Source organism: Schistocerca nitens, chromosome 12, assembly GCF_023898315.1.
Source record: "Schistocerca nitens isolate TAMUIC-IGC-003100 chromosome 12, iqSchNite1.1, whole genome shotgun sequence".
NCBI lineage: Eukaryota > Metazoa > Arthropoda > Insecta > Orthoptera > Acrididae > Schistocerca > Schistocerca nitens.
The window spans coordinates 8,349,233-8,493,411 of record NC_064625.1 but is presented as its reverse complement, the minus strand read 5'-3'; the positions used below and the strand labels follow the sequence as shown (position 1 = coordinate 8,493,411).

The 144,179-nt window shown below is 44.6% G+C and overlaps 1 protein-coding gene across 1 annotated transcript in view; it reads left to right on the top strand.

Moving 5' to 3' along the window:
- Nucleotides 1–3,968, top strand: part of LOC126214842 (uncharacterized) — a 19,634-nt gene extending 15,666 nt beyond the window's left edge. The window contains exon 2 of the mRNA XM_049941473.1: nucleotides 1,614–3,968. Coding sequence (XP_049797430.1) covers nucleotides 1,614–3,014 — 1,401 coding nt within the window. The 3' untranslated portion in view covers nucleotides 3,015–3,968. The remainder of the gene's footprint in view (nucleotides 1–1,613) is intronic.
- Nucleotides 3,969–144,179: the final 140,211 nt, after the last annotated feature.

Sequence of the window (144,179 nt, the reverse complement as noted above, 5' to 3'; positions counted from 1 at the left end):
GAGACAGCCACTCTTCAATTGGTACTGCGGTTTCATCACAAATGGCTTTACGCACACCACACGAAACAAACCCACCCTGGACTCATAACTAACGATTGCTTATTGCATTTCAGCGTAACGGCAGCGACATAGCAACTTACAATCGCATGCCCCATTTCCTTTCCTCATACTGCGTGAAATTTTCATTCCCGACCATTTGCACCTTGCCTTAAAGTACTCGGCGCCCTCCGCAGTCAGTTTAGCTTTGACCGTAACCGCAGTCTCACAGCAGAAAATCACTTCGTGTTTAGGCTCAGTATGACACCGAGCGCGGTTTCGTACGTAGGGGTACCGGTATTATAATCCTCATCACATACTAGTTTCTCGCGGTCTCTTTCCGCGGTCTCCACAAATCGCGGAAGACGATTGCTTACGCAAAGGTACGGCCCTATAATGAGCTAACGTTACGTCGTTGAAGACGTCCAATTCACTTGGTGGGGAGACAGCTAAACACTGTCCTCTCCCTTCTTTGGCTCCTCAGAAAGGAGCTCAGTGGACGTTCTCAGCATGAAGAAGCGTGTTTTTGCGTCTTCAACCTTCTACGGAGCACATTTAACACTCTGCATTCTGTGTCTCTCTCTTCAGCGAATGTACTTACGTACTCATTTTCTTTTCTTTATATTTTTAATCTTTTCTTCCACTTCTGCCAGATTAATCCTTGATGCGACATGTTCTGTTCGATTCGCCCTCACTTGTTCAACGAACTTGCCGAGCACATTCACAAGGCCACCAACTGAACTTCCACTATTCCCCCTACATCATTTAGAAGCGCTAGCTACTAAAACACACGCCACGTAACTAAATTACTGTCTCAGTATGAACCAGCCTCTCTGTGAAGTAATCAGCGGAGGACAAGGCAGCCAGCCCACTTCCTGGATATACGTTTAAGTTGTGCTGTGTGAACGAAGGCTCATCTTTCAAAAATTTAGGAGGACGATCGCAAAGGTATCAGTTACTTCCTCGGGCGCTGAGAAATTCTACAATATGTGTTCAAAAATGGTTAAAATGGCTTTGAACACTATGGGACTTAACTTGTGAGGTCCACTAAAACTTAGAACTACTTAAACCTAACTAACCTAAGGACATCACACACACCCATGCCTGCGGCAGGATTCGAACCTGCGACCGTAGCGGTCCCGCGGTTCCAGACTGTAGCGCCTAGAACCGCTCGGCCACTCCGGCCGGCACGATATTTGTTGCTGAGAATATTTTAGAAGTGACAAAGTCTCCCTGCCTTTCCTGGGCAATGCGCTTACTGCTGAGCTATCAAGTGGCTGACCATCCTCAGTACTGCTTCGGTTCTCCCGTTGGCGATCTCTTACCATACAAATTCCACAGGTGGTCTCATGGATGCCTTGTTAGACTTTTGTCCTTACTGTATGACATTGCTTGAAATTTTCTATTTCGTGTTACCACCCGCTCTTGGTCCCAACTCCACATGTAAACTTATCTACTATGTCTACGATCTCTCGCAATATGACCACATCGTCCCCGAGTCCTCAGACGCTGAGGGCTGCAACCCCTAATGAGGACTCTTCTACGCCGCCTGACACGCCCGCGCCCTCTGTTCGCAGACGCTGTTGGTCCTGCTTACCGTCGCCCTCGCGGCAACGGTGGCGGCCGAAGACTCGCAGGCGACCAAGGAAGACGAGAGGACCAAGCAGGCGGAGGAGGAGATCAGCAAGACGCAGAAGAAGCGCGGCCTGCTCGGGCTCGGCTACGGCGGCGGATACGGCTTCGGGCTGGGCATCGGCTACCTGGGCGGCGGGCACGGCCTCTACGGGGGCGGTGAGCTGCTGGGAGGCGGCTACGGAGGCGGCCTCGGCGGCGGATACGGAGGCGGCCTCGGCGGCGGCTACGGAGGCGGCCTCGGCGGCGGCTTCGGGGGCGGCTACGGCGGCGGCCTCGGCGGCGGCTTCGGGGGCGGCTACGGCGGCGAAGTGAAGACGGTGACGGTGACGCAGAAGGTGGGCGTGCCGGTGCCGCAGCCGTTCCCCGTGCACGTGCCCGTGGACCGGCCCGTGCCCTACCCCGTGGCCAAGCCGTACCCCGTCGAGGTGAAGATCCCCGTCGACAGGCCGTACCCCGTGCCCGTGGAGAAGCCCGTCCCCTACCCCGTGGAGAAGCCCGTGCCCGTCCCGGTCAAGGTGCCCGTCGACCGACCCTACCCCGTGCACGTGCCCGTCGACAAGCCCGTGCCCTACCCCGTCGAGGTCAAGGTGCCCGTGCCCCAGCCCTACCCCGTCCACGTGCCCAAGCCCTACCCCGTCGTCGTCGAGAAGAAGGTGCCCGTCCCCGAGCCCTACCCGGTGGAAGTGAAGGTCCCCGTCCCGCACCCCTACCCCGTCCACGTCAAGGTGCCCGTGGAAGTGCCCGTCGACCGCCCCTACCCCGTCCACGTCAAGGTCCCCGTCGACAGGCCCTACCCGGTCCACGTCCCACAGCCCTACCCGGTGGAGAAACCTTACCCCGTCCCCTACCCGGTCGAGAAGCCCTACCCGGTCCCGGTCAAGGTCCCGGTCGACCGTCCCTACCCGGTGGCCGTCCCCAAGCCCTACCCCGTGCCCGTAGAGAAACCCGTCCCCTACCCCGTGGAGAAGCCCGTGCCCTACCCGGTGGAGAGGCCCGTCGCCTACCCGGTCAAGGTTCCCGTCGACAGGCCCTACCCTGTGCCCGTGCCGAAGCCCGTGCCCTTCCCGGTGGAGAAGCCCTACCCGGTCCCGGTGGAGAGGCCCGTCCCCGTCCCCGTCAAGGTGCCCGTGGAGAGGCCCTACCCGGTCCCCGTGAAGGTCCCTGTGGCCGTCCCGGTCAAGTCGCACTACGACGGAGGCTACGGCGGCGGATACGGCGGAGGTGAGAGCATCGTCTTCAGCGGCGGATACGGAGGCGGATACGGAGGCGGCTACGGAGGTGGCTACGGAGGCGGCTACGGAGGCGGTCTGGGAGGCTACGACGGCGGCTACCACCACAAGTAAGTCCCGAGGCACCGTCAGGGAACCTCTCGGCATCGCCAGTATCGCCGACCACATACCTCACCACCATTACGAAGACACCACCTCGAGCATCGTCGCCAGTCGTCCGGACCGCGCCCCCACGTCCCACGTCCCTGATAACACCACGTGAGGGCCGTGCAGACGTCTCGCTGATCATCATTCCTCGCCATTGTTTCTGCTCCTTGAGTCGCCTCACACATCTAACTGTCATGCACCCCACGTCTCTAAACTCTCATCTGCATGTACCTGTACCAATGGCTATGACCTGACTCCTGGTGGAATATTCCTCCATCTGTAACTCTCTCTGTCCAGATCTGCTACCTTATCCACAGAGCTACTCGGAAGACATTAAAAAAAATAATCTAGTCCGTTAACAAGATCTTCCGATGAAGATCCTCAGCAGTTGGCACCTATAACCACTTACATACAACTAAGCTCTTACTTCTATCTTCCAAATGGTACAGATCTGGGCACGCTGCTTCCACCACGCCGTTTCTATTGCTTAGAACAGACCCTGGCCACTTGCTGTTTCCGCTGGCGGAGTCGCTGTGCACAGACGCCAACTTTGAACCACCAACGCCTCTGCACAAACTTCCTCGCGAGCGAGTAAAGAGAGAGAGTCCAGGTTCTGTTCGAAGTGACGGTCGTACGAGATGCCATCCAGTGTAATACGAAAGGCTCAGGGGCACCGCAATGTGCAATATAACTTATTAAGATCTCTCAGTCGTTGCGCGAGCCTGAGAAATCTACATACCAGAAGGGTCCCTGTATAACCGAACGGTACAAATGTGCTTTTGTGTTACTTGTAGCTTCCACTCATGTCTCACGTTTTATACTTAGTTCTCATCATCTCGTTTTGTGATAAGTTATGTTTATATGTTCACATGTATTTTTATATCTTGCAAATAAAAAAATACCAAATATTTCTTACAAAAACTCTGATGTCAGCTGCTTTATTTGTGGATTCCTCTAATGCAGTTCCCTGTACCAAAACCTATTGAATTCATTTTTGGAAACAGAAATTTGGACTGATGATTACACTTATCTGAGAATACTGTCGAATCACTGCCGAGTCTCTGTAAATAAAAGGCAATGTCCCGACTAAATGACTCACTCGAGCACTCACTGACTAATTCATCACCGCCCACCCCAAACACACTGAGGATAGAAACTTGAAATTTGGAGAGGCTATCTATCTTATACTGTAGGCATCGCTTAAGAAGCAATTTTTTGAAAATCGTTTCCTAAGGAAGTCAAATAAGAGACGGAAAGCTTTCTGAAAATATGTCACTGTAACGTGAATTTTTAAGCCAGACCGACATAACTGGCATTTGGGTTCTCGGTCAGAAACAAAGGGACACCCGTTTCATAATTTTTGGAAATTTGACGCCTGTGGTGGTGAAATAGTGGGGTAGGTTTTCTCGACAATGAACCATTATTGATGAACAAGTAAAGAATTCTTAAAGCTACATCTATGGAATCTGGTATTTGACTTCTCTGTTACAATTTGAAAAATACGTCTCTCATTGTTCTTGGAAATTCACTCTCTAAGGGGGGTGAGATAGAGGAATCAATAATTGATGAAATATTTCATTATGAAAACATTTTAAATCTAAATCTATGAAAATTTGAATTTGGCTTCTTGGTTAGAAACAAAAATTAGTGTTTCACTGTTTTTGGAAACTGAATACCTAACGGCGTGAAATAGGGTCAATCAGAATGACTGGCTCATCATGGCCTATCCCAAATCCGTAAGGATAGAAAACTGAAATTTGGAGAGGGTGTGGATTTTATACTGATCTAAATTCCACTCGTAAGGGGGTGGAATAGGAGATAAAAGGCTTTTGAAAACGTCGCTATTAAGGCAATTTTGAAGCTGAAACTACCAAAATTTTGATTTCTCAATCAAAAATAAAAGACACACACGTTAGGGTATTTTTGGAAATTCTACCATTAAGGGGGCCATTGTACGTGAAATTCGTTGAAATTTGACATTTTCTGTTTTCTACTCGATAATGTACTTTGGGCTTACCTGAACATTTTGGTATATAATACATTAAAATCAGAAAATTGTGAGACCTTCAAATAATATTTTGAATGTTGACGTGTGACTGTCAAATTTCGTGGCTGCGTATATACTGCCACAGTTGAGCAGTCGTATCTTGGGAACTACAGTCTAGAAGGCTGACTGTTTAGTGGGTGTGTAGAACGTGTCAAGAAAAAGATGGGAACACGTCTGTGTAACCTAGAAACCAGGCTGGGTCACACAAAACTGTCTGATGCCAAAACAATAAAATGTGCTGGAAGACTAATGGACGAAGTAATTGATGGATTACAGGAATATTATGGGAAGGCCATTAGAGATAACTGTGACAATTTAGAGAAGATGAGCTGTGTGGAGCACTTTCTTTCATCGAATATCAATCGATGAAAAGCCATGTCATGCTTTGTGTCCACCTCTACCAAACACTTGATGTAAATATAGGCAAGCTGAGTAATGGAGGGAATCAAACCTATTTACAGAGATTTGGCTACTAAAGAAGTGTTCACATGGGAGGACCCAGAATGTGAATAAGTGCTTCAATAATGTTGTGTGGTGCCGTGTGCCTATAAATGCATTTGTTGGCCTTGCGACTCTGAAGTTAGCACTGTCTCATGCTGTAATAACTTTTAATGGTGGGAACTAGAGAAGGTTCTGGAGAAGTTAGGGGTAAGATTTGGACAGAACACAGCTAAAGGACTGCGGGAACTGGCTGAGCATCGTTTACGTGAAGCAGAGTTAGCTTCTCAGAAAATAACAAAGGATGCAAGCAAGAAAGAAAAGGAGGAGGCAAGAACTGGGCTGATGAAGACACAGAATATGGGACAGGGCAATGCTGGGTAAGAGAGGGTCCGACACGATATTTGGAAGTATGCCATGAGTTTGATCACTTCATTGTAAAGCTCATGGACAATCACTCGAAAAGAGTGGATTTAAAAGAATATTGTTTCTCATACGAACAACTAGTCGTCGAGTGTTCGCGTGTCGACCAACCACAAAACTTACTATCTTTGTATCTGAAAGCAAAACATAATTTTTTCTATAAGAATATAGTCGAATAAAGTTAGATGTATGCAACCGAGACGATTAATTGCACAATTTTTCTCAATTCAGAAAAAAATTAAGAAACGACCAAGGGAATCGGGTCGTTTTGAGGTAGTATTTAACCAGACTGAAAAATCACCTATCATAGAACAAAAAAAGGCAAATATATCCGGGGCAGAGATAGGAATGTGAAAGTAGTAGGGAACTATGACCAAATATTTTTCGATGATTTTAAGAGGCTGATAAATGAAATCTTTAGCGTACAAGCCACGAAACAATAATCAACTGTAACAACCAGTATCGCCAGTTAGTACTTTCTGAGATAATTCCAAGAAGTTTGATTGCACAGATCACGTTACAAGTTTTATGGAATCGATGCCTTTGCACACAACAGGTTTCAATCATGCTTAACAGATAGAATGCAAAATGCTATACTATATAGTTCAGACAATGTTGGAAAGATAGGAAATTCTCCAAATTTTCGTGTGTATATACTGATGAAAACTTGGACTGGAAGAAGCGTATTAGTGAGCTTCTCAGTTAGTTTAGCTAGCCTTGGAAACGAGCGAACAAATCTCCTGGCATAATTTGCATGTTTCCACTCAACACTGTCTTGTAGAATAATTATCTGGTATAACTCCTCACTTTGAAGGAAAGTACTGATTGCACAAAAACGAGGAGTATGACTAGTATGTGATGGTCAACAGCGGCCATCATGGAGCTAGGCATTTAACTGCGCCGTTACAACGCACTACCTCGCTAATAAACTTTCCGATAAATAAACCACCACAATTTGAGGATAACAGTATTTGCACACCTACGACACCAGAGAAAAAAATGACATTTGAAAAAAATGACATTTGTTGCACATTATTAAAGTTGTTACTGGTTCAGAACGTAGTTCAAAAAGCAGCTATAAAAACTTTGGATTTCGGCTCAGAGAGGAGTTAAAAAGCAGCTATAAAAATTTTGGACATGTCCCCAATAAAATAACTGACAGGTAGGAAAGAAAGTTTTCAGTCTAAACAAAGAACATTTCTTCTGGACAACTACTTCTACCCCTTGGAAAAGATTTTATTTAAAAACAGGTAACCTGTTAAAAAAAGCTAGTTTTTAAGTGTAGTTGCAAGATTAGGACTAAAGATATCTCATTAATGTTAACGCTAACGAAGTATATATATTGTGTGTACTGAATCGTTCCACGCTCTTTCCATAAAAGATTCTTTTAGTTGATCTGTGGAACAGGTAAGTAACTACCTCAACATAGCTGATACACCAGGATCTAAGGCGGAGCTAGCCGTCCGCTATCTTTGGCCCGAAAAAAGCATGTTCTTTGAGAATTTTTTTCTCGGTATGTGTTATAGAAATCAAAGTCAAATTTGGTGAACATGTTTATTGATATTTCGTCTACAAAGTGGAATTTTTTCGACTGGAAATGTCGAAAAGCAAAGGCGGAAGTGCCGTCGGAACGAAACAAAATTTCCATGTAGACTTCCACGCACGGTATGTCACAGGTCAGCCGGCTCGTCTGAAATCAAAATTGAGTTGACGTTAGCGAAGTATATAAGACTCTTCAGGAGTTGTACCTCGCTTACGTTATTTGGACCATGGGATACAAAAGGCGGCCATTTGAAAAAAATAGAGTTTTTTTCACCGATTTTTTGACTTCGTTGTCCAAGTAAAAATATTCATAGTTGATGGATCAGAATAAAAGTGGTACAACTCCTAGAAAATTTAGTTGGCTTCGTCGGAAACGAAGAATCATGCTAATCGGTTCAGTAGATTTGAAGTTACCATGCCACGCGATAAAAAAAGTCATTTCGAGAAAAACGTGTTTGAAGTTTTGACTACATATAAATGCAATATTATGCAACTTACGTTCAATCTGCTGTTCCGGGTCCGTAAACAAGTCCTTCCTCATAGAGTGCGTTCTGCTCGATCTGGGCCATCCTGCGCTGCTCCAGAGCCGCTCGTACGGCCGGTGACCAGCGGTTTTCGGCCGCTGGAATCCGGTGGTCGTCCGAATGCTTGGCGAACTGCGTCGAATAGAGTGCCAGGGGGACGTCCATCGTTGCCACGATCTTCAGAATTGCTGAACACCCTTCGCTGAAGCTGCTCACTGCCAGCAAAGTCGCAACCTCCACAGAATGCAAATGCTTGGGGGCTAACTTCCAAACCCACGCGTTCAAACTGTCATTTGAATTTTGTGCGTTTCCTCTCAAACACCGGTACAATAACTCGCCCTCCGAAACGGCCGCGTAGATCGGATGGATCACTTTTTGAATATCTTTGGAGAGCGGCTGGTCGTGTTGATATTAGTCCAGATGTCCGGTAGCCTCTGCAATGCGCCACTTTGCACCGACTAGTTTCCCCAGCCGGACAACTTTAGTGTTGTGGGTGGTCATCCGTTGAACACTTGTGGAAATACGTTGCCCAAATTGACTTCTTCATCTGTTCCGCCGAATTGGAATGCCGTCGGATTGCCAAACCGTAATAAGTAGTAAGCTACTTGATTACTTTATAAGTTTTAGTCACGGGCAAGCACATAGAATAATTTTTCGCGGCTACAAAGTCGAAATTCCCGGGGAAAAAAAACTGGTGGGTGGAAAGGCCGATTTCAGGCAGGTGCATCTTTTTGTTCAACCGCGAATAACAAACATTTCCGTTCAGTATTAGGAAAAACCGTTTCAGGGGTGGATTCTAAACACTTTTATGGATCCAAAAATGCAATTTATAAAAATCGATTTTTTGAACCAAAAGATTGTAAACCTCCCCTTAAGGAATTAGACTGACTGGGACATTCCTCAGGAAATGTAACCGAGCGATGAAGGAAGCAGCTCCCAAAACTGCCGTTAATGTACAGAAAAACAAAATGGGTTATTTATTCGAGAGAAAGAGTTTCACAAACTGAGAAAGTCAGTAACGCGTTGGTCCACCTCTGTCCTTCTTGCAAGTGATTACTGGGCTCGACAGTGATTGATAGAAATGTTGGATGCCTCCTGAAGGACATCGTGCCGAATTCTGTCCAACTGACGCGTCAGATGATTATTATTATTTATTTATTCACTTTATTAACAGCACAGAGTAACCATCCGTCTTGAAATGTAAGGTGGGTCGGATGCTTCTGAATCTAATAGCAATGACTTCTCTTTGTTACAGTCGTACTGGTATACAGTTCTTAATGATTTTTTAAAAATAATACAAAGAACATAATGTATAAAGATTTCTCTGAAGTTACAGCGAATTGAATGCTTAACAATTGTTAAATGGTTCCATATAATTTGTTACTACCCAGTTGATGAGAATGTAATTTATATAATGCAAATGTCAAAGAAAAATATAAAAAATGTAATACAATGAGCGTGCTGAAAATAATTTGCAGTATGTAGAGGGAAGTGATATGCTGTATTTGGATGTGTAATAGAGTCTAAGTAGCATGTTGATAATGGATTATTTCTACCTATTCGAGATGGAAAAGGTCTCTGTACAACCTCGAGGTATTCTCATCTGAAATGGTTTGTGCTAATGTATGTTTACACAGATTATACAGAGTAAATGCTGATTGAGCACTTCATACATGAAATACATGAATTTTCGCTTTTTTATGAGAAATACACTTATGTTTGTAACTTGTTAGTAGAAGTAGAAGATAGTTCATTGCTACTTGAATGCATTATTTCTTAAATAACTTAATACATTTCTGATATATAAAATTCATTGATTGTAGCCTTGATTAGAGAAAATAATATACTTCTGTCTGCACACAATAAGACGAGCAATACATTACTGCTTGTGTGCAGTATACTTCAAACACTATGCAGGATGCCACTGGGGAGGAGGAGCTTCGGAATAAAAGTTCTTCGAGACTTCTCCTCCCACGCGACTTTACCTTATTACTACAGTCTTAATATGTGGTGCCGGTGTTCATTGTTTTATGATTGTTGTGGCATGCAGTGTCATGAATTGTTGGTTTTGGTCCCTTACATGTTGCTCCCTTCTGTGTCATGTTCACTTAGTGTTCCTTCTTCGGTTTCGGAATCTGTGGTGATGTTTGTGTCCTCCCGCGTGGTTTTTTGTGTTGTTTGTACTTGTCTACGCCTCCTTCCATATGGGTTTTGGCGCTTGTATTCTTCGTGCAGAGCGTTCGATACAATTTCGGCTACGGTATTTATTGTGTTCCAGCCATCGGGATTACGTATTATTGTGGCAATGTCAGTGTCTTTCTGTATTGGTCTCACTTGTGCTAGCGTGTTGCACAGCACTGTGACATGTTCTGGTGTTCCTGTTCCTCCGCATACGCGTACTTCATCGTTAGTTAGTCCCATACGGTTTGAATGTACCGGATACGGCCCGTGGCCTGTCAGGAAATGGACCACCCACCTGCTTGGGTCGACATGTTTCAGTAGTAGACTTTCGTCAAAATCCCAGCTACTTGGGGGGCCCTAACGATAGTGCTTCAAATGTTCTCGACTGGAGAGAGACCCAGAGACAAACTCACGTTGTGTGTGGGCTGGATTATCTCGCCACGAAAGGCAACAAAACTGGGCGGAGGGTGTTGTCGACGTAGCGCCGTGCTGTCAGGTCGCCACGGATGACAAGCTGTGAGGACGCCCCAGACCAGCACTCCTGAATGTCAGGCTGGTGGCCCACAGCTGTCCCGGGCGTCCCCAGACACGTCTTCCCTGGTCATCGGGGAGGAGTTCGTAGACACCTCTACTCCAGTCAATGAGTTTCCAGGCCGAAAGCGGCCGGGACCGGTGCAAACAGGCTTGTCGGTGTACAGAGGTCTGTGGTAGTCGGCACAACGCCGAGAACTCCGTCCCGTTCCTGTGAGTCGCTTATTAGTCGTCTCTGTGGTCACTGAAGCACCAGTCGCATGTCGGATCGATTTTAACGATGAACCCGTGGCTCTGAGTGTCTCTCTGGCCATTTCTCGGTCCTCTCTCTCTCTGTCACCTCTCTCTTGGTGGACCGCGTCCATCTTGACTCTGTGTTCACCCGTTCCTGCCGACATCGGCGAATAGTGGCATCGCTCCCGCTCACATGTCGAGCGATTCGCCGATTACTGCAAGCAGATCCTTTGAGGGCAAATACCCGTTCAGTCTCAAATGCTGGAAAGAAATTCGCAAACACTTTATCTCCTGGTATCGACATGTCCACTGTTTACTGTCCTTGCCCGTTGTGTGGCGAAGTTGCGCTGCAGCATCACACGTTTGTCCAGCGGGCGCCAAAGCTTACAATTCTGCATTTTCATTCGATACTTGTACGAATATCAATTTTTCACGAAACTTCGTAACTCCTTCGTGTTGCGTCGTTTTCCTCTGTCTTACAGTGTACTAGTTCCTCCCACACGAAATGACTGCCGTGAAAAGAATGCGAGCAATTAGTACACGAGGGCTCCATGCGGATCTCTCCTGCAGTCGTTTCCCCGACGCAATATTCGCTAATGCAATAAGAAAGCGGAGAAATTACAGTGGTGGCAGGAGTACTCTCCGCCACACACTGTGAAGTCGCTTGTGGTGTTTAGGCGTCCATGCAGCCGTGGGTGTGGATTCAGAACTCAGCCATAGTGCTTACTCTACGTGGGACTGCGGGGGAGGACTTGTATCGAACCCAAGAATCTGGCGCAAACGCCGGCCCGTGTGGCCGAGCGGTTCTTGGCGCTTCAATCTGGAACTGCGCGACCGCTACGACCGCAGGTTCGAAGCCTGCCTCGGTCATGGGTGTCTATGATCTCCTTACGTTAGTTAGGTTTAAGTAGTTCTAAGTTCTAGGGGACTGATGACCGCAGATGTTAAGTCACATACTGCTCAGAGCAATTTGAACCATTTTGGTGCAAAAAATTTCTTACGACTGAACCCTCTGCCAGCCACTGAAGTGTGAATTACATAACCACGTAGATACAGAAACGTTTCCCTGCTAACCTCCTCTGGAGGCCCATCAACAGCTCCCACAAAGAGAGTCTGACTACTATGAAAAACACCACAACGAGGTTTTGAAAACACATCCGAAGACTAAGGAATCTTACCACAAGTGCAAAGTTGACGAATCGTGTTGTACCAGTATTAGAAAACATTAGTGAGAAACTTGAATCACTTACGGTTTGCTGTGTCGAAGTAGCAGCGGTACTTACCTGAAAACAGAACAGAATGAAGTTAGACATACGATGCAATATGGCATGGCAATAAACATTCTGGAACATGCAGGGAACGAACATCAACGTTTCTACTGAAATCTAGAGAAGCTTTCAGACTCGTGCCTTGGAGGACCCCGTCACCCAGACTGGTACCAGAGTCTACCCTGAGGAAAACACACACACACACACACACACACACACACAAACACACACACACACAGTCGAGGCCCATGCGCTCGTCTATTGTTATCCACAGCGACGGCAGCGCGCCATGCGGACAGCAAGCTGAAGCATCTGCTGAGTGTCGCTCGTACACTTGACAGGTATTTGTATTATGTATTTTTACAAATTTGTGACTTGGGCTTCGCATTATAGTTGATAAACAAGGAGAAGACTCCCACTGATCATTTGCACACTGATGGAAAAAAAATACTGACACGTGAGGTAACAGGTAGTCCATCAATTGTAAGAGTGTATGATGATAAATCCAGACCTTTGAGACACACACACCACAATAAAGAGTGTCCAGGCAGTCGCATCAATACACAATGTATCCCCTTTGGCTGGAATGCGGGCGCGTATTCTCACACGTAAACGATCAAAAATTTTCTGATCCATCGATGGACACTCCCAAGCATCTTGCCCCTTTCGTTGCAATTCGGCACTGGTCCTTCAGGCGTCAGAGAACGAGGAAGTTCCCCCTCATCATGTCCCATACGGAGTGTGTGATTTGCAGGGGGGAGGGGAGGTATTCTATACCCCTCCTTCCCTACAGTTAAATCAAACCATTCTATGAGTTTATATCACCGATCCCAACCAGTAGTGTTTATTTTCCGCTTACTAGATATCTGCAATTTCAGATTTAATTTAAATTTGGGGAGTCGTACACAGAAATTGTACTATTACTCACTAAGATGACAGATCTTACAGTACAGCACATATAGAGATGGCGGTAGCGTCACGTACGCAAGGAATAAAAGGGCAGTGCACTGGTGCAGCTGCAGTTTGTACTCTGGCGATTCGTGTGAAAAGGTTTATGACGTGATCGTGGCAGCACGACGCGAATTAACAGACTCTGAACGTGCAATGGTAGTTGCAGCTAGACACATGGGATATTCCATTTCGGAAATCGTTAGCGAATTCAATACTCCGAGATCCACAGTGTCGAGAGTGTGCCGAGAATAACAGATATCGGGCATTACCTCTCACTAAGGACAACGCAATGGCCAGTGGCCTTCAGTTAACGACGGAGATTGGTTGGTTGGTTGGTTTTGGGGAAGGAGACCAGACAGCGAGGTCATCGGTCTCATCGGATTAGGGAAGGACGGGGAAGGAAGTCGGCCGTGCCCTTTGAAAGGAACCATCCCGGCATTTGCCTGGAGCGATTTAGGGAAATCACGGAAAACCTAAATCAGGATGGCCGGACGCGGGAAACGACGGAGAGCAGTGGCGTTTGCGTAGAGCTGTCAGTGCTAACAGACAAGCAACACTGCGTCAAATACTCAGAGAAATCAATGTGGGACGTATCCATTACGGCACTGGTGCGAAATTCGGCGTTTACGGCCTACGGCTGCAGACGACCGACGCGCGAGGCTTTGCCAACACCACAACCTCGCCTGCAGTGGCTCTCCTGGGTTCGTGACCACATCGGCTGCACCGTAACTGACTGGCAAACCGTGGCCTGCTCACATGAGTCCCGATTCCAGTTGGTAAGTGCTGATGGCAGGGGTCGAGTGTGGCGCAGGTCTGACGGAGCCATGGATCCACGTTTTCAATAAGGCACTGTGCAAGCTGGTGATGCCTCCTCGATCGTGTGAGCTGTGTTTAGATGGATCATTGGATCGAAACGGTTATGTTAGGCTACTTGGAGGTCACTTACAGCCATTCACGGACTTAATGTTCCCAAACATAGATGGGATTTTTATGGATGACAATGCGCCATATCACCAGGCCACAATTGATCGCGATTGGTTTCAAGAACATTCCGGATAATTCGAGCGAATGATTTGTCTACTTAGATCGCTAGCCATGAATCCCATCGAATGGACACGATGTAGAGGTCAGTTCGTACACAAAATCCTGCATCGCCAACACTTTCGCAATTACGAACGGTTATAGAGGCCAGTGGTCAAGGGGTAGCGTCTTCGATTCACAATCAAAACGACTTCGGTCCCGGATTCCAATCCCCTCGCTCCTTAAATTTTGATTAATAATCAGCATTGGCGGCCTAAGAATTCCGGCATAGGAAAGCCATCCTCAATCTGCGAACGGCCTTCTAAAAGAGGGCAGAGGAGCGAATAGAGCTTCAGGGTACTCTCTTGTCCTTGAGGTAGGAAATTACCCCTAAAGGCGGAAGAATGAGCAATGATCAACGGCATGAGGATGCAGAAGGCAATGGAAACCACTGCATTAAAGACACGTAACATTATCCACAGGACATGTGGCCTGTAACTGAGGAACTGTTATGATCGTCTCTCCGTTGGTAAAAGATTCCGAGATAGTCCCCCATTCGGATCTCCAGGAGGGGGTTGCCAAGGGGAAGGTTACCATCAGAAAAAGATTGAATAATCAAAGGAACCATATCGTTCTACGAGTCGGGGCGTGGAATGTCAGAAGTTTGAACGCGGTAGGGAGACTACAAAATCTGAAAAGAGAAATGCAAAGGCTCAGTCTAGATGTAGTAGGGGTCAGTGAAGTGAAGTGGAAAGAAGACTACGATTTCTGGTCATATGAGTGTAGGGTAATATCAACAGCAGCAGAAAATGGTATAACAGGTGAAGGATTCGTTATGAATAGGAAGGTAGGGCAGAGGGTGTGTGTTACTGTGAACAGTTCAGTGACCGGGTTGTTCTAACCAGAATCGACAGCAGACCAACACCGACAACGATAGTTCAGGTATACATGCCGACGTCGCAAGCTGAAGATGAACAGATATAGAAAGTGCATGAGGATATTGAAAGGGTAATACAGATATGTAAAGGGATATGAAAATCTAAGTCTCGGGAGACTGGAATGCAATTTTAGGGGAAATAGTAGAAGAAAATGTTACAGGAGAATATGGGCTTGGGACAAGGAATGAGAGAGGAGAACGATTCATTGAGTTCTGTAACAAGTTTCAGCTAATAATAGCGAATACTCTGTTCAAGAATCACAAGAGGAGGCGGTATACTTGGAACAGGCCGGGTGATACGGGAAGATTTCAGTTACATTAGACATAGATTCCGAAATGAGATACTGGATTGTAAGGCGTACCCCAGGAGCAGATATAGACTCAGATCACAATATAGTAGTGATGAACAGTAGGCTGAAGTTCAAGACATTAGTCAGGAAGAATCAATACGCAAAGAAGTGAGATACGGTTCAAGTTCTCTAAGGCTATAGATATAGCAATAAGGAATAGTTGTGTAGGTAGTACAGTTGAAGAGAAATGGACATCTCTAGAAAGGGGCATCGCAGAAGTTGGGAACGAAAACATAGGTACAAAGAAGGTAGCTGCGAAGAAACCATGGGTAACAGAAGAAATAGTTCAACTGATCGATGAAAGGAGGAAGTACAAAAATGGCCCACGAAACTCAGGAATAGAGAAATACAAGTCGCTGAGGAATGAAAGAAATAGGAAATGCAGGGAAGCTAAGACGAAATGGCTGCATGCAAAATGTCAAGACATCGAAAAAGAAATGACTGTCGGAAGAGAGACTCAGCATACAGGAAAGTCAAAACAACCGTCGGTGACATTAAAAGCAAGGATGATAACATTAAGAGTGCAACGGGAATTCGACTCTTAAATGCAGAGGAGATAGTGGATAGGTGGAAAGAATACACTGAAAGCCTCTATGAGGGGGAAGATTTGTCTGATGTCATAGAAGAAGAAACAGGAGTCGATTTAGAAGAGATAAGGGATCCAGTATTAGAATCAGAATTTAAAAGAACTTTGAAGGACTTAAAATCAAATAAGACAGAAGGGGTCGGTAACATTCCATCAGAATTTCTAAAATCATTGGGGGAAGTGCCAACAAGACGACTATTCACGTTGGTGTGTAGAATGTATGAGTCCGGCGACATACCATCTGACTTTCGGAAAAGCATCATCCACACAATTCCGAAGACGGCAAAAGCTGACAAGTGCGAGAATTACCGCACAATCATGTTAACAGCTCATGCATCCAAGTTACTTACAACAATAACATCCAGAAGAATGCAAAAGAAAACTGAGGATGCGCTAGATGACGATCAGTTTGGCTTTAGGAATGGTAAAGGGACGAGAGAGGCAATTCTGACGTTGCGGTTAATAATGGAAGCAAGACTAAAGAAAAATCGAGACACGTTCATAGGATGAGTCGGCCTGGAAAAAGCATTCGCCATGTAAATGGTGTAAGATGTTCGAAATTCTGAGAAAAGTAGCGGTAAGCTGTAGGGAGAGACGGGTCATATAGAATATGCACAACAGCCAAGATGGAATAATAAAAGTGGACGACCAAGAACGAAGGGCTCGTATTGAAAAGGGTGTAAGACGAGGATGAAGCCTTTCACCCCTATTCAATCTGTACATCGAGGAAGCAATGATGAAAATAAAAGAAAGGTTCAGGAGTGGAACTGAAATTCAAGGCGAACAGATATCAATGATACGATTCGCTGATGACATTGCTGTCCTGGATGAAATTGAAGAAGAATTATATGATCTGCTGAACGGAATAAAGTCTAATGAGTACAAAGTATGGACTGAGAGTAAATCGAAGAAAGACGAAGGTAATGAGAAGTAGTAGAAATGAGAAGAGCGAGAAACTTAACATCAGGATTGATGGTCACGAAGTAGATGAAGTTAATAAATCTGCTCCCTAGGCAATAAATTAGCCAATGACGGACGGAGCAAGGAGAACATGAAAAGCAGACTAGCAATAGAAAAAGGACATTTCTGGCCAAGAGAAGTCTACTAACATCAAATATCGGCCTTAATTTGAGGAAAAACTTCTGAGAATGTACGTCTGGAGTACAGCACTGCATGGTAGTGAAACATAGACTCTGGGAAACACGGAACAGAAGAGAATCGGTGCATTGAAGATGTGGTGCTACAGACGCATGTTGAAAATTAGGTGGACTGATAAGGTAAGAAATGAAGAGGTTCAGTGCAGAATCGGAAAGGGAAGGAATATGTGGAAAACTCTGATAAGGAGAAGGGACAGGATGATAGGACATCTGTTAAGACATGAGGGAGTGACTTCCATGCTAGTAGAGGGAGCTGTAGAGGGCAAAAACTGTAGAGGAAGAAAGAGTTTGGAATACATCCAGCAGATAATTGAGGACGTGGGTTGCAAGTGCTACTCTGAGATGACGAGGTTAGCACAGGAGAGGAGTTCGTGGCGGGCTGCATCAGACCAGTCAGTAGGCTGATGACAAAAAAGTAGAGACAACATGGCTCAGTATTTCTGCAGCAAGGGACTTCCGACGAGTTGCTAAGTCCATCCCACATGGAGTTGTGGCAGACCGCCGAGGAAAAGGAGGTCCGATCCGATGTTAGGACGTATCCCATAAGTTTTGTCGCCTCAGTGTATTTTCACGTTAACATGTTTACGCTTTAATTTTGGAAAAGCGTAATGTTTCTAAATATTTCAAACTTAATCGTCATGCTCGTGCGGTCGTCGTTGCTTCAATCTAAACTCCGACGTCAGCTGCTTGTGAGCTTGCGAGGCAAGTAGCATTGTTGGTGAGTGCGTGCAGGCCTGTAAGAACTATGGAATTTCAGCACGTCTTAAAAACAAAGCAAAATTTCGTCATACCTTAAGAGCAGTTCCTTCCCGGAAGCGTGTGCAAACAATTACAGCATACTAACAGCGGTGCTAAAAGATTTAAAATAGACGGTCAATCTAAAATACAAAACATCAATGATGAAGCTCACAAAGATAAAGAGAGTGCATCTTTGGTGACTGAGAACAGTGAGGAGAATATGAGTAACATAAGGCTTGAAATTATGGAAGAGGATGGTGTTGCTTTATCACGTTTTCAAAACTTTGAAAAGGCTAGAACTTGGTTGCCTACAAATTACAAAATACTTGGTAAAATCCACATTATGTTCAGAGGCTCCTAAACTTAAAGTGGAAAGCAGGGAACGTGTGCCTATTGACGAAGCACTTTTAGCAAGGAAAAACAAGGTATATAAAAATGTGTCAGTGAAAGTGAAACATTGAGGGGAAACAAAACGTCAACAAAAAGTAACCAAAATTTCTTTTTTCTTCAGATGTCTACATGTGACAGATAAACAGAAATTGTAATTCAAATCATATCGCAGCTCAATGGTTTATCAGTCGGTAACATGCTTCACTCTGACTATGAATGCAGAAGTATAACTATGTTTATTAGATCAGGTACAAACATTAGTACAACGCTGAAAGAAAGTACCACGATTTCCAATAAGATACGTTTAATAATACATGTCCATTTGTTCTTCCAGGGAGTTTCTTGCAATTATTTTTTCGATATTGTTGAATCAGAAAGTGGATAGGAGAAGCTATCTTTACTACACTGTTAGTATCTCTTGAAAAGTATAACATTAAATAGGATGTAATAAAAACATCTTGGCCGGCCGAAGTGACCGTGCGGTTAAAGGCGCTGCAGTCTGGAACCGCAAGGCCGCTACGGTCGCAGGTTCGAATCCTGCCCTTGGTTGGTTGGTTGGTTTTGGGGAAGGAGACCAGACAGCGTGGTCATCGGTCTCATCGGATTAGGGAAGGATGGGGAAGGAAGTCGGCCGTGCCCTTTTAGAGGAACCATCCCGGCATTTGCCTGGAGTGATTTAGGGAAATCACGGAAAACCTAAATCAGGATGGCCGGACGCGGGATTGAACCGTCGTCCTCCCGAATGCGAGTCCAGTGTCTAACCACTGCGCCACCTCGCTCGGTTTCCTGCCCTTGGCATGGATGTTTGTGATGTCCTTAGGTTAGTTAGGTTTAACTAGTTCTAAGTTCTAGGGGACTAATAACCTCAGCAGTTGAGTCCCATAGTGCTCAGAGCCATTTTTGAAAAACATCTTGTAGATATCACAACAGATGATAGTAATCATTTATATAAGAACTTAAATGTTGTGTAGTGTGTGAACCACAAAATAGATCTTCCTGTCCATGACGTTAGGAATGATGTGGCACATACGTACCATATACAGACTTTTTAGATTCCGTATCTTCCTTGTTTTTTTAAAATACCAAAAATTAGAGACTACTACTGGGCATTTCAAAAGAATTGTCTTCTCAGCTATTAAAACTAAGGCGTCTTTTACATGACGTTGGATTGCTTAGTCATGATCGTTTTCAACCACCTCGTGAGAGATCTAAATTTAAAGGGTTGGTCAACTATCTTACAGGAAGTCTAGTGAAATAAGTTTTGTGTTATGACGCCCTAGAAGTTATCCAGGTCTTATTCTTAATGCAACACAGAAATTCTTTAGTCCTCAAGGCAAACAAGAAAATGCGGCTACAAAAACCCTTAAAGAACTAAAAACAAATGACATGCCGCGAATTAAGTTGACAGCATAAGAGTTGGAGGAAAAGCGCAAATTCAAGGGAGCCGTAATTTAAGAAGTATCTTGCGATTTACAAATAAATTCCAAACATTTCGGAAGAACGTTCCAAAAACAGAAAACGGTCTCTGTTGCAATTATCTTTATTAACATTGAGGCGTTTCGCAGGGTCAGCGCATCTTCAGATTATCTTGAACAGCGGAGATGGCATTACTCATACTTAAAAGCCACTCATATGATTGCTTGTAAGTAACACCAATCCCATCTCCGCTGTTCAAGATAATCTGAAGATGCGCTGACCGTGCGAAACGTGGCAATCTTGATAAAATACTTGCGACAGAAACTCTTTTCTATTTTTGGAACATTGCACCACTATTACTGCATCAGGCCAAAATTGAGTGGAGTAATGTGTTCATTTCGGAAGAAAGGTTTTCCGTCTTTGGTATACAATATAAAAATCCCGTTTTGAATATGTGGGTTTCTTTTCGTATGCAGCCGTATTAAATTCAGACACATGGCCTTCAGGCGAATAGGAATATGTGTTTTATGGTGACATGACAATTCCACGTATATGTACAAGACAGATTTTAAATTCAGTGAAGGCACGTATCAGTCATACGTGCACAAAAAAAAAAAAAAAAAAAAAAAAAAAAAAAAAAAAAAAACTTCGAAGGATCAATACGAATGGGACGAAAATAGGTAATGTGTTGTACATCCGTAGACAGACAAATGATTACAATTTCAGAAAAATTCTATATTTTATTGAAGAGAAAAGGCTTCAAATGGTTCAAATGGCTCTGAGCACTATGGGACTCAACTGCTGAGGTCATTAGTCCCCTAGAACTTAGAACTAGTTAAACCTAACTAACCTAAGGACATCACAAACATCCATGCCCGAGGCAGGATTCGAACCTGCGAACGTAGCGGTCTTGCGGTTCCAGACTGCAGCGCCTTTAACCGCACGGCCACTTTGGCCGGCGAAAAGGCTTCAAATATTGAGCAAATCAATAACGCGTTGGCCCACGTCTGTCCCTTATGCAAACAGTTTTTCGGTTTGGCGTTGCTTGATAGAGTTGCTGGAAGTCCTGCTGAGGGATATCGTGTCATATTCTATCCAATTGTCACGTTGGATCGTCAGAGTCCCGAGATGGTTGGAGGGCTCTGCCCAAATGCTCCTAACGTTCTCTATTGGGGAGAGATCAGGCGACCTTGCTGGCGAAGGTAGGGGTTTGGCAAGCACCGCCGATAGGAGCTGCGTTATCCTGCTGAAGTGTAAGTCCAGGATGGCTTGCCATGAAGGGCAAAAAAACGGGTTGTAGAATATCGTCGACGTACCGCTCAGCTACAAAGGTACCACGGATCACAACCAAAATTTTTAGACAACATAGTTGTATGGAGATAAATAACAATTAATTTACTTACAATCAATTATTCAAAATAACAGTCACAATAGCATTATTTATTTTGCCGCCAACCGGTTTCAACCCGCGATGGGGTCACCTTCAGGGCAATTTACACCATTTGGTCGCTCTAACTATAGTTACCAACCGTTCACAGGCAGGTTGACGACTCCAGCGAGCGACCAAATGGTGTAAATTGCCCTGAAGATGACCCCATCGCGGGTTGAAACCGGTTGGCGGCAAAATAAATAATGCTATTGTGACTGTTATTTTGAATAATTGATGACAACCAAAGGCATTATCCTGTGAATAGAAACGGCACCCCAGACCCTCACTGCTTGGTTGTCGGTCCGTAAGGCGAGGGGCAGTCTGGTTGGTATCCCAGCGCTGTTCGCGGCCTCTCCAGACGCGTCTTGCTTGGACACTGGCGCTCATTTCGAAGCGAGACTTATCGCTGAAGACAGTTTCAGTCCAGTGAATGAAATTACACGCCGAATACATGTCTAGAGACGCCCCAGACAATGGTGGCATACCAACCTGACTAAAATCTCAGGCATTTGTGGTTCGTGAAAAGCGTGGGTGAGCTATATTTCAGGGATGGTGTGTGGGGGCAGGAACCACCTGTGAACCCTCTCCCCCATCCCCGTCCACACGGAACCCTGTATCCGCGCCACCGTCTGGTATCCAGACGTCCCGTTCTATCATGAGACACGGTCCGATAGTTGGGCCGGTGACGCGCCAGCGGACAGACGGCGTGAGATGCCGTCCACCGGTGAGCGAGAGACGTTTCGTCAGCAGTCCGGCGCTGCGTGTTCAGCAAGATGGACGGCCGTCATGCGCGCAGAGAAAGTGACAACAGAGACGCGAGGTGCCGTTTTGCCGGGAGCCGCGGAGAAAGCCAGTGTCCGGTCGCCATCTGCTGCGCGACACCCGCGGCCGCGGCCGGAACGCGGAACCCGCGCTGCTCCTGAAGATGAAAGCGCCGCTGCGTGTCGAAACGTCGCGTCACACAAGCGCTCGCATCCATGTCGGCGCGTCTCCCAGCCAGCAACGTGGTGCGTGGGGGGGGGGGGGGGGGGGGGGGACTCCTGCAATGCTGCAATCGCTCAATGCACACGGCTGGTCCTGGTGCTCAATGCACACGGCTGGACGTCAGCGATACAGTTATATGATTATGCGCTCTGTCTTACGACCATTCTTCAAAACTAAATGACCAGCGCTTTTTTTTTTCCAGTCGCTACGTGCCCTTCGTGGCTCCAGCGATCTCCGATGCTGCTAGAAGGGGAGAAAATCCTTTCGCGTAAAGGTATCTCACCTGGTCCTCGTGCTTTCCACAACAAAGCGACTGTAGTTGCCATTCAGCGATCATTTATCTCAGTATTTGCCATTTCGGCGTTCGTACGCTGATTTAAAGGAGGGACTGTGTTACGATCATCTACATCTACATCTACATCTACATCTACATCTACAAGACTGCTCTGCAGTTCATTCTCAAGTGCCTGACACTGGGTTACAGAAATTTCACTCTCACTATTTCTCTACCGTTTCACTCTCGAACACCGCGCGGGGAAATGAACACTTAAATCTTCCTCTTCGACCTCCGATTTCTCTTATTTTATCACGATTTTCTTTCTAGTGACAAAGTATTTTCACACTCGGAGGAGAAAGTTGCTGATTAACCCGCCAGGGTAGCCGAGCGCGCTAACGCGCTGCTTCCTGGACTCGGGTAGGCGCGCCGGCCCCGGATCGAATCCGCCCGGCGGATTAACGACGAGGGCCGGTGTGCTGGCCAGCCTGGATGTGGTTTTTAGGCGGTTTTCCACATCCCACTAGGTGAATACTGGGCTGGTCCCGACGTTCCGCCTCAGTTACACGACTGGCAGACATCTGAACACGTTCGCACTATTCAGTGACTTCCACTAGACGCAGACAGCAGAGGTACGCTAATTCCGTCTCGGGGGGTGGGGGGTGGGGGATGAGGGGGGGTGGGGGATAAGGGGGGGGGCTACGGGTTGGCGGAAGGAAGGGCATGCGGCCACCCTTTTCAACTAACCTTGCCAAATCCGTTCCTAACAATGCCGACCCTGTGTCAGCACGGGACATGGCATGAGTGAAAGAAAGAAAGAAAGAAAGAAGAAAGTTGCTGATTCAAAGTTGGTGAAATCCTCGTCGCATCAAAAAATGTCTTTGTTTTTACGACCGCAAGCCCAAGTCGTTTATCGTGTACATGGAACACTCTCTCCTATTTCGGGATAATACAAAACGAGCTGCCCTCCTCTGAACTTTTCCGATGTTTCTGTCAGTCCTATTTGATAAGGATGCCATACAGCACAGCAATACTCCAGAAGAGGGCGAACAGGCGTAGTGCAGGAAGTTTCTTCAAATGGCTCTGAGTACTATGGGACTTAACATATGAGATCGTCAGTCCCCTGGAACTTAGAACTACTTAACCCTAACTAACCTAAGGACATCACACACATCCATGCCCGAGGCAGGATTCGAACCTGCGACCGTAGAGCAGCAGCGCGGTTCCAGACTGAAGCGCCTAGAACCGCTCGGCCACAGCGGACGGCGAAGTTTCTTCAGTAGACCTATTGCACCTCGTCTAATTGTTCTGTGAATAAATCGCAGTTTTTGGTCTGCCTTCCCCACAACATTACCTACCTGACCGTTCGAACTGGTGTTATTCGTAATTGTAATCTGTCACTGTTTAGTTCAACTGGCGGCCTTAATATTTGCGTGATTTATAGTGTAACTGAAATTTTGTTGATTCCTTTTAGTACTGTTACGAATGACTTCACACTTATCATTATTTAGAGTCAGTTACCACTTTTCGCAGCATTTCCACACTGCAAATTTTGCAGCGATTTCATTCGGTGTGAAGCGCTTATTTTCTCATCGCCTCTTTTCTTGTTGCACCCCGTGCAGGCAGTTCTAGGGCTACTACTATCACGCTCATCTTCTAAACCCGCGGTTCCATCTTTGAAATGTTTCAGACAGGCGTTTTTCCCTCGGGCGATCCCCGAGTGGGACAGACAGGGGGAAATATGACTTTGGCGCGTATTGTGCCCTCCGCCACACACCGCTTCGTGGCTAGCGGAGTATGTAGACGTTAATGCAGATCCATCTCCTGACACCGCTCGCTCCCGTAGTGACGCCACCATAGGCACACTGAAATCTGAGGTTAATTTCAGCAGCACATTTTCCCTCTTCAACAAGGAAACACTGTCGAAAAGAAACGCCGATGTTGGCCTTTTCAGAAGTACTGCCTGTGGTCACGTGTGGCAGGCTGCCTTGACGTCACATACGGCGACGTGCGGTGTGAGGTGTGAGGTCTCACCGATCCAAGAGCGAATCTCTGAAGGCACTCCGTATGCTGGTAGGCTGCTTCAAGTGGATGACGTGCTATGCTGCCGAACGCCTCTCGTAAATGTAGCATTGCATTTGTAGCGAAACACTCGACCAGCGAAAAGTCGCAAGCGACTGGAAAAGCGCAGGTGACTCCTGTGTATAAGAAGCGTAAAAGAACAGACCCGAAATACACAGACCAGTATCCTTGACAACGGTTTGGAGTAGAATCCTTGAACATATATGAGGGTAATCCCAAGTACATAGGCCTGTTTATTTCTACAATGGTTTACATCAGTTTACAGCTTGACCATTTAGCTATTTTCGACATAATCACCATTTCTGTCAATTCATTTTTGTAGACGCTGTGACAGTTTTTGTATGCCCATGTCATACCAGCTCGCCACCAAGCTGTTCAGAAAGTTATGAACCTCTTCTTTCTCCTCGTTCTCGGAGCTGAATCGCTTTCTGGCCAAATGTTCTTTTAACCTAGGGAACAGGTGATAGTCAGTGGGCGGCAAGTCAGGACTATAGGGTGGGTGGGTGATCATGTTCCACTGAAACTGTTGCTGGAGAGCAACGGTTTGCCGAGCGATGTGTGGGCGAGCGCTGTCACGGAGAATGTGTACGCCCTTGCTCAACATTCCCCTTCTCCGGTTCTGAATTGCCCGTTTGAGTTGTTTTCAGAGTCTCACAGTACCTGTCAGCATTAATTGTGGTCCCAGCGATTCAGCTCCGACGACGAGGTGAAAGAAGGGGTTCATAACTTTCTAAACAGCATGGCGGCGAGCTGGTATGACACGGGCATACAAAAATTGCCAAAGCGTCTACAAAAATGCATCGACAGAAATGGTGATTATGTCGAAAAATAGCTAAATGTTGAAGCTGTAAACTGATGTACACCACTGAAGAAATAAACAGGTCCATGTACTTATAAAAAAATAGGTGACCTTACTGTTGGGATTACCCTCGTACATTTCTTCAGGTTAAAATTCAGTCATCAGTTTCAAATAAATTTTGTTATCCTTTGCGCTTCCGACAAATTAATTTATTTTCAGAAGCTCAGTATTAGTTTAGCAGATATGATAGCAGTCTAATGCCATGGTTGCAGTTGCTGAAATTAAAGACACGAACACAGTAATAATAAATTTCGTTGAGAGGGGAAAGTTTCTGTCCACGAATCAGCACGGCTTTAGAAAGCATCCGTCCTGCGGAACTCAGCTTGCCCTTTTCTCACGTGATGTCTTAAGAGCTACAGACAAAGGTCAACAGGTGCATTCATATTCCCAGATTACTGTAAGGCATATGACACGGTCCCACAATGCCGACTGTTAAGGAAGGTACAGGGATACGGATTAGATTGCCAGGTATGTGTGTGCGTCGAAGACTTCTTCCGCAACATGACGCAGGATATGAAATATTCACGGGTTATCAGCCGAGTGGCGTCGTCTTCTAGCCATTATATTCGCCTGAAGATGATCGATACGCAATCCATTGAAACGTTGCGACTAGAAGAGGACGCCACTCGGCTGGTAACCCGTAAAGATTGCATAGCTGAAATACGCCGAGAAAGCCTGCAATCGCATATAACGCAGTTTGTTGTCCTCGACGGCGAGCGTTCATCAGAGGCAAGAGCATCGTCAGGAGTGGTCCAGGGAAGTGTGACGGGACCACTGTTGTTCTCCGTTTACGCAAATGATCTGGTGGACAGCGTGGGCAGCAGTCTGAGGCTGTTTGCTGACGACGACGGTGTGGCTACGGTAAGGTGTCGAAGACGAGTGACTGTAGGGGAATGCAAGATGACAGACAAAATTACTAGGTGGTGTGATGAATGGCAGCTACCTCTAAATGTAGAAAAATAAATACAGATGAGAAGAAAAAACAAACGGGCAATGTTCGAATAGAGCATTAGTAGTGTCCTGGTGGACACAGTCACGTGCTTTACTTACCTGGACGTAACGTTGCAACGCGATATGACGTGGAACGAGCTAGTGAGAACTGTCGTAGGAAAGGCGAATGGTCGACTTCGGATTACTGGGAGAATTCTTGGCGGCCGTGGTTCACCTGTAAAGGAGACCGCGTGTGGAACACTACTGCAACGCTACTGTTTAAGGCGTGTGTGTTGTCTTTCCGGGTACACCCTGTATACACGTGTTTTAAATCCTCTTGCACTGGGGTATGCACTTGGCCAAATGTCGGCGGTTGTCAAAGGCGTCTGTCGGCTTCATTCGCGTAAGTTGCTTGAATATGACTCTGTGTGTGTGTGTGTGTGTGTGTGTGTGTGTGTGTGTGGTTTACCTGTGAAGTAGACCGCATATAGGACGCTGGTGCGACCTAAACCTTGAGTACTGCTCGAGTGTTTGGGATCTGCACCAGGTCGGATTGAAGCAAGACATCGAAGCAATTCAGAGGCGGGCTGCTAGATTTGTTACCGGTAGGTTCGAAAAACATGCAAGTGTTACAGAGGTGCTTCGAGAGCTAAGATGGGAATCCCTGGAGTGAAGGCGACATTCTTTTCGAGGAACTCTATTGATAAAATGTCCATTATAATTATCCGGGCTGTTATGCCGTGGTCGGTTGATGAATCCTGTGTCGATTTCCAACGTTTCGTCTCCGACTGCGGGAGACATCTTCAAGGGGGTCCGTAGCTCGATGGAAGATCCAACACACCCACTGGGTCGCTAGCGAGCTCAGTAGCGAGCCAGTGGCTGTGTTGGATCTTCCATCGAGCTACGGACCCCCTTGAAGATGTCTCCCGCAGTCGGAGACGAAACGTTGGAAATCGACACAGGATTCATCAACCGACCACGGCATAACAGCCCGGATAATTATAATGGACATGATATTTCCGGCCGTGAAAGTCTACATTTTAGTGCTATTGATAAAATTTAGAAAAGCGTTACTTGTAGCTGACGCCAGAACGGTTCTACTGCCGGCGAGGTACATTTCACGTAAGGACGACAAAGTTAAGGTTAGAGAGATGAGGGGTTGTATGGTGGCATACAGATACTAGTTTCTCTCTTGCTCTATATGCAAGTGGAACAGCAGAGGATATGACTAGTAGTGGCACAGAGTGCCCTCCGCCACGCACTTTACGGTGGTTTCCGGGATGCGTATGTAGATGTAGATGAAGTGTTGACGCGCAGCAGCTGCTGGTTGTATGACGTCACGCACGAGTAATGTGCGCCGTGTTTCACTGCGTTTCGCCGTTTTCTTCACAGCTGTCACTGAGGCCCCTCTCCACCTGTACTCCTTGACTCCAGTCGTCTGTTTGTAGGAGGGGGGGGGGGGGTGACCGTGACACGTGACCTTCGGCTGACCGCAGCTGGGAGCCGCCTCACCTCGACCCGCGTGTCCGCAGACACCGTGATGGATGGCGGCCGCTGCTGATGTTACGCGAGAAAGCGGCTGTGTTTCGTTCCTTTCTAGGCGTCCCATCACACCCCATGACTCGTCATCCGGCTCTCTCGTTTGGTATCCCTGCCACACAGGTGTGCCAACAGCGCCCACTGCCGCCACCCTGCAGTAATACCACGGATATTGGGTAAAGGAAACCATGGTGGAAATAAAAACTGTTTTACGTGCAACAGATAGCTACACCTTGCAGCTACTTCTTCGCTGAGTCGCCGCTCCCACTGAGACACTTTTTGTAGCGCTGTACCAACTTTCCAATTTCTTCGATGATGATTGGTGTGGTTTTTGGAGGCTCAACAACACAGTTATCAGTGTCCGTACAAATTCCGAATCTTTTCACAGTCCAGCCTCGCCACTTCCCTGAATGATGATGAAATGATGACAACACCTAGTCCCCGGCCAGAAATTGAACCCGGGACCCCATGATCCGGAAGCAGCAACACTACCCACTAGACCATGAGATGTGGCCCATTTCCAGTTCCCTCATCATAGTTTTCTACGCTCATGTACATCTGTGACAAACTGTCGTCTGCACAGTGAGTGGTTCATGTGAGTAGAGATGAAACTTAGAGGGAGCCAATTACAAGCTGTATGCCAGGTGAAAACGCTGCAGGTGCGTCCTGATTGCCCCTGCAGGGTGTTATCCGAGAACGAGCGTGAAGCAGGAACTGCATGACAGTCATGTTATGCTGGCTGCATGATATCAGGCGACATCTCATACTGGGCGGGAGACACTATTTTTCTATCCACCTTCACGCGCAGAACTGAAAAGAGAGACGTGAGGCGATGGACGGCCACACTAGAGACACCACCCAGCACATCTGTGCAAAGCTCCATCAAATTTTCGCTGTGCTCTCCATTTGGCGACCATCGGACCTTACATTCCGTATAGCAGTCCCACCTCTGGACGGACCGCTCACTGCACCGCTGAGCGAGCGAGCTGTGACTGTCACATGACTTCGGAACGGCGCTGTTTGTTTGCACTTTAACAAAATATCGAAACCCAAGTGGTACTCGTATTTGCGCCGTTTCCGTGTATTTCGTTATTTAGAACTGCAACCGCAAAATTATTCTTTCTGCTACGTATGCGAAGAATAATATATGAAACCAGGGACATTTATTTTTTCATAGAAGTACCGTAAAAGTCTAATGATAGTTTTCATACAGCGCCGCACACGGTGAAATATATCGATTCCACCGCGCTATTTGATGCGCCATGTCATGGACTACGCGGCCCCTCCCGCCGGGACTTCGAGTCGTCCTTCGTGTGTGTGTGTGCGCGCGCGCGCGCGCGCGCGCGCGCGCGTTTTTTTCTTAGCATAAGCAGTGTGTAAGTCTAGCGACCGATGACCTCAGCAGTTTGGTCCCTTAGGAATACACACACACACACACACACACACACACACACACACACACAGAGAGAGAGAGAGAGAGAGAGAGAGAGTCGTATTCAAGCAACTTACGGGAATGAAGCCGACTGACGCCTTTGACAACCGTCGACATTTGGGCAAGTGCACACCCCGACATTTCATTCGGTCCGCATACTCCAGCTGGCCGATTTCCGGCGTTTATTCACCTACATTTATTACAACACATCACTTGCACTCTTGATTGTCTTTACAATATGTAGCGTTGCCAACTGCCGTTGTATGTTTATCCTTCGTCTGTGTTTATGTTGTATGTATGATACGATAGTTTCGCGCGCGCGCACGCGATTGTATGTGTGTGTGTGTGTGTGTGTGTGTGTGTGTGTGTGTGAGAGAGAGAGAGAGAGAGAGAGAGAGAGAGAGAGAGAAACGCAGATTCATTATTTTTTATTCTGGTATTGTTACATACTTCTGTTTGTTGTTATTTTAGGGATAACATCATCAGCGAGTTACTACTTATATTGATTTGACCATTAATTACCTTCTTTTCTCATTGCAAGGGCTCTTTGTATAGGAAAGTTTTTCTGTAAAGTCAGAAGTTTTTTGCTGTTAATTGTTCATTCTAATAACTTCCATGTTCCATGTTGGATGTTTCATGCCCATGTTTTATTAGGTGTTCAGCAAAGGTGTACTTCACTGCGCAATTTTACGTTTTCTCTCCTAATTAGCACGTTGATCTTTAAATGAATTTTATACAGTATACTTTCTTAAGGCTTGTACTTTCATGCTACATTACTGTTTACAGACTTAAGTTATAATTCGTATTATATTTTTACAATTTACAATAACGTTATGTTTACGCAACTTCGGAACTCGCTAGTAAATTTGTGTAACGCGTCCACTTTATTCTACCAGAATAATACATTGTTATTCCATTGTTGTCCGAACTGGTTATTATTGTTAGGCTTTGTCTGAAGAATATGCAGTCAGTCTGGTTGGTATATGTGTAGAACATCAGGTCAAAACGGGGAGAGGAAAGACCGAGGAACCACGTACTTTTGTAAGTCCCGTATCATTCTAAAACGACTTTGCTTCTCGACTAAGATACTTGCACGCATGTACGTCTGGTTCAAATGGCTCTGAGTACTATGGGACTTAACATCTGAGGTCTTCAGTCCCCTAGAACTTAGAACTACTTAAACCTAACTAACCTAAGGACATCACACACATCCATGCCCGAGGCAGGATTCGAACCTGCGACCTTAACAGTCGCGCGGTTCCGGACTGAAGCGCCTAGAACCGCTCGGCCACCACGGCCGGCTGCCTGTACGTCTCTACATTTCAGTTTCAGTTTGGACTTCATTGATGACAGAGGGTGTGTTTGCAGTTGGAACAATATACAGTATGTGAGCAAATATTCGCTAATGGTAGGTCAATATTACTGAAGCTTTGGATTTTATTTTGAACTGCATGGGAATTTACCATAGTTCGCTGCTAGCGTAAATGAATGCAGACAGTACATATATGGATTTCTGCTTGTTTAGGAATGTCTGATTATTATATCAAACCAATATCAACTGAGGAACGTATGGCCTAATCGAAAGTGGATGGAGAATATGAAGGTACACACAGCATTGATTGCGCATACATTCCACCACATGTTGACCAAACTACAAATGAAAAAATATTTATGAAGGTCTTCTTGTTGAGGAAGACGAAGTAACTAATATCGCTGGTACATTCGAAATATACGCACATAGTGAGCAAGACAAAGTAAATACAGCCACAGGGTGGAAACCCAGTACAGCTGCTAAGAATAGAAAAACAATGTGTGTAAATGTAACAAAAACGAAATGGAAGAAGGTTCAACCAACTTATACTTCTTCACCAGATCGCTTTACTTTGACTCACAACTGTTTTCAAAGATTAACAATACACAAATAAATTCCAATATACGCAAGATAATAATCGCCGGTCATTTCAAATAACTGTTACATTGCTAAAGCTATATATACATTTGATGGTTTCCTCAGGATGCAACGAAATCGTAGTGGTCGAAAGATGAAGACAAGGGATTACAAACTGTTATAAGATGTACGAATTGCTATAAATTCATGTCAATCAGACAAAAAATCTGTTTGATTATAAGAGATAGTCCTGAATGATGGAATACCTGTCACATTTGGTATAAAACTGTGGTGTTATGCACCTAAAGTGGCTATTTGTACAAATTCATTCCTTACGGCGGTAAGATAGCAGGAAGTGAAACTTACGAACTTTCTTTGGGTGAGTAACTGGTTCAAAAATTGCTTTCAATTGTTGAAGACCCATCTCGTCATTGTATATATTTCAAAATTTTAAACACTTCTGAAGCAGCAACTGTTGAAAATCTTCACAGTAAATGATAATGATAATGAGCGTCTGGCATTGGTGGCCGGGAGACACCTCGCGGGGCGGTTCGGCCGCCGCTCCACAAGTTCTTTAACGCCAGCCGCTACGGCGACTTGCGAGTGAATGAGGTTTCGCTACATTATCTACGTGAGATTTTGTGTGTTCTGTTAGGTTTTTTAATTCATGTCTATCCATGTAACTGACTGCTTTCTGTACAACAGTCTGGAACCGCGCGAGCGAATCCTGCCTCGGGCATGGATGTGTGTGATGTCCTTAGGTTAGTTAGGTTTAAGTAGTTTTAAGTTGTAGGGGACTGATGACCTCAGTAGTTAAGTCCCATAGTGCTCAGAGCCATTTTTTTCTGTACAAATGTTAACTCATGGAGGTTTTTTTTGTTTTCAGCGTTATGTTAATGCTCTCCACTATAATTTGCGAAAAGAGACGTACTAGTAATGAGGAGGGAAATTAATTAATTAATATATACATTGTGAAGGAGGTGTCAAAATACCCAATTTTTCGAAGAGTTACCTGCAGGATGTTCTTGATTAACACCAGGTGTAAGTCTCGTAACACACTTCAGTATTCTGAACAATATTCGAATTCTCAACAACTTCCGTATTGCGAAAATACTATCCCTGTAACTTAAATTCCCCCAGGAAATAATTCCGTAACACGGTCTAATGAATGTTTAATATCTTATGGCTAATTCCTGTGATTCTACAGGCTGATACAAAAAGTGGCGCACACATTGATGGAGCTGATACAAAACACGAAATAAAACAACTCTGGAACAGAATCCTGGGCCAGTGAAATCTTTGGAATGCCAGAAACAACGAGGACAATCGATGTACATTGTAGCTCGTCCTTTCAATACAGAATAACTGTCTTATAATGAATCCACTCCCCGGACGTTAGTCATTTTTGACTAACATTGAAAGGCGTAACCACATGAATGAATTCAATTATTTGTTACTCAGCTGATTAATTGCTAGCCTCGTTGTAATCTTTTCAGAGGCACCATGGTCTCTGGTACTTTCTATACGAAGAAATATACTATTTTTAGGATTATCGAGTCTACGGTTTACTAACTACCAGATAAAACAATTTTTCCATAGTTTCTTCTATATTCATAAATTCTCAGATGGTTGGTTCACAAATATATCAGTTTTCACACCAAAGTAAATTTTAACTGTGCACCAAAGCTACAGACTCAAATCAGTACAGCCACCTCCACCACTCATCGCAGTCTCCACTGTTACAAGTGCTATTCCCGCCAAATGGGAGCAAGAACGACAAAGATTATAATACAGATGGAACTTAAAGGATTTAGTGAGTGTCACAGATATTCAACAAAACTGTTTACATTGTTCTTGCGTAAAAGGATATTTTAAATACGGTATTACAAAAGTTTGTGTAAACATTTATGAAAATGGTTTTACAAAATTAGCGTGCTTACGTCTTTTTGCTAATTTAATTACACAAATTTTAAATATGTATCAAATGAATTAATAGTTCACAAAATATAATGACTGATTTTCATACAAAGTTTGTATTTAAATTTCTGTGAAGATATCGATCCCGAATGGTATCGTAAATTAGGTATTAGACCTGATTACCACACGACATGCACGTCAAATTTTGCACTACCAGTTCGGAGTGAAAAACATGAATGAATGGTTATTTTAATCAACGCCGTAATGAGAAGTAACAATCTGGAAAAAATATTTCCCACCGTTTCGTTTTCCAACGCAGTGAGGGTTTATTTCTCATATGTATGTCTGGTGTTTCACACGACGCCTGTGCAAAAACCGCAAATCATACAGAAGACACACACACACACACACACACACACACACACACACAGAGCATCTCAGCACGTTTGAACACAGGTTACACGTGGTCGATGTAGACGCCGTCTGTGACACGGAAAACGTCAACCCGTCCGAGCAGTTCGACGCGATATGTCCGGAACGGCGCGATAGCAACCCGCTTTACAAATCTGTTCGTTTGGTTGCCTTCTTGCAGGCGCGAGCTAATTGGATGCGACAACACGGAGCACAGCGTTAATAACAAAATTTGAAGACAGCGATGCGTAACGGTACAATCTGTAATGATAAGAATATTTTGAAAACCATTGGCAGGCTTACCTTTACCTATAACATGAAGCAAGTTCCCATTGGTTTTCTGATAACCATCGTGGGACATACAGTAATGAAATAAGTTCAGTAAACGTGATGTCCTGTTTACTCAACACTATTCCACATTACAGAAGGTGTTCAAAGTGGTGACAACGACATTCGGTACAGGCAGAACATCTTCGTAGGAAATTGTGGCGCACGCTAGCGAGTACACCAAGCATCGTAAGAACCTCGTCCAGGCGAGAAATGTTTCTTCGTCGGGAACTGTCTTGTGCTACTCACACGAGGCTTTCGATATGGCACAGAAAAGAAGAGAAAAGAAAAACAGAGGCGTCAAATAAGGAGATCGAAGCGGCCGCGCAATTGCATTTCCCCTTCCTACTCAACGTCTGGCACTGACCAAGTGACGTACTTGTACGAAAAAGTGTGCAGCTCCTCCGTCTAGTTGCATCCAAATTTACGTACACAGAGAAACACTAAATTATTTTTTTCTATTTTATCCATCGTCAGCAACTGTCTTGCTATGTCTTAAAATTAGTTGGTTGAACAAAACAAATTTTATTTCCTTCTCCGGTTTCAGGCACCTAGTGCCCTTCTTCAGGAGCTTATAATTATCGCATTATTTGGGAGTGTCAGAAATAAGCTGGATGTAACATATTGCTGCGGTCATGAGATAATACCATTCTTGTACAGGCACTATGAACAACACGACCACAGCAACATGCTGCATAGATCTCTTTTTTGACACTCGCAAATAATGTGATGATTATAAGCTTCTGAAGAAGAGTATTAGGTGCCGAAACCGCTAAATGAAATAAAATTTGTATTGTGCAAAAAAGTAGTTACCGATTTATTTCAAGAAATATGTTAGCCGGCCAGAGTGGTCGAGCGGTTAAAGGCGCTACAGTCTGGGACCGCACGACCGCTACGGTCGCAGGTTCGAATCCTGCCTCGGGCATGGATGTGTGTGATGTCCTTAGGTTAGCTAGGTTTAAGTAGTTCTAAGTTCTAGGGGACTGATGACCACAGCAGTTGAGTCCCATAGTGCTCAGAGCCATTTGAACCATTTTGAACCAAGAAATATGTTATCTTCGTTCAAATTCCGCTGTCTTGTTGTCCCTGACATTCCAAAGCTTTCGCTTGCTCAGTATTACTTCGGAGACCATACTCCAAATATGTTGAATTTCGACTTCTCCATAAGCTCTTTCAATTTGCGCGCAACCTTTTGAACCACCCGGTATACGATCACATATTTACGAGACAGATAAATTCAGATGTGGTTGATTATAAAGTCAGCCAGTACACTGAATGTAAACCCTTTTTGAGAAGTGCTCAGCTACGGATAACATTTTACAAGGCGGTCTGAACCATTTCCTCCGTTGTCTGGAGATTTTTCAAACCACATCTTTATGACACTTTCTCGTACACCACCACAATATCTCTTTTATGCTGTAATTCATTCCGATATTTTATGTTATCATATGACATATACAGCGTTTAAAATGCTGCATACGAGATGTCTAGTGTTTTACGAGTGTAATAACTATTTAAATTGTAAAGTCTGACAGACGATGCTACTAACTATCTAACTTAGTTGCACCATAAAAAGGTTTTTCGCAGTTCTGTGGTGGTATTCTTACAAATATCTTTTATAAAAGCACAAGCTGAGGAAGGCATGACATTTCTTTTCAGGTAACCACAATGCTAAGCTACTAGCGTCGAAGATGCGTCGAATTACCATGTGCGATAAAGTCACTAAGAATGCCGAAGATTAAAAATAAGGTATGGGAAGGCGGGAAATATTTCCGAGTGTACTCTAAATACTCTAGAGAACTATGTTTTCATAGGCAAAATTTTTGTGACGTGGTATGTGATGCGTAGGGTACAAAGAAGAGTGGAATGTTTCGTCACGGGATCGCATAGTCGGCGCGAGAGCATTACTCTGGTGGCAGACGCTGCAAGGGAGGAGTTTTTCATCACGGAGAAGTTTGCTACGGAAATCCCGAGAACGTAGGTTCCTCAAATAGTCACGCAACCTATTACTTCCGAAATTTCTGAAAAGGTGATGTATTCTAGAATAGTATCTCACCTTAGCATCAATAAAGTTCTCAGTGAATCACAGTTTGGGCTTCAGAAGAGTTGATTTACTGCGAATGCCATTTACATGTTCACTCACAAGATTTTGGAAACACTAAATAAAAAAACAGCGTTGGCTGGTAATTTCTGTGAACTATCTAAGGCATTTGACTGTGACAATCACAGTATTCTCTTAGATAAATTGAAGTTTTGTGGCATTGATGGTATAGCCAATCAATGTATAATGACATACCTAACGAAAAGAATGCAGAATGTTGTACATAGTCCGGGGACGTAATTCTGACTTGGGGGAAATCAAGTTTCCCAAAGGCTCAGTCTTAAGTCCACTATTGTTTCTCGCACATGCGAACGGTCTTCTGTCTAATATGCAACAAGCAGAACTAGTTGTTTTTGAAGATGGCAGTAATATTGTAATTAGTGCAAGCGTATACAGTATACCTAGAGAATAAGAGGTAAAAACGTCCTTAAAAGTATGTTGACTGGTTTCCTGTGAATGACATCACTATAAATGTTAGAAAGACACAACGTATTCAGTTCTAGGGGTCTACACCAGTGATAAGTGTAACACATGGAGAGGAAATAACAAACAGGGTAGAAACTTCAAAATTGTTAGGTGACCATATGCACAAGAATTGTAAATGGAAAAAGCACATTTTTGGAACTCCTAGGACAACTTATTTAGGCCACATTTGCACTTAGAATTATTGAGAGTCTTGGGAGAAGACAAATCCCTAAGCTGAGATACTCTGCATATTTTCATTTAGTAATATCATATGGAACTATGTTTTGGAGTAACTCATACTTTAGAAAGAACGTATTTCTTGCTCAGAAACGTGCTGTAAGAATGATATGTGGTGCCTCACCTACGACCATGTTGTAGACACCTGTTTATGCAGTTGGGCATTGTGACTACGCTTCACAGTATATTTATTCCCTCATTAAGTTCGTTGTAAGTAATCCACTGCTGTTCAATACGAACAATTATGTACATAATTACAATACCAGAAGGAAAAATTAGATTCGTTACTACACATTAAGGATGCTCTCAGCGCAAAAAGAGGAGCACAATGTTTGATCACTTACCCTGTGATATAAAGTGTGTGACAGAAAGCGAAGTAAAATTTTGTAAACAAACTGAAGAAGTTGCATCTTGACAACTCCTGCTATTTCATCGACAAATTTCTGTTGTTGTAATGCGTATAATGTGATTGGTAAATAATACTAACATTTGCTTATTTAAAAAAAAGAAAAAACTTAAAAATGTTCAATATCTAGCCATATTCACAAATTAATTTGCGATGGAATGTAAAATATCTCTTTCCATATAACTGCAGTTTATCGTGCAAAATGACTAACAGAACATGAAGGTAACTAGCTAACCCGTGACAGCAACGGGAGAAATCAGAGCTCATACGTCGGTCGTCGTTCCCGTGTACCATCCGCTAATGGACACGGAGAGGAATGAGAGTGATAGCTTTGTCCGTTAATGAGGAGGGTAGGCACAAGCAGAAAGCCAGGTGAAATGCACGGTCTTGGAGGATTTGGAGGACTGGCAGAATTTCGCTGCAGCAGAAATTCTGGGGACACTGGCGTAGGAGGGTACATGTGGGATTAATTAATGTTTTTGTGGGGGTCAGGTGTTAACACTGTGTGAGTGGGGGGGGGGGGGGGGGGGCGGACCGCGTTAAGCGGTTCCAGTGGTAGAGGAGCAGGCCGAGGCAATGGACAGGCGAGTGCAGGCGGGCTCCCGTGTGTGTGTGTTTGCGCTCTACGGCGAGTTTGCTCTGTGCGTGGACAAACAAGAGGCAGCCGTGGGACAGCGACACGACACATGTGCCGCCGTGACGTCACAAAGGGAGCGCCACGACAGTCCTTACCCGCCTGTCAGCCGGCTACCGGATTACGAGAGCCGACTGTTAAGCTTTTACAAAAGCAATCAGAGAAGAACGTTTTTCTTTTTCGTGCAGATATTTTTCATCGTTTTTGGAAAAATTCGCCTTAAAAATGTCAACAGCTCTGCATGCTGTCGAACCAGTTCTGGAAACATTTTATCCACTCGGATGTTGTTACTTTGTTTTCGAAGAATTCAACAGCTGTTCGATGTGTGGATACACGACGGTGTCCTACTCTAGTCATTAAGATGTATAATCTTTCGTTAAAGGCTTAACATCGTAAGACGAGTGTTACAATCAGATACTGCGTCCATTTCTTGAGCCAGCGTAGATCAGGACGCGTGAAGTTACCCACATATCCACATTCATCCAATAATTGAAAAAGAGAGCACATGCCGATTTCAAACGAACTTCACTCAGAATTCCCAATCTTCAAGGAAGTCTTCCAAATTGACAGCACCCTCCCAGAGAATCAGGAAAAAAAAAAAAAAACAACTTTACCACTTCCTATATTTTAGTTGTTGATGCAGTAAATTTGCAGCATGAGGCATGACGCTTTAATCTTATTAATTCTTTACTGCCAGCTCTATTCACAACACGTTTTCCAGATAGTATCCACATATACTACTGAAAGCTCCAGGAAAATGCTATCACCACGTGACACATCGCTCACAACATACGTCGCCATAAACAATGAGATTCCTGAAGGACTACCTCGTGCTTTAAAGAAAGCGCAAACTACCCAGACTGAACTCGTGCAGTGTTTGATAATTTCAAACCCTGTCTGAACATTTCTCGCTTACACGGTTAACGTCAAGTGTTTAACCTGTAAAGACGGAAACCTTATTCGACCACTTTGTTCGTCTGCCTATCTGTCTGTCCGTCCGTCTGTAAAAAACATTTTTTCTCAAGGAGTAGACGTATGGAGTTCAAATTTATGTCACACATCAAGGTCTATGGTCCCACGGCGGTGAAAAAATTTTAAGCTTCTAAGTCACTTCAAACAATAGATTCGACATTTATGTCACATTCTGTGATACTGGCCAACTCACTCATCAAAACCTATAGGGTACCTTCCGTCGATCAAGAATCATTAAATTTCGCAATAACCAAGGTTTCACAGTACAGCCAAAGGAAATAATCTGAAAATGGTTAATCTGCAATTATATCACGCGGAAAAACATTTTTGTCATTTTTCACCCGTCTGCCTGTCTGTCTGTTTGTTAACATGCCTTTTTCTCTGGAACAGTTTGGCGTATGAAAGTCTGACTTGCGTCATGTGCTCAGGTCTCTGATCCCTTGAAGGTATAAAAAATTTAAGCTTGTAAGCCAACCCAAGGAAAAGACTCTGTCATTTATGTCTCATATCCTGATACAAACTCACTCATCGAAACCTACAGTGTTCTTTCCGTTGATCTGTACTCATGAAATTCTACACGAAGCGAGGTTTCACAGTACATTCAAAGTAAAAATCCGAAACTTGTTAAACTTTAGTTATATCGCATAAAAATGTCTTCACCATTTGAACATACATCGTATTCATCATCCGTCAAAAGCATAATAAACGAACATTACTGCAAGCAAACATAAAATGTAAGTTTGGCTAGTGTTTCATTAAGTAAACTGCTCGCATGTTCGGACTAGTCTGAGGGACTAGTGCAGAGATTCTGATGCGGTCCTGGTATTCCATGGAGCAATATATTGCCACTAACGATAGCGGCAATAGGTAGAAATCGTTGAGATTCTCGATTCCCAGGATCGACGAACTGTCTGTATACATAATTAAGTAAATTATTAACAGGCAAACCCAAGTATACTGCCTGGCTACCACAGCCTTTTGACACCGAAGGTGATCTTATAATTTTTTGATTCAGTGTATTTCCAAATAAGTGTACTCTGTCCAAACTACGCGGAGAAAAAAAAATAGCAACTTTGCGGTCTGCCTATGACACTGTGATTCTCTCAGGTGGCAAAGGACTATGAGGAGCATGTGAACGGAATACATAGCATTCTGTAAAGAGACTGTAAAATCGACATGAAGAAAAGTAAAATTAGCTTATGAAATGACACATTAAAAGTAGTAGATGTGTTTTGTTATTTGGGCAGTAAAATAGCTGATGATGGGCGAAGTAGAGAGGACATAAAATGAAGACTCGCAACGGAAAGAAATGCATTTTTGAAAAACGTACGTTTGTTAATGTTCACAGTGAATATTGGTTTGAGTTTTAGGAGTGTTTTCTGAATATGTTTGTCCGGATCGTAGCCACGTACGGCAATGATATGCGGTCGAGGACAGTAGAAGCTTGGTTGGTTGTTAGGGGAAGGAGACCAGACAGCGAGGTCATCGGTCTCATCGGATTAGGGAAGGATGGGGAAGGAAGTCGGCCGTGCCCTTTCAGAGGAACCATCCCGGCATTTGCCTGGAGTGATTTAGGGAAATCACGTAAAACCTAAATCAGGATGGCCGGACGCGGGATTGAACCGTCGTCCTCCCGAATGCGAGTCCAGTGTCTAACCACTGCGCCACCTCGCTCGGTTTAACAGTAGAAGCCTTTGAAATGTAGTGGTATAGAAGAATGCTGAAGATTTACTGGATAGATTGAAATGGTAATAGCCGGCTTGGGTGGCCGAGTGGTTCTAGGCGCTACAGTTAGGAACCGTGCGACCACTACGGTCGCAGGTTCGAATCCTGCCTCGGGCATGGATGTGTGTGATGTCCGTAGGTTAGTTAGGTTTAAGTAGTTCTAAGTTCTAGGGGACTGATGACCTCAGAAGTTAAGTCCCATAGTGCTCACAGCCATTTTGAAATGGTAATGAAATAGTACCGAACAGAATCAAGGAGAAGACAGCAATAGGGCATTGACTAAAAGAAAGAGATTGATTGTTTGATCACTTCCTGAGGCTGCAAGGAATGTATAGTTTAGTAATAGTGCGAAGTGTGGGCGGAAGGGTAAAATTTTCAGTGGGAGAGCAAGCCTTGAATACAGTACGCAGGCAATAAATTAGGTAAGGTAATCAGATTGGAAAATATACGACACATTTACTAAATATTTATGTATCGCACTGAAATAAGGCGATAAATAGGGATTGGAAATAGGCTAAAGGTTATGTTACTGACTGAAAAGACTTTTCTCCCCCAAAATTTATTACCTGCAAGCTGTAGAGTTAACTTCACCTGTTACCTGGTTTCGCAGTAATTTCAGAAAGTTTCTCTGTGTTTGCAGCCATCTATAACGAGGAATAAAGTAAGCAGTTGTTTATCAATTTTGTTTCCTAATGACGTGAACAGTACTATTTTTTTCCTTCATTAGGTATAGACTGGTAACTATTACCATCAAGTAAGTGTAACTAGCAGGATCCAAATCTCGTTACATGAAAATGATTTCTTTCGTAAATGTCCACTACCCAACTGGTTAGATAATGATATAAAAATTATATGTGAGTCATTTTCTTATTTTGTATCGGTGTGTTCATTCGTAACTCAGTTAGGGAGACACGACAGAGTGAAAGCAAAACTTCTCTCGTGAGAAGTTTAGCCCTGTACGTTAAGGAAACCACTATCACATGCACGATGTTACCGTCCGGCAGCACACACAGTCTGGCTGCATCGAGCTGGACTGTGTTTGGCCTCAATGTGTTGGCAGAGACACCTGAAAATAGGTAATTTTTGCTGAGGGTCGAGTGTACGTAAACACGCGCCGACGGTCAAAGTTTTCGAGGCTTTTACGAGGAACTCTATGTGCCTTTTAACGTGCGACATCCTCGGACGAAATGGTGGCAGAGTTGTTCTTAACTTTGCGGTCACCGTTCGAAACCGAATTATTACTTTTACTTTTGTTTTTCATTTACATATCCATATCTGTAGGCGATTACTACACGAACGCTTTTCAGTGTATACAGATATATCTTTGTCCTGAGTCGTCTGCTAATTGTTGGTCAGATGAGTGAGTTTTTAAAAAAATTAGAAAATTATTTGAAATTTTTTTTCGGTGAAATTCCTGTAGTGTATCACGATTACTAATGAATTGCAGTCGCCAGTTTTCGGAAATGTGAACCGCTATGCATGGTTTGCCGCGAAATTATTGCCAACGCGTGAAATCTTGAGCAATGTTTACGACGTTTCTTTCCGGAGTGAGATTCATGCGAAGAAATTTCGCTGTGGGAAACCTGCCTTTGGGCGATGCTCGTAGTGTTCGGAATATCTCCGTTTCGAATGTTTCTACGATCGGTATCATCCAAGGGAATGCACCAAATCTTCCTGAAGAATGAAACTAACAGAAAACAGAATAACTGGTAGGAGAATGGACTATCAGAATATGAGAATTTAAAAAGACTGTAACCTCTCAACGTACCATACACACATTTGTTATGTAATAAATATATGACATTTATTGAGAAATCCGCTCGTAATACTACATTTAATACAACGTGTTTGTACGTCCTGATCTGATATCATGATTTAGGTTTTCCGTGATTTCCCTAAATCGCTCCAGGCAAATGCCGGGATGGTTCCTTTGAAAGGGCACGGCCGACTTCCTTCCCCGTCCTTCCCTAATCCGATGAGACCGATGACCTCGCTGTTTGGTCTCTTCCCCCAAACAACACAACCCTAATCTGATATGAGACATTCGTGCAGTAACCTTCTACGGACTTGGGTAGATAAATGAAAAGAATAAAAATAAAAAGAAACAAAATACATGGGGCTAAAAATTAATAAGGCGCAACGCTAATCATTGAGCCTCCATTTGGTCTGCAGATGTCGTGCTGGAATACAGCTGAAAACTACCGAAAAACTTTGACCGTCGTTTCGTCAAAAACGGTCGAACATCTACTGATACGTCGAGATTGGTGTTCGCTTATATTGACCCCTCTTCCACTGAGCGAAGTTCCTCGTTAGATCCCACCCAGTTAGGCTTTTAACGTATGTAAAATGACGCTGAATGATAGCAAGGATTGTATCTTCATGTACTGTAATTCAACGATTAATAATTAGTCAATATTTTCAGTTTGTTGCACTACGGCAATGAACCAAAAATACTCAATAAATCAAAATTTCTATGTGCAACCTATTATTATGTATTATTTGTGGCATAAGACCCAACTCTCAGATGTTTTTTTCAATGGAAGTGGTTTTCTAAAAAAAAGTCATGCAAGCGAGGGTTAATTAGGTTAGAGTTGTAGTGACGGTACGAAAATGAAGTTATGTAAACAGAGCGGGGCAGCTGCGAAATTGCCCCTGCACTGAAGATTGAGCTGATAGGAATCAAGTATTGACAGTTGTTGTTGATGTCTTGGTCCAGAGACTGGTTTGATGCAGCTCTCCATATTATTCTATCCTGTGCAAGCTTCTTCATCTCCCAGTACCTACTGCAACCTACATCCTTCTGAATATGCTTAGTGTATTCATCTCTTGGTCTCCCTCTACTATTTTTACCCTCAACGCTGCCCTCCAATACTAAATTGGTCATCCCTTGATGCCTCAGAACATGTCCTACCAACCGATCCCTTCTTCTAGTCACGTTGTGCCACAAACTTCTCTTCTCCCCAATCCTATTCAATACTTCCCCATTAGTTATGTGATCTACCCATCTAATCTTCAGCATTCTTCTGTAGCACCACATTTCGAAAGCTTCTATTCTCTTCTTGTCCAAACTAGTTATCGTCCACGTTTCACTTCCATACATGGCTACGCTCCATACAAATACTTTCAGAAACGACTTCCTGACAATCTATACTCGATGTTAACAAATTTCTCTTCTGGAGAAACGCTTTCCTTGCCATTGCCAGTATACATTTCATATCCCCCCTACTTCGACCATCACCAATTATTTTGCTCCCCAAACAGCAAAACTCATTTACTACTTTAAGTGTCCCATTACCTAATGTAATTCCCTCAGCATCACCACATTTAATTCGACTACATTCCATTACACATTATACATTGCCAGATAACTGTAAATTTTACTCAGGCACCGTCGCGTACTGACTCGTGTCAAGCGCGCGGACCCGACAGCCTGACTTCACGTGTCACAGAGTCAGTCTCGATTGCCACCGCGTTTACATGAGACTCCCAGAGCCGGATCTCCCAATACAGCTTCTGGGTGGTCATGTAAACACTTCAAAATCGATTGCGGAAATCTGTTTCTGGTTGCCGGTTTTCAAAGTTCACAATCGATTTTCGCTCCCATGTAAACAAACGCAGCTGGTTTTGAAACGTATTTGCCTGTCAGGTTTCATCTTGTTTTTAAAATTTTTCGGCTAATACGGAGGGAGTGGCTTTTTGTACAGTAGAGGTCAAGTAGAAATATTAGATTGAAGGTATTTTCACCTCGAGTAATTGAAGAGGAATAGCGATTGTGCTGACTAAATCATACAGTTTAACAGCTGTTTTCCAGCCGCCTTGTTTAACCGTGCTAGTCAATCACCTTCAGAGCTCAACATGTAAACGCGGCAGCAAAAAACGGTTTCCGAAATTCGGTTTTCGTCTTTCGGAAGATGTGCTGCGTGTAGACGTCGTGTGTTACTGTCACAGTCCCGCGGCTGTTGGGTTCAGCTGGGGAGAGGGAGGGACCGCGGGGCTATGTCCGCCACCTGGCGGCGAGCAGCCGCAGCCGCTACTGGAGGCGGCCGCTCACAGGTGGCGCTGGAGGCGGCTCAGCCCGCGCCTCCAGCAGTCAGCCTCCAGCCCAACACAGGCACCGCCTCCTCTTCCTCCTCCTCCTGCGCTTTATGAATTGGGTAGGCCTTTCTCCGACAGTTTGTTACGGATTCCATGTCTTCCCGGACATTTATCTGAAACTAGATCGCAGATGGCGTCATTATTTTGAACCCAACATCTCCATCGGCCGACTGCTGGCGGCAACCGTCTGCCGGGGGACTTCACATTTATAACGGAACGTCCGTCTGACGGGCCGATATACAATCACACGAAAAAGTATGGGCACAGTTACATTTTAGTGGTTGTAGGTTAAACGAAACATATATTTCAGAACAGAATCCAGATACGTGCCACCTTACATTACATAGGTTACAAATATGTCCAAATCACCTGTCCGTAAAGCAACATACAGTGGTACGAAAATAAACATCGCTCTTCTGCATCCAAAAAAGTATTGGCACACGCGTATGAATCGGACCGTGTGTTCGTTTTCTTTACTGGTGTTCACCTTCTGATAGCTAGTGTGCATCCTTTTACCATCTATAACAGCATGTAAACGCCTACGAATGCTTTGTATTAAATTCCAGGTGATATCAGAGGTAATCTTCGACCATTCCTCCAGGAGTGCTTTCTCCAAATCGTTTTTGCAGGACGAACTCCTTTTTCTGACTTGTGTGTCAAAATGATCCCACAGGTTCTCAATGGGGTTCAAATCAGGGCTCTGAGGTGGTGTTAGAACCCTTATGAGGGTATTGTACAGTAAACAGTTCCGGGTTTTCATGGCGGTATGTTTTGGGTCGTTGTCTTGCTGGAAATGAAACACCCTAGTAAGGCCCAACGTCTGTGCACTAGCGTGTAAATTACCTCGCAACACGTCGATGTATCTCATATGATCCATTGTACCGTCGATTACAGCCAGATTTCCGACGCAGGACGCCCCCCCCCCCCTCCAAAGGAACCATGGACCTTGCCGTTGGTGGGGAGGCTTGCGTGCCTCAGCGATACAGATAGCCGTACCGTAGGTACAACCACAGCGGAGGGGTATCTGTTGAGAGGCCAGACAAACGTGTGGTTCCTGAAAAGGGGCAGCAGCCTTTTCAGTAGTTGCAGGGGCAACAGTCTGGATGATTGACTGATCTGGCCTTGTAACACTAACCAAAACGGCCTTGCTGTGCTGGTACTACGAACGGCTGAAAGCAAGGGGAAACTACGGCCGTAATTTTTCCCGAGGGCATGCAGCTTTACTGTATGATTAAATGATGATGGCGTCCTCTTGGGTAAAATATTCCGGAGGTAAAATAGTCCCCCATTCGGATCTCCGGGCGGGGACTACTCAAGAGGATGTCGTTATCAGGAGAAAGAAAACTGGCGTTCTACGGATCGGAGCGTGGAATGTCAGGTCCCTTAATCGGGCAGGTAGGTTAGAAAATTTGAAAAGGGAAATGGATAGGTTAAAGTTAGATATAGTGGGAATTAGTGAAGTTCGGCGGCAGGAGGAACAAGACTTCTGGTCAGGTGACTACAGGGTTATAAACACAAAGTCAAATAGGGGTAATGCAGGAGTAGGTTTAATAATGAATAGGAAAATAGGAACGCGGGTAAGCTACTACAAACAGCTTAGTGAACGCATTATTGTGGCCAAGATAGATACGAAGCCCAAACCTACTACATTAGTACAAGTTTATATGCCAACTAGCTCTGCAGATGACGAAGAAATTGAAGAAATGTATGATGAAATAAAAGAAATTATTCAGATAGTGAAGGGTGACGAAAATTTAATAGTCATGGGCGACTGGAATTCGAGTGTAGGAAAAGGGAGAGAAGGAAACGTAGTAGGTGAATATGGATTGGGGCTCAGAAATGAAAGAGGAAGCCGCCTGGTAGAATTTTGCACAGAGCACAACTTAATCATAGCTAACACTTGGTTTAAGAATCATGATAGAAGGTTGTATACATGGAAGAACCCTGGAGATACTAAAAGGTATCAGATAGATTATATAATGGTAAGACAGAGATTTAGGAACCAGGTTTTAAATTGTAAGACATTTCCAGGGGCAGATGTGGACTCTGACCACAATCTATTGGTTATGACCTGTAGATTAAAACTGAAGAAACTGCAAAAAGGTGGGAATTTAAGGAGATGGGACCTGGATAAACTGAAAGAACCAGAGGTTGTAGAGAGTTTCAGGGAGAGCATAAGGGAACAATTGACAGGAATGGGGGAAAGAAATACAGTAGAAGAAGAATGGGTAGCTCTGAGGGATGAAGGCAGCAGAGGATCAAGTAGGTAAAAAGACGAGGGCTAGTAGAAATCCTTGGGTAACAGAAGAAATATTGAATTTAATTGATGAAAGGAGAAAATATAAAAATGCAGTAAATGAAGCAGGCAAAAAGGAATACAAACGTCTCAAAAATGAGATTGACAGGAAGTGCAAAGTGGCTAAGCAGGGATGGCTAGAGGACAAATGTAAGGATGTAGAGGCTTATCTCACTAGGGGTAAGATAGATACAGCCTATAGGAAAATTAAAGAGACCTTTGGAGATAAGAGAACCACTTGTATGAACATCAAGAGCTCAGATGGAAACCCAGTTCTAAGCAAAGAAGGGAAAGCAGAAAGGTGGAAGGAGTATATAGAGGGTCTATACAAGGGCGATGTACTTGAGGACAATATTATGGAAATGGAATAGGATGTAGATGAAGATGAAATGGGAGATACGATACTGCGTGAAGAGTTTGACAGAGCACTGAAAGACCTGAGTCGAAACAAGGCCCCCGGAGTAGACAACATTCCATTGGAACTACTGACGGCCTTGGGAGAGCCAGTCCTGACAAAACTCTACCATCTGGTGAGCAAGATGTATGAAACAGGCGAAATACCCTCAGACTTCAAGAAGAATATAATAATTCCAATCCCAAAGAAAGCAGGTGTTGACAGATGTGAGAATTACCGAACAATCAGTTTAATAAGCCACAGCTGCAAAATACTAACACGTATTCTTTATAGACGAATGGAAAACCTAGTAGAAGCCGACCTCGGGGAAGATCAGTTTGGATTCCGTAGAAATACTGGAACACGTGAGGCAATACTGACCTTACGACTTATCTTAGAAGAAAGATTAAGGAAAGGAAAACCTACGTTTCTAGCATTTGTAGACTTAGAGAAAGCTTTTGACAATGTTGACTGGAATACTCTCTTTCAAATTCTAAAGGTGGCAGGGGTAAAATACAGGGAGCGAAAGGCTATTTACAATTTGTACAGAAACCAGATGGCAGTTATAAGAGTCGAGGGGCATGAAAGGGAAGCAGTGGTTGGGAAAGGAGTGAGACAGGGTTGTAGCCTCTCCCCGATGTTATTCAATCTGTATATTGAGCAAGCAGTAAAGGAAACAAAAGAAAAATTCGGAGTAGGTATTAAAGTTCATGGAGAAGAGGTAAAAACTTTGAGGTTCGCCGATGACATTGTAATTCTGTCAGAGACAGCAAAGGACTTGGAAGAGCAGTTGAACGGAATGGATGGTGTCTTGAAAGGAGGATATAAGATGAACATGAACAAAAGCAAAACGAGGATAATGGAATGTAGTCGAATTAAGTCGGGTGATGTTGAGGGTATTAGATTAGGAAATGAGACACTTAAAGTAGTAAAGGAGTTTTGCTATTTAGGGAGCAAAATAACCGATGATGGTCGAAGTAGAGAGGATATAAAATGTAGACTGGCAATGGCAAGGAAAGCGTTTCTGAAGAAGAGAAATTTGTTAACATCGAGTATCGATTTAAGTGTCAGGAAGTCTTTTCTGAAAGTATTTGTATGGAGTGTAGCCATGTATGGAAGTGAAACATGGACGATAAATAGTTTGGACAAGAAGAGAATAGAAGCTTTCGAAATGTGGTGGTACAGAAGAATGCTGAAAATTGATGGGTAGACCACATAACTGATGAGGAGGTATTGAATAGAACTGGGGAGAAGAGAAATTTGTGGCACAACTTGACTAGAAGAAGGGATCGGTTGGTAGGACATGTTCTGAGGCATCGAGGGATCATCAATTTAGTATTAGAGGTAGCGTGGAGGTATAAATCGTAGAGGGAGACCAAGAGATGAATACACTAAGCGGATTCAGAAGGATGTAGGTTGCAGTAGGTACTGGGAGATGAAGAAGCTTGCACAGGATAGAGTAGCATGGAGAGCTGCATCAAACCAGTCTCAAGACTGAAGACCACAACAACAACGACGCCGCCATACAGCCCCAGACCACGAACCGCCCCCACCGTCTTTGATTGTGGGATGCATGCGTTTGATGTCGAGGTGCGTATTCGGCTTGCGCCAAACTTACTTTCTTGCATCCGATCCGAACACATTGCACTTCGATTCGTCGCTAAATATCACAGTGTTCCAAAACTCCATCGGCTTGCTGATGTAGTCTTTGGAAAACTGCAGGCGTTTCTGCCGGTTAATTTCCAATATATATGGCTTTTTTCCATGCATATCAGCCTCATTCAACACGTTTCGTATAGTTTGAACACTAACCGTCTTGTCGGACGTTGTCTGAACAACCTCAGTAATAGTTGCTGCCCTTGTAGCAGGTTCCTTCCGAGCAAGTGCGATGATACGGACACGCTCTCGGGTTGTAAGCACTTTTGGACGTCTAGGACGACACTTATTCACTGTTTTTCCAGTCTCTTTATACAGGGTGTTACAAAAAGGAACGGCCAAACTTTCAGGAAACATTCCTCACACACAAAGAAAGAAAATATGTTACGTGGACATGTGTCTCGAAACGCTTACTTTCCATGTTAGAGCTCATTTTATTTCTTCTCTTCAGATCACATTAATCATGGAATGGAAACACACAGCAACAGAACGTACCAGCGTGACTTCAAACACTTTGTTACAGGAAATGTTCAAAATGTCAACCGTTAGCGAGGATACATGCATCCACCCTCCGTCGCATGGAATCCCTGATGCGCTGATACAGCCCTGGAGAATGGCGTATTGTATCACAGCCGTCCACAATACGAGCACGAAGAGTCTCTACATTTGGTACCGGGGTTGCGTAGACAAGAGCTTTCGAATGCCCCCATAAATGAAAGTCAAGAGGGTTGAGGTCAGGAGAGCGTGGAGGCCATGGAACTGGTCCATCTGTACCAATCCATCCGTCACGGAATCTGTTGTTGAGAAGCGTACGAACACTTCGACTGAAATGTGCAGGAGCTCCGTCGTGCATGAACCTCATGTTGTGTCGTACTTCTAAAGGCACATTTTCTAGCAGCACAGGTAGAGTATCCCGTACGAAATCATGATAACGTGCTCCATTGAGCATAGGTGAAAGAACATGGGGCCCAATCAAGACATCACCAACAATGCCTGCCCAAACGTTCACAGAAAATCTGTGTTGATGACGTGATTGCACAATTGCGTGCGGATTCTCGTCAGCCCACACATGTTGATTGTGAAAATTTATAATTTGATCACGTTGGAATGAAGCCTCATCCGTAAAGAGAACATTTGCACTGAAATGAGGATTGACACATTGTTGGATGAACCATTCGCAGAAGTGTACCCGTGGAGGCCAACCAGCTGCTGATAGTGCCTGCACACGCTGTGCATGGTACGGAAACAACTGGTTCTCCCGTAGCACTCTCCATACAGTGACGTGGTCAACGTTACCTTGTACAGCAGCAACTTCTCTGACGCTGACATTAAGGTTATCGTCAACTGCACGAAGAATTGCCTCGTCCATTGCAGGTGTCCTCGTCGTTCTAGGTCTTCCCACAGTCGTGAGTCATAGACTGGAATGTTCCGTGCTCCCTAAGAGGCCGATCAATTGCGTCGAACGTCTTCCTGTCGGGACACCTTCGTTCTGGAAATCTGTCTCGATACAAACGTACCGCGCCACGGCTATTGCCCCGTGCTAATCCATATATCAAATGGGCATCTGCCAACTCCGCATTTGTAAACATTTCACTGACTGCAAACCACGTTCGTGATGAACACTAACCTGTTGATGCTACGTACTGATGTGCTCGATGCTAGTACTGTAGAGTAATGAGTCGCATGTCAACACAAGCACCGAAGTCAACATTACCTTCCTTCAATTGGGCCAACTGGTGGTGCGTCGAGGAAGTACAGTACATACTGATGAAACTAAAATGAGCTCTAACATGGAAATTAAGCGTTCCCGGACAGATGTCCACATAACATCTTTTCTTTATTTGTGTGTGAGGAATGTTTCCTGAAAGTTTGGCCGTACCTTTTTGTAACAACCTGTATTTATAAATGATGGCTCGTACCGTGGTGCAGCTAACAGACACCTCTGCTCCGATTTGTCGATAGAGTCTCCCTTGCGAATGGAGCAATACCACTCTCTCACGCAACGCCACTGAATGTTCCTTCTCCTTCGGCCCCATGCTGACCACTGTCGCGCAATACAGCAACATACTAGCGGCTGGGCCGTCAACAACACGCAGTGTCTATTGCGTCAGCAGATGGCGTTCCGATACCTGAAAACCCAGCAATATACCGAGAAGCCACGCTCTGTGCCAATACATTTTGTGTGCAGAGGAGATACATGTTTGCCCTTACCACTGCATTTCTTTGTTAATGGTAGACACTGTGGGCAGAATTGTAATGTCTGGTATGTGACGTAGCACGTACATGTGCTGTGTACCAGGAGGTGCGGCGTTTGTAACCAGCAGCGATAAATTCGCACGTGTGCCAGTACTTTTCGGTGCGATTGTAGTTTACGTATGTTCCGCTAGAGCCGCTAAAAGTCGCCCTACGGTCCTATAAGATTACAAGAGTCTCATATGATAGCGCTGTGAAGCTCACGTGGTAGCGCAGTGAACATAACGTGCTCCGTCCGTCAGTTTAACCAAGAAAACTTGCTTCCATCCCAGACCCACACCGCCTCACAGGCGGATGTTCCAGGGAAGGGTAAATATTCACCCGCCTCACACACTGATGTCCCTGAACTCGCACTAATGTGTCTGACACATGCGGCTAATCCAACTCGTTCTTTAAGTAATTTTTCGTGACAGTCTTAGTTACCTGACTACATTACAGCTTGATTTATGTTTCAGTTAAATGGCTTAGAGGAACTTGGAATGAATAACATTGTTCATAAAGTCAAGATTATCAGATTACTTATTTTTAAGTGCGGTTTCCGTTCGTTTTAGTGCAGTTCTCTTTCTGTATTTACCAGCAGTTTTCCTTGTTCGAAACGTTTTCTGTACTTAGGCGTCTACTTCAGACTATCAATTTTGATTGGATTTATTGTGCGCCACGCATGTTACCACTGTTCCTTGGCTGTTTGGTAGTTTGTGAAGCTAAATCGATACCCTTCTTTTCATTAATTACACTCAACTAGGCAGTCATAGCAGGTATTGGTTCCTAACTCAGACTGCCTTCTTTGGAGTGCAACACCTGGAAAAATACTGCAGATGTCTCTAACGGACTTCGGTGATCCATATACTGTATGTTCCCGACGAAAGCATTCTGTCAGCGATAGAATACGTCACAGGCTCAGAAATGTCCGAAAACAAACTGGATTAGAGTATTGTGAACGAAGACAATGCCACTACTACTGCTATAATCGTCCACGACCAGCAGGACCCGACTGGAAAAGTGTGTGGCCTCAGTTCCCATGACACAGCGCCAGCTGCGACAAACACGGAACGTGGCCTTTCAGATTTGCTACGTGTTCCACATTCCTCTGTCAGTTTATCTCAGGACTACCGAAGTGACTCTGATCGTTATTTCTGTACAAGAATCATGGAGTTTCTTTCTGAAATTGAATAAAAAATTAAAATCTTTGAATTTCAACATTTAATTCACTTAAATTTGGAGATACACAACGACTAAGCATACGCCAGAGAAAAAGCGATATTCGGCCAGGAAGTAGATGTTCCATCTTGCTATCCATCTCTCAGACGGTTGTTCTTATCTAAATGTTAAAAGAATACTGTAGAATTTACCATCATTATGCGAGGTGTGAAAAAAATACGGAGATTGATTTTATTACAAACAGTGTAATAAGCTTACATGGAATTTGAAGTACTTTCCTAGACAGGCAATTCACTTATCCCAACCTTGAATCCACGACTGGAAACATTTCTGGAAGCGCTCTTCCGGAAGGACGTTCAGATGCTCTGCTGTTGCCCTCTCAATGTCTGGAATGGCTTCAAAATGCTTTCCATTGGGCACGGTTTTAACTTGTGTGGAGAGCCAGAAGCCGCATAGTTCTACATCTGGTAAGCATGGAGCATGTAGATGGACAGGAAGACCTTTACTGACCAAAAACTCGCGTATCAAAAGCGAGATGTGGCACTGTCTGTGGTTGTAATGAAGAAGGAAGACTTTGGCCCATTTTTATGGCCTCTTCCTTCGTACATAGTTTCACAAAGGTTGCAGTACACCCTTCTAAAATTCGACATACACAGCTGCCTCCCTTGCAATGAACTGTGATCGCACCATGTCCTAAAAAAAAAAAAAAAAAAAAAAAAAAAAAAAAAAAAAAAAAAAAAAACGAGTAGCGTGACTGATTCGATTTTGACTCATGTACCTTTCTAATGGCGAGCAGATTCACCGGTTTTCCATCGGGAACTCTGAATTCTCAGCTCAGCGTCAAACCCACAGACCCAACTTTAGTTACAGTTTTAGACATGAGTTCCAAAACTAAATGAAGACCAACTCCGTGCAAACTTGTGCTGGCGTAAGCTATGACCAGCGCAGGAGACGACAAAGAGGTTGCCAGAAGATAGATAGTAGGAGCTGGAGCGAGTGCGCTTATGAGGAGAGAGGCCAAAGATACACTCACAAGCAATGCTCCGCCAACGCCCTCTCGACTGCATGTGTTGAGATGGCTGTCGTGGACCGGAGGGCCAGTCGGTGACAGTCTGTCGCAGGCTCAGACAGACAGACAGGCAGGCAGACACTCAGTCTCAGTCACTGCTCTAGTTGGTGTCTGTCAGTTCATGCCGCCCGGTTTGACCGAGCGGTTCTAGGCGCTACAGACTGGAACCTCGTGACCGCTACGGTCTCAGGTTCGAATCCTGCCTCGGGCATGGATGTGTGTGATGTCCTTGGGTTAGTTAGATTTAAGTAGTTCTAAGTAATAGGGGACTGATGACCTCAGAAGTCGCATAGTGCTCAGAGCCATTTTTTTGTCAGTTCACATCACGAGCTACGAGAGTGTAGCGTTTATAGTCGGACTTTTACCGAGAGTGTAGCGTTTACAGTCAGACTTGCACTTCGCCAACAGTGAGGCTAACGTGGACTACTACAGAGGAGGTTGTAGAACAAAACATGGACTTGCTTAAAGATAAGTAGCTTCTGGTTATTGTGAATAAAGGACCCTTTTAATACATGTGTGCAGGTGTGTTGTAGAAAGAAGACACTAGCCACCTAACAACATCCTCTGCCTTGCTTCCCCTGATACAAGAACCTACAGTGACGGCGAGGGGAAAAAAAAAAAACTGACAATCGATGTTCGTGACTCAAAAGACCGAGAAGAAATTTTGCACTCACTGGTTTAATTTGCAAATCATAGGTTAAAATGCTTTGCACGGACCTGTACGAGATGCTAAGTTCTCCCGTAACCTCTAGGATAGTTATTTGCATATTTGGACGAACACTCGTTGCCAATTTTTCGCGTTTTCTCCTGTTGTTTAGGTTAAATGGTCGCCCGAACGTTTTTCGTCTTCAGAGTTACAGCATTATCGCCTTACACCAGCTTCAAAATTTCATGCGCTTCTTTGGCACATTTTTTGCAACTTGAAACATAAGTCAATATTCACGCGTTGTCGAAATCCATGACGCGCGGCACACCGACAGACGCGTTAAACTCAACCTCACTCTAACGCTAAGCTGTAAAACTACCGTAGGCTACCGTAGACTATTGCAAGTCAGCAGACAGTATGACAGTTTTTTTAGCACATTTGGCCAGTTAAGATCGTAACCGCATTACTTGTACGGTATTTGTGTTGAACATCCTTTGGGCGTTACCCCTCTTTCGATCGCCTTGTTTGTGTGTGCGACCACCTTCTTCCTAGCTTCTCCTAGAGCTAGAAACCGGAAGCAGTGAACTGTCTAGAAACTGAGTGAGGGTATATAAAAGACAGCATAACTTATGGAACATTTTTGTTCTACATAGTTATCCCGCTGTCTGTTAGTTAAAAGTGAACAGTATCTATAGCAAAATTGAAATTGTCAATGTTTGATTCTAGTTTTATCTGAAATTATTGTTATTTGTAACGTGAAACAACTGGTGCAGCCTCTTCGAACAAAATATGAGGTACAGCGTGTAGAATTCTGCGACCGTGTGCTCAGAAACATGAAATAAAGTGAACTGTTTCTGCCTTGCCAAAGTTTAGTGACCAAGCTCTCTTCTACCCAAACGGGGAAGTCAGGCCCACAATGTTCCGATATGGGGACTACAAAATCCCCTGTACACACTGGAACACGAGTAGGACTGCCTCAAAGTCAACACGTTTTGCGCCGTATCGCTGACGAAGCTTTATGGACCTTTACGGTTACTCGAGTACCGCGTCTGAGAACGCTGCAAAACTGGCTTGGTCTCCAAACTGATGAAGATTCGGTAGATTACGTTTTCCAGCAGGGCAGAGCTCCATCCCATCTACATCTGAATGTTCGACGTTGGCTGAACGAATCTCTGCCTCAACGACAGATAGGTCGCATGGGGAACCAAGACTTAGCACTTCACTTCTGACGAGATCTCCTGGTCCCATACACAGCGATTTTTTCTTGTGGAGATGCAATTTACGTGCCACCCCTTCCCACGGATCAGAATGACAGAGGAAAACGTATCGCATTTGCGGTGAAATCAGTGACGCAAAACGTTCGTCATCGATTGTTGGATGAATTCAGCTACCGTTGAGATTAGAGGGGGGGGGGGGGGGGGTCCAGACTTTTAGCTTACCTGGGCCACAATGGAAGAAGATGAAAATGGCTCTGAGCACTATGGGACTTAACATCTTAGGTCATCAGTCCCCTAGAACTTAGAACTACTTAAACCTAACTAACCTAAGGACATCACACACATCCATGCCCGAGGCAGGATTCGAACCTGCGACCGTAGCAGTCCCACTGTTCCGGACTGCAGCGCCTAGAACCGCAAGACCACCGCGGCCGGCGGAAGAAGATGAGTATTTTTTGGGACGCACGTAGTATAGTTAATACTAACAATAATCGCTGAGCAATTAAAAGAAGTATACAGTTAACAGATTGAAGAAATTGAGAATTTATGATTCTTTATTCTAAAAATCCAAGATTTAATTAACCTGACATTTTATACATGAGGTTTCATCAATAATGGTATATATAAGGAATTACAAATCATAGAATTAATGCGATATTTGACTCTGAATTTGGGAAAATAAGGTATCAATACCAGGTTCGATCGAAGTGTTTGCAAATATCAGGGTGTTCATATGACGTATTGGTTTTATTTTTACTCTTTGTGTGCTTTCCTCTTGAAAATAAATGTTCACAAAGGTAAGTGCTTCCAGACAAAGATACCATATATAACGCATGACTTTGCAACAAGGGATATTTATATGTGGGCAGGTATGATACGTAGAGGTTCAACGAAGATACACGATCAAATTTTTCTTTTAGTTGTATGCCAGAACGCATCTCTTTTGGAAACTGTCTATACTGTTTGTAAAAGCTGTCGCATTTTGGCAATTTTTCGAAAATCCTGAAATCAGTTTTCAAATCCTTGCATCAAATCGAAGAGTGTCCTGTGTATTTCATACCGTCTTTAAGATTATGTCTCAGTTTTTCATAACTTTACATAAACGGAATTCTATGGAATATTCTTTTATTTTTTTTTTTTTTATTTTGCCGATCGTGCTCACATCTTGGGCGGCAGTGATACTTGCTTTCGGCCGTATATGGCCGTGGGACGCGTGTTTTACATCCCTGGTCTAGGTTCAAATGGCTCTGAGCACTATGGGACTTAACTGCTGTGGTCATCAGTCCCCTAGAACTTAGAACTACTTACACCTAACTAACCTAAGGACGTCACACACATCCATGCCCGAGGCAGGATTCGAACCTGCGACAGTAGCGGTCGCGCGGTTCCAGACTGTAGCGCCTAGAACCGCTCGGCCACTCTGGCCGGCCCTGGTCTAGGTGTTATCCGCGCAGCCAGAGAGGCCATATTGAACGTCTGTAAACTTCCATGTATGAATAATCAAATGCAACATACAGTTCAGGAAATATAGCGAACTGAAATTGTGTTCCTCTTTGTGAATCACCCAGTGTTATCTAAAGGCCATTAGGGTGAATACTTACTACTGATAAATACGCTGGAAAACATTAGTTGATGTATATAATTGTTCCCGTTTCCAGAGAGCTTGCAGACGTAATACGAGCACGGGTGAGACACATATAGTACAAATACCTACGGAGTGAGCATGCGGGTGTGCAGAACGAGAATTCTGTCCGCAACATCTACTGCAGCTCAAGTCACGTGATTTTGGGACGGCGCAGTTTCCCACGTAAAGCGCTTAGCGTATTTTGTGTGTTCTTACTTCTCCACTACAGATAGCTCACCATTAGGAGTACACGCGCTTTACACTCATCCTAACAATGTAATGCCAGGAACTGTAATTGACTTAAAGATGTGACGAGCAATAGTATTCCGCATTCTCGCCACTGTATCATAGCTCAGATCCCGTTAGAAAATACTGCACCATACCAAAATAAGCTCAATCACAACCTGCGATGGGGCTTTGACTAGTTTTCATCTTGACTTGAAATAGAGCACAACCCCTCTCAGTAAGGCTACTGATTTACTTTTTTTCGGTAACGGGATAAGAACTGAGAGCCAGCAATGTTTTTACGCTTTCTACTGCTCTTAGTCATATTATCGAATCTCTGTTCTAATTAATTACATTACACTGACGCTGTAGACGACGTCGAAGTGTCACGGAAAAACAACACATCTGGAACTATAAAGTTGTTACGGTAAATACGGTAAGAGACCTGCACCACTTGTTTGTCCACTATTATTTTCAGTTTCTCTTTATTTAGACTTCTACTTTGTATACAAAAGTAAAATATCTATAACAGTTTTTTGCCATCTCATCAGAAAAGTAATATTGTACACTACGCACAAAAATAAAATATATAAGATCAGTGCTCGTGTGTTGGAATAATGAAGGAAGTGACAGCCGACGATATTTTTTTTACGTTTTCTATTGCACTGATTATATTCTCGAATCTGTTCTAATTCCATTGCAATGACACTGTATAGGAAACTGTCTCAGGAAGAAATACTCTGATTCCCACAAGGGTTTGAAAACCTGCATAAATCGGAGGAAATTAGTCAGACTGCCTGCCATGTATAAAATTTATCTCCATATGAACACAGCACCAATATGTATAAAATGACTTGCAGTTATTCAAACACACTTGAAAATTTATCCAGCAGTTGTCTCATAAACATACCATAAAATAGCAGAAAGTGACACTATAATGCAAGACTTCATAACCCCGTGCCACGATATGACATTAACAGTTATACATTTTATGTACATACCTATGAAAAGAAACTAGTTCTCCTTTCACATGTTTCTTTTTACATCCCTAGCAACAATACTCTACCATGTGTTGTTGTAGTGGTCTTCAGTCCAGAGACTGGTTTGATGCAGCTCTCCATGCTACGCTAACCTGTGCAACCTTTTTCATCTCCCAGTAACTACTGCAACCTACATCCTTCTGAATCTGCTTAGTGTATTCATCTCTTGGTCTCCCTCTACGATTTATACCTCCACGCTGCCTCTAATACTAAATTGATGATCTCTTGATGCCTCAGAACATGTCCTACCAACTGATCCCTTCTTCTAGTCAAGTTGTGCCACAAATTTCTCTTCTCCCCAGTTCTATTCGATACCTCTGTGGTGTCAACGCCAGACACCACACTTGCTAGGTGGTAGCTTAAATCGGCCGCGGTCCATTAGTACATGTCGGACCCGCGTGTCGCCACTGTCAGGATCGCAGACCGAGCGCCACCACAAGGCAGGTCTCGAGAGACGGACTAGCACTCGCCCCAGTTGTACGACGACTTTGCTAGCGACTAGACTGACGAAGCCTTTCTCTCATTTGCCGAGAGACAGTTAGAATAGCCTTCAGCTAAGTTAATGGCTACGACCTAGCAAGGCGCCATTAACTATTTGTACCATTGCATGTATCTCAAGATAGTCTCACTTGTATCATCAAGAATGCTGTATACCAAAGGACGATATAAAAGTTAAGTGTTCTAGTAGCTACGTTCTTTTCTTTATCACATTCATTACAAATCCTGTTTCAGACCTCACTCCATCCTTCGTGAGTTAGCGCGTGCATCTTGGCCGCCTCTTTCAATTAGTGTCCGTAGTGTTGGCAAGTCTGCCGACACTACAACAACCTCCTCATCAGTTATGTGGTCTACCCATCAATTTTCAGCATTCTTCTGTAGCACCACATTTCGAAAGCTTCTATTCTCTTCTTGTCCAAACTAGTTATCGTCCATGTTTCACTTCCATACATGGCTACGCTCCATACAAATACTTTCAGAAACGACTTCCTAACACTTAAATCAACACTCGATGTTAACTAATTTCTCTTCTTCAGAGATGCTTTCCTTGCTATTGCCAGTCTACATTTCATATCGTCTCTACTTCGACCATCATCATTTATTTTACTCCCAAGATAGCAAAACTCATTTACTATTTGCTGTCTCATTTCCCAATCTAATACCCTCAACATCACCCGATTTCATTCGACTACATTCCAATATCTTCGTTTTGCTTTTGTTGACGTTCATCTTATATCCTACATTCAAGGCCCTGTCCATTCCGTTCAGCTGCTCTTCCAAGTCCTTTGCTGTCTCTGACAGAATTACATTGTAATCGGAGAATAGTGAACTTTTTATTTCTTCTCCATGGATTTTAATTCCTACTCCGAGTTTTTCTTTTGTTTCTTTTACTGCTTGCTCAATATACAGATTGAATAACATCGGGGATAGGCTAGAACCCCGTCTCACTCCCTTCCCAACCACTGCTTCCCTTTCATGCTCCTCGACTCTTGCATCTGCCATCTGGTTTCTGTACAAATTGTAAATAGTCTTTCGCTCCCTTTATTTTACACCTGCCACCTTCATAATTTGAAAGATAGTATTCCAGTCAACATTGTCAAAAGCTTTCTCTGAGTCTACAAATGCTAGAAGCGTAGGTTTGCCTTTCCTTAATCTATCTTCTAAGATAAGTCGTAGGGTCAGTATTGCTTCACGTGTTCCAGCATTTCTACGGAATCCAAAATGATCCTCCCCAAGATCAGCTTCTACTAGTTTTTCCATTAGTCTGTAAAGAACTCGCGTTAGTATTTTGCAGCCGTGGCTTATTAAAACGATAGTTCGGTAATTTTCACAACTGTCAACACCTGCTTTCTTTGGGATTGGAAATATTATATTCTTCTTGAAGTCTGAGAGTATTTCGCCTGTCATATATCTTGCTCACCACATGGTAGAGTTTTGTCAGGGCTGGCTCTCCCAAGGCTGTCAAAAGTCCTAATGGAATGTTGTGCCGGCCGCGGTGGTCTAGCGGTTCTACGCGCTCAGTCCGGAACCGCGCGGCTGCTACGGTCGCAGGTTCGAATCCTGCCTCGGGCATGGATGTGTGTGATGTCCTTAGGTTAGTTAGGTTTAAGTAGTTCTAAGTTCTAGGGGACAGATGACCACAGCTGTTAAGTCCCACAGTGCTCAGAGCCATTTGAACCATTTGAACCTTACCCCCCATTCCATATTCAACTACTTCGTTTCCCCCTCTTCCTTTTCCTACTACCGAATTCCAGTCGCCCACGAGTATTAAATTTTCGTCACCCTTCACTATCTGAATAATTTCTTTTATCTCATCATACATTTCTTCAATTTCTTCGTCATCTGCGGAGCTAGTTGGCATATAAACTTGTACTACTGTAGTAGGCGTGGGCTTCGTATCTATCTTGGCCACAATAATGCGTTCACTATGGTGTTTGTAGTAGCTTACGCGCATTCCTATTTTTTTATTCATTATTAAACCTACTCCTGCATTACTCCTATTTGATTTTGTTTTTATAACCCTGTATTCACTTGACCAGAAGTCTTGTTCCTCCTGCCACCAAACTTCACTATTTCCCACTATATCTAACTTTAACTTATCCATTTCCCTTTTTAAATTTTCTAACCTACCTGCCCGATTAAGGGATCTGACATTCCACGCTCCGATCCGTAGAACGCCAGTTTTCTTTCTAATGATAACGATGCACTCCTGAGGAGTCCCCACCCAGAGATCCGAATGGGGACCTATGTTACCTCCGGAATATTTTACCCAAGAGGACGCCGTCATCATTTAACCATACAGTAAAGCTGCATGCTCTCGGGAAAAATTACGGCTGTAGTTTCGCCTTGCTTTCAGCCGTTCGCAGTACCAGCACAGCAAGGCCGTTTTGGTTAATGTTACAAGGCCAGATCAGTCAATCATCTACATCTACATTTATACTCCGTAAGCCACCCAACGGTGTGTGGCGGAGGGCACTTTACGTGCCACTGTCATTACCTCCCCTTTCTGTTCCAGTCGCGTATGGTTCGCGGGAAGAACGACTGTCTGAAAGCCTCCGTGCGCGCTCTAATCTCTCTAATTTTACATTCGTGATCTCCTCGGGAGGTATAAGTACAGGGAAGCAATATATTCGATACCTCATCCAGAAACGCACCCTCTCGAAACCTGGCGAGCAAGCTACACCGCGATGCAGAGCGCCTCTCTTGCAGAGTCTGCCACTTGAGTTTGCTAAACATCTCCGTAACGCTATCACGGTTACCAAATATCCTGTGACGAAATGCGCCGCTCTTCTTTGGATCTTCTCTATCTCTTCCGTCAACCCGATCGGGTACGGATCCCACACTGATGAGCACTACTCAAGTATAGGTCGAACGAGTGTTTTGTAAGCCACCTCCTTTGTTGATGGACTACATTTTCTAAGCACTCTCCCAATGAATCTCAATCTGGTACCCGCCTTACCAAGAATTATTTTATATGATTATTCCAGTTCAAATCGTTCCGCACGCATACTCTCAGATATTTTACAGAAGTAACTGCTACCAGTGTTTGTTCCGCTATCATGTAATCATACAATAAAGGATCCTTGTTTCTATGTATTCGCAATACTTTACATTTGTCTATGTTAAGGGTCAGTTGCCACTCCCTGCACCAAGTGCCTATCCGCTGCAGATCTTCCTGCATTTCGCTACAATTTTCTAATGCTGCAACTTCTCTGCATACTACAGCATCATCCGCGAAAAGCCACATGCAACTTCTGACACTGTCTACTAGGTCATTTATATATATTGTGAAAAGCAATGGTCCCATAACACTCCCCTGTGGCACGCCAGAGGTTACTTTAACATCTGTAGACGTCTCTCCATTGATAACAACGTGCTGTGTTCTGTTTGCTAAAAATTCTTCAATCCAGCCACACAGCTGGTCTGATATTCCGTAGGCTCTTACTTTGTTAATCAGGTGACAGTGCGGAACTGTATCGAGCACCTTCCGGAAGTCAAGGAGAATGGCATCTACCTGGGAGCCTGTATCTAATATTTTCTGGGTCTCATGAACAAATAAAGCGAGTTGGGTCTCACACGATGGCTGTTTCCGGAATCCATGTTGATTCCTACATAGTAGATTCTGGGATTCCAAAAACGACATGATACTCGAGCAAAAAACATGTTCTAAAATTCTACAACAGATCGATGTCAGAGATATAGGTCTATAGTTTTGCGCATCTGCTCGACGACCCTTCTTGAAGACTGGGACTACCTGTGCTCTTTTCCAATCATTTGGAACCTTCCGCTCCTCTAGAGACTTGCGGTACACGGCTGTTAGAAGGGAGGCGTCCAGACTGTTGGCCCTGCAACTACTGAAAAGGCTGCTGCCCCTCTTCAGGAACCACACGTTTGTCTGGCCTCTCAACAGATACCCCTCCGTTGTGGTTGCACCTACGGTACGGCCATCTGTATCGCTGAGGCACGCAATCCTCCCCACCAACGGCAAGGTCCATGGCTCACGGGTGGGAGGTACTCCACCATAGCTGTTACTATATCTCAAACGTGCACAAACGTGTGTAAAACAAGGCGAATACGTTTAATGCTGAAGTTACGCTATTGCCGCAAATTACAGACAAGTAGCGTCGTCCCTAAATCACGTGACTAGCCCGGTTTGACGTTGAGAACATGCGCAGTACGTTATACTCACACTATAGACATATTTGCTGTAGAATGGTACATGCTATGCGATCTTTAGACACTACGTCGTTTGGTTAAGTATTTTTATGCAGATATTTAATAGTTAATAAGCTTGTGTCTTGTAGTTTCACGTACAAGCAACGTATGTGCAAACGGAATCGTAATTAAAGCGTCCGATGTCAAGTTGTTGCGACTAGCAGGAGTGTGTGTACGTGTGAGAATAAAGACTGTGTAACGGGACGGAGATGGGCAGAAGTGATGACACGATGGCGGTGTGTGTGTTCGGCCCTCCATCTGGTCTGTGGACCACTCGCCCAGATGGCGTTCCCGTGTTCCTCGCTAATGGACAGGCATTCTTCTTTGGCTGCCGCTCTGTCGACGCCTCGTGTTGCCCGCCTACTTAGCGCCGAACAGACAAGCGAAGCTAACCTTTCTCGTGCCGGATAACCGACAAATTAACGCTCACAGAGACCACCTGCATTCCGAGTGCAGAGAAATCTGCCAGCAACTTGTCGACCTGGTGCGGATTTCAGGCTGTCACCGAAAGTCTGTACAGGATTCTTCGTGCAGCGATCACGCCGCACTGACCTTTCCCGCACTACACGGGTTGAGAAATGCGCTCCCTGACCACACGACATCCGCATGCCTGTGTAGGTTCCAGCCGTCTGCGGTGTGCGCCAGATTGCGTACAGACAAAAAATTTCCCTTCGTTTGTACGTGATCAGATATCTGGGAAGCGTAATTACGGACGACGTAAGATGTTATAGGGAAGTAAAAGCACATATAGGAATTGGCGGGGAGGCATTTAATAAGAAGAGGAGGCTTCTATGTGGGTGCATCTATGTGGGTGCATAAACAGGGACCTCAGTAAGAGACTAGCGTTTTTATGGAGCGTGGCGTTATGCACAGTTGAAACATGGACACTGGGGAAAGAGTAAGAATGATGAATAGAAACATTTGAAATGGATTTGGAGGAGGGTGGACAGGATAAAGTGGGTAGGCAAAATGAGAAATGAGGACGTGTCGAGAAGAGTGGGGAAAGAGAGAGAAATTAAAGGTAATCGGGAAGACGATACACAGTTGGCTTGGACACTCGATGGGAAGAGAGTCTTTATTGATTGATCCCATGGAGAGAACGATGAATAGCAAAAGAAGAGGAGGCAGGAGATTCCACATGGCCGGCCTCTGTGACCGAGCTGTTCTAGGCGCTTCAATCCGGAACCGCGCTGCTGCTACGGTCGCAGGATCGAGTCCTGCCTCGGGCATGGATGTGTGTGATGTTCTTAGGTTGGTTAGGTTTAAGTAGTTCTAAGTCCCATAGTGCTCAGAGCCTTTTTTTTTTTTTTTTTTTGACATTCCATAGTGAAAGGGCAGGAAACGATTACGACAAAACGAAGAAGATAGCAAATGAGAGGAGTGCGTGGGGAACTATATGTGAAGACCAGGTACCCAAAGGCAGGCGATGATGATGATGATGATGATGATGATGATGTACGTGATTACGGGTTATTTACTTATTTATGCTCATATCACTCTCTCCAAAACTATACGAAACAACGTACGACATAAATACAAGACTTCATACTTCACTTTAACACACCTCCACATACACACAGCACTTCCCTACGATTAGCCGAGCGGTCTAAGGCGCTGCTGTCATGGACTGTGCGGCTGGTCCCAGCGGGGGTTCGAGTCCTCCCTCGGGCATGGGTGTGTGTGTGTGTGTTTGTCCTTAGGATAATTTAGGTTTAGTAGTGTGTAAGCTTGGGGACTGATGACCTTAGCAGTTAAGTCCCATAGGATTTCACACCCATTTGAACATTTTTGAACTTCCCTAGGCTATAAGACATATTTCTTGTGGTTTTTGTTGCTGCAAATGTTAATACAAAATTATGACTGACTTATTAAGTTAAAACTGTGAAGTGACGTGCACTGTGTATATCCTAAAATCTAAACAACTCGAAACAACATTCCCTCAGAATAATTCAGATCTTTGGGGGAGCCACCCATGATAGAACCATTCCACCAGATGTACGAGGTATACCAGCCACGCAAAGTACCCTCATCTAATCTAGAGCATGTCTGGGATGCACTAGGAACACGGCTTGCACCACGTCACCATCCACCAACCGCTCGCCAAAACTTGTGAGCAGCTCTGCAGGGGTAACGGGCGGTATTGCCTCAACATGAGATCGATGACATCATTCACAGCATGTCCCGTCGTTGTCAGGCCTGTATTGGTGCCTGGCGTGATCACACCCCATACTGAGCGCATTAACCAGTTGTCAGAAGGTGCGTGCACATCCGTCATCTTGGAAAAAAAAAAAACGAAGAACATTTTTGTGTACCGTTATGAATGTTGCAGTTGATTACGTTCTGTATTCTTTAAATTGTTTCCACTTTACTATCTCCTGTGTATACTGTTTTGTGACAAAATAAAGCAATCTTGTAAAATGTAGGTGATTTGCTTTAATTTTGGATGCGGACGTAGTTCGCGACAAAATAATGCCTACGTATTTGTAACGAACCGGTGAAGTAAAGCACTTGTGGGGATGCGGTAGACCCTCGGGACCAGTTTTCTGCACAAGATCGCCTGCGCAGCCGAGTACTTGGTTCAGATCCGTCACGACTGTCGTGTCGTCACCACAGCGATGATTTTGAGCCGGTATGGGTGTACTGGTGTAATGTTGTCCTGTACACTTCCCTCAGTCACCAACAAAAATACCTGCACTTACAACCCTAATACCTCACATAAACATATTCAGGGTGTATACGTGGACAAGGAAAAAACATTCCCGGATTTCCCGGTTAAAAATACACTTTCTCCTGGTTGAAGATACACTTTTTCCGTGTTAAGTGACAGTATACTCCTATTCGGCAGTATAAAACTCATCAATCCTTAGAATGTTTATGGTTTTATATACCGGAGTAGAATTTCCCGGCACTTTAGAAAATGAAACTAAGGGCGGAAAAACACGTTTTGAAAGACCTTTCATGTGCAGCAACATGTACGATGCATATTTTTGAATTAGGTATAAAGGTATAAATTCAAAGCTATAAATTCGAATTCACCAAACACTGCATGCCACTTTCCGAGACTGCGATGCGCTGTTGTAAGTCCGTCATAGCTAATGTCACGTGATCTCGCCAGCTGATGACAGCATAGGACACGTGATGTAGTCAGCAAATACCAAAATCACTCATAAGTAGCGCGAACACACAAATAAGAAAAGTTAATGGTTTAAATTAATATACATAGCACTCACATATAATATTGGTCTCGCAGATTAATAAACTGGAAGATAAGCTTCTACATATAATGCTGATCTTTTTTGCACTTGTTACACTTTAAGATACATCACACAAATGTGCCAGTAAAATTTTTAGTAACGACGTAAATATCTGATCTTCTGGGCTCGAAATTCTTCTTAATGGTCGTCCTCAAAGAGTTGATTTTTAAATGAGAGTCAAACGCTTTGTGATTTAAGAAATTCATCGTATATTCTCGCACATAGCTCATCTTAAGTAAAAGGAAATCTGCTTTGAATGTAACGCTTTTTTAACCACCATTCGTAATATTTTCCCGCGACCTGTTAGAAATAGGTTCGTTTCAGCAGTTGCCAGAGAGCGCCAGGTAACAAGCGTCACCGCGCTTGCGCAGCTACGATGACGCAGGAAGCCCGTATATACGTTCGCACGTGTAAACCATCAAAAGATCTTACATTATGTCATAAAAGAAACAGGACACCAGAGGATACTTCAAGAGCGCCGGAATTTCGTGAACCATACTAAAACGCATAATTCGGCTTAAAATGCACATTCATATGTAAATTTTCTTGGAGTACCAGTACCGTATTATGTCATGTTTGGTTCTTTATTATGGCACGATGCCATACGTGCACTTGAAATGCACTGATGAGTTGAAACTAGCCAATAGTGTGAAATTAAACACTTAGTTTCAAATAAATTGTGTGCCTCAATAAAAAAAGATTAATAACAGCCAACTCTCTTTAGCAAACCGGCAAAAATAACTTCATTGTTCTGTAAGGCGATTAATGTTTGACTGCCAGAAAGGTGGAAATAAAATCAAACTAATAACATATTTTAGCCTTCTGTAATAACGCGAACGTATTTTAATTCATTTGATAGCTCCCGGCCACAAAAATCCGTTTTGTTATCATTTAACGTGAGAGCAATAAACGAAGAGAAAACAATAAAATCACTGAACGTAAAGGCAGGTCACGTGGAGACGACCCACCTCCCCACCACAAGTCAGACTGCTCTGTGCATCAGCCCCAGATTTACTACATTTACGAACCGGGGCAATGTTAAGTAGTGGCGGCCAGCCACACTTCTGTAACCAGAAGCTGGAGAAGGTGCTACTCATACGCGACTCAACTACGCGTGCACAAGAGCCCGCCCGCAACTGCTCAAACGAATCTAAGCCGGCCGCTGGTGGCCGAGCGGTTCTGGCGCTACAGTCTGGAACCGCGCGACCGCTACGGTCGCAGGTTCGAATCCTGCCTCGGGCATGGATGTGTGTGTTGTCCTTAGGTTAGTTAGGTTTAAGTAGTTCTAAGTTCTAGGGGACTTATGACCTCAGCAGTTGAGTCCCATAGTGCTCAGAGCCCTTTGAACCATTTGAACGAATCTAATTTAAACAGCTGTCACGTCATGCTCATCGGAGGCAATTTGTTGTTAGGAAGCACAACACAGTCTTCCTAAAGCCTTTGACACATTTTGCTGTTGGCAGGCGCTTGTATGAGCGCTGTTTTGTTGTTGTATACGGCGCATTTCCTTTGAAACTTAAGTTTTACTTTCTTTTTTTTTCTCTCTCTCGTCCATGTTTTGTTGCTGCAGTATTATTCTGCAGTAGCGGTATACAATAATTCCTTTGTTAGAGTATTGGTTCTTACCAGTCAAAATTACAAACATTTAACTGAAAACTAAAACAATGAATACTTCCCTGAATTCTAAACAATTCCCGGGTTTTTCCCGGTTTTCTCCCGGATGAAAAAATTTCCTGTTTTCTCCTGGTTGTCCCGGGTCGTATACACCCTGATATTACATACTGTAAGATGTAAAACAAAGCTTAGATATGTACAGTATAAACATAGATAGAACATATAGCGAGTGTTGTACAGGATCGCCGGCCGGAGTGGCTGTGCGGTTCTAGGCGCTACAGTCTGGAGCCGGGCGACCGCTACGGTCGCAGGTTCGAATCCTGTCTCGGGCATGGATGTGTGTGATGTCCTTAGGTAGGGTTAATTAGTTCTAGGCGACTGATGACCTCAGAAGTTAAGTCGCATAGTGCTCAGAGCCATTTTAACCATTTTGTTGTACAGGATCAACTTCAAATGATGATTTTAGTCAGCATGAGTGGCAGTTTCAGATACACATAAAACCGGGCTGTTGAGAAGGACTTAATACAGTTCTGATCAGCAACTGGAGCTGCTTTCCATTAGTTAAATTAAATTCTTCAGAAGCACCTTGCTTGCCACTGACACCTTATAGTTTCTATCTCCTCTGCTTCAGCCATCATCAGTTATTTTGCTGCTAAAATAGCAAAACTCATCTACTACTTCAAGTGTCTCCTTACCTGATATAATTCCCTCAGCATCACCCGATTCAGTTCGACCACATTCCATTACCCATGTCTCACTTTTGTCGATATTTGTCTTAAAACCTTTTTCAAGATACAATCCATTCCGTTTCACCGTTCCTGCAAGCCCCTTGCTGACAGAATTACAGTGTCAACAGCAAACCTCGAAGTTTTTATTTCTTCTCCGTAAATCAATTTTACAAATTTCTCTTTCGTTTCCTTTACTGTTTGCGCAATGCACAGACTGAACAACATCGAGGATAGGTTACAAACTCTGTCTCACTACGTTCTCAACCACTGCTCCCCTTTCATGCCCTTCGACTCTTATAACAGCCTTTTGGTTTCTCTTTTTTTTTGGTCATCAGTCTACTGACTGGTTTGATGCGGCCCGCCACGAATTCCTACCCTGTGCTAACCTCTTCATCTCAGAGTAGCACTTGCAACCTACGTCCTCAATTATTTCCTTGACGTATTCCAATCTCTGTCTTCCTCTACAGTTTTTGCCCTCTACAGCTCCCTCTAGTACCATGGACGTCATTCCCTCATGTCTATCATCCTTCTCCTTATCAGTGTTTTCCACATATTCCTTTCCTCTCCGATTCTGCATACAACCTCCTCATTCCTTACCGTATCAGTCCACCTAATTTTCAACATTCGTCTATAGCACCACATCTCAAATGCTTCGATTCTCTTCTGTTCCGGTTTTCCCACAGTCCATGTTTCACTACCATACAATGCTGTACTCCAGACGTACATCCTCAGAAATTTCTTCCTCAAATTAAGGCCGATATTTGATATTAGTAGACTTCTCTCGGCCAGAAATGCCTTTTTTTGCCATAGCGAGTCTGCTTTTGATGTCCTCCTTGCTCCGTCCGTCATTGGTTATTTTACTGCCTAGGTAGCAGAATTCCTTAACTTCATCGTAACCATCAATCCTGATGTTAAGTTTCTCGCTGTTCTCATTTCTACTACTTCTCATTACCTTCGTCTTCCTCCGATTTACTCTCAAACCATACTGTGTACTCATTAGACTGTTCATTCCGTTCAGCAGATCATTTAATTCTTCTTCACTTTCACTCAGGATAGCAATGTCATCAGCGAATCGTATCATTGATATCCTTTCACCTTGTATTTTAATTCCACTCCTGAACCTTTCTTTTATTTCCATAATTGCTTCCTCGATGTTCAGTTTGAAGAGTAGGGGCGAAAGGCTACAGCTTTGTCTTGCACCATTCTTAATACGAGCACTTCGTTCTTGATCGTCCACTCTTATTATTCCCTCTTGGTTGTTGTACATATTGTATATGACCCGTCTCTCCCTATAGCTTACCTCTACTTTTTTCAGAATCTCGAACAGCTTGCACCATTTTATATTGTCGAACGCTTTTTCCAGGTCGACAAATCCTATGAACGTGTCTTGATTTTTCTTTAGCCTTGCTTCCATTATTAGCCGTAACGTCAGAATTGCCTCTCTCGTCCCTTTACTTTTCCTAAAGCCAAACTGATCGTCAACTAGCGCATTCTCAATTTTCTTTTCCATTCTTCTGTATATTATTCTTGTAAGCAGCTTCGATGCATGACCTGTTAAGCTGATTGTGCGATAATTCTCGCACTTGTCAGCTCTTGCCGTCTTCGGAATTGTGTAGATGATGCTTTTCCGAAAGTCAGATGGTATGTCGCCAGACTCATATACTCTACACACCAACGTGAATAGTCGTTTTGTTGCTACTTCCCGCAATGATTTTAGAAATTCTGATGGAATGTTATCTATCCCTTCTGCCTTATTTGACTGTAAGTCCTCCAAAGCTCTTTTAAATTCCGATTCTAATACTGGATCCCCTATCTCTTCTAAATCGACTCCTGTTTCTTCTTCTATCACATCAGACAAATATTCACCCTCATAGAGGCTTTCAATGTATTCTTTCCACCTATCTGCTCTCTCCTCTGCATTTAACAATGGAATTCCCGTTGCACTCTTAATGTTATCACCGTTGCTTTTAATGTCACCAAAGGTTGTTTTGACTTTCCTGTATGCTGAGTCTGTCCTTCCGACAATCATATCTTTTTCGATGTCTTCACATTTTTCCTGCAGCAATTTCGTCTTAGCTTCCCTGCACTTCCTATTTACTTCATTCCTCAGCGACTTGTATTTCTGTATTCCTGATTTTCCCGGAACATGTTTGTACTTCCTCCTTTCATCAATCAACTGAAGTATTTCTTCTGTTACCCATGGTTTCTTCGCAGCTACCTTCTTTGTACCTACGTTTTCCTTCCCAACTTCTGTGATGGCCCTTTTTAGAGATGTCCATTCCTCTTCAACTGTACTGCCTACTGCGCTATTCCTTATTGCTGTATCTATAGCGTTAGAGAACTGCAAACGTATCTCGTCATTCCTTCGTACTTCCGTATCCCACTTCTTTGCGTATTGATTCTTCCTGACTAATGTCTTGAACTTCAGCCTACTCTTCATCACTACTATATTGTGATCTGAGTCTATATCTGCTCCTGGGTACGCCTTACAATCCAGTATCTGATTTCGTAATCTCTGTCTGACCATGATGTAATCTAATTGAAATCTTCCCGTATCTCCCGCGCTTTTCCAAGTATACCTCCTCCTCTTACGATTCTTGAACAGGGTATTCGCTATTACTAGCTGAAACTTGTTACAGAACTCAATTAGTCTTTCTCCTCTTTCGTTCCTTGTCCATATTCTCCTGTAAACTTTTCTTCTACTCCTTCCCCTACAACTGCATTCCAGTCGCCCATGACTATTAGATTTTCGTCCCCCTTTACATACTGCATTATCCTTTCAATATCATCATACACTTTCTCTATCTGTTCATCTTCAGCTTGCGACGTCGGCATGTATACCTGAACTATCGTTGTCGGTGTTGGTCTGCTGTCGACTCTGATTAGAACAACCCGGTCACTGAACTGTTCACAGAAACACACCCTCTGCCCTACCTTCCTATTCATAACGAATCCTACACCATTTTCTGCTGCTGTTGATATTCCCCGATACTCATCTGACCAGAAATCCTTGTCTTCCTCCCACTTCACTTCACTGACCCCTACTATATCTAGATTGAGCCTTTGCATTTCCCTTTTCAGATTTTCTAGTTTCCCTACCATCTTCAAGCTTCTGACATTCCACGCCCCGACTCGTAGAACGTTATCCTTTCGTTGATTATTCAATCTTTTTCTCATGGTAACCTCCCCCTTGGCAGTCCCCTCCCGGAGATGGGGGACTATTCCGGAATCTTTTGCCAATGGAGAGATCATCATGACACTTCTTCAGTTACAGGCCACATGTCCTGTGGATACACGTTACGTGTCTTTAATGCAGTGGTTTCCATTGCCTTCTGCATCCTCATGTCGTTGATCATTGCTGATTCTTCCGCCTTTATGGGCAATTTCCCACCCCTAGGACAAGAGAGTGCCCTGAACCTCAATCCGCTCCTCCGCCCTCTTTGACAAGGCCGTTGGCAGAATGAGACTGACTTCTTATGCCGGAAGTCTTCGGCCGCCAATGCTGATTATTTATCAAATTTAGGCAGTGGCAGGGATCGAACCCGGGACCGAAGACGTTTTGATTATGTATCAAAGACGCTACCCCTAGACCACGAGTAAATTGTGTTTCAGCGATTGCCACCACAATTTGCGTATCATATCCGTGACTCTCTCACCACTATTTCGCGATATCAGAACACAAGCTGCCGTTCTTTGAACTTTATCGATGTCCTCCGTCAGTACCGTCTGATGCGGGTCCCAGACCGTACAGAAACACTCCAAAAGAAGGCGGACAAGCGTAGTTTAAGCAGTGTCTTCACTAGTTCTGTTCATCGTGTACCTGAAGTTTATCGGATTCGTTTCAATATTCATTATTTAGTGTCAACTGCCGCTTTTCGCACCATGCAGATATCTTGTCTAAATCATTTTGCAGTGGGTTTTCATCATCTGACAACTTTACAAGGCGGTAAAAGACAGCATCATCTGCAAACAATCTAGCAGAGCTGCTCAGATTGTCTCCTACGTCGTTTATGTGGATCAGGAACATCAGAAGGCCTTGGGGACGCCAGATGCCACTTCTGTCTTAATGTCTTCCGTCAACTATTACCGTCAATTTTCTGACACGAACTTACTAATATAGTCGCAAGCCTGAGACGATAGCCCATATGCACGCAATTTGATTACAAATCTCTTGTGAGAGACGGTGTCAAAAGCCTTCCGGAAGTCTAAAACTGCGGAATAAATTTGAGAAAAAAGAGGTGACTGTGTGTCACAAGAACCATATTTTCTGAACCTGTTTTGGCTGTTTGTCAATAAATCGTTCCATTCGAGATAACGCATAATGTTCGGGTATGTGTTCCAGAATCCTATTCCAAATCCACGCTACTGATACGGGTATGTAATTCAGGAAGTTACTCCTATTTCGTTTCTTGAATATTAGTGTGACCTTTGCAACTTTCCAGTCTTTGGGTACGGATCTTTCGTCGACAGAGCGGTTGTATATGATTGCTAAATACGGAGTTACTGTATCGGCGTACTATGAAAGGAACCTGGCTCGTACACAATGTGCATCGGAAGCCTTGCCTTTATTAAGTAATTTAAGCTGCTTCGTAGCAGCGACGACATCCGATTCAAGTTAGTGATGTTGCCCGTTGTTCTTCATTCGAATTCTCGAATATTAACTTCGTCCTCTTTGGTGAAGGAGTTTCAGAAAACCGCGTTTGGCAATTTTGCTTCAGTGGCGCTGGGCTGGCATCAAGGACATCAGCATTCCTATAGTGCATTGATGGTATTGACTGCGTCTTGCCGCTGGTGTAGTTCACGTATGACCAGAATCTGTTCGGATCTTCTGCCAGATTTCGCGAGAGAGGTTCGTTGTGGAAACTGTTGAGAGCATCTCCCATTGAAATTCGCGTTAAATTTCGAGATTCTCTAAAACTTCGCCAGTCTTGGATATCTTGCGTTCGTTTAAATTTGGCACGATCTTTTCGTTGCTTTTGCAAAAGTGTTTTGACATGTTTTGTGTACCATGGGGACATCAGTAATGTTACTGCACCAGCTTTGTGGTCTTTCGACAGACTTTACCGAGCAGACAAGCCTCCACGTAATAGCAGTCTGCCCTTTTTCATCGTCGCTCATCTCAATGGATTTCCACATCTTCGCTAGGGCGATCCCCCGTTCGTGTCTGCTCCGCTTACACTCTTTTGTTACCGCGTCACGTGACCGCAACGCCATCAGGCGGCATTCAATATCGCTGTGGGCAGTGGTCATAATATTTTGGATCACTATTGGGTAAGGCCTTTCGATTTTAACGTCGTCATTTTTGCAGTCACATGAGAATATACTTCTTCATTTCGCTTATTTGTTTCGTTTTCCAATTCCGTCTTGGGATTACTATTATACTGACTTATTTTAGTTTGCAGTTTTTTCTGCAGATTGCTTAGCGACTGAATCAGTAACAACAGCAAAACATTTTGCCCAACCGGCTCTACCGCTGGAGTCCTCTGCTGCTCTGTTTCGCCTGTCTTCAGTCTCATCAGTGGCTGCAGGCAGCGAATTAACCCGTATATATTTATCACTTATGCGTTTTGTACGTATTGAAATTATTAATTTTCCTTCATCTTTCTTTTGTAAAAAGCAGTTAATAATAGGTCTTTGAATCGTTTATGTTTAATGTGTGAATCACTCCGACTACAAATTAATTTTTTTTCGGCCTTATGTATTTTACGCTTCATGGAAATTTTCGTGGAACATGCATCTTTGTTTAAAATGTTGGCAATGCCGGAACTGCAACCTGTGCCACATACGTGGTACTTGAGAACTGCACCACACACTCACACGATCTGTGGAAAACATGTGACCTTGCTTTAGCGTATTAAAGACAGCCAGGAAAGTTCTACATCTAAATATCTACATCTACATGTATACTCCGGTAGCCACCAAGCAATGTGTGGCGGAGGGTACAATTCGCGACAAAGTCGTATTTCCCCCCTCTGTTCCACTCGCGGACCGCGTGAGGGAAAAACGACTGTCTGAATGCCTCAGTACGAGCTCTTATTTCCCTTATCTTTGAATGATGATGATTACGCGATTATCTCGAGAATTTTGAGAGTTACAACGAATCGCTTTGGAGACTGAACTTCACATCGTACTAACCAAACCAGCCTGGGTTCGATTCCCTGCCAGTTGGGAGATTGCATGGGGACTGGATGTTGTATTGTCCTTACGTTCGTATCAACACAACACATTCTGCTATTACCAAACTCCAATAAACTAATAAAAAACCTACCCAAACCATAAATATGGCCTATTAATTGATTTTTTACATAATTCTCAATAGCCAATACTAATTCTTTGAAATGAAACCCCACGTGGTCTACGCTTACGTAGTCAAATCGGAATGCGTGGAGAGTGTCTATTACGAAGTCGTGAAGCGAATTTTTGTCTGGATCTCTTCTTTTTAAGACCGACGGACGAGTTGTCTGTCGCTACCTCCACGTTTTCATAAGTCGCGGTCGCTTGTCGGCTGTGCTGTGCTGTGCTGTGTGTGTCGGCCTCTGACGCCGGTTCGCCCAAGCGCCAGCGGACGGAGTGAGAGTAGGCTGCAACAGGTGGCTCTGCGGCTACCATGCCGCCACTCAGAGGCAGCACGTGTTAACACCGAACACAAATTTAGGGGTTAGGTAGCTTTAACTCAAATTATTTCTGTTTATAGTGAATTGCAGTGCCAGACAGGAGAGGAACAAGTTATAGGGCGATATTAGTGACAGATGCAGTCAGGTATTAGTCCAAGGGCTTTGCCGCAGTGGTAACATAGGTTCCCGTCAGATCACCAAAGTGAAGCGCTGTCGGACTTGGCTAGCAGGTGGATGGATAACCATCGTGGTCCGCCGAGTGCTGTTGGCAAGCGGCGCACACGCAGCATTTGAGAGAGACCAATTCAGGAGCTACTCGAATGAGAAGCAGCGGCTGCGATCTCGCAAACTGACATTCGGCCGGGAGAGCGGTCTGCTGACCACAGGCCACTCCATATGTGCATCCAGTGACGCCCAAGGTGAGGATGACACGGCGGCCGGTCGGTACTGCTGGGCCTTCCGAAGGCTGTTTGCACGGAGTTTTATTTATACTTTGGTATTTTAGTAGGCAGCAGAAATAGTTACAGAGGTGGGAAGTAGCATACCTACTCCGTTAGTTGTAATGGTCCATTTCGTATTATACGAAAAAAATGGGTAAGAACGAATACGACCTGCGTTTAAATTACATAGTACCAGCGGACCGGTGCGAAATTGGCACACGTTTGTATTTTTAGATAATGGCAGTATTTGGAACAAGTGTAGCCGTTGGGGTAAGCGTAGTAGTTGTAGTGTGGGAATGCCGCCTTTCTCTCTCGGCAGGAGTTACGGAGCGATAGCTTCTAATGCTCTTTTTCCTGGCGTCGCAAACGGTACTATTTATACCACCTTGTTGTTCACAAAAGTTAATAGTTAATGAGCAAATAGAAATACAAAATAAAAGAAGTAAACAAACGTAATTTACTACTGATTACATCCGGCCGCTGTGGCCGAGCGGTTCTAGACACTTCAGTCCGGAACCGCGCTGCTGCTACGGTCGCAGGTTTGAATCCTGCCTCGGGCATGGATGTGTGTGATGTCCTTAGGTTAGTTAGGTTTAAGTAGTTGTACTTCTAGGAAACTGATGACCTCAGATGTTAAGTCCCATAGTGCTATGAGCCATTTGAACCATTTTTTGCTCATTACGATATTTGACTACCATTAGCTGCCTCTAACTACTAACTTAAGATCGTAATATTTACACTTACTTCTTTGTTGAAGTTTAATGACATAAACAGATATAAATTACAAACAAGCAGATAAGGGCGAAATGTATAAGTCAGGAAGTAGTGTTCGCTTCTTACCTAGTGTATCACTAAGGTCACAATAAACTGTAACTGTAGTTCGAGATTTTAATTGCGCTTCGTACTTTCCGTAAGCACGTTAGGCCGTAGTAGCAATAGGTAAATCACATTTCAAGGCGACAATGACGAATAGGTTTGTCGTTTCGGGAAGTGTAATCGTTCAGAAAAAACAATATGTAGGACGCGCAGAGGTATTGGACCACCACAGTAGTCGCGCTTATTAACTGTTACAATGCTGTACACATCCCGTTAACAGGTGCTTTACAGCAAATGAAATGACATTTGGAACAAGACAATATGTAGGTCGGGTATTGAACTCCATGTTTACGAATAACTATGCTGCTTCACATTGCTAAGGTTAGATTACCCTGGCTATTGTTCGTTGTGGTTCTATTGAAAGCATCGGTAGTCTGGAGAATTTTAATGCACTTGACATTATTTACCAGCCGGTTATAATTCATTTCTAACGATACATGGTTCAAATGGCTCTGAGCACTATGGGACTTAACTTCTGATGTCATCAGTCCCCTAGAACTTAGAACTACTTAAACCTAACTAACCTAAGGACAACACATACATCCATGCCCGAGGCAGGATTCGAACCTGCGACCGTAGCGTCTAACGATACATCATTCATCCCTATACGATTAGCATGTGTTGCCAAAAAGAGATGTTGACTTGAGAAATAATATACAGGATCAGCCGCCAGTGAAATACACAAATAAAACTGCGGTAGTTGTATGGAGTGCAGCCTTGTATAGAAGTGGAACGTGGACGACTAACAGCAAAGGCAAGATCTGTGGAGCTGCTGAAGAATTTCGGAGAGTGGATGGACGGATCGGCTAACTGACGACGGGGCACTCAATCCAACTGGCGAGAAAAGAAATTTAAGGCGCAACCTGATTAAAAGAAGGGATCCGTGGCTAGGACACATTCAGGGCAACAGTTAGTTTAGAAATAGACGGGACGGGACGCCACGTAACGACTGTACAGGGTTTGGCTACAGTAGGGCACTCCAAACGCCTCCAGGCAGCACTACTTTTGCAGAGATGAAGACGCTACACTGGCAGGGATAGCATATGTGATCAACAACTATCACCTGCGCACGCAAGCCATATATGCACGGTAATTCGTTTGTATACATTCACGTGTATTCCGATTTTATTCATTCGATAATTCATCGTGCTATACACAGATTACATGTTAATGCAGTCATGCTGTACACTAACCAGCCGGCCGGAGTGGCTGAGCGGTTCTACGCGCTACAGTCTGGAACCGCGCGACCTCTACGCCCGCAGGTTCGAATCCTGCCTCGGGCATGGGTGTGCGTGATGTCCTTAGGTTAGTTAGCTTTAAGTAGTTCTAAGTTCTAGGGGACTGATGACCACATCAGTTAAGTCTCATAGTGCTCAGAGCCATTTGTGACCATACACTAACCAAGATATACAGCTGCTAACAATCAATACCATTTTTTTTTTCTTCTCATCAGTCTTCTCCCTGGTTTGACGCGGCCCTCCACGGATTACACTTCCGTACCAACCTCTCATTTCACAGCTGCACTCGCAACCTACCTCCTCAATTATTTGCAGAATGTATCTCAATCTCTGTCTTCCTCTACAGATTTTACCCTGTACAGCTCCCTCTAGCACCGTGGAACTCATTCCCTGATGTCTTTTTACCCCTGTCCCTTCTCCTCGTCACTGTTTTCCAAATATTCCTTTCCTCGCCAATCCTGCGCAGAATCTCCTCATTCCTTACCTTACCAGTCCGCCTAATTTTTCAACATTCTTCTGTAGCTCCTCATCTCAGATGCTTCGCTTCTCTTCTGTTCCGGTTTTCCCACATCCCATGTTTCACTACCATTCAACGCTGAGCTCCAAGCGCACATTCTAAGAAATTTTCTCCGTAAATTAAGTTGTATTTTTTATGTTACTAACTGCTCTAGACAGGAATGCCCTTTCTGCCAATGCTAGTCTGGTTTTTATATCGCCCTTATGGGTTATTTTGCTGCCTAGGTAGCAGAATTCCTGACATTCGTCTACTTCGTGATCCCCAATTCTGATGTTAAGCGTATTCTGTACTCATTAGACTGTCCATTTCATTCAGCAGAAGCCGCTATTCTTTTCAACTTCACTGAGGATAGCAATGTCGTATCCGAATCTTATCATCGATATCCTTTCATCCCGTCTTTTTATCCCGGTCTTGAACCTTTCTTTTATTTCCATCATTCTCTCTTCGAGGTATAGACTGGAGAGTAGGAACGAAGTATACCCTTCTTAAGTGCGGCTCTTCGTCCTTGACCTCCGAGTCTTATTATTCCCCTCTTCGTTGTTGTGCATATTGTGTGTTACCTGCCTTTCCCTATAGCTTACACGTATTTTTCTCACAATTTCGAACATCTCGCACCATTTTACGTTGTCGGGCGCTTTTTATAGGTCGACAAATCCTATGAACGTGTCTCGGTTTTTCTTCCGTATTGCTTCCGTTACGCCGGCCGGTGTGGCCGAGCGGTGCTAGGCGCTTCAGTGTGGAACCGCGCGGCCGCTACGGTCGCAGATTCGTATCCTGCCTGGGGCATGGGTGTATGTTATGTTCTTAAGTTAGGTTTACGTAGTTCTAAGTTCTAAGGGACTGATGACCTCAGATGTTAAGTCCCATAGTGGTCAGAGCAATTTGAACCATTTTTTTGCTTCCGTTACGAACCGCAACGTCAGAATTGCCTCTCCCGTACCGCCACTACCTTTCATAATGACAAACTGATCGTAATGTAACAGAGTCTCCGTTTTATTTTCCATACCCGTACGCTACATAAATAATGATTTACCACTGAGTACTACTAGCTGTTAGGCAGCTTAAATTGAAGACATTAAGGAAGACAGCTTTTTAAGAAAAAAACGCCCATTCCTGAGGTATACTAAGTAACTGGTGCTTTCCTCGTACAACTAGCTTCATATTTTTATATATTTTTTCTTTATTGGTGTATTTTTTCGGGAAATGCAAGCGCCATAATATCCTCTCTTACATCTAAACACACATTCTTCAAACTTTACATTAATTTCATTTTTACAGATGTTGTCAAAAATGTAGTAGGCATTCCAACATTTAGCATCAGTTATAACAAGCAACTCGAGAGAAAAGAATTCCTGTCACAAGCTGACTAGAAAAATGAGTCGGTTGGTAGCACACGTCCTGATGCACTAAGGAGTCGACAGTTTTGTAATTCAGAGAACTGTGGAGCGTAAAAACTGTAGCAAGAGCGTAAGATTTCACAAGTACGTTGTTTTCCTTTTTTATTTTAATTTACTGGCTTTCGGGTCGTGCTGATGCTGCCATGTAAGTAACGGGAAGATGATACGATGAAATTTGTTGCCAGTCACTGCTATAGGAACGTAAGGACAACAGGATAGTTAGTCCCGAGCGGAGGAAACGTCGGACTTGCCCGGGAATCGAAGCCAGGCCCCTTCCGTTAGGACCCAGGCGGCATGAGCTCGCATCTACAGGGGCGGACCGCCACGCAGCTTCCAGTGGGGCTGCGCGTGTCGCACGCCCTGTTTTCCCGTTGTCGCGAGTTGTCTTCCACTGGTCGGCTGCTCCCGCTGTTCGCGGCTTCTCTGGTGGATCACACGGCAAGAGCGAAGGTTCGGCAGAAGGAGTGGCTGCCACGGGGTCGTGTTCCACATCGTGTGGAAATCCGTGCCGAAACTCCACGAGTGTGCGGCTCTGTGTGTGTGTGTGTGTGTGTGTGTGTGTGTGTGTGTGTGTGTGTGTGTGTGTGTGTGTTTTTGTTACGTGACAGCTCTCTCGACCCCACTTCTATGGATTTTTTGATCTTGGAGGGATGGATAGACACTGCAGAACAGCTGGTTGACGATTTAGCGGCAATTAAATATTCCGGAATTCGAATCAAGAACAGCTGCCAACATGAGTAACGTAGAAGTAAATATCCTCCGAGTAGTGAAGCAACTTAAATCACTTAATAAAAGGAAGTCTTCTGGTCCAGACGTATACCAATTAGGTCCCCTTCAGAGTATGCTGAAGCATTAGCTCCATACTTAACAATCATATACAACCGATCGCTCGACAAAGATCCGTACCAAAACACTGGAAAGTTGCACAGGTCACACCAATATTCAAGAAAGGTAGTAGGAGTAATCCACTAAAATACAGGCTAACATCATTAACGTCGATATGCAGCAGCATTTTGGAACATATATTGTGTTCGAACATTATGAATTACCCCGAAGAGGACGATCTGTTGACACACAGTCAACATGGAGTTAGAAAATATCGTTCTTATGAAACACAACTAACTATTGACAAGGGATTTCACATCGATTCCGTATTTCTGTACTTCCGGAAGGCTTTTGATACTGTACCACACAAGCGGCTTTTACTGAAATTGCGTGCTTATGGAATATCGTCTCAGTTATGTGACTGGTTTCGAGATTTCCTGTCAGAGAGGTCACAGGTAGTAACTAAGGGAAAGTGATCAAGTGAAACACAAGTGATTTCTGACGTGCCCGAAGGTAGTGTTATGGGCCATTTGCTGCTCCTTACCTGTATAAACGATTTGGGAAACAGAGTAGCCCTTTTAGTTTGTTTTAGATGACGCTGTCGTTTGTCGACTAATAAAGTCATCAGAAGATCAAAACAAATTCCTTAACGATTTAGAAAAGATATATATATGGTGCGAAAATTGGCAGTTGACCCTAATAACGAAAAGTGTGAGGTCATTCACATGAGTGCTAAAAGGAATCCGTTAAACTTCGGTTACACGATAAATGAGTCAAATCTAAAGGCCGTAAATTCAACTATATACCTAGGATTTACAATTACGAACAACCTGAATTGGAAGGAATACGCAGAAAATATTGTCGGGAAGGTTAACCAAAGAGTGCGTTTTATTGGCGGGACAAATAGAAAATGTAACATATCTCCTGAAGAGACTGCCTACACTACGCTTGTCCGTCCTGTTTTAGAATACTGCTGCGCGGTGTGGGATCCTTACCAGATAGGACTGACGGAGAACATCGAAAAGGTTCAAAGAAAGGCAGGACGTTTTGTATTACCGGTAAATATGGGAGAGTGTGTCACTAAAATGATGTGGGGTGGACATCATTGAAACAAAAGCGTTTATCGTTGCGACGGAATCTCCTCACGAAATTCCGGTCACCAACTTTCTCCTCCGAATGCGAAAATGTTTTGTTGACACCGACCTACATAGGGAGGAACGATCACCACGATAAAATAAGGGAAATCAGAACTCGTACGTAAAGATGTAGGTGTTCATTCTTTCCGCGCCCTATACGAGACTGGAACAATAGAGAATTGTGAAGGTGGTTCGATGAACCCTCTGCCATGCACTTAAATGTGATTTGCAGAGTACCCATGTAGCAGAAGATGTAGATATAGTGGCAGCTGCATCCGTTATTCGTGAGCGTTATCGAGAGCGTTACACGACCGTTAGCATGCAACTGTCAGGTGTCCTTAATGTAAACGGACGACATTTTCAGCAACATCTCTGAAACATCATTCATAACATGCTAGCGTGAAAATTGTCTCTGAAAATAAATCAGCAGCGTCAAAATCTTCATAGATCGCTTGCAAAAATGCTCCTGTGAGATGTCACATAAAAAAGTGTTGCTTCTGATCTCCTCTGAACACTCTAAACTTCTTTAAGCATAGTTTTTTTCTCAACACAGGTAATACTCCCTACTTTGTAAGGGTTCTCTTTTATGGCTGACTGTGTGTCCCGCTTTCATGGATACCCCAACTTCTACCTACACAGATGTGCCTTATTTATGTCTGACATGGCAAAGTGGAAGTGGTGAACAAATCATTTCCTTGAACACATCCACAACAGTCGCCGAAGTTTGTAGGACCTATTTATCGATACCGACTTGAAATCTGCAGTGGAGTTCACTTTCTACGCTGTCCAGTCAGATTAACGTGAGCACCCCTTAAAAGTCTGAGTAACGCGGGCCGTTGCGAGATGCGCAGGAGCAGAGTCGGTGGTGTTCTTGGAGGTAGCGACAGGGATCTGGAGGCGTCCCGGCTGCAGTGTGTGGCCCTCTGCGCTAGGGTCCTCGGCTAATGTTCAGTGACGCGAACAGCCCGATAGGGGTGGCCCCGTACAGTCTCGATTGGGATTTAATTCGGAGAGTCTGGTGGCCAAGGGAGTACGGTAAAGTCACCGTGGTGCCCTTCGGACAACACACGTTCATTGCGAGCTGTGTGAGAAGTCGCATTGTCTTGCTGGTAGACGCCATCGTGGCAAGGAAAAACAAACTGCATGAAGCGGGAAAAACAAACTGCATGCAGCGGTGGAGGTGGTACCCCAAGGATGGGTGCATATTTATTTTGATGCAGTGTGCTTAAAGAATGACGAGATCACCCAGGAAATGCAACGAAAACATTTCTCAGACCACAAAGCTACCTTCTCTGGCCTGGAGCCTTCCGAGGATTGTTGCCAGGTGTTTGGTTACAGACGTTTCACGCCGTACACCCCAGCGGCCATCTGTCACATGTAAAGGTTGCCTGTGGACACTCATTTGCGGTACTGCCGTGCTAATTCCAGCCTTCGTCGGCTATGAACAGCAGTCGGCGTGGGTGTACGGAGCAGCCTCCTGCTGTGGATGGCCACACGCAGCAATGTTCGCTCAATGCTCGTTGCGGAGATACTGTTGGTGGCCTCTTGGTACATCTGGGCGGTCAGTTGCTCAACTGCTGCACGTCTGTTCCTCTACGTATCTCCGCACCGCAGGCCTGAAACCCAATGATCAGCCCCTTCCAGACGTCAGATAAATCGCTCTATTTCCGCATTACGACAACGATTGTACTGTTTTCCGCGTACCCATGCCACGCTTTATATGTCGTCCCAAGTGTTGATCGCATTAATGTGACTGGACCATGAGGTTGAACACAGTACGGGCATTGTAATCTCTCTCCCACTTCCAATATATATCGTCTTTTAAAAGTATAATGAAAGTCTTATTAAGATCAAACGCGTTTCGTTTTATTCTAAAGCATCTTCAGTAGTCACTATAACAATATGGTCTTTTCCTCTTACTACTTTGTTTGCTAGGATCATGTGCAGTTCGCATGCTTTATCTTACTACTGTAAACAGTATTACTTCTTTGTTATAACACTTCATCGTATCTCGTTAACACACCTTTTCACCGTCAAGTTTTCAGTAGGGACACTTATCACTGTTGATGTTCAGGTCCAGTTTACAGCGTGCCGGCCTGGGTGGCCGTGCGGTTCTAGGCGCTACAGTCTGGAACCGCGCGACCGCTACGGTCGCAGGTTCGAATCCTGCCTCGGGCATGGCTGTGTGTGATGTCCTTAGGTTAGTTAGGTTTAAGTAGTTCTAAGTTCTAGGGGACTGATGACCACAGATGTTAAGTCCCATAGTGCTTAGAGCCATTTGAACCACTTTGTGAAATGAGATGGCCACGTCAGCTTGGTACCAGGGAGAGCGAATGTGTGACTTTGGATTTTATTGGGTGAATTTTGGGAAAGTGTAGCTCCATCCGTAAACGAGATGCGTACAGAACGCTAGTGCGATCCATTCTTGAGTACTGTTCGAGTGTTTGGGATCCCACGCTAGGTCGGATTAAAGGAAGACACTGAAGGGACGTGCGGCTGGATTTGTTAGTAGTAGGTTCTGTCACCACGCGAGTGCTCCGGAGCTGCTTCAGGAACTCAAATGGGAATCCCTGGACGGAAGACGATGCTCTTTCCGCAAGGCACTATTGCAGAAACGAACAGAACCGGAATTTGAGGATGACTGCGAAACAATTCTGCTGCCGCCACCGTACTTTTGGCGTAAGGATCGTGAAGATAAGACGGTGGGAATTAGAGCTCGCACAGAGGGCTTTAGAGAGTCGTCTTCCCCTCGCTCTATTTGCGAATGACTGGTAGTGGTACAAGGTACCCTCCGTCACGCACCGTATGGCGGCTTGCAGAGTTTGTGTGGAGACGCAGACGAGAGAGGTGTCGAGTGCGGCCTCTGGTCGCACCGCGGCATTCTTATACCGCCGCGCGGCGCCACACCACAGCTGCTCCAGCATTCTCCAGACTGGAGCGTTCCCGCTCCAGCAGCGGCGCGCAAGCATCCCGGCTATCTGCATTGTTCCCCGAAGGCAGCAGCTCGTCTCCGTTCCCTCTACACCAGTACTTCGCCCCCTCTCTCTCCACCCAGACCCCAGTGGGTCCCCGCTGCATACCTCGCGCAGACTTAAACCAGACACAATGTTGAGTGCGTCGTTAGCGCTGTACAGCTCCACAGAGCCACAGTAAAAAAAATTAAAGCAACGAACGCAACTGGAATACTGCGGTGGGCCATCTGTGGGCAGCATATAAGAAATTAGATTATTATGGTGAACCAGGAAATGCTGCAAAATGGTTCAAATCTTTTACCTCTGGAAGGAAACAAAGGGTGTTATTAGGAAAGAGACATGTATCAAGCTAACAGGCATCATCGAACTGGGAACTAATTACATGTGGGGTCCCACAAGGTTCCATTTTAGGGCCCTTACTTTTTCTTGTGTATATCAACGACCTTTAATCAGTAACATTACCAGAAGCTAAGTTCGTTTTGTTTGCCGATGATACAAACATTGCAATAAATACCAAATCAAGTGTAGTGTTAGAAAGGTCAGCTAATAAAATATTTGTGGACATCACTGGTTTCTAGCCAATTCATTGTCACTAAACTTTGAAAAAACACACTACGTGCAGTTCAGAACTTGTAAGTGATGTCACACGAGTATATGCCTAACATACGATGACAAAATAGAAGAAGTGGACAGTGTTAAATTCTTGGGATTACAGCTTGACAATAAATTCAACTGGGAGGAGCACGCCACAGAACTGCTGAAGCGTCTTAACAAATCTCTGTTTGCAATGCGAATTGTGTCAGACATAGGGGGTATAAAAATGAAAAAGCTATGCTTACTTTCATTCCATACTGCCACATGGGATTATTTTTTGGGGCAATTCATCAAGCCAAGCTAAAGTTTTCCGGGCACAAAAACGTGCAGTGAGAGTTATATGTGGTGTGAACTCAAGAACATCCTGCAGAAGCCTGTTTAGGGAACTAGGGATACTAACTACTGCTTCCCAATATATTTACTCCTTAACGAAATTTGTCACTAAAAATATATCACTTCTTCAAACCAACAGCTCAATTCATGGAATCAATACTAGAAATAAGAATAATCTTCACAAGGATTTAAAGTCACTTAGTCTTGTACAAAAATGTGTGCATTATTCAGGAACACACATTTTCAGTAACTTGCCAGCAGCTATAAAAAGCTTAACAACCAATGAAATTCAGTTTAACAGAAGCCTAAAGGATTTATTGGTCGGCAACTCCTTCTACTCCATTGATGAATTTCTCAGTAAAACCAAGTGATTTGAGTAACTTCTGCACAATTTCAGTGCAGTAATGTGTTCATTGTAAATAAGTATTATAGTAGTTGTATTACACGTTTATTACCTTATAAATAAATAAAAAACCTTTTTGGTTTTAAATTCAGTGCATTAGTATTTGTAAAATGATTCTTCCATATAGCGATCATTAAAATGTTGCTGTGGAATGCTACATTAGCTTATTTGTTTGAGTTGTAAATATTTGTCATGTATTGTTGTTTTTCTGACGTGTTCTACATCCTGGAGGACCTCCTCACTACGGATCAATTGGAATGAAAGTAAATCTAATCTAATTCAATCTAATCTAATCTAAGGCGCGTCCTCGCTAAAGGCGCAGCGACGTGGTCAGTGCTTCGAGGCGCAGCAGATTGCAAAGCGCAGCCTCTACTGTGTACAGGGTGTGACACGCCATTCCTGGCTGGACACCACAGCTACAGTCCGACTAGAATTTCTCGCTGGTTGACGCTTCACGCACTGGAGACGGTTTCTTCCATGCTGAACGCACCATCTCACGCCCGTACTTTTCGCCGTTGCCGAACTGCCGCAACAGTTGGTCAGTTTACTTCAGTTCCTTGTGCGGCTTTCTTTCTTCATGTGTTTGGATCTCGAAATCGGTGTCACTCGCACTTTGATTCAGCGTTTCATCACAATCATCTGTCAGAAGAATTAATTTAGAGATGGGGCGTCTAATAACTCTACCACAACAAAGGTCAAAAATTAATTATGAATGTAGTGTTGCTCACGCTGCTAAATACACTCCTGGAAATGGAAAAAAGAACACATTGACACCGGTGTGTCAGACCCACCATACTTGCTCCGGACACTGCGAGAGGGCTGTACAAGCAATGATCACACGCACGGCACAGCGGACACACCAGGAACCGCGGTGTTGGCCGTCGAATGGCGCTAGCTGCGCAGCATTTGTGCACCGCCGCCGTCAGTGTCAGCCAGTTTGCCGTGGCATACGGAGCTCCATCGCAGTCTTTAACACTGGTAGCATGCCGCGACAGCGTGGACGTGAACCGTATGTGCAGTTGACGGACTTTGAGCGAGGGCGTATAGTGGGCATGCGGGAGGCCGGGTGGACGTACCGCCGAATTGCTCAACACGTGGGGCGTGAGGTCTCCACAGTACATCGATGTTGTCGCCAGTGGTCGGCGGAAGGTGCACGTGCCCGTCGACCTGGGACCGGACCGCAGCGACGCACGGATGCACGCCAAGACCGTAGGATCCTACGCAGTGCCGTAGGGGACCGCACCGCCACTTCCCAGCAAATTAGGGACACTGTTGCTCCTGGGGTATCGGCGAGGACCATTCGCAACCGTCTCCATGAAGCTGGGCTACGGTCCCGCACACCGTTAGGCCGTCTTCCGCTCACGCCACAACATCGTGCAGCCCGCCTCCAGTGGTGTCGCGACAGGCGTGAATGGAGGGACGAATGGAGACGTGTCGTCTTCAGCGATGAGAGTCGCTTCTGCCTTGGTGCCAATGATGGTCGTGTGCGTGTTGGCGCCGTGCAGGTGAGCGCCACAATCAGGACTGCATACGACCGAGGCACACAGGGCCAACACCCGGCATCATGGTGTGGGGAGCGATCTCCTACACTGGCCGTACACCACTGGTGATCGTCGAGGGGACACTGAATAGTGCACGGTACATCCAAACCGTCATCGAACCCATCGTTCTACCATTCCTAGACCGGCAAGGGAACTTGCTGTTCCAACAGGACAATGCACGTCCGCATGTATCCCGTGCCACCCAACGTGCTCTAGAAGGTGTAAGTCAACTACCCTGGCCAGCAAGATCTCCGGATCTGTCCCCCATTGAGCATGTTTGGGACTGGATGAAGCGTCGTCTCACGCGGTCTGCACGTCCAGCACGAACGCTGGTCCAACTGAGGCGCCAGGTGGAAATGGCATGGCAAGCCGTTCCACAGGACTACATCCAGCATCTCTACGATCGTCTCCATGGGAGAATAGCAGCCTGCATTGCTGCGAAAGGTGGATATACACTGTACTAGTGCCGACATTGTGCATGCTCTGTTGCCTGTGTCTATGTGCCTGTGGTTCTGTCAGTGTGATCATGTGATGTATCTGACCCCAGGAATGTGTCAAAAAAGTTTCCCCTTCTTGGGACAATGAATTCACGGTGTTCTTATTTCAATTTCCGGGAGTGTATTACATTTTCGGGCAACAACAAAGTTATATTATGTGGCAGGTGTCATTAGAGCACAGTTAATAAAGTCATTTCTTCAAATAATGGATGAACTAGGCACTCATCTTTTGGTGTTTCCCACGCTGGTCTCGTTGTGAACTGATGGCTCAATCGTCGAAAATCTAGGTAGTGATGATTCCAAGCTCGGATGCAAAGAGGCCTAGGTGTTATTCTGCGATATTCAAAAGTTTTATAGATGTGTTACATAAACCATTCTTGAAGATTAAACGCTTGAAAGTTAGCACAATGGTGATGTAAAAAAATAATAATAATCAGCACTCCGAATTTAAGTTACACTTCTTTTTTATTGCTTTTGTTGCAATATCACGTAACACACAAAACATCACTTCACAATACAAAACATACTTGAAAATATCTTCCTCACTGTTAAAGTTAACATTTCATAAACTGACTACAATTTGCGTCTTTTTAACATGACGACCAAAACTTGACTCTCTAATAACCGCTTACGCTGCCAAAAATCAGAGTTACAAGTACTTCAAAGATCATAGTGACAAAAGAAAGAATACATATAAGAATAATATCATTGCAATATATACATATCGATGTATCGAAGTACCTCTACATTAATGAAATCAAATCTGAATTTTGTCACAGAAATATGTTAACTACTTTACAGAAACACAGTAGAATATTGCTGGTATCGAGAGGTTGAGGAGAGGTGCCGTAATGGTTACGTAATTCCAGTACCATTACAGGCGGCTGCTTGGGTCAGGCAGAGGATCTCTTATTGTCGTGGCTTCTGGTGACTCTACCAGCAGGTGGGACTATTCTAGCCATGGTCTTCACCTCATGAGAGGGAAGGGAAAACTGTCTGGGCTACTTGCAAACAACTTAAGGGGTCCGGGTGGGGGGGAGGGGGCAGTATCACTTGTGGTAAAGTGGTTACAAGTGACAGAACAGCACTTTTTTTAGGGTAGGGAGGGCAGAAACAAAAGATGTTCAGACACAGGTTGACAATGAGGTTCACACTGATAAAACAGACAGCCAGAATGCAAATTTCAGTGTACACATTTCATGCAAACACCACTGATTAAAACTAGAGATAGGCCCTATTCAAAAATTGACAAAAAAATTATGTTCATCCAGTTGTAACTCAGCCAGTGCATAAAATCGGCCGAGGAATGAGAGGTAAACTTCATGAGATGCTGATTTGTGTTGAAGAACTGAAGTTGAGTAAACCACTTGATGTAATCTGCCTCTCTGCACTTCATGTGAGCAATGGTATAGATATGTTAAATGTTGCAGGATTCATGTTAGCTTTTAACTTCTATAGATATGGAGAAAGGAGGAGTTGCCACATGTCAGAAACTGTCTTAATTTCAAGAATATTGATAGATGCTCGTGCAACTGATGTAGTTTTCATAATAAGTTCTTTATTCGTCGATTATGTAAAGGCCTTTGATAAAGTAAATAGACAGCTATTGCGGGAAATTTTAATAAGATGAAGTATACCAATACACATTGTGCAGGTAGTTCGAAAGATCTATGCTAATACAAGACTCCAAATGAATGGGGATAAATGAAGAAACAACAAAGGTTATTAATGTAGGAGTTCGACAAGCTTCCAGCCTCTCTCCACTGCTTTTTAAAACATACATTGAAGACATTATACGGCAATGGAGAACGAAACTGAAGAACTATACATATAAATTCAACCACAAAGATTACGTTATGACTTTCTTATTCGCAGATGACCCAGTGTTAATTTCGAATAATGGAGATGGACTGCGCAGAGCTGCCTTAGAACTATACCAAACATGCCACATATATAATACGTCAAAATCAATACAAAAAACATAAGCCATGGCTTGCTGTGGAAAAAATCCAGTAAGAACGAAAATAATTATAGACAACAAGACTATAGAGGATGTAGATAGATGCAAACTTCTAGGAGCGATGCTATCGTACAAGGGGTCCTAGATCAGAAAGACAAAACTGAGAAATTTAACTACTTAAACGGCAGTGTCAGAAGAGCCCTTCAACGTAAAATAAGAACTGAAACATGTCTAAAATTTTATAATGTTATGACACTACCAACATTACTATGTCGAAGTGAATCTCGCGTAATGAAAAAGAAAGATAAAATAAGATTACAAGGCAATGAAATGAAGTTCCTCAGGTACATAGCAGGATGCACCAAGCTAGACTACAAAAGAAATGCAGATATCAGGAAGAAATTAAATATTTTCGATATAAACCGTAAGGTTGACGAATACCGACAAAAATGGATATCCCATCTATTACGAATGGACAAATCAAGATTACCACTACATCTTTGGCGATATACTCCGCAAGGTAAATGACGCATTGGAAAACCTGCAAAATGACGGAAGGACTAGGTGTAGCTGCAACAGGCTGGGGGAAAGCCTAATGCATGACGGAAGAAGAAGAAGAAGAAGAAGAAGAAAAAGAAGTCCTTCATAATAGTAGCTATATGCAGAGCACCATGAGGAAACTTTAACCTCTTCATAAAAAATCGAAGCTCTATTGTTCCGTCTCACAGTAAATAATAACGAAACAGTGGTGATTTTAATGTGAATTTATTGAAAATCTCTGTCAGTGAACTACTATGAAGTTTTCAACTAGAGTATGTTAATTCTCTGTGACTGCTACTGATAATATTTTTGTAGACCTAGGGAAAAAGGCATGTCATGAAACAAATAGTAAATAGCCTCTCTGATCATGACATGCAGCATCTTATGTTAAACGTTGAAACCTGTCACGATAGAAAATGTATTAAGTCTCAGTTCTGGAAGACAATAAATCAGTCAAAAATTGTCAATTTTAGGAAACTGCTCCAAGACATGAACTGGATACATGTTGTGAGTTAACGAGCATTTCGCTCCTATTTATATATATGGCCGAAAGAGTCAGCCTTCAGAATTGTGAAACGAGCCCTGTCGTCGAGACCGCGTGCCAGAAAGGGCGCAGATTGACCAGGGGGTGGGGAAACTCACAGGCGTCTACTGACTACTGAGGCCTAAGCGCTGTAGTGTGCGAGTGAGACAGACGAGAACCTACGTCATAGGGAAACTAAGTAGAAGACTTTTGTGGCCGAGGAGATGTAGCAGTGTTAAATATGGCGGACCTAAGATTGGCCATAAAGGGAAACATTTATGGAAACTATTTAATTCTGTAGTAATTCAGGGAATGAAGCCACAGTAATTTTAATCTGCTATTCTCCATACATTTTCATGGTGATCACTCCCCTAGACTTAGAACTACTTAAACGTAACTAACCTAAGGACATCACGCACATCCATACCCGAGGCAGGATTCGAACCTGCAACCGCAGCAGCAGCGCGGTTCCAGACTGAAACGCCTAGAACCGCTCTGTCACAGCGGTCGGCTTAGCTACAATAAGACAGGTGTTGGAATGGTTATCCAAATGACAGCTGGTCCGCGCTAAACCAAAAGCTTTTCACTCCATGCTCGTAACTCAAGTAGGTACCGAGCACCAAGATCCCCCTCTCCGAAAAAAAAAATTAAAAAATAAATAAAAAATTAAAAATTAAAAAAATCACGATTCTCACGGGGCTTTCTCAAACATATAAATTGCAACGCTTCAGCGCTGTAACTGTAACCAACGATAGAACCAGTGGATTGTGAAATTAAAATTTTGAATACTCAACGAGGTGCCGATGTATCTAAACAAAACAGTTCCATAACCAAACAATTCAGGTGAACGTTGTGGCTGATGACTAGAAAATGAAAGTGAAAGGGCGTGTAGGTTTCGAGTTTAACATCCCGTAGGCGAGGACGAGAACAGAACACGTCCTAGGTTAGGGCGGGGAAGGAAGTCGAGCGTATCCTCTTGCATGGAAATACCACCATGTTCGCCTTGAGCGATTTATGGTGATAACTGAAGACCCGACGGGGAATCGAACCTCCGCTCTCCCGAACGCGAGTACCGCTTCGAAGTCGTTGCACTGTCTCATCCCCGTTCGATGGAAACAACATGTACCGTGCCGGTCAGGATCGAACCCAGGAACATCGATGATGCGACACCCAATTCGCATATTTCTCACATGACGACATGAAAATCAGTCGGGTGGACAAAGCATTTATTCACTCTGGAAAAGCATTTGCAGATGACGCACTTATGTATGATGAAGTAGGGAAAAGTGGGGTACGACGAAGAAGTTGGGTGAGTTCCCAGTGTCTGGCGTCACTACTTACACCTTCTGGTAGAGAGAGATACAGAGTTAAAATCCACTAGGCAAGAAAAAAAAGAGACCAGTATTGGATTGTTGTTGCTGTTCAGTTCACCGCGTCTGCCAAGGTAAGTTTGTTTTACGGCATCAAGTAATGTTCTTTTGTTTTTAAACTGTGTTCATTTAATGGTACAGTTGCGTTCTACCAAAACTACAGTTCAGTACCTACATTACTGAATGACGTAGTAAATGGCAGGATTACCGGTTAATTGCTGAGGGAAAGAAACGTAAATGAATGCATGAGAGAGGAACTGGGAGCAGGCGACTTCTCTTTTTCGTTTTGCACTCAGTTGGAGCCGAACATAATTGTTATCTCAGTGTGTATTTCATGTCCTTACTGAATATAAACAGCGTTTTATGAGTAATAAAAGTCAGTTGAGCGCGTAACTTCCCCGCTTTTATGTGACAAACGCAGTTACTTTTGATGAAAGTACAGTTTACATGCACAAACATAAAAAATGTATGTAATTATTGTTGTTATTTTGAACTCAATAAACGTTCTTCATTATGACGAAAGGCAAGAGTTTCATGTTATTATTGATAAAAGCTGTTTATGGATAACAAACATGTTTTATAAAAGATCGACAAAGTATTGAAGCGATGTTTGATATATTTTTCTTTTGATTTTGTTTCATTTTACCTTTTTGTAGAGAAAATTACGTTTTCTAGCGCCACATGATTGTTCTCCTTGTTTTTGCTACAACAGCCCCCTCTTTCACGTTACAGATCAAGAGTTTTCGAATAAAAACTGAATTAAGCACTGAGAGTTTCAGTTTTACTATAAATACTGTTTGTTCTTAAGTAACAGGCAGGAGGATAACTATAAACAAAGATGTTCCGAAGGTTACACGTGACGCTTTGTATACTCTCACTCAGCTTCTATACAGTTCCCCACTTTCGGTTTCTAGGGGAGTCTAGTAAAACACTGGGGGCACACGTAAAGAAAGCGATCATTATGACGTAACGCCAGATAGGTATGTTACACGCCTATCGTACAGATAATGCGGGTACGACATTAACTGAAACCACCGCAGCCTACACTTACTGATGGTGGTCTCCGGCAGCCTACAGTAGCTTCAAAACTGTATCTAACAGTCGTTACACTCAATAGTCGTTACACTCAATACTAGATGAGTAGTAAGTACTTAGACACTAGCAAACAACATGGATGTGGTTGAGCAACAGTGTGTGTGTGTGTGTGTGTGTGTGTGTGTGTGTGTGTGTGTGTGTGTGTGTTCTCTGCTTTCATAACGTCTGAACCGGAGGTAAGACCAGGTGCCTTGAGTAAGACAAGACTGGCCAATACCCTGCCTTGCGCCATCATAAAACATTGCACTACAGGCTCATCCTTCTGTATGGATGATAACTTTTTGTCTACTGGTTTCGACAGTTCATTGAGTTTTCTAGGCCATCTGTAGATTTACCAGTCCTCTTGATTTTAAACGGGCATGCCACGCATACGAAGAACATCGATGTGATCAATGCCACTCTGGTGGGCTGGCCACCACGTTGGGGTGTTCTCACGGAATGCAGCCACTCAACGTGAACTTCGTGGCTCCTCTGAGGACTTGTTGCCAACAACAAGTTCGTCAATGGCTTGCAAAACGTCCTGGAAGCGCCGTAACCATCCATCATGTAGCCACATTGTGTGTTGGTGTTTTCCTCAAAGCAGCAGGAATGCAAACTGCAGTAAATGGGGTCAAGAAAACTGCACTTTGCCCACTCAACAGAAGTATTTTTGCAGACCACTTGTATGCCCCTTCATTGACCACAGACAGACCTGGTCTTCCAGAGATAACTACCATTCCAGAAGAGAGCCTATTTCTAGAAAAAAAAAACTGCTCTAGAATAGAGCCCACGTCCACCGCCAAATCTCATTCCAAAAGAGGACCCAGCTCCAACAGAAAATCCTGCTCCACAAACAGAGAGTAAACCTGAAACTCTAGTTACGCCTCCGTCACCGCGCGTGGTAGCCGCGCGGTCTAGGGCGCCTTGCCACAATTCGCACAGCTGCCTCTGTCGGAGGTTCGAGTCCTCCCTCGGGCATGGATGCGTGTGTGTTGTCCTTAGCGTAAGTTAGGTTAAGCAGTGTGTAAGGTCAGGGACCAATGACCTCAGCAGTTTGGTTCCATAGGAACTTACCATAAATTTCCAAAAATTTCCTCCGTCTCTTTTAGCAACCAAGAACGTTGAATCGTTTACGAATGAGCCCTGATGCTCTAAATGTATGGAACCACGATCTTCTGGGAGTGAAATCTTGGCTATTTCACCCGTGCAAACAATGAAACGGAAACAAATGGTAACAGGAGGCGAAAAATTGTCATTTTTATAACCTTCGCAGTATAAAATTGAACTGGAATGTCACTGAAAAGAAAAGAAAAAATACTTGATAAAAAGCTGAGACGGAAGAGAAAGCTTTTTTGGAGACACAAAAAATCAGAAAAAGATATTATCAAAAGGAGAGACGGATGTGAAGAACCAACGCGAAAAAGTAGTGACGTATAAAAATTTTCTGTCCTTCGACAAAGATTCTATGGCTGAATACGATAAACACCAATTAGAAGTCAATTTATTTTATTGTGATGATGTATTTTGAAACTCGGAAGGAGAAGAAGAAGAAGAAGAAGAAGAAAGAAGAAGAAGAAGAAAGTCTGACTCAATGCGGAAAATGTCTTTGCAGAAAACACGAAATCTGCAGTGGAGCAGGCGATGAATAGTGTTACTTTACGTGTGAATTTTGTGAATAATATGATTAGTTGAATTATATTTAGGTAAACATTTCTTGTCCTTTTCCACTGGAAATCTTGTTTTGTTTTATGTTACCATAAAGTTAGTATATGTAGCCGCTCTTACCACAATAGTGGGTTACGACAGAGTTATTTCATTTTTTCTGTAAAAGAAAGTCTAATTCACCAAGTACTGAAGCTATGATTTTTCATGAATAACGTATTGCATCCAATTTCAGAATGATTACTTTTACTAAATATGTCAATCTGTAGGTTAAATAGCTTAGCTCCAAAGAGTGCTGGAGTATTAACCACCCGATCGTAACCCACTTTCCCCCGTCTCTATAAAGATACAGGAAACGCTGAGTCAGATCACTATGAAATTTGGAAAATTGTACGAACATTGTCAACTTGCTTCAAATGTAGAGCAATGTAAAACTGTGTACTTGACAAAAAGGAAAAAAATGGTAATATTGTATGCCTACAATATTAATAAGTCACAATTGGAATCGAGCAGATCATAAAAATACCTGGGTATCGCAATTTATAGCGATGTGAAATAGGACGATAGTACAGGCTCAGCCACAGGTGGTACAACAGTGGGGAAATGCGCACAATCTACGAAGATGATTGCTTACAAAAGCACTCTGGTTGCATATCCTAGAATATTGCTGCGTTGTGCGGGACCCGTACCACGTAGGACTGACAGAGGACAATGAAAGGCAGCAGGAACGGTCACCGTTTTGGGAGTGTGTCACAGAGATGCTGAAGAAACTGAACTGGCAGACTGTTGAAGACAGACGCAAAATGTCCCAAGAAAGTCTGTGAACAAAGTTTCGAGGACGAGTATTGAGGGTTTAAAGTAGGAAATGTACATGCTTTGACGTGTTCAGATGTGTGTGAAATCTTATGGGACTTAACTGCTAAGGTCATCAGACCCTAAGCTTACACACTACTTAACCTAAATTATCCTAAGAACAAACACACACGCCCATGCCCGAAGGAGGAATCGAACCTCCGCCGTGGCCAGCCGCACAGTCCATGACTGCAGCGCCCCAGACCGCTTGGCTAATCCCGCACGGCTACACACTTTGAGGGGTGATAGTACTGGCCATTCTGAACAACAAACGTCACATGAACACGCGTCGTGTTCTTAACAGTTTCAGAGGAAACCAATGTAATGAAAACTGTAGGGAACAGAAGAAGTGCAGGATGTAGTACAGTAAATAAAACATTATCATGCAATATTCAGTTATGTACATTGTTACAAAAGATGTTGACAAAGTCCATCGTCTACTGCAATGCATTTTGCAGCTCTTGTAGACAGTTGCTGTGTTGCTGATCCGAGCTCATTCGAACGGTCCTTGAGCAACAGGTGCTCGCTTGTGTCCACTCTGTGCTTGCAGCGTTCGCTGTTAAGCCAACCTCACAAACTGTAAGACCGGGTCACGTCTGTGGCCTAGAAACGACTACACGAGGGCCGATCCGACGGCCAGGGAACGTTTCAGTGAGGTGCTGTACTGTGTCACTGGCCGAACGGAATATTCAGAAGCTCCGTCATCCTGAAAGTAGATTCGGCGTCGTGTCGGGAAAGGAATGTCCTCAAACTATTCCGGCGACAAGATGCTGTGCTCCATTAAGATGTTTACCTATAACAACAGGACCGATCAAACACTCAGCAATAATACCGCACCACACGTTCTCTGAGAAACGTCGTTGACAATTTGTTTGCACCGTTGCGTGCGTATTTTCCTCTGTCGACATTTGATAGTAGCGCCTGTTACAGATTCCGTTGCTGGTAAACGTTGCCTCATCGGTGAAGAAAATACGTGGAGTGCAGAGTTTATTGGAAACGATCCACTGACAGAATTCCTTTCTTTTGGCATCATCTCCTACATGTAGACGTTTCACACTCTGCCGATGAAACGGATGTAGACCCTGCAAATACGCTGTCTGCATGACTCGTGTTGGATGGAATGCCAAGCTGTGCATCAATTCTCATAGAGCTAGCAGGTGGCCTGCGTTCTACCGTATCCTGAACGTTCTCAACTTGGCTAACGTCCTGTTGGACGGGACGTTCAGAAGCAGCGTGTAGTACACTGGGAATCGCACCGCGCCCACGCAACCCGTCAAACAGCCTCCTACACTGAGGGGACAATAATAATGGGATAGCGATACGCAGACACACAGTATCGCTCGCAGAAGGGTTAAAAGGGCAGCGCACCGGTGGGGCTGTCATTTGTACTCGGGTGACTCGTGTGAAGAGGTTTCCGACCTGCTTGTGGCCGTACTACGGGAATTAACAGATTTCGAACGCGGAACGGCAGCTGGAGATAGACGCACGGGACATTCCATTTCGGAAATCCTTTAGGAATTCAGTCAAGAGTGTGCCGAGAATAGCAAATTTCAGGCCGTACCGTCACCACGGACGTCGCAGTGGCTGACGGCTTCAGTTAACGACCTAGAGCGGCGGCGTTCGCGTAGAGTTGTCGGTGCTAACAGACAAGCAACACCGCATGAAATAACAGCAGAATTCAGGGGACGTACAAAAAACGTATAAGTCAAGACGATGTGGCGAAATTTGGCGTTAATGGGCTACGTTAGCGCACGACTTGCGCGAGTGCCTTTGCTAACAGCACGTCCGCCCCCGTTAGCTGAGGCGGAATGCCACGCCAAGGGGGCCGGGTTCGATTCCCGGCTGGGGCAGGAGATTTTTTTTTCCGCTCAGGACTGGGTGTTGTGTTATCATCATTTCATCGCCATCTCCGACGCGCAAGTCGCCAATGCGGCGTCGAATGCAAAAGTACTCGCCCTCGGTGGCCGAACTTCCCCGAATGGGGGACTCCCGGCGCTCGTTTCCCTGCTGACAGCACGACATCGCCTGTGGAGTCTCTCCTGGGCTCGTGACATATCAGTTGAACACTAGACAGCTGGAAAACCGTGGCCTGCTCAGATGAACCCTGGTTCCAATTGGTAAGATGTAATTCTAGGGTTCGAACGTCGTGCAGACTCCACGCAGCCATGGAGCCAAGATGTCAACAAGGCACTGCGCAAGCTGCTGGTCTCTCTACAACAGAATGGGCTGTGTTTACATGTAATGGCCAAGGCTCTCCGTTATGTTCGGCTACTTGGAGACCAGTTGCAGGCCGGCCGTTGTGGCGGACAGGCTCTGGGCGCTTCAGTCTGGAACTGCGCGACCGCTGCGGTCGCAAGTTCGAATCTTGCCTCGGGCAGGGATGTGTGTGATCTCCTTAGGCTACTTAGGTTTAAGTAGTTCTAAGTTCTAGGGGACTGATGACCAAAGATGTTAAGTCCCATAGTGCTCAGAGCCATTTTAACCATTTTTTTGGGATTAGAGTCCGATTAAAATTGCCTTGTAGTTGACGTCCGTCAGTTGCTGCTACAGTGTTGCCACATCGGCTGCCGGTTACCGTTCGGTTACTGGCGACACATAAACACGGCGGCTCTCTTCACAGATGCTGTCAGTGTGTAACGCGGAGCAATGTTGGACGCAGGCGCCGCGAGGTATCACACAAACGCGAGACGCTCGATCGACAGTAGATTTCAAGTGGCCAGCGACTGAACGGCGCCAGACGATGCGATTTTATAGCCCTGAATTCAAACTCGTGTCCTGGGCGAACCACAACTACGTGATATGCAGTGTATCCGGCAAAATGGCCGTCAACAGTCTGCGGCAGAACTAAACTCTAGCGATCGCTTTGTTTACGAGCAAACTCAAGATAGAAAAAGTTCAGTTTGAGCGACTGAAGCAACCTGTATTTTCCCACTGTCACTGGTTACCTGAAATCATCCTCACGCTGGGTACACGAACTGTCGCGTTACCAACCGGTGAGCAACGGTTATTGGCACTTGGTTGCCAAATATAGGTCACAGCAGCAGATTGCAGACAGAAAAAGGATATTATGAACGGAAAGAAGAGCAAATAAAAAAGTCAATACGTTGATGACAACGACACGGCGATGAATTACAAACAAAGAACCTACATTCCAACCAGTTAACTGAGTAAAAATAATAATCGTAGTCCTTTGATTAGGCCGGCCGCTATGGCCGAGCGGTTCGACGCGCTTCAGTCTGGAACTGCGCGACCACTACGGTCGTAGGTTCGAATCCTACCTCGGGCATGGATGTGTGTGATGTCCTTAGGTTAGTTAGGTTTATGTAGTTCTAAGTTCTGGGGGACTGATGACCTCAGATGTTTAGTGCCATAGTGCTCAGAGCCATTTGAACCCTTTGAACCTTTGATTAGGTCTAGAAAGCCGTGCGGTTCTAGGCGCTGCAGTCTGGAACCGAGCGACCCCTACGGTCGCAGGTTCGAATCTTGCCTCGGACATGGATGTGTGTGATGTCCTTAGGTTAGTTAGGTTTAATTCTAGGGGACTGAAGAGTCAGAAGTTAAGTCGCATAGTGCTCAGAGCCATTTGAACCATTTGAGCCATCTAGAAACAAAAACATTCCGGTACATTTAACGAGATTCGAACCTACGATCTTCTGCATCTCAGGTTTATTCGTGAAGCATTGCGCTACGCCACAACACTGAGTTAAGTAGTTATATTTATGATTGTGACGATCCTGTCGAAACGACGAATTTTAGCTTTCAACATTTGGCTTCTCGCAATGTCGTTCGAAACTGATGTAACGTAAGCCTATCTGCGTGATTATAATAGCTGTATAAATGACGCTAAATATCGTGTTGTGCGGAAGTATCCAGTAGCATTGGTTTGTGTGTGTGTGTGTGTGTGTGTGTTTGTTTTGTTTTTGCTATGGTTATGACGTGTGATAAAATACGAAATAAAAGTGCCACGCCAATGATTCGCGATCCAAACACGTCAAGAAAGAATTCCGGTCAATTGAACGGAAGTGAACAGAACAACTGTTGCGGCAGTTTGGCGACGGCGAACGGTTTGGGGCGCCTCTCTGCGTGTACTGGTTGTGGGAAACCAGCTACGACGCGAGCAATGTCAACTAGCAAGCAATTTTAATCGAGCTGTAATTACGGCGCGCACGAAGGCATTCCACGGTCCGTCTTACCGCGCTCCGTACGGGAGCGGAATGGGAGGAAAGACGAAGAAGTTGTAAGGCGGGAGGGACACGTCAGTCGGGGCCGCGGTGCGTGGCTGCGAGCGGCGACTCGGGTGAGGTAGCGAGCTGCGTGCGGTACGCAGTGCACGGCGCGTGAGGTGCGTGGCGACTCAGCAGAGGAGCGGTGACCAGGCAGGGCACGCGGAGGCGGGCGATTAAGAGCGCGCCGGCGTGGGGGTGGGGGGGCGGGGGGAGATAGAATGTATGCGCGACGCCGCAGGGCGAGCAGCAGGCGAGTAGGTGGCCACTGGCGAGGACCGCTCGTCTGCCACTGTGCGTCTTCAACTGCTGCGGCCGTTCTACTCATATCAGTCTGCAAATGACAGTTGCTGAAAGGATCAAAGAAAACTTGAGTTTAATTTCAAACATGTACCCGACTCATACAATTATAGTTGTTGGTGACTAATTTACCCTCGATATGTAGCGAAAACACAAGTTTAAATCCGCAGGTACGTATAAAACATCATCCGAAATCGTGCTAAACGCATTCTCTGAAAACTATTTCGAGCAGTTAGTTCACGACCCCACACGAATAGTAAACCATTCTGAGAACACAAATAATCCTGAGCTAATGACAAGCATCCAAACCAATATAGGCAGTAGTGAACCACAGCGAGATTGAATATTGTAACCCCCAAATCTTCTAAAAATAAGCGAAAAATATACATATTCAAAAAAGCAGGGACAATCTCCATTCCTTCCAAATTAACAATGTAAGTGTAGACCAGATGTCATTCGTATTCAAAGAGAGATTCATACCAAATAAATTAACAAAGTAGGAGGTCATCCTTGGTACACAAAATGGGTTAGAGCACTGTTGCAGAAACAACGAAAAAAAAATTACCATACTAGATTTAGACGGACGCAAAATATCCGAGATTGGCCATTTTTTACAGAAGCTCGAAATTTAGTGCCGACTTCAATGCGAGATGGTTGAAATGGCTCTGAGCACTATGGGACTTAACATCTATGGTCATCAGTCCCCTAGAACTTAGAACTACTTAAACCTAACCAACCTAAGGACGGCACACAACACCCAGCCATCACGAGGCAGAGAAAATCCCTGACCCCGCCGGGAATCGAACCCGGGAACCCGGGCGTGGGAAGCGAGAACGCTACCGCACGACCACGAGATGCGGGCAATGCGAGATGCTTAAAATAGTTTCCACAACGAAACTTTGTCTCGAAACCTGGTAGAAAATCTAAAGAGATTGTGCTCGTACGTGAAGTATGCTGGCGGCAAGACACAATCAATGCCTTCTCTGCGCGATAGCAATGGAGATACTATCGAAGACGGTGCTACCAAAGCAGAGTTACTAAACACAGCCTTCCGAAATGCGTTCACGATAGAAGATGAAGTAAAAATTCCAGAATTCGAATCAAGAACAGCTGCCAATATGAGTAACGTAGAAATAGATATCCTCGGACCAATGAATGAACTTGAATCACAAATGCAAACCTTTCGGCCAGACTGTATATCAAGTACGTTCCTTTCAGGGTATACTGATACAATAGCTCCATACTTAACAATCATATACAACCGTTCGCTCGACGAAAGATCCGTACCCAAAGACTAGAAAGTTGCACAGGTCACATCAATATTCGAGAAAGGTAGTGCGAGTAATTCACTAAACGACGGGTGCATATCCTTAACGTCGATATGCAGCACGATTTTGGAACATATATTGTGTTCGAACATAACGAATTACCTCGAAGAGACAGTCTATTGACATACAGCCAAACGGTCTTGTGAAACACAACTATCTCTTTACTCACAGGGAGTGTTGAGTACTATCGACAAGGGATTTCAGATTGATTCCGTATTTCTAGGTTTCCAGAAAGCTTTTGACACCCTACCTCACAAGCCGCTTGTAATCAAATTGCGTGCTTATGGAACATCGAATCAGATGTGCGACTGGATTCGTCATTTCCTGACAGAGAGCTCACACAGTTCATAGTAATCGACAGAATTTCATCGAGTAAAACTGGAATGATTTCTGGCGTGCCCCAAGGTAGTGTTATAGGCCCTCTGCTGTTTGTTATCTATATTAACGATTTTGGAGACAATCTGAGCAGCCGTGTTGAGTGGTTTCAGATGACGCTGTCGTTTATAGACTAATAAAGTCATCAGAAGACCAAAACAAATTGCAAAACGGTTTAGAAAATGTATGTGTACGGTACGAAAATTGGCAATTGACCCTAAATGATGAAAAGTATGAGGTCATCCACATGAGTGCTAAAAAGAATCCGATAAACTTTGGTTTCACGATAAATCAGTCTAATCTAAATTCAGCTAAATACCAAGAATTACAATTACGAAGACCTTAAATTCGAAAGAATAGACAGAAAATGTTGTGGGGAAGCCTAACCAAAGCCTGCGTTTTATTGGCAGGACGCTTAGGAAATGTAAGATCTACTATGGAGACTGCCTAAACTACGCTTGTCCGCCCTCTTTTAGAATACTGCTGCGCGGTGTGGGACCCTTACCAGATAGGATTAACAGAGTACAATCAAGAAAGTTCAAAGAAGAGCAGCACGTTTTGCAGTACCGAGAAGTAGGGCAAGATGTGTCATTGCGTTGCGCCGGAAACTTCTCACGAAATTTCAATCACCAACTTTTAACATCCGAATGCGAAGATATTTTGTTGAGACCGACGTACATAGGGCCTAACTAACATTATAATAAAGTAAGGAAAATCAGAACTTGGAAGGAATGATATAGGTGTTCGTCTTTCCGCGCGCTGTTCGAGGGTGGAATAATAGAGAATTATTGTGAAAATGACTCGATGAACGCTCTGCCAGGCACTTGAGTGTGATTTGTGGAGTATCCATGTCGAGGTTCCTGCAGGTGTCCATATGTGTGCAACTATGTGTCTACAACCTGTACTCGTACATCCGTTACGTATATCCCCATACAGGGGGAGACATTTGAATTGAAAGTCGCTTCCCCGGTGTCGCCGCATTAACATCATACTGCAGAGCCTGTGCTGTTAAGTACAATGCGATGTTCGTTCGGAAAAGCATGCATGTCCGAAGACCGTGGAGCGTGCTCGGATAGCCTAATGGTGAGCCGAACGCTCGCGATAAGCGGAGAATCCGGGTTCGACACCCGGTCCGGCACAAATTTTCATGGTCGTTAATTCTCTTACACAGCTGATGGTTGTCCATATTCGAAACTTAATAATGGCTGTAATAGCCGCAATGCCTGTTCCTTCGGTCGGCCTCTGTGGCCGAGCGGTTCTAGGCGCTTCAGTCCGGAACCCCGGTGCTGCTACGGTCGCAGGTTCGAATCCTGGCTCGAGCACGGACGTGTGTGATGTCCTTAGGTTTAAGTAGTTCTAAGTCTAGGGGACTGATGACCTCAGATGTTAAGTCCCGAAGTGCTCAGAGCCATTTGAACTATTTGAGGCTGTTCCTTCGGACGTGCATCCACTTCAGAAGGAGCATCGCTTCGGACTTCCGAACAACACAGGCGCTGCAAGACAAGCTTTGTGAAAGAAGATGCGATGGAGAATATGTAATGCACATTTTACATCTTTATTCAGAAAGTGAGAGAGACAATGGCAGTTCTTTGATACCAATCAATAAGGCAATTATGCAGATTGCGTGAATCGTTCAGCTCCGTAGGTTGCCAGTCAAGGAAGTGACAAATGAGAACGAGGCTGAAAATTAAGCGTGAAACTCCGAAAATCAAGGAACATATCGTAACCTGAACGATACTCAACTATGGCTATGATTAAAATACAATTAGGTAGCATATAAATACCTGTACGCCAGGAAGGGATATTCGGTACTTAGAAGCTGAGCGGTGTGAGGCGCCCTTGCCACGTTTCGGCGGCTCCCCCCCCCCCCCCCCCCCCCCTAACCATCGGAGAGGTTGGCGGTTCGAGTCGTTCCTCGGGCATGGTGTGTGTCTTGTCCTTAGCGTAAGTTAGATTAAATAGTGTGTAAGCCTAGGGACTGATGACATCCCATAGGAACTCACCACAAATTTCCAAATTTCGATACTTAGAAACTTGGCCTCTTCGCTGTCAGAGAGCCATTTATTCGCAGGTAGTATGAAATGTCCTTCCATAACTGGTCTAGGTTCTAAAGGTTCATATGGAAAAAGATATTTATGGAACGCGGAGCCAGTGTTAGTTCTGGAGACGTTGTTTCCTTCACGAGATGCCCTCAGCAAATAACAGAGAATACAGCACTTATTGATAAAACGTGGTTCGACATGCGTCAATACGAAACGTCAGGTGGTCAGACGAAACGTCACGCAGAATAAGGACTTCTTATGGCTCGTCATGTTAGTTCTAAGAATGGTTTTACAGCTCAAACAGCTGCCGGAATCCTTTGAGCACTTCGCTGTTAAAGCCAGTCGACGATCTCGTTCCATACGGCTGTGTTCAAACAAGTGCTAGACACAAATTATGACCTCATAGAGGGGAGTCTGAAAAGTCCCACGCTGGCGACTTAGAGTCCTTTGTATTTAGGAGGAGAGATGTATGATGGCACTGTGACACACACAGTAGCGTGGTAGCGAATGTTACCAAACACCCGTGACTGTGGCATTTTAGTTAAGGCGCTCCCTCACAGTAGCATGTTAGCTAAGGCTCTCTCTCTGTCATATTACTTAGTAGGTCATGAAAATTTGGTGAAGAAACGTCATTTAAAAATTTTGTAAGAAGCAACACGTATTTATTACAGAAACATAATTGCTATTTTATATAACAAAGACAGTACAATTAGTGAAATTGTCAGAGAATCATTACTGGAAAAGAAAAATTGTATCTTCATGATCATTTCTTTGTTACCTTTTCGAAATAGTCTCTGCTCTTGTTCTGACGAAACAGATGTGAGCTGTACAGATCTCTTGATTTGTATGAGAATGTGGAATAGTCTTTTTTTCAGTTCACATGCAATATATAAAGTGTAAAACGTACAAATGTGTGAGTTGATTAATCGTCGAATAATTCAATCCAAGGCAGTAGTGAACCAAGAAGACGTAGCATCACTGATTCCGACTCGACTCCATTGTGGCTAACATAGGAACAACTATTCAAAGGAGTGGCGACGTAATGGGCCTTACAAAGATCGCAAGAAACTAAAATTTAAAAAGTCTCACAGCATTACTCCCAAAAAAAAAGTACCGATCAATAACACATAATTTCCTTATACATATAAATGTTCTTCTTGTAAGGTCGTCAACAATCTTTTTATTGTTTTATTGGTTTGTTACACGTCATAGTAGCATGTTACCTGAGACTCTTCCTCATAGTAATATATTAGATAACACATCCCTCATAGTAGGGTATTAGCTAAGACATCCCTCATAGCACTATATTAACTAAAGCTCTGCCTCATAGTAGCATATTACCCCCTGTCCCACGCCGCTTCTCATTGCTAACCGTCACACTTCCTTCTGTCTACCCCACTTTCCTCCGAAAACGCTTGTCGTATATGAAAATTCAGTTTGAAAAATTTCATTTATTCGTCAGTCTTATTTCTTTTAAGTGCAAAAAAGTACACTGCAATGATACTTACTTTTACACCACATCTACTTCCCGACAGTTTCACAAGTATGAGTTTTATTTCCCGGTCTATAGTGTTTCAGGTCTCCCCCCGTGAGCCATGGACCTTGCCGTTAGTGGGGAGGCTTGTGTGCCTCAGCGATACAGATAACCTTACCGTAGGTGCAACCACAACGGAGGGGTATCTGTTGAGAGGCGAGACAAACGTGTGGTTCCTGAAGAGGAGCAGCAGCCTTTTCAGTAGTTGCAGGGGCAACAGTCTCGATGATTGACTGATCTGGCCCTCTAACACTAACCAAAACGGCATTCCTGAGCTGGTACTGTGACCGGCTGAAAGCCATAATTTTTCCTCAGGGTATGCAGCTTTGCTGAATGGTTAAATGATGATGGCGTCCCCTAGTGTAAAATATTCCGGAGGTAAAATAGTCCCCCATTCAGATCTCCAGGCGGGGACTACTCAATAGGACGTCGTTGTCAGGAGAAAGAAAACTGGCGTTCTACGGATCGGAGCGTGGAATGTCACATCCCTTAATCGGGCAGGTAGGTTAGAAAATGTAAAAAGGGAAGTGGATAGGTTAAAGTTAGATATAGCGGGAATCAGTGAAGTTCGGTGGCAGGAGAAACAAGACTTCTGGTCAGATGACTACACGGTTATAAATACAAAATCAAATAGGGGTAATGCATGAGTAGGTTTAATAATGAATAAAAAAATAGTAGCGCGGGTAAGCCACTACAAACAGCATAGTGAACGCATTATTCAGGGCAAAACAGACACGAAGCCCACGCCCACCACAATATTACAAATTTATATGCCAACTATCTCCGTAGATGACGAGGAGATTGATGAAATGTATGATGAGATAAAAAAAATTATTCAGATAGTGAATGGAGACGAAATTTAATAGTGACTGGAATTCGATAGTAGGGAAAGGAAGAGCAGGAAACGTAGTAGGTGAATATGGAATGGAGGTAAGGAAAAAATCGTTCAAATGGCTCTAAGCACTATGGGACGTAACATCTAAAGTCATCAGTCCCATAGAACTACGTAAACCTAACTAACCTAAGGTCATCACACACATCCATGTCCGAGGCAGGTTTCGAACCTGCGACCGTAGCAGCCGCGTGGTTCCACGCGGAAGCGCCTGGAACCGCACGGCTACGGGAGTAAGAAATGAAAGAGGAAGCCGACTGGTAGAATTTTGCACAGAGTGTAACACTTGGTTCAAGAATCACGAAAGAAGGTTGTAAACATGGAAAAGGCCTGGAGATACTGGAAGGTTTCACATAGATTATATAATGGTAAGACAGAGATTTAGGAACCAGGTTGTAAATTGTAAGACATTTCCAGGGGCAGATGTGGACTCTGTCCACAATCTATTGGTTCTGAACTGTAGATTAAAACTGAAGAAACTGCAAAATGGTGGAAATTTAAGGAGATGGGACCTGGATAAACTGACAGAGCCAGAGGTTGAAGAGAGTTTCAGGGAGAGCATTAGGGAACGATTGACAAGAATGAGGGAAAGAAATACAGTAGAAGAACAATGGGTAGCTTTGAGAGATGAAATAGTGAAGGCAGCAGAGGATCAAGTAGGTAAAAAGACGAGGACTAGTCGAAATCCTTGGGTACAGAAGAAATGTTGATTTTAATTCATAAAAGGAGAAAATATAAAAATGCAGTAAATGCAGCAGGCAAAAAGGAATACAAACGTCTCATAAATGAGATCGACAGGAAATGCAAAATGGCTAAGCTGGTACGGCTAGAGGACAAATGTACGGATTAGAGGCATGTATGACTAGGGGTAAGATAGATACCGACTACAGGAAAATTAAAGAGACCTTTGGAGAAAAAATAACCACTTGTATGAATATCGAGAGCTCAGATGGAAACCCAGTTCTAAGCAAAGAAGGGAAAGCAGAAAAATGGAAGGAATATATAGAGGGTCCATACAAGGGCGATGTACTTGAGGACAATATTATGGAAATGGAAGGGCATGTAGATGAAGATGAAATGGGAGATATGATACTGCGTGAAGCGTTTGACAGAGCACTGAAAGATCTAAGTGGGAACAAGGCCCCGGGAGTAGACAACATTCTATTAGAACTACTGATAGACTTGGGAGAGCCGGCACTGACAAAACTGTACCATCTGGTGAGCAAGATGTATGAGACGGCCGAAATACCCTCAGACTTCAAGAAGAATATAACAATTCCAATTGAAAAAAAAAAACAGGTGTCGACAGATGTGAAAATTACCGAGCTATCAGTTTAATAAGTCACGGCTGCAAAATACTAACACGAATTCTTTACAGACGAATGGAAAAACTGGTAGAAGTCGACCTCGCGGAAGATCAGTTTGGATTCCGTAGAAATGTTGGAACACGTGAGGCAATACTGATCGTACGACTTATCTTCGAAGATAAATTAAGGAAAGGCAAACCTATGTTTCTAGCATCTGTACACTTAGAGAAAGTTTTTGACAATGTTTACTGGAATACTCTCTTTGAAATTCTGAAGATGGCAGGGATAAAATACAGGGAGCGAAAGGCAATTTACAATTTGTACAGAAACCAGATAGCAGTTATAACAGTCGAGGGGCATGAAAGGGAAGCAGTGGTTGGGAAGGGAGTGAGACAGGGTTGTAGCCTATCCCCGATGTTACTGAATCTGTATATTGTGCATGCAGTAAAGGAAACAGAAGAAGAATTCGGAGTAGGAATTAAATTCCATGGAGAAGAAACACAAACTTTGAGGTTTGCCGATGATATTGTAAAGAACCTGGAAGAGCAGTTAAACGTATATAAGATTAACATCAACAAAAGGAAAACGAGGATAATGGAATGTAGTCGAATTAAATTTGGTGATACTGAGGGAATTAGATTAGGAAATGAGAAAACAAAAAGTAAATGAGTAATGCTATTTAGGTAGCAAAATAACTGATGATGGTCAAAGTAGAGAGGATGGAAAAAGGTTGGCAATTGAAAGGAAAGCGTTTCTGAATAAGAGAAATTTGTTAACATCGAGTGTAGATTTAAATGTCAGGTATTTGTGTGGAGTGTAGCCATGTATGGAAGTGAAACATGAACGATAAATAGTTTAGACAAGAAGAGAATAGAATATTTCGAAATGTAGTGCTACAGAAGAAGATTAGATGGGTAGACCACATAACTATTGAGGAGGTATCGAACAGAACTGGGGAGAAGAGGAATTTGCGGCAGAACTTGAGTAGAAGGGATCGGTTGGTAGGAGATGTTCTGAGTCATCAAGGGATCACGATTTTAATACTGGAGGGAAGTGGGAGGGCAAAAGTCGTAGAGGAGACCAAGAGATGAATACACTAAGCAGATTCAGAAGGATGTAGGTTGCAGTAAGTGCTGGGAGATGAAGCAGCTTGCACAGGATAGAGTAGCATGGAGAGCTGCATCAAACCAGTCTCTGGACTGAAGATCACAACAACAACGACAACATCTTAGTGTTTCACGATGTACAGGAGCAAAAATAAAGTTAATGTTAAACTTCAGACAAAAGACGACTGCTAAGACAAAAAAGAGGAAAATACGACTAATAGGCCGATGTAGTGTAGGAGAGTTCCATTAGAACAGTTACTAAGGCAGAAAAAGCGGCATTGGATTATGTTCAGGCGACGGGAGAAGCTGGCCTTGTAAGCGGATACAGTGGAGTGGAGAATTTGGCAGCCATCAACGAACTGATGGAACAGCAATGAGAGTGAACCACCGACATGTCTGGGGCCTCAGATTTGGAGAAAGCTTTTGACTCGTTTTCAGTGAAATCTATACTGACATCCAGTAGAAGCAAGGCAGAGGATTAACCTGTTTTAGCCCAGTGACGAATACACAGAGCTCCACACGATAACGAGCAAATCAATATTGAAAAAGTCACAGAAAAAGATTCAACATCACAACTTTCCTTGACACACTTGGAGGATGTTGGCAGATCTTTTAAACGGAAAAATGGAGGAGCAATACGTATTAATGAGACACGTAAGAATCAACTGCTTTTACCGATGTTGGTCTAGTGCTGGCTACACATTTTTATATGTTGATGAGTATCTGCTAAAAAGTTTATTTTATTCCACGACGGGTTTCGACTTTTATGTCGAAGCAGTTTTGAAGTGGAAATAGACACTGACGTTGGAAAGCAACTGTATGTTGTATGCAGTGACAGAACGAACATTTAAATAATTTAAATTAGAGGGATATAGTAGTGTCGAAGTGAAAATTCTTTACACATGTACAGTGTGAGAACAGAAAACAAGAAAATGAAAAATACGGGTAAAAATATGCTGTGGAATGACAAAGAAAGTAAAAATCGGGTAGGTTTAAAAGTGATAAATTTAATAAATTCGCGGTAAATTGCGTATGACTTGAGTATAAAAACCGTTCGTTTTGATAAACTGAAACTATTTGTAACTGAATGGAGAAGGGCGAGACACAGACGCCTGCAAACGGGTGGCGCATGCACCACGGACGTTCTGTGCTGGACTCCAGGTGACGAGAAAAGAGTGACGTCAGAGTGCACAGTGGAATGTCGCGTCACGCCTCACCAGGCCGCGAAGCCGATCATCTCCACTAGCACTTGTGTGCTTTCGTCTTGAGGTACTTTACTGCCGACTAGGAACTAGCTCGATCATTTCTGCCTCCGATGCCGCCTCTGTTCCATTTATCACAAACAGAGGAAAGCGGCGTACAAAACTGAATCACGCCCGCGTTAGCGAGCACAAGATGTCTGTTGCCATTGTAACTATCCTAAGATTTATAATTGCGAAGAAGGAAATAAAGAGGTGAGTTCAGAACACATTTTTGGACTCGAATCGCCTACATTATTTGTCGACGGCGTTTAGTATTTTCAATCCAATGTTACTTGATCTAGGTTCGTCACGCAGCAACACAGATTTCGTATGTCCGTGCAACCAAACTAAGCGAACCGTAAGGGGAAAAAGTCAGTTTTCCCATTAAGTGCCAGACTTACCAAGGGAAGATACTTAACGTTACAAAAAACGATTTGGTCGCGTATTATATAGCTGAGGAATGTAATGCATGGAAAACACTAGTGGTGGTGTTTTTCTGTCAGTGGATGTCAAATGATTGCATGAGAGGACGATGATGGCCTCGGGGTATGATGATGGGATGAAGAGATCAGCACTAGATCAAGGGTGTGATGATGGGAAGAGGGGTCGACGATGAGATGAAGGGAGAGTGATGGGACGAGGCCGCGCGGGATTAGCCGAGCGGTCCGAGGCGCTGCAGCCGTGGACTGTACGGCTGGTCTCGGCGGAGGTTCGAGTCCTCCCTCGGGCATGGGTGTGTATGTATTGGTCCTTAGGATACTTTATGTTACGTAGTGTGTAAGCTTAGGGACTGATGACCTTAGCAGTTAAGTCCAATAAGATTTCACACACATTTGAACATTTTTGATGGGGCGAGGAGACAGTGATGAGATGAGGGGACAATGACGGAATATGGGACAATGATGGGATGGAGGACAATGATGAGATGGGGGACAATAATGGGAGGAGGGGGCATGATAATGGAAGAGGGGTTGATAACGGGATGGGAGACGATGATGGGATGGGGATGATGATAGGATGGGGATAATGATGGTGTGATGGGGATGATGATGGTGTGATGAGGATGATGATGGCGTGATGAGGATGATGATGGCGTGATGGGGATGATGATGATGGCGTGATGGGGATGATGATGATGGCGTGATGGGGATGATGATGATGGCGTGATGGGGATGATGATGATGGCGTGATGGGGATGATGATGGCGTGATGGGAATGATGATGGTGTTGATGGGGATGATGATGGCATGATGGGGATGATGATGACGTGATGGGGATGATGATGGCGTGATGGGGATGATGATGGCGTGATGGGGATGATGATGGCGTGATGGGGATGATGATGACGTGATGGGGATGATGGCGTGATGGGGATGATGATGGCGTGATGGGGATGATGATGGTGTTGATGGTGATTATGATGGTGTGACAGGGATTATGATGGTGTGACGGGTATTATGATGGTGTGATGGGGATGATGATGGTGTGATGGGGATGATGGATGGTGTGATGGGGATGATGGATGGTGTGATGGGGATGATGGATGGTGTGATGGGGATGATGATGGCGTGATGGGGATGATGATGGCGTGATGGGGATGATGATGGCGTGATGGGGATGATGATGGCGCGATGGGGATGATGATGGCGTGATGGGGATGATGATGGCGTGATGGGGATGATGATGGCGTGATGGGGATGATGATGGCGTGATGGGGATGATGATGGCGTGATGGGGATGATGATGGTGTGATGGGGATGATGATGGCATGATGGGGATGATGATGGCATGATGGGGATGATGATGGTGTGATGGGGATGTGATGGGGATGATGATGGCGTGATGGGGATGATGATGGCGTGATGGGGATGATGATGGTGTGATGGGGATGATGATGACGTGATGGGGATGATGATGGCGTGATGGGGATGATGATGGCGTGATGGGGTTGATGATGGGGATTATGATGGTGTGACGGGTATTATAATGGTGTGATGGGGATTATGATGGTGTGATGGGGATTATGCTGATGGGGTGGGGGCTGATGATGGGGTTGGGGATGATGATCGAATGGAGGACAATGATTGATGAGGGACGATGATGGGATGGGCGATGATGATGAGATTACGCCATAACAATGTTAGAAACTTTATGCAACCCGGTGATTCTCTATAGTGAGCATGTCCCTTAGGAAGAGAGCAAAATCTCTCTTAAGCTGTAAGAACACACTCGTAAGATCTGGACTGATTTTAAATTCCGCTTGAGTGCTAGCAGCGACTGATGATGATGTTTTAGCTGCTCCGCTATGAAGTCGGGTCATGACGGGCAACAGGAAGCAGCGGTGGTAGCTGGTAAGCCGTTAGTTTCTTGTGGATCGCGCTGAAGCACTTCGCAACATGCCCCATTAGCCGGAGCTTCAAGACACATCCGCGGAGTGCAGGCGGCCTGTGCGATGCGATGGTATCTGGCGCACAATGAACGGCGCTCCCGAGAGCTGTTCTCCACGAATAATTGCCCCCGCTAAGCGATTATGACGCAGCAACGCTAATTTTAAGTGGATGCTGGCAGTCTTGCTGCATTTCCATTACGACCGAAAAAACAACACAAAGGACTTTCGCCGCGGCCCATCGCGTCTGCTTGTCTGACCGCTGTTTTGCGAGTAATCGTCTGGTAACAATCGACTAATGCCTCGCTAGAGATCTGGAACGGCATCCTTGTTATCTGGAAGATTCAATAATGGGTTCTCGCTACGTTTTAATGGTGCAGTAATTTACTTAGTCAGCTGTTTGTGGTTTTATTTTAGATCATGCTACGATAAACGCTTTGACGTGCGGTTTCTCCCTTGAACAGTGGTTAAACACATCTCTCAGCGATTGTATTTGCATGGTAGAAAGAAGGTTATTTGCACTTTCCGTTTTCTGGGTGTCAGTTACGCTCATATTCAACGCAACTGTTGACAGCGAGTTTCACCACTCAGTATGTGAAATGTTTAAATGGATGCCTACTAGGTGTGTGTGTGTGTGTGTGTGTGTGTGTGTGTTTGGCGCGCGCGCATGCGCGATTTGTACATTGTTCAATAGTCCGGGAATTACTGTATTGTATATAGACATTGAAACTTTTTCTGATCCATCGATAGCTCGACTTCCCGATAAATCGTATGTGTGATATCGATGCATGCTGCATCACCACCACGACCACCAACAACAACAACAACAACAACAACAAAAGCTGTATATCCACTTTCCCACGATAGGTCAAAGAGTACAGTCTGCAGAGATCCGCATTCCTTGTACAGAATGTTATCGATAATGGTTTACAACGTACCACAATGGTGTAGGATACGTCGAGACGAACAAATTGACGTACGACACTTGCCGTCTGTAAGGGTGGGAAAGAACGCCAAATCGCTCTAACAAAGCGACCCATTGCGCCATGCGAGACCTTTTACTTCCTCTCGTCCTGTTACACAACCCGCTTAGTCGGCTATTTCGTTAATATTATTTATTCGAAATTTCCCTATGAAAGAAAATGATCTTTGTAAATGTTATGCAGAAATAAAAAACAAAAGTCGACAGAGAAGAGTTAGGGAATCCAGTAGTAAAATCAGAATTTAAAGGAATCTTTGGACAAGCTAAGATTAAATAAGGGAGGGGTGGTAACATTCCAACGGAATTTCTAAAATCATCGGGGGAAGTGGCAACAAAACGAATATCCACGTTGATCTGTAGAATGTGTGACACTGGCGATATATCACCAGACTTCCGTAAAATCTATCATCCACACAATTTCAGAGATTGCAAGAACCGACGAGTGCGAGAATTATAGCACAATAAGTTTAATAACTCGTGCAACCAAGCTGCTGACAAGAATAATACTCAGAAGAATGAAAAAGAAAACTGAAGGTCTGTTAGATGACGATCATCTTGGCTTTAGGAAAGATAAAGGCACCAGACAGGCAGTTATGACGTTGCGGCTGATGATGGAAAAAAGATTGGAGAAAAATCTAGACACGTTTGTAGGATTTATCGATCAGGAAAACCCATTCAACAATGTCAAGTGGCGCAAGATGATCGAAATCCTGAGAAAAATAACAGTAAAATGTAGGGAAAGAGCGGTAATATATAAGTAGAATATGTACAAGAGGCAACAGAGAACAATAAGAACGGAAGATTAAGAACGTAGTGCTCGGATTAAAAAGGGGTGTAACTCAAGGATGTGATCTTTCTACGTTACTGTTCACTCCATACATCGAGGAAGCAATGACGGAAATAAAACTAAGGTTCAGGAGTGGGATTAAAATTCAAGGAGAAATGATACTAATGGTAAGATTCGCTGATGGCATTGCTATGCTCATAGGGAAAAAGAATTCAGGATGTGCTGAATGGAATGGTCTAATGAGTACAGGATATGGACTGAGACTAAACCGAAGAAACACGATAGTAATGAGAAAAAGTAGGAACGAGAACAGCGAGAAACTTATTTTCAGGATTGCTGATCACGAATTAGATGAAGTTAGAGAACTGTGCAACCTAGGCAGCAAAAGAACCCCCGACGGACGGACCGAGGAGGACATAAAAAGCAGAGTAGCACTGGCAAAAAGGACTAGTATCAAACGCAGGCTTTAATTCGAGGAAGAAATTTGTGAGAATGTTGATTTGGAGCAGAGCATTGTATGGCAGTGGGACACGGAGTGGGGAAAACCGAGACTCGAAGCATTTGAGGTGTAGTGCTACAGGAGAATGTTGAAAATTAGGTGGACGGATGAGGAAGCGAATGTTGAGGTTCTCTGCAGAATCTGCGAGGAAAGAAATACATGGAAAACAGTTACAAGAAAAAGGGACAAGATGATGGGACATCTGTTATGAGACCAGGGAATAACTTCCATGGTACTAGAGGGAGCCGTAGATGGTAAAAACTATAGGGGAAGACAGAGATGGAATACATCGAGCAGGTAACTCAGGACGTAGATTGCAAGTTCTACTCTGAGATGGAAAGCTTTGCGTAGGAGAAGAATTCGTGGGGCAGAGGACTGAAATCTCCTTCCTTTCTCTCTCTCTCTCTCTCTCTCTCTCTCTCACACACACACACACACACAGCACACTCAAAAAGAGCAAAGAATGATCTACTGAAACCTCAGATTACGATGTAATCTAAGTCTGATATGCGTAGATGACCTCTGTTTAGCTTCATCAGATTTCTCGATGATAAGATTTTTGAATGCTCAAAATGTAAAGGCTAAAACTATTGTTTTACTGTATTGTGCTGTGGTACACCTAGCAGCCATTTGTGGTACAGATCTCTGTCCACTGTATACTAAAGCACCACAGTGGATCAAAAAATGTGTGTGTGAAAATCTTATGGGACTTAACTGCTAAGGTTATCAGTCCCTAAGTTTACACACTACTTAACCTAAATTATCCTAAGGACAAACACACACACACACACACACACACACACACACACATGCCCGAGTGCCGCACAGACCATGACTGCAGCGCCCTAGACCGCTGGGCTAATCCCGCGCGGCTTATACAGTGGAGAAGAACCGTCTGACTGGCGTGTGACCACTTAGGATGTTGGACGGAGATTCGGCGCCGCACCAATTGTGGCTCAAGACAGGAAAGTTTGCTTCCGCCGGTCTTGTTTGGCACACGTCTGCCACACTAGAGATAGCGACTGGACGCTGCCCACTTTCCCGTACTTCCCTCTGTCCGATGCACCTCCGTTAATGCGCTGCTAACTCGGTGCATTTTTAATATCGTCTAGAGCTCCAAGTTTTCTTCCTCTTCATCTCTTCCCTACAAACTTGCCTTCAGCGACGCTTCGTCGAAGGCAAGTTTCTTCGAGTGTGCACTAACTGATGAAAAGTGTCCGGGTGGAAGGCGGAACTGACCACCAGGTGTCACGGGAGGTGGACCTGCCAGTGCGAAAGGAAGACAGGAGTAGTCTTATGTCAGTAGAGAAGCTGAAACAGGAGAATGTGGCGGTCAGGAAAGCCGAGTGACTTGGAACGTGGACCAGTCATCGGATTCAACCCGGGAACCAAATGCATCGGCGACATTTTAACCCTTCTAAAGCTGCCCAGCTCGTCTGCTGGTGATGTGTTGGCCAATTAGAAACGGAGAGGGACAGCCACAGCGAGACAAAGACAAGGTGGATCTCGTTAAGTGAAGGACAGGGACCGTCAGCATTGCGGAGGTCGGTTGCAAAAAGATCACAGGAAATCAGCGGGAGCCGTCACTCGTGAGTTCTAGAGTGCTCTCTGGCTCTGAGCACTATGGGACACAACTTCTGAGGTCATCAGTCCCCTAGAACTTAGAACTAGTTAAACCTAACTAACCTAAGGACATCACACACATCCATGCCCGAGGCAGGATTCGAACCTGCGACCGTAGCGGACACGCGGTGCCAAACTGAAGCGCTTAGAACCGCACGGCCACACCGGCCGGCTCTAGAGTGCCAGCTAGAACAATGACTGTGCATAGCGAGTTAAAAGCAATGGAGCACAATGCTCGGACGCCATCTGATATACCACACACATTTCTACAGTCAGAGAGACGCTCGAATTGGTGTAAAGAGCGACACAACTGGACAATGGGTGACTGGAGACATGTGACTGGGAATGATCAATGATGCTACAATCTATGGCAATCCGGTGGGAGGGTTCAGCTTCGCCCAATGCTTGGAGAAAATTACTGTATAGAGCCAACAGTGATGTACGGAGGCGGTGGTGCAGCGGTATGGGGGTGTTTTTGGTGTTTGGGGTGTGGTCCCTCGTTGCGCTTAAGAAACCGGTAAGTGCGGCACGATTTGAACACATTTACAGCATTGTGTACTGTGTACAGTAAAGAAGGAATTCGGAGACCCTGGCTCTTTGTATCGACGTGAGAATGTATCCGTTCATACACTGAGGCGACGAAAGTCGTCGGACAGCACATACACAGATGGCTTTAGCATTGCGTACACAACGTATAACAGGGCACTGCATTGGCCGAAGTGCCATTTGTGCTGAGGTGAAAATCTTACCGACGTGATTTTACCCCAAGACGCGAATTGACAGAATGAACGCGGAATAGTAGATGCAGCTACACACGTGGGGCATTCTGTTCCGGGAATCGTTAGGGAATTCAATATTCCGAGATCCACAGTGTCAAGAGTGTGAATACCATATTTCAGGCATTACTTCTCACCACGGACAACACAGTGACCGACGGCCTTCAATCGACGACTGTGAGCACCGGCGTTGGCGTATGGTTCTGAGTGCTAACAGACAAGCAACGCTGCATGAAATTACCGCAGAAACTAATGTGTGACATACGACGAACGTATCCGTTAGGACTGTGCGGTGAAAGCTGTGGCAGCAGACGACCGACGCGAGTGGCTTTGCTGACACCACGACACCGCCTGCTACGCCTTTCTTGGGCTCGTGATCATATCGGTTAGACTCTAGACGACCGGCATAACCGTGGCTTTTACAGAAGAGTCCCGATTTCAGTTGGTAAGAGAGAACCGTAGGGTTCGAGTGTGACGCAGATCCCACGAAGCCATGGACCCGTCAACAAGGCTTGGTGGCCCCATAATGATGTTTACATGGAATGGACTGGGTTCTCCAGTCCAGCTGAACGGATCATTGATTGAAAATGGTTATCACTGGATACTTTGGGACCATCTGCAGGCATTCCTGGTCTTTACGTTCCCAAACAACGACGGAATTTTTTATGGATGACAATGCGCCATCTCACCGGACCACAATTGGGTTGAACAACATTCTGGACAGCTCGAGAGAACGATTTGGCCACCCACATCGACCGACATGAATGCCATCGAACATTTAAGCGACGTACGTCTACGTCTACGTCTAAGTCTACGTGATTACTCTGCTATTCACAATAAATTGCCTGGCAGAGGGTTCAACGAACCAAGTTCAAGATGTAATCGAGAAGTGAGTAAGTGCAGCACACCCTGCACCGGGAACACTTCCCTAATTATGGACGGCTGTAGAGGTAGCATCGATCAACATTTCTGCAGCGGACTTCCAATCACTAGTCGAGTTGCTGCAGCACGCCGAACAAAAGGAGGCGCGACACATCAGGGGGTGCCCCACGGCTTTTGTCGCCTCAGTGTCAGCGCTGGACCGACAACACCGAGCCTGCACGTTGTAATGGTACTTGAATTACGTAACCATTACCGCACCTCACCTCAACCTCTCGATACCAGCAATATTCTACTGTGTTTCTGTAAAGTAGTTAACATATTTCTGTGACAAAAATCAGATTTGATTTCATTAATGTAGACGTACTTCGATACCTCGATATGTATATATTGCAATGATATTATTCTTATGTGTATTCTTTCTTTTGTCACTATGATCTTTGACGTACTTGTAACTCTGATTTTTGGGCGCGTAAGCGGTTATTAGAGAGTCAAGCTTTGGTCGTCATATTAAAAAGACGCAAATTGTAGTCAGTTTATGAAATGTGAACAGTGAGGAAGATATTTTGAAGTATGTTTTATATTGTGAAGTGATGTTTTGGAACGAGTTACCTGATATTGCAACAAAAGTATTAAAAAAGACGTGTAACTTAAATTCGGAGTGCTGATTACTTTTTCACATCACCATTGTCCTAACTTGTAAAAGTTTAATCTTCAAGAATGGTTTATGAAACACATCTATAAAACTTTTGAATATCGCAGAATAACACCTAGGTCTCTTTGCATCCGAGCTTGCAATCATCACTACCTAGTTTTTCGACGATTGAGCCATGAGTTCACAACGAGACCAGCGTGGGAAACACGAAAAGATAAGTGCCTAGTTTATCCATTATTTCGAGAAATGACTTTGTTAACTGTGCTCTAATGACACCTGCCACATAATAGAACTTTGTTGTTGCCCGAAAATGCAATATTTAGCAGCGTGAGCAACACTACAATCATAATTAATTTTTGACCTTTGTTGTGGTAGGGCTGTTAGAACGTGCGCGACGGCCGTTTCGAACTTGAAGATGCCAACACAAGGGGTGAAACGGAGCGACACTGTGGACCCGGCCCGTGCGGCACAAGAAAGGGAGACTGGCGTCGAACGATTTCTGTGGGAGGAACGTACGGTAATCATAATCCTGTCACTGTTATTGTCGCTCAAGGCCGCGTGATGCGATATTCAACACAAGGAGCGGAGGCGCCGACTTACGACGGAGTTTTGCATAACGCCCGAGCGGGTAACGAGACGATTACGTGGCGAGTGAACAGCTAGAGAGGGCGAGACACTGCATCCTTCTGCCGCGCCGTGGCCAACCGAGAGTTAGTTAGCATTCTGCGCAGGTTGGTATGCCTGCAGCGGCACGGCGCGCTAGCCCGCTAACAGTCCATTGTCTCGTGCGATCTGATACACACACACACACACACACACACACACACACGTATTCTCCGCTTCCAGTATCTTGGGCAGCACTTTCGTTTTCTCTGGGACGCCGTAGCAGGAATTTCCAGCACCGCCCACATTTCTCCGTCTCTTTCCAATTCTCGAATGCGCCAACACTTGGCGTCAGCAACAGTCTGAGCTCACGGAAACAGTTGGCGTAACGTCGGAATCAAACCATAAAAAAACCCCGAGCAGAGTGGCCGCGCGGTTAGAGGCGCTATGTCACGGATTCCTCGGCCCCTCCCGACAGAGGTTCCAGTCTTCCCTCGGGCATGGGTGTGTGCTTAGCGTAAGTTACTTTAAGTAGTGTGTAAGACTAGGGACCAACGACCTCAGTGATTTGTTCCCTTAGGAGTTCACAGAAACACACACACACACACACACAATACCGATCACTCGTAACAGCCATCTTATGGTAACTAACCGAACCCTTTACAAAAATATTCAAAACGGACTGTCTCTGACAGAATGCTCGCTCAAATGTTCCACGACTCGACACCTTCGAACGTTCAGTTCTCGGTCCCGAAGTGCACAACACGCCACACGGATTTCAGTTATCATCAAAGTCACAGTGCACAGGAAAATTCGAACTTCACACAGTAATTCCGCAGCTCACAAAAGACGCACGAACGTACTGTCCTCTGTCTGAGGAACATCGTAGCCAATTCCGATATCAGAATCAAACCGCGGAATTCCGTGTCTTGTACAACTGAGCAATTTGTTGAGAAAATCCACAAATATCAGAATGACCCCTTCTTGAAATAAATGAATTATCTTAAAATGTTTCTTGCTTTTCCCGCACTATAAACTGGCTAGTTAGACTTTACAAATTTTCGCTGCATGATTCAATCTACACACTGATACAATTCCAATGCTATCATTTGCTCAGTTAAGAGTCATAACAATGCCCATTTATTATCTTACTTTGCACTAACGCCACCATTCACACTAATAATTAAACATATTAAGACAACAATAATTAACAGAAGAAATAATATTCAAAGAAGATACAGTTTTGTCTCCAAAATACACTGTTTTGACTACGTATGATTTAAGTCCATGAGATGCTGACACATGTCGGACACAGTCATAACTAAGTTATTGGGAAGTGCAGCACCGTCAGAGCACATCTGTCGTGCTAGAACCGTGTCTCATTCGTAAAGCTGTCTGGTCGTTGCCGTCCGACTTAAGTAAGCGTGCTACACCACATATTAGTCGGAAACGAAGAAGTTGGGGCAGACCTTGATTCACTGTCACGTTGCTAGGAAAGTGCAATCAGTCTACAAACGAGATTGCACTCAAAACACACGTGCGACGCATCCCAGAATACTGCTTAAGTGTGTGGGTCCCGTTCGAAGTAGGTCTCCCAGGGGATATTCAAAGTATCCACGTAAGGCTAGCACGAATTGTCACAGGTTTGTTTCACCCGCGGGAGAGCGTCACAGAGACATTGAAGTAATTTAACTGGCAGCCTCTTGAAGATAGACGTGAACTACCCCGCGAAAGCCCACTTACACAAAGTTTCAAAAATTGGTACGAAGTGGGCATTCTAGGACCGTACTACAACGCCCTATGTGTCGCTCCCGCAGGGACAGCTGACGCGAGATGACAGTAATTACAGCTGCCTCAGAGGCGCTTAACGAGTCATTCGTCTCGTATTGCTTACGGGAAGAAACTCCAGTAGTGCTGGAATGGAAAGCACTCTCTTCCGCGCATTTCACAAGGGTTTCGAGTGATGCAGACGTAAATACTATTCGGCCAGTAATGGCAGCCGCCTAATGTGATTGGCCCCTGAGTGAGATGGCGGTAGTCAGTTCTCGCTTCTTTTGTGCTGTCCAGCGTACAAGTTTTTCACGAGGTGGTGGTCCACGGTCCTTATACGTTTGAAAAACGTTATATTGCCGCCGTGAGCTACTGGTAAAATAACTTCAGTAGTCTGACCAACATCGTCGTCCTGAAGCCATTCACACCATCATATCAGACGAAATATAAAATCGTTTTCGTCTGATGATAAAAACATGAGTAATTCACTGTTATCATATCGTCACATAAATTACGTGGTCAATCTATGAAAGATGTCATGTTGAAACTGTAATCGGCGTTAATGCTGTGGACAGATTCATATCAGGCAGAGTTCTATATCCTTTATACCGGGTGATCAAAAAGTCAGTATAAATTTGAAAACTGAATAAATCACGGAATAACGTAGATTGAGAGGTACAAATTGACACACATGCTTGGAATGACATGGGGTTTTATTAGAACCAAAAAATACAAAAGTTCAAAAAATATCCGACAGATGGCTCTTCATCTGATCAGAATAGCAATAATTAGCATAACAAAGTAAGACAAAGCAAAGATGATGTTCTTTACAGGAAATGCTCAATATGTCCACCATCATTCCTCAACAATAGCTGTAGTCGAGGAATAATGTTGTGAACAGCACTGTAAAGCATGTCCGGTCGCGATTTTCTTTATTTTATTTTTCGCACGACGCGTTTCGGGAAATGATTCCCATTTTTAAGTGCTTTTTTGTGTTAGTTATGTCATTCCTATGTGATGTTGTGGATGTGTGAAATTCTTGCTAGAAGAATTGCAGATATATTCACATTACAGAAAATATGAAGATAAAATATTGAACGAAAAACTTGAAAGTGAATAAGTGAATTTCTTCAGATGTTTCGATAGTATACTTAAATAAAAATTTTAACACATAGAAATAAGCACACTTTTAAAGTAGACATAAGTAAATTATGATCCAAATTGTTAAGTTAAATCACGTCTGTAAAAAAGCATATCATACTCTGTGGAAGACCTATAATGTCATCTCTGTTGACTACTAGTAAGAACATCTGTGTCACTGTTTTGTTTATGTAAAAATTTTTCGATGTTTAAAACTGTACAACAAGTTGTGTGTGATGTTTAGTGTGTGTGAGACTGTGCATAAATGGACCATAAGGAAACTGTAAGTACAAATTGTTCTAAATGTCGCCAGTAACTTCAAAAAAAGAGCGACAACCAAGTAAAACTCGTGTGTTTTGTTATATATTGCAGTAAAGTCAACGAAATGGAAACAGAATCTCACACATGCACAACATCACATAGGAATGACATAACTAACACAGAAAAAGCACTTAAAAATGGGAATCATTTCCCGAAACGCGTCGTACGAAAAATAAAATAATCGTGACTGGTAGCAGATGAGTTATTTATAAACAAACCTATAGTATTTATCGCTTTCAGCGATTTATTGCCAACAGTGTAATCATAAAGCAGTGTATCTCTTTCTGCTATTTATGCGCAATAGTTTTGGTTTATCGGAGCCAAAGGACGGTTCAAACTCACGCCGGGTGGGCTAGTATAACAAAACTTAGCAGCTCTGGCTGTAGTTCGTACTCCCAGGTCCGTGGCGTGGTTCCCGGGCAGCGCAGCTAGAGGGAGAGGCTGAAGAGCGGGACCCAGCGCCACAAAACGGAGGCAGTCGGGCTGGCGAAAGGCTGCCGCGACAGGATGCGGCACGGCAACTGGCGATGCTTACATTATGTTCTGTGTGAAATTCTATCAGGTGGCTTCCACTTTCATCCCTTCCCCCAAGCATTTGTGTTCTTAATGTTTCCTGTACCTGCTAGCGTATCACATTTTAAATTTTTGTCTCACTTAACTATCTGAATAATCTCTTTTATGGAACATTGTTTCATCGTGTTAGGAGATATCGAACAATCATGAAAGGTAGTCATGAAATCTGTTCATGGTGAAATGAGAAAACATGAATAATGAAATATGTAAAAGAGTACATTGCACAGAAAATGAAAAATTGGCATGTCTTCATATAGCTGTAAGATACAGTAAATCAAACGCACCGGGCGTTTCAGTGGGTCCCGCCCCGTACCTCTGTGGCTGTCCGTCATTGGCTACCGCTAGCGTCTGCCGCTTCCAGGTGGGAACGCCAATCACGCAAATCTCCGCGTCAAAGCGGAAAACGCTTGCCGCTGCCGCTGCCGTTGCCGCGCTACCGCGCTGTAGTGGGAACCGGCCGTAACAGGTCGCCCCTATGGTCGTGACTACCGCCTACCGCTAAGGCTCGTTTACTGCAGCCGAGCAACATCCGACACACGACCGGCAAGCGGTCGGTCGCGAAGGCTTAACTGGTGGCAACATTCCAGTGTCGAAACTCGGACCGAAGCAAACTAGTTTCAAAAAATGCCTTTCTCAGACTCTACTAGTGATAAAATTAGCGTTTCGAATAATGAGTAGTATACATGGACTGCTGAAGGCGAACGTTGAAATCTTTAAGACTAATAATGTCGACATGCATTGAGATGACAAAAGTCGAAGGGATAGCGACACGCAGATGAATATACGGCGGTAGCATCGCACGCACAAGGTATACGAGGGCGGCGCACTGGCGGTGCTCACGTGATGCATCGGGAGAGGTGTCCGACGTGCTTGTGGCCGCACGACGGGAATTAAAAACACACTTTTAACGCGAACTAGTGGTTGGAGCGAGACGCATGAAACGTTCCATTCCGGAAATCTTTAGGGAATTCGGTATTCTGAGATCCACAATGTCAAGAGTGTGCCGAGAATACTACCACGTTTCAGGCATTACCTCTCACCACGGGCAAGGCAGTGGCCGACGGTGTTCACTTAATGACCCAGAGCACGGGCCTTAGCGTACAGAGAAGCAACACTGCGTGTAACAACCGCAGAAATCAATGTGGGACCTACGACGAACGTATCCGTTAGGAGAGCGCGGCGAAATTTGACGTTAGTGGGCTGCGGCAGCAGACGGTCGATGCGACTGCCTCTGCTAACAGCGCGACATCGCCTGCAGCGCCTCTCCTGGGCTCCTGACCGTACCGGTTGGACCCCAGATGACTGGAAAACCGTGGCCTGGTCAGGTGAGCCCCGACTTCAGTTTAACAGCTGAGGGTAGGGTCTGAGTCTGGTGCAGACCTCACGACGCCGTGGACCACGTTGACAACAAGCCACTGTGCGAGGTGTCGGTGGCTGCATAACGGTGTGGTCTGTCTTTGCATGGAATGGCCCGCGTCCTCTCGTCCAACTGAACCGATAACTGTTTGCAAAGGGTTGTGTTCGGCTATTTCGAGGCCATTTGCAACCATTCACGAACTTATTATTACCAAACGACGATGGCATTTTTATGGATGACTAGGCCGTGGTTCTTCGCGAATGCTTGGAAGAACATCCTGGTCAATTCGAGACCACCCAGACCGGTCGACATGAATCCCATCCAACATTTCTGGAACGTAATCGAGGTACTGGTTCGTGCTCAAAATCCTGCACCGGCAACACTTTCGCTATAGAGGCAGCATGTCTCAGTATGTCTGCACAGAACTTTCAACGACTTGCTGAGTCCATGTTATATCGAACTCCTGCAGTACTGCCGGGAGAAACATTACCGGAAGGTGTCCTGTAACTTTTCTCACCTCAGTCTATTGAAATGTATGCGCTGGTTAGAGAATATCGTAAATGACGAGAAGGGGGAAGAAGCGGCGCCTATATTCACCTGCCAGCTAACACTATAGACGAATACGTAAGCTTGTGTCTGCGAGAACCGTCTGGTAAGCGCAGCGTGTATTTGATACGAGATAAACTGATGACGTGCTTCTGCTGAGGGAAGCGCACAGCTGAAAGCGGTCTCAGTGCGTTGGAGAGTACTAGTTGCATAGCGTGAAGGTATGGCCAACGGCCTTGTCAGTTATCATTTTAAATACGGTTTCTAGAATTTTCTTATAGAATAAGTTCCTTGCAATCGGTCTTTGAGGTAAAAAAGAGCTGAGGAGTCAATAGAAACATATCACGACATGTGCTTTTTCCAAGATCTGTACTGTTTCCGTTACCTCGCCGCACCAAGGTTGCTTGACAGACATACGGAAGACGGAATTGTGGAGCATCCTTCACATTCCTCTCAATTTTGGTTTTAAGTACACTTTCTAGAATTTGCTAAACAGTCTTACTGAAAGCACATTGTACGTCATATATATCACATATTCAGTAAATCTAATTACAGATTTTTACATTTTTTGCTGCATTGTGACTAGCGTTCCCACTTAAACCACTGGCCATTAAAATTGCTACACCAAGAAGAAATGCAGATGATACACTGGTATTGATTGGACAAATACATTATACTAGAACTCACATGTGATTACATTTTCACGCAGTTTGGGTGCATAGATCCTCAGAAATCAGTACCCAGAAGAACCACCTCTGGCCGTAATAACGGCCTTGATACGCCTGGGCATTGACCCAAACAGAGCTTGGATGGCGTGCACAGGTACAGCTGCCCGTGCAGCTTCAACATGATACCACAGTTCATCAAGAGTAGTGACTGGCGTATTGTGACGAGCCAGTTGCTCGGCCACCATTGACCAGACGTTTTCAATTGGTGAGAGATCTGGAGAATGTGCTGGCCAAGGCAGCAGTCGAACGTTTTCTGTATCCAGGACTTGCAACATCCGGTCGTGCATTATCCTGCTGAAATGTAGGGTTTCTCAGAGATGGAATCAAGCGTAGAGCCACGAGTCGTAACACATCTGAAATGAAATGTAACGTCCACTGTTGAAAGTGCCGTCAATGCGAACAAGAGGTGACCGAGACGTGTAACCAACGGCACCACAGCCGGCCGAAGTGGCCGTGCGGTTAAAGGCGCTGCAGTCTGGAACCGCAAGACCGCTACGGTCGCAGGTTCGAATCCTGCCTCGGGCATGGATGTTTGTGATGTCCTTAGGTTAGTTAGGTTTAACTAGTTCTAAGTTCTAGGGGACTAATGACCTCAGCAGTTGAGTCCCATAGTGCTCAGAGCCATTTGAACCATTTGAACGGCACCACATACCATCACGCCGGGTGATACGCCAGTATGGCGATGACGAATACACGCTTCCAATGTGCGTTCACCGCGATGTCGCCAAACACGGATGCGACCATCGTGATGCTGTAAACAGAACTTGGATTCATCCGAAAAAATGACGTTTTACCATTCGTGCACCCAGGTTCGTCGTTGAGTACACCATCGCAGGCGCTCCTGTCTCTGATGCATCGTCAAGGGTAACCGCAGCCACGGTCTCCGAGCTGATAGTCCATGCTGCTGCAAACGTCGTCGAACTGTTCGTGCACATGGTTGTTGTCTTGCAAATGTCCCCATCTGTTGACTCAGGGATCGAGACGTGGCTGCACGATCCGTTACAGCCATGCGCATAAAATGCCTGTCATCTCGACTGCTAGTGATGCGAGGCCGTTGGGATCCAGCACGGGGTTCCGTATTACCCTCTTGAACCACCGATTCCATATTGAGCTAACACTCATTGGATCTCGACCAATGCAAGCAGCAATGTCGCGATACGATAAACCGCAATCGTGATAGGCTACAATCCGACCTTTATCAACGTCGGAAACATGATGGTACGCATTTCTCCTCCTTACACGAGGCATCACATCAACGTTCCACCAGGCAACGCCGGTCAGCTGCTGTTTGTGTATGAGAAATCGGTTGGAAACTTTCCTCATGTCAGCACCTTGTAGTGTCGCCACCGGCGCCAACCCTGTGTGAATGCTCTGAAAAGCTAATCATTTGCATATCACAGCATCTTCTTCCTGTCGGTTAAATTTCGCGTCTGTAGCACGTCATCTTCGTGGTGTAGCAATGGTCAGTAGCGTATATATATATATATATATATATATATATATATATATATATATATATATATATATACGAGGGCGGTTCAGAAAGTAACCTCCGATTGGTCACAGTGCGGGTTGTGGGGGGAGTAGCGACGCCATCTGTGCGTTCACGCACTCAACAGGTCAGTCGGCATCAAGCCGTGGTCGAGTGAACGTCGTACCTGCGGTAGTTTAGTTTTTGTGGCAGTTTGAAATGTGTGCTGCAATAGAAAACCCCGCCAAATGTGAAGTGCGTGCTGTCATAAGGTTTTTTACAGCCAAAGGATATTCTGCAGCAGCTATTCATCGTGAGCTTTGTGCCGTGTACGGACCAAGAGTTATGAGTGAAGGAGTTGTCCGTGAATGGGTACGTTTATTTAAAAGTGGACGAGAAAACTTTCATGATGAAGAGAGGAGTGGTAGACCATCATTGGTGACTGACGAACTCGTTCAGACAGTTGATGCAAAAGTTCGTGAAAATCGACGTTTCTCAATGTCGGAGTTGTCTACTGGTTTTCCACAGATTTCTAAGACTCTCTTGTACGAGATAGTGACAGCAAGATTGGGTTGCCGTAAGTTCTGTGCACGATGGGTGCCCAAAATTCTTACCGACCACCACAAAACTCAAAGAATGGCCTCTGCATTAGACTTTCTGTCACGTTATGAGGACGAAGGAGAACCATTGTTAAACAGAATCGTGACCGGTGACGAAACCTGGATTAAGTACGTGAACCCTGAGACAAAAGAACAATGAAAGATGTGGGCACATTCAAATTCGCCTACCAAACCAAGAAAAGCCTCGCATGATTTTTCTGCCAGAAAACTGATGCCAACGGTGTTTTGGGATGCCAAAGGGGTGTTGTTGGTTGAATTGATGGAACGTGGTACGACCATTAATCAAGACGTGTACTGTGAAACAATAAAAAAGTTACGACGGGCTATACAGAACAAACGCCGTGGTATGCTGACTTCCGGTATCGTTTTTTTGCACGATAACGCCCGTCCTCACTCTGCTCGCAGAACAACGGCCTTCAAGTGGGACGTTATCAACCATCCACCTTACAGCCCAGACCTGGCGCCAAGTGATTATCACCTCTTCATGCATTTGAAGAAATGGCTCGGGTCACAGCGGTTTGATGACGACGAAGAGCTCAAAGATGCGGTCACAGGCTGGCTCCAGGCACAAGCGGGTGATTTTTATGCAGAAGGAATTTGAAAGCTTGTGAAGAGATACGATAAGTGCCTCAATCGCTATGGAGACTATGTAGAAAAATAGTGCAAAGATGTAGTTGTAAGATGTATATATTAAAATATTTTTATTTAACTTGGTGTATTTTTTAAAATCAACCGGAGGTTACTTTCTGAACGGCCCTCGTATATATATATATATATATATATATATATATATATATATATATATATATATATGTGTGTGTGTGTGTGTGTGTGGGTGGGTGGATGGGTGGTGTCTGTTCTTTCGGACATGTTCTGAAGAACTAGCCAATGATCGCTGCAGTGCAGATGCACATCAGACTGGCGGGAAGTAACTCCACCCATGTGGAGGACGTGTTGGTCTCACCGCGGACTGCTAGACTGAGCCACACACAACTGATTTCATCAGTGCACGGGCCTGAAGATGGTGTGGACGCAACGTCGAAACTAGTACCGAAGTAGATATAAAATCTTAAGTACAGCTGGGGGAGTTTCATTTTTAATAAAAATTATACCAGCTATGTCCCACCTTCTTCCTGTTTAAATATGGATGTACGAAGATTCAGAAGCTGCTGTGCGTCCACGGTTGGTAATTAAGTGCGAAACGCATCCAGAAGCGATCAACAGCAGGCGCCAGCTTGCAGCTGCTACGTCCGACCAGCCGACCAGCCGACCAGCCGTCGGACGAACGGCTATAGTGGACTCCCGACCTCAGCCGCACGCGGACGGTGCGTGGCAGCTGACGTGGTAGCCGCACGCGGACGGGAAACACAGCAGCACGACAGAGGGCGCCCCCGTCACACGGGACGTGCAGGTTACCGCAATCTGCGGCTCCAGCGGCAACTGTCGGCCTTGTTTGGCTCCCAAACCACACGGTTTTGAGCCGTGGCTGGCTCGCGTCATGCCTCGTTTTTCGATCACTGGTTGCAGTCCATTGGTGTCTTATTTCTTCTTCGGTTACCACCATACCGTTGCTGTCTTCTCTCTGTGAGTGGCAGCAGCAGCGGCTATCGGTACTAGCACTGATGTACTATCTTTGGTGTGGCGGATGTGCTGTGCGTGGCAGTCGGTCGGTCGGGGGAGAGCAGCGAGGAAGTCTCCGTGGCGCGCAGTGAGACCGGAGCCGGTGGCGACGTGTAGGCGCCGTTGGAGTCGTGAGGTGCTTCTTGCGAGAGGTTACGAAGTTCGTCTGGACACTAAAGCTGAGTGATCACTTTACGCACTATCAAGCCTCAACTGCTATCACATCTCTTCCTTTGATCCTGGTTGTCGCTTTCTGGGAGATTCCTGCGAACAACAACGTGTGTGCATTGAAGTCGGCTAGAATTGCAGACATCTTCCTGTGTGGCGTTTTACTCAATTTAATTTATTTCTTCATTAATGAAGTGTACCAGCGAAATCTTCTGCCTTGTGGCCGTTGACGTTCCGGTGACCTGCCCTGGTCATTCACGTTGTTTTCTGCAATGTATTTTTCTCGTCGTGTTGATGCTGTCCAGCACGGCGTGCAGTTCGTCAGCTGAGGTGTTGTTGGTAGTTTTGGGCGTTTATTCTCAAAAAATGTTCAAATGTGTGTCAAATCCTATGGGACTTAAATGCTAAGGTCATCAGTCCCTAAGCTTACACACTTCTTAACCTAATTTATGCTAAGGACAAACACACACAGCCATGCCCGAGGGAGGACTCGAACCTCCGCCGGGACAAGCTGCACAGTCCATGACTGCAGCGCCGCTAGACCGCTCGGCTAGTCCCGCGCGGCGTTTATTCTCACTTGGCTGGATTGGGCACCAATATGCAGAACATTGTGCTATTGACATCTTGTTGTCAGTTTGCTGATCGAGTGGAGCAGAACTGATCTTGTTGGCTGGTTCGTCGGCTAGCTTTCGGTTGGGTTGCCTTCCGATTAAGAGGTTGTCGGTCTGGCTGCCTGTCTCACTTAAATTTGCGTTAGTGTTACTTTCCCAGGCCGACCCTTGGAACCTTCTGAGCGTCACTCCTTGTGTTTTACATAGTGATTTTCTTTTAGTCTTAAGTACTCTGTGTGGCCTTCAGCCGAGTTTTAGCGTATTAAAATTGCAAGGCTTTTCTTCGTAGGCCTTAAGCCGTAAAAAAAAAAAAAAAAAAAAAAAAAAATGTTTCTTGTTTGGTGTGTGGCTTTCACCCGAGTTTCAGCCTTTCAAAACTTCAAAACTAAAATTGAAAATTCCTTGTGCCTAGGCGTTAAGCTGTAAATTTGTTTGAAGTTGGTATGTGGCCTTCAGCCGAGTATCAGCCTTTTCAAATTAAAAGTCGAAAAATTTTGTCTAGGCCTTAAGCCTTAAGAAATATTTTCAATTTTGTATGTGGCCTTCAGCCGAGTTTGCCAGCTTAAATTAAAAATTGGAAATTTTTTTGTCTGGGCTTTAAGCCGTGAGATTGTTCGGGTTTCGTAAGGCAAAAGTCCCGAGTTCGAGTCTCGGTCCGGCACACGGTTTTAATCTGCCAGGAAGTTTCATATCAGTGCACACTCCGCTGCGGAGTGAAAATCTCATTCTAGAAGGTCTTCCCTTTGCGCCTTAAGCCGTAAAATTGTTTTCTGCATGGTGTGTGGCCTTCACCCGAGTTTTAATCTCTCTTAAATTAAAAATTCAGAATCTTTGTCTTGCCCTTAAGTCATTAGATTGTTATTATTTAGTATGAGGCCTTTAGCCGAGTTTTTTAAAGATAAGGCCTTCAGCCTTTTCAAATTGAAAGCTCTTCTTCCTAGGCCTTAAGCCGTTAAATTGTTTGCCGGCCGAAGTGGCCGTGCGGTTAAAGGCGCTGCAGTCTGGAACCGCAAGACCGCTACGGTCGCAGGTTCGAATCCTGCCTCGGGCATGGATGTGTGTGATGTCCTTAGGTTAGTTAGGTTTAACTAGTTCTAAGTTCTAGGGGACTAATAACCTCAGCAGTTGAGTCCCATAGTGCTCAGAGCCATTTGAACCGTTAAATTGTTTTGTTGATATGGGGCATTCAGCTGAGTTTTCACCCTATTTAGATTAAACATTGAAAATCTTGGTCTCGGCCCTAAGCCGTAACGCTGTTCTTGATTGATGTGTGTCCTTCAGACGAGTTCTATGAAAAAATTTAAGCTAAAGCGTTCAGCCTATTTATGTAGAAGATAATTTTTTTTTTTTTTAATAAGTGAAATCTCCCAGAAGAACACCTGTACCTGAGTTCCTTGCTTAGGCCTTGTGCCTTGGATTTTCGATGTGGCCTTCAGCGGATCTAAATTAAATCAACGGCGGTCTTTCGTTAAAACCTTGAGAGTTTCGACTCTTGCTTGTGTGTTTTAACAAATAAAGTTTATTTATTGAGTGCAACTTAGAGTAACTTATTTTAGCCCCTTTCCAAAAATATAACCTCATCCGCTCTGTCCTGCTAGCCCAAAGGACTTCACGTTTGTTTACGAAAACGGTCACGCATAAAATTCCTATCTTAGTTCTGTTAAAACGGACATTTCCTACGTCGTCCACGTGCTAATCATGTTGTTCCCTTTGCAGTAGGGCCTATAGAAACACACAAGAAGAGTTTCATTATGTATCGACATATTATAAGGCAAAAACGAAACTTCCATGGTCAATCAGTAAATTCACAGTGCGCAGCTCGTGGTCGTGCGGTAGCGTTCTCGCTTCCCGCGCCCGGGTTCCCGGGTTCAATTCCCGGCGGGGGCAGGGATTTTCTCTGCCTCGTGCTGACTCGGTGTTGTGTGATGTCCTTGGGTTAGTTAGGTTTAAGTAGTTGTAAGTTCTAGGGGACTAATGACCATAGATGTTAAGTCCCATAGTGCTCAGAGCCATTTGAACCAGTAAACTCACAACACTGAACAGACTGAGAGAGAACACTTATATTTATAAAACATGGAGCATAACAGAAAATGTTTCTGTTAAATTAACAACCAAGTCCCACAACCCTTCAGAAAAAGCGAAAGAGAATAAAAAGTTTTCTGGATGCAGCAAGACACGAACCTACTACACAGTACTTTCTACCCCGACGCATCTATTCACTAAGCTACACTGAAATACTACATCATACCGTTCAGTATTTTGTGTTACAGTCTCCTGACGCCTTTAATCACCAGTCTACTGTGATATTTAATTGTAACATATCCTACCAACAACGTCGCTATTTTGATGAATCTTCAATGTGCCGTTCCCTTAAAAGGACATACTTTCATTACGCGCAACTTATAATACGAAGATAAGTGAATAGAAAATTCTTTAAGCAGCCGGACGACGTCTGCCCTCACTTTACCAGAACCCATCGTACACGATGAGTGTTCGAGAGCTCCTCAGTGCGATGCTGCTACGAGACAGCATATGCGGGGTGGTCAGAAGTATGACGACAACAAAGACACAACACATTACCCCTAATATCACGTAGGAAAACAGTTGCCATTCGAAATAGGTAGCTTCCACTCGTCTCGGAATGGATAAATAGACGACATCTATGGTTTTCAAGCGAATCGTATACTAATAACTTGAATACAAAGTACGATTGTTCCACAATAACATTTATTAGTTCGTTACGAACCGGCTTTCGGCTTATTAGGTGTCGTCAACGTATACCGTTCTTCCTGAAAAACAGTGGAAAGCTGACGTAAAGATGGAGGAGGTGGATAACGATCACACACCCTTCTCTCCAAAGCAGACCACAAAGGCTCAATAACATCGGGGTCTGGTGAGTGTGGTGGCCGCGGCAGATGGAACAATCGATCCTCGTGCTCACAAAACCAGCCCTGGACGATGCGAGCCGAGTAGATGTGCGCTCTTCGTCTTCGAACACAGCGTCACCACCGGCGTACAAACACTGTGCCGTGGGATGGAACTCATCAACTATCGTGGTCTACGTCTACATCTACATACATACTGCGCAATCCACCATACGGTGCGTGGCGGAGGGTACCTCGTACCACAACTAGCATCTTCTCTCCCTCTTCCACTCTCAAACAGAACGAGGGAAATATGACTGCCTATATGCCTCTGTACGAGCCCTAATCTCTGTTATCTTATCTTTGTGGTCTTTCCGCGAAATGTAAGTTGGCGGCAGTAAAACTTGTACTGCAGTCAGGCTCAAATGCTGGTTCTCTAAATTTCCTCAGTAGCGATTCACGAAAAGAACGCCTCCTTTCCTCTAGAGACTCCCACCCGAGTTCCTGAAGCATTTCCGTAGCACTCGCGTGATGATCAAACCTACCAGTAACAAATCTAGCAGCCCGCCTCTGAATTGCTTCTATGTTCTCCCTCAATCCGACCCGATAGGGATCTCAAACGCTGTATCAGTGCTCAAGAATAGGTCGTATTAGTGTTTTATAAGCGGTCTCCTTTACAGGTGAACCACATCTTCCCAAAATTCTACCAATGAACCGAGGACGACTATCCGCCTTCTCCACAACTACCATTACATGCTTGTCCCACTTCATATCGCTCTGCAATGTTCCGCCCAAATATTTAATCGACGTGACTGTGTCCAGCGCTACACTACTAATGGAGTATCCAAACATTACCGGATTCTTTTTCCTATTCGTCTGCATTAATTTACATTTATCTGTATTTAGAGTTAGCTGCCATTCTTTACACCAATCACAAATCCTGTCCAAGTCATCTCGTATCCTCCTACAGTCACTGAACGACGACACCTTCCCGTACACCACAGCATCATCAGCCAACAGCCGCACATTGCTATCCACCCTATCCAAAAGATCATTTATGTAGATAGAAAACAACAACGGACCTACCACACTTCCCTGGGGCACTCCAGATGATACCCTCACCTCCGATGAACACTCACCATCGAGAACAACGTACTGGGTTCTATTACTTAAGAAGTCTTCGAGCCACTCACATACTTGGGAACCAATCCCATATGCTCGTATCTCGGTTAGGAGTCTGCGGTGGGGCACCGAGTCAAGCGCTATCCGGAATTCAAGGAATGTGGCATCCGTCTGATACCCTTCATCCACGGTTCGCAAGATATCGTGTGAAAAAAGGGCGAGTTGCGTTTCGCAGGAGCGATGCTTTCTCAAGCCGTGCTGATGCATGGACAGCAACTTCTCTGTTTCAAGGAAATTCATTGTATTCGAACTGAGAATATGTTCGAGAATCCTGCAACAAACCGATGTTAAGGATATTGGTCTGTAATCCTGGGCAGGCGGCGATGCAGAGCCGTGGAGTACCACCATATGGCTATCCAACGTATCACCAAACCCCTGCCATGTTTCAAGTAAACACTGACGGAATTTATAAACACTGTGACACACGAATTATCCGAACAAACGACTTCCCTCCATTGCTTCCATGGTTTGTGGCGTCGGCAGCACGTTTTGCTGTTACGAGGATTTGAATTACTCGTGAGTGATTTTGGAATTCCAGCTAGCCCCGAAGTTCCCTGCTTGTGGAGCTCCCTTCGTGCTGTTTTGGTGCTGGCAGAGTTAGCAAGTGCAACCTTCAGATGTGTGGTGATCTCTGCACCTGTCGTCCTGTTATTTTTCGTCACAGTCCTCTTCAAAAATCAAATGGTTCTGAGCACTATGGGACTTAACATCGGAGGTCAACAGTCCCCTAGAACTTAGAACTACTTAAACCTAACTGACCTAAGGACATCACACACATCCATGCCCGAGGTAGGATTCGAACCTGCGACCGTAGCGCTCGCGCGGTTGCAGACTGAAGAACTTAGAACCGCTCGGCCACAGAGGCCGGCTGTCTTCTTCAACGACCATCTATAGCGATCATTCAACACATAATTTCTCCCGCGTTATGTCCTAGTGGACCATGTTTTCCGGATTTCCCTGTTTCCGGTATAAATTTTCAAGGATGAGGAGCCTCTTGAAACACCAAATATTTCGGCTTCTTTTATTTACGGAAGCACCCACCACACGAGCAGCAACTATTTGCCTATCTCCTAATTCACTTACTTTGTACATAATGCAGTGACACCTGTACACGTCGCTGTTCTGACCAGGCTGACCCTTGCAACGTCCTGAGGACACGCTGCAACAGCGCAACCTGCAGGCTCGGCCGCTATCTGCATTTGTGTTCCAGCATGCATTTTTCCCGGTGTTTCCGTATTTTTGTACACCCCATGTATAACCGTGGTACGCAAGACGTACGAGGTGCATTCAAGTTCTAAGGCCTCCGATTTTTTTTCTCCGGACTGGAAAGAGATATAAACATGCGCATTGTTTTAAAATGAGGCCGCGTTCATTGTCAATACGTCCCAGAGATGGCAGCACCGTACGGCAGATGGAATTTTACCGCCAGCGGCGAGAATGAGAACTGTTTTAAATACTTAAAATGGCGACGTTTTCCTTACTTGAACAGCGTGCAATCATTCGTTTTCTGAATTTGCGTGGTGTGAAACCAATTGAAATTCATCGACAGTTGAAGGAGACATGTGGTGATGGAGTTATGGATGTGACGAAAGTGCGTTCGTGGGTGCGACAGTTTAATGAAGGCAGAACATCGTGTGACAACAAACCGAAACAACCTCGGGCTCGCACAAGCCGGTCTGACGACACGATCGAGAAAGTGGAGAGAATTGTTTTGGGGGATCGCCGAATGACTGTTGAACAGATAGCCTCCAGAGTTGGCATTTCTGTGGGTTCTGTGCACGCAATCCTGCATGACGACCTGAAAATGCGAAAAGTGTCATCCAGGTGGGTGCCACGAATGCTGACGGACGACCACACGGCTGCCCGTGTGGCATGTTGCCGAGCAATGTTGACGCGCTACGACAGCATGAATGGGATTTTCTTTTCGTCGGTTGTGACAATGGATGAGACGTGGATGCCATTTTTCAATCCAGAAACAAAGCGCCAGTCAGCTCAATGAAAGCACACAGATTCACCGCCACCAAAAAAATTTTGGGTAACCGCCAGTGCTGAAAAAATGATGGTGTCCATGTTCTGGGACAGCGAGGGCGTAATCCTTATCCATTGCGTTCCAAAGGGCACTACGGTAACAGGTGCATCGTACGAAAATGTTTTGAAGAACAAATTCCTTCCTGCACTGCAACAAAAACGTCCGGGAAGGGCTGCGCGTGTGCTGTTTCACCAAGACAACGCACCCGCACATCGAGCTAACGTTACGCAACAGTTTCTTCGTGATAACAACTTTGAAGTGATTCCTCATGCTCCCTACTCACCTGACCTGGCTCCTAGTGACTTTTGGCTTTTTCCAACAATGAAAGACACTCTCCGTGGCCGCACATTCACCAGCCGTGCTGCTATTGCCTCAGCGATTTTCCAGTGGTCAAAACCGACTCCTAAAGAAGCCTTCGCCGCTGCCATGGAATCATGGCGTCAGCGTTGTGAAAAATGTGTACGTCTGCAGGGCGATTACGTCGAGAAGTAACGCCAGTTTCATCGATTTCGGGTGAGTAGTTAATTAGAAAAAAAAATCGGCCTTAGAACTTGAATGCACCTCGTAGTATAAGCCCAAGTGAAAACGACGAATTACGATAAGCTATTGCAATGCCTGTGTTATTGATATTACGATACAAAGTTCCTTTGGACATGCATGTAGGCACGGTGACGACTTTAAATGTACTCGCGATTGCGAATTCGGACCACCATGAGCTGTAGAATGGAATGACGACAGTGAAAATTTGCTTCGGACCGTGACTCGAACCCGGATTTCGTGGTAGACGCGCGGTTGACGACATGTGGAAGTCTGGGTCTGGCCGTAAGTAGTGCACGGGTAGCCAAATGGCAGCCGGCACGGTGGCTCAGCGTGCTCGGTCAGAGGGCTAGTTGGCCCGAGTGGGAGGTTCCACAAACGAACTAGAGCGGATGTCATGTGACGTCCGCAACGACCAGACACATGGATAAACAACGAACAAGATGCAAAAAAATAAAATAAAAAAATGGTAATGCGACCGCTCGCGATAAGCGGGAAATCCGGGTTCGAGCCCGGTCTGGCGCAAATTTTCACTGTCGTCATTCCATTCTACAGCTGACGGTTGTACTTATTCGCAATCGCGAATTTGTTTAACGAAGTAAAATATGGTTTCTACCAAGTTCTGCTCGTCACGTAGAGAGCGTTCTTGCCTCTCGTTTGTTCAGTTTCTCGGAGCACGTTGCCGACAAATGGCAGAACTTATTTACTGGTTCGAGCGTGGCGGTGCGTCCTCAACGTGAAAGAAGAAGTGACGCCACATAACTCTTATTACAGCCCCAAGTCAACGTCAGCTAACTGGTTCCGTAGCCCCGCCACCTGACGTTAGAATCTCACCAGCCACAATTGCCAGTGAAAGCTTGATCAGATGGCTACACTGAGATCAGAGAGGCTAGGTGGTCTGATTTTCGATGTGACAAAGAAAATTATGAAGAAGAAGAAGAAGACTTTACATTTATTTGCCTCCAGGTTCAACTCCAAATGTGACAGTAATCGTCGACTGCACTACGGTCCTCTGGCATTCCAACCTCCATAAATTGCTAACGCCGATTGGGCTTTAATGGCCAGCCTGTTAAGTAGCTCAGACGTAAACAGTGCAGTGATCCCTTAGGTTTTCTCAGCGTGGTTGATTGTTAGTGTGCTTCCGAATGTTTGCCTCAGTACATGTTTCCATTTCTCTGCGCGGTATTTCGTCGACGACGCCAGTAGCCTTCTTGAAGTGCTGCGCTCTCTACGTGTCCCCACATCCTTGTTGGAGTTCAGGTGGGGAGTAGGAATAACAGCACGGCGTACGGCACCTCAGGAAGATGACTGGGTTGGTAGTATAAATACTGTGTGGAAGAAGGAAACTACGATCATTTTGTCTTCAGACTCTTCCAGTCGTCCGTCTTTGCAGAAAAAAAAACAATATGTGATTGTGGGTCCGCCTCGATGCAGAAACCTTTTTGTCATGTAGTTATTTACTCGCCAACTAGTTTCAGCGACAACACCGCCGCCATTAGTGTGTTCTTCAGTTCTAAAGCATGCAAAAAATAGCATAGCCACAAACAGTGTAAAACATTATTACATGCATACTGTCTGGCTCCAAATGACTTTGTGTCCAAACGTTATATTTCTTTGTGTTTGAAAGCAGCTGCAAACCGACGAACGAACATGAGCACACGGCAAACTACATAACAATCTAGTGCACACCAAAACTGTATCCGTAACTCAACCGCAATCCCAATAGGACAACGCCCACGTATGTAAGTGCACTTTCTCATATTTCTTTACTAACAGCCGCTCATACAGTTGCAGGTGCCGAAGAAACGGCAACAAAAACGCAGAAAATATGCCGGAAATAGCGGCAACAAACTTAAAAACCATACTGTGACGTAAAGTAAACGAGGTATTGGGAAACAAATATCTTCAACATTTCGCGGCCCTGTCAGCAACTGTCTAAATATTAATTTTTATTTTAATAATTAACAGCCTCAGTTGCACCGTTTGCCTAGAATTTACGTAGGTTTCAGTCGGGATAACCCAACCTTCTTCAGAATAACAGTAACTACCGTTCCTCCATAGTGGACATCGTCAAGGTAAAACTACAAATCCATAAATTATCGTCAGACTATAAAACTTATCTGACGATAATTTATGGATTTTTAGCTTGACGATGTCCACTATGGAGGAACGGTAGTTACTGTTATTCTGAAGAAGGTTGGGTTATCCTGACTGAAACCTACGTAAATTCTAGGCAAACGGTGCAACTGAGGCTGTTAATTATTAAAATAAAAAGTAATATTAGGGAACAGTTCACAGAACGCAATATCTGCTACCAAAAAGGGTACATATAATAATGTTTTACAATGTTTAAAACTGTAATTTTTTGCATGTTTTAGAATTGAAGAACTCACTCATTATGGTGATATTGTCGCTGAAACTAGTTCGGGAATAAATACTTAAAAAACAAAAATGTTTTTCATCAAGGCAGGCCCTCAGTCTCATATTCTTACAGAACTGCAGTACAACTGACGCACATCGTCAAACAAAAACGTGTTCTGTCATTTCGCCAAGGGCTCCCGGCGTCTGCTTCAGGGAAAGCAGACTAATGCGCAGCTAGACTCATCAGAAAGAAATCTACTCGCTAATTGGGAAGTTAGGTCCAGCTCGACCCAGCAGCCAGCAGTAGGAACGTCTTCCGCCCGTGTGGAGATAGCGCGGGCTAAGTGGATGAGCAGACAGACAGACGCTCCTAAGCACAGGGGAATCACCGCCGAGCAGCATCGCGGCTCTTTTCACCTTACCTGGCAGTAGGAAGTCGAAAGGGCCTCGCTTTGCATTAACCCAACAGGTAATCAACAACGAGGTGGGAGGGAGGGCTCGTAATCCCGAGCTCTCGTGGGAAAGTCGGGCCCGCCTGCAGCTACGGCGCCAGTAATTCGTGATGTGGTGGCCCAGCGGACGCCCTTCTGCTGCTCCAACGCGAGTAATTGCGGCCGCCCGGCCAATTACAGTGGCGCATCGCGAAATGGGGACGCGGCGGTATTCCGGCTCCGACTGACGCTACGCCGACGTAACTCACGCGTCGCAGGACGCCGCGTACAACTCGATGGAGGGGGGTGTGTCGTACCACCCTCACCGAATTCCTGTCGTGTGCCATTCTGATAGACAGAGAAAAAAGCTGTGTGTATCCCTCTGTATGCACTGTAACCCTACGCGAGACACACACGGTCATACAGCTATGGAGTTTACCTCAGATACCTCCGTAATATAGTTTCCACCCAACTACACTAAAAAAAATCCGATGCACCGCGAAGGAACTGTCGGAATGGGACGGAAATCGGTGGATGTGGTGTACATTTACAGACAAATGATTACGAGCTGAGTCACTTTCCGGCCAAATGTTCTTTTAATCTAGGGAGCAGGTGATAGTCTCTGGGCGGCAAGCTGGGTGGTTCATTACGTTCCACTGAAACTGTTGCAGGAGAGCAATAGTATTCCGAGCGATGTGTGGGCGAGCGTTGTCATGGAGAATGTCTACGTCTTTGCTCAACATTCCTCTTCTCCGGTTCTGAATTGCCCGTTTGAGTTTTTTCACAGTACCTGTCAGCGTTAATTGTGGTCCCAGTGATTCAGCTCCGACGACGAGGTGAAAGGAGAGGTTCATAACTTTCTGAAGAACGTGGCGGCGAGCTGGTATGACATGGGCATACAAAAACTGCCACAGTATCTACAAAAATGCATTGACAGAAATGATGATTACGTGGAAAAATAGCTGTGTCCAAGCTATAGACTGATGTAAACCATTGGAGAAATAAACAGATCTATGTACTTATAAAAAAAGTAGGAGACCTTACTTTTGGCATTACCCTCGTACAATTTCTGAAAAGTTGGGTGACTCATTCAGGAGAAACAGCTTGATAAATTGGGCAAGTCAACAAGACGTTGGTCCATCTCTGGCCCTCATGCAGACAGTTACTCAGTTTGCCATTGGTTGATAGAGCTCTTAGACGTCCTCACGAAGGACAGAGTGCCAAATGTTGTCCAATTAGCGCGACGCATCGTCAAAATCCCGAGGTGGTCGGAGGATCCTGCCGGTAAAGCTCCAAACATTGCCAACTGCGGAGAGATACGCCGACCTTTGATGCCAACGCAGGCTTCCACAAGTACGAAGGCAAGCAGTAGAAACACTCGCCGTGTGCGAGTGGGCATTGTCTTGCTGAAATGTGAGCCTAAGCATGGCTTGCCATGAAGGGCAACAAAACGGTGCTTACAATGTCGTCGACGTACGGCTCTGCTGTAAGGATGTCCAGATGAAAACCAAAGGGGTCCTGGTATGAAAAGAAACGCCGCCTCAGATCACCAATCGTGGTTTACGGGCCGTACAGGAGACACCAGGCAAGTTGGTATCTCTGGAGCGTCTCCAGATATATCTTCGGCCTCCACTCTCGTTGACTGGACTGCAATTGTAATCAGTCATGAGCCTCATTTGCCACTCAACCCCGACGACCAGCGAACATGTCTCTGCAGACACAGCGCACAGTGGCTGCCGCCCACCACATTGCCTGATAACCGGGCCTGGGGTGGCGTTTCTTTTCACAGCAGGATCCCTTTGATTCTCATCCACGGCACAGCTCAGCTGTACGTCGGCGATATTCTACAGCCTGTATCCTTGCCCTTCACGGCAAGCCAAGCTTGGCTTACATTTCAGCAAGATCTACATCTACAAGTACACGGTTACTCTGCAATTCACACTTAAGTTCCTGGCAGAGGGTTCTTCGAATCATTTTCATACTATTTCTCTACCATTCCACTCTCGAATGGCGGGTGGGAAAAAGGAACACCTAAACCTTTCTGTTCGAGCTCTGATTTCTCTTATTTTATTTTGATGATCATTTCTCCCTGCGTAGGTTGGTGTCAACAAAATATTTACGCATTCGGAAGAGAAAGTTGGTGATTGAAATTTCGTAAATAGATCTCGTCGCAAAGAAAACCGCCTTTGTTTCAGCGAGTACCACCCCAACTCGCGTATCATATCAGTGACACTCTCACCCCTATTGCGGGATAACACGAAACGACCTGTCCTTCTTTGTACTTTTTCGATGTCCTCAGTCAATCCTACCCGGTAAGGATCCCATACCGGGCAGCAATATTCCAGCAGAGGACGGACAAGTGTAATGTGGGCTGTCTCTTTAGTTGGTTTGTCGCATCTTCTAAGTGTTCTGACAACAAAGCGCAGTCATTGTTTAGCCTTTCCCACAATATTAACTATGTGGTCTTTTCAATTTAAGTTCCTCAATTGTAATTCCTAGCTATTTAGCCGAATTGACAGCCCTTAGATTCGTGCGATTTATCGTATACCCTAAATTTATCGGATTTCTTTTAGTACCCATGTGGATGACCTCGCGCTTTTCTTTGTTTAGTGCTAATTGCCAGTTTTCTCACCATACACAAATTCTCTCTAGATCATTTTGTAATTGGAATTGATCGTCTGATGATTTTACTACATGGTAAATTACAGCGTCATCTGAAAACAGTCTAAGGGGGCTGCTCAGATTTTCAGCTAGATCATTTATGTAGATCAGGAACAGCAGAGGGCCTATGACACTACCTTGCGGAACGCCAGATATCACTTCTGTTCTACTCGATGATTTACCGTCTATCACCACGTACTGTGACCTCACTGAGAGGAAATCACGAATCCAGTCACACAACTGAGACGCTACTCCATATGCACGCAATTCGATTAATAGCCGCTTGTGAGGAACGGCATCAAAAGCCTTCTGGAAATCTAGGAATATGGAATCTACCTGAGATCCCATGTCGACACCTCATTACTTCATGGGAATAAAGAGCCAGCTGTGTTGCACAAGAACGATATTTTATGAACCCGTGTTGGTTATGTATCAATAAGTCATTTTCTTCAACGTGATTCATAATGTTTGAGTACAATATACGCTCCAAAATCCTACTGCAAATTTTGATATGGGTCTGTAATTCAATGGGTTAGTCCTACTTCCTTTCTTGAATATTGGTGAGACCTGTGCTACTTTCCAGTGCTTAGAAACAGACCTTCCGTCAAGTGAGCTGTTGTATATGATTGCTAAGAATGGCGCTATTGCGTCTGCATACTCTGAGAGGAACCTGATTCGTATACCATCTGGACCGGAAGACTTGCCTTTCTTAAGTGATCTGATTTGTTTTGCAACATCTAAGATACCTACTTTTGTCACTCATGCTAACAGCATGGTCGCCGGTCCTCTGTCAGGAATTGAGAAAGAACGTCTGGAGCATTATGGGCAGGGCCGTCCAACCAGCTCGATATTCTGACGATCTAACCCACCAATCGGACAGAATTTGGCTCGATATCGCTTAGACATCCAATAACTAATGCCAAGCCGAGTAGCTGCTTGCACAATGGCCAGCGGTGGACCACCGCGTTATTGACTTCCTCAGTTTATGGAGCCCTTTCTCTTCAATGAATCGTCCTATTTTTCTGAAACTGTAATCATTTGTTTTTCTGCACACGTACATCACATCTACTTGTCTACAGTGATAAAGTCCTTAGTAAATAATGTATAATCTATACGCCTGTACAGTCCATACAGCCATATTGATCGTAGACATATCGCTATCAATTTTGCTTTTTGAAATGATTTTTCATTTCAGTACCTTGTACGTTGTATGTTAACCTGGGGCCTAGAAACGACGGAGAGGCTCCGTCCCCGCCGCAGCCGCAGTGGTCCACAACACCACGACGACTACCGCAGTCCACTTCACCCCTCCGCCGCCCCACACCGAACCCAGGGTTATTGTGCGGTTCGGCCCCCGATGGACACCCCAGGGAACGTCTCACACCAGACGAGTGTAGCCCCTATGTTTGCGTGGTAGAGCAATGGTGGTGTACGCGTACGTGGAGAACTTGCGCAGCAATCGCCGACATTGTGTAGCTGAGGCGGAATAAGGGGAACCAGCTCGCATTCGCCTAGGCAGACGGAAAACCGCCTAAAAACTGACTGGCCGGCTCACCGGACCTCGACACAAGTCCGCCTGGCGGATTCGTGCCCTGGGGACCAGGCGCTCCTTCCCGCGCCGGAAAGCCATGCGTTACACCGCACGGCTAACCGGGCGGGCTCCAGTACCTTAGTTCTCACACAGAGAGAGGAGACGGCGTGCCTTGGATGGTTTGCAGCACCGCGTTCTTCAAATCAGTTAACATCGTATTACTTTCTTCTAGTTGTTGTCGCTCTGGTAGCGGCTGACCTAGGGTTCGCCGCACGGCCCGTTGTAAACCGCAACTTGCGCCCGCGCCACTAGTCGAACCGAAACGACCGGCACGGTGCAGAGGAAAGCTGTTACGCCGGGATCAGGGGTCAGGCACAAGTCA